Genomic DNA, 144,179 nt, shown 5'->3' with positions numbered 1-144,179 from the left:
CAAAATTTCTGTAGACCTGAGTGGGGTCAGTGTACCATGTGCCGCTGCTGCTGCTAAGTCACTTCAGTTGTGTCCGACTCTGTGTGACCCCATAGACGGCAGCCCACGAGGCTCCCTCGTCCCTGGGATTCTCCAGGCAAGAGTACTGGAGTGGGGTGCCATTGCCTTCTCCGGTACCATGTGCCCCAGACAGTCTTAAATACTCTTCATTCTGGGCTTCTCTGTTCCAGTTGGCAAAGGTAACTGTGATTGCTCTAAATTCCCCTTCACACCTAGCCATGGCTTGCCTTTGCAATCTTTTGCTGATTTCTTGGGCTCCTTACTGGGAATTCTGGTATTTCTTTCTCTCCCTTCTTCACCCTAAACTTGTTTATAACATCAGTTTAGCAATCTGACTTATGTTTCTGGATATTTGCCAATTGTATTTATTATTCTTGATCCTAAATTCTGATTCCACATAATCCCATCACAAAGGTTGTCAGGAAGAATCTGAGCTCTTTCCTCCTTCCTTCCAAATTAAGGATAACCACAGTGCCTTCTCAGAGAAGGCAATGGCAACCCACTCCAGTACTCTTGCCTGGAAAATCCCATGGACGGAGGAGCCTGGTGCGCTGCAGTCCTTGGGGTCGCTAAGAGTCAGACACGACTGAGCGACTTCACTTTCACTTTTCACTTTCATGCATTGGAGAAGGAAATGGCAACCCGCTCCAGTGTTCTTGCCTGGAGAATCCTAGGGATGGGGGAGCCTGGTGGGCTGCCGTCTCTGGGGTCACACAGAGTCGGACACGACTGAAGTGACTTAGCAGCAGTAGCAGCAGCATAGTGCCTTCTTCCTGGTAACTGGTATAGCAGTAAGAAGAGAAATGAGACAAATAGTTGCAAACTAGTAAGCCCTGCCTTTGGAAAAATCCTCTCCGTCAAGGCCAAGCCATCTTTTCCTGTTGGCAGACACAGTAGGTGAAGAAGCAGCAGAAGTAAGTAAAGGGAACTTATCACTCTGGGGTGACAAAGCCAGAGGTTGGCCCAAGCAAGGATCTGGAGTTGCTCATTTTTGTCTCTAAGAGCTGTAGAGTTTTTTGAGGTTATAGTCAGGATGAAGGCTGAGAAACTCTTTTAGGGAAAGAAGAACCAAAGAATAGGACAACAGAATCAAAGGATAAGGCCCTTTATAGGAAAAAAAAAAAAAGACAAAGGTAAAAAGCAGGGTTGACAATGGAGAGTTTTAGACCCTTTGTTGAGGATTTGAAATTTTTCTGATGTTAAATGGTCAGTGCTATTGATGAAGAGAGCATTAAGGGAATAACCTGATTCAGGCTTACACACTGTCAGATATAGTGAACCAAATGCAACTCCATCCTAAGATAACTTACAGTCCCCTTGAGAAGCTTTGTGGGGATGAGTGGACTTTCTCACTAAAGGCAAGGTCTGCAGTCAGGAAAGGATAAAATTGTCTAGTCACTCAATCTGTATCATTCTCCTCTCAATGAGATACACAATCATTTGGGTCTTAAGAATCTGTCACTTTCCAGAACATGGTTATTAGAATGTGCCCATTCAGGGGAGTCCAATCTTTGTGAGGTATCGTATTCTCCATGGAAAGATGGAGTAGGAGAAAAATAACTTAGTTTGTGGTTTTGTTGTCTCTTGGGAAAAGTTATATAGTTCTGAGATACATTCCTAAATTAGTATAGGGTTCAGGAATAAACAAATATGCAATAGTGTTCAGATATTCTTCATGTTCATGAAGTATTAACTTCAAAATATGAATAATGTTTCAGTAAATCTTCTTGTCCATCTATTGGTAACTTTTTCTTTAAGTGTGGAGTTTGAATAAAAGTTAAGAATAGGAACATATTTAGACCTGCAAGATATTGATAACAAAAAAAAATAATGATAAACATAACTGCCTTAACAGAAAGGGCAATAGTCAGAGAGGCTGAATATCCCAGTTGTCATTCCATATCTTCCTCTAAAGCACAGCGTAAATTATTTCAATAACTTTATTTTTGAACTTTAGCTTATTCATGTGTGAATCAAATGGAAGAGTTAAGCAAAATTATTTATTCTTAGTCTCTGAAAAAAGTGAAAGTGTTAATCACTCAGTTGTGTCCAACTTCTTGTGACCCATGGATTGTAGCCCGCCAGGCTCCTCTGTCCGTGGAATTCTTCAGACAAGAATGCTGGAGTGGATTGTCCTTTCTTTCTCCAGCGGACCTTCCGGACCCTGGTATGGAACCCGGGTCTCTTGCATTGCAGGGAGATTCTTACCATCTGAGCCACGAGGGAAGCCCTTCTTAGTCTCTGTTGAGCATTAAAATACTTGAGAATTTAGTTTTTGTTTTTAAATAATACCCAATATTTAAACTGGGTAACCAGACTATATCCTAAAAAATTTAACTCAGTAAATCTGGGTAAGTCTGAGGAGTCTGTGTTTTTTAAAAGCGTCTCATCTGGTTATGATTGTGACCAATGTTTGGGGATCTCTAGACCATATGATCTTGTATGTGTGTGTGTGCTCAGTCATTCATTCATCTCCAACTCTTTGTGACCCCACAGACTACAGCTCAGCAGGCTCCTCTGTCTATGGGACTTTCCTGACAAGAATACTGAACTGGGGACCATTTCCTCCTCCAGGGGATATTCTTGACCCAGGGATTGACTCTGCATCTCCTTTGACTCCTGTATTGGCAGGTGGATTCTTTACCACTGAATCACCCAGGAATGCCATATGATCCTGTAGGTTCTATCTAGTTCTTAAATTTCATTATTCTTCTATGAAAAATAAGTATATAAGATAGAAAAACCACAAGGTGAGGTTAAAGATTCTAAAATAAAAATACTTCTGGGTCATCCCAGTGCACCCATGGTGGATTCATGTTGATGTATGGCAAAACCAATACAATATTGTAAGGTAATTAGCCTCCAATTAAAATAAATAAATTTAAATTTAAAAATTAAAAAATAATAAAAAATAAAATAGAAATACGTAGAGATAAAATATAAATATAAAGTATAAAGATAAAATATAAAATAAAATATAAATAGAAAACCACTTTCTATCTATATTGATTTATTATTCAGTCTCTGGCATCTAGTGCATGGGTTTGAATTCCAGCTCCAATATTTGCAAATTGTTGGTGCTAGTGATTCAAGTAATCTTAGCCTCAGTTTTCTTCAACACACGGCCTTAAGCATAACAATCTCTCCTTCCTTGTTTTGTGTAAGGGCTAAAGCAGACAGTCTGTATGAAGTGCTTAGTTGAGCACCTAACATGTAGCAAGTGGACGCAAATGTTAGCTGCAGGATGACCCTATGCCAATGATGAAAACTGAAAGGCAGGTGAAAAATGCACTCCATAGTTTCTATTTCAGAAGAAAAGATAAGAAAATAATGCCCTTCACTCTAAAATGAGATATTGTGAGGGCTTTAAAAACAATTTTTTATGGAATTCAAGAGCTATTAACAGAGTATAAGATTTAGCTCACCTCCACCTACGCGTGTGTCCATGCTACTAAAAATGATGACACTGATACAGGGCTGCAGAAGTAGACCAAAACTTTGTAAGACTGAAGCTGAATATGCCCAGAGACTCCCTAAAAGAATCATTTCTGTATAAAAGATTGACCAGAGGGAAGAGAGAGGAAAGAAAAAAAAGCTATGATATTCATAAGGAGGAAAGAAAGAAGTATGGTCAGATTGGAGGTGAAGTCCAGATTGGGGATGAAAATGAAATAAAAGGGAGATTTGGGAGTTGGAAAATTTGACAGACGGCACAGAGTTCTAGAAGAAATCTAGCATTCTAACTCTCCTTCCTACCTTCTAGATGCAGCAGAGTCATGGAAAACCAAACCAGCGTTTCTGAATTTTTCCTGCGAGGAATACCTGGCTCGCCAGAGCAACAGCAGTTATTCTTTGGAATTTTCCTGTGTATGTATCTTGTCACCTTGACGGGGAATGTGCTCATCATCCTGGCCATCAGCTCTGACCCACACCTCCACACCCCCATGTATTTCTTTTTGGCCAACCTGTCTTATGTTGACATGGGTTTAACATCCTCCACAGTAACCAAGATGCTGGTAAATATACAGACACAACTTCATACCATCTCCTATGTTGGCTGCCTCACACAGATGTACTTCTTTCTGATGTTTGGTGATCTGGACAGCTTCTTCCTGGCCGTGATGGCATATGATCGCTACGTGGCCATTTGCCGCCCTCTCCACTACTGCACGGTTATGAGTCTGCAAGTCTGTTCCCTGCTGCTTGCACTGTGTTGGATCCTCACCCACATTGTTGCCTTGACTCACACCCTCCTCATGGCTCGGCTGTCCTTCTGTGTTGTTGGGGAAATAGCTCACTTTTTCTGTGACATAATTCCTGTCCTGAAGCTGTCCTGTTCTGACACCGGCATCAATGAGTTGATGGTCTTTGCCTTAGGAGGCACCGTGCTGATGGTCCCCTTCATATGCATTGTCATCTCCTACATTCACATTGTATCTGCCATTCTGAGGGTCCGAACGCCAGGTGGGGGTAGCAAGGCCTTTTCCACCTGCAGTTCCCATCTTTGTGTCGTCTGTGTCTTCTATGGGACCCTGTTCAGTGCCTATCTGTGTCCTCCATCCGTTGCCTCTGAAGACAAGGACATTGCAGCAGCTGCAGTGTACACTCTAGTGACCCCCATGCTGAACCCCTTCATCTACAGCCTAAGAAACAAGGACATGAAGGTGGCCCTTAAGAGGCTCCTCAGTCATAGGAGAATTACTGCTTCTTAGCTCTAGTGATAGTAACTTTCAGTGAAAAGACATAGACTTGAAGTCAAACTTGGCTTCAGTTTTGATCTGCCACACAATAGTCATAAAAGTTACCTAACCTTGCTGAAACTTAGACTTCTCATCAATAAAACGGAAATGTAATCTCTACTTAATAATGTGACTTGGGGGATTAACTAAGATAAACTAGAAAATGTGTGTAGTATACTGGCTCATAATAGGATGTTTTTAATAAATGATGGCTATTATTATTAGCATCATTCTCAATCTTCATCCCTCTTTCACTGAAAAGGTATAAAAATCTTTTCTTTGAGATCCATTCATTAAACAAATATACACCAGACACCTACTATGTGGGGGGAGGTTTAATAAGTTCTGGGAATAGAACCCTGAACAAGACATTGACCTTGCTTTCATGACACTTTCATTCCAGGTTGTTAATTTGTCAATCATAAAATTGGTGGTCATCTCTATGTTCATAGCACTAAGTGGAGGTTTGGACAAAAGAAATAAAGAGTAGAAGTCCATTCTAGGAGACGCAAAATAGGTAAAGACTTCCCTGACTGAAGACTGATATTTCAATGTTTAGGTTTCCACAATGGTTACTTTATATTCCATGGTTTGCCAAAATTTCAACCAGGAAAGATGATTGAGTTCCATGGGCTGCCTCTTCACCCTACTTATGGGCCAAAATGTTCAGTGCCAAGCATCTTTTGTGTGACCTGAAGGAGTGAACACTGCAAACTTTTCCTTATTTACTTTCAGGTTTGTTGTCAGATCTAAAAGGGGCACCAAAGCTTAAACAATTGCAGAGATAGGAAAAAAAACAACCTTTTTATGGGCACCTAAGTTTTCTTCTGCCTTTAAGAATCTTAAACACATTAAAAATATTGTTGTTAAAAATAAAGACCATAAAATTTTGACTCCTCACATCCCCCCTGGTGTGACCAGGAGTCTACTGGCTACCTAAAACCCCTCCCCAAAGCAGTTTGTTTCTCATACTCAGTCTGTCTTAAAATGTCTCACAATACCTATATGTGTAAATTAATTTTCATTACTGAGCATCCTTCATGGAATTAAACTCTCCCAGCCTTCAGCAGTGGAAGGCATAAATGTGAATCATTTCAAGCAGCAGCCTCATTTTAGTACTTGACGATTCCATTTGTTTGCTGATTGGAGGTGGGGCTTCTGTTCCCTCGAGATCTCCTTTCTGGATAGTCTCTCTAGGGTCCTTGACTCGGTGAGAAGGGCTTTCTTTTTTCCCCTTTTTAGTAATGAAGCATGATTGCTCTGCAATGTTGTGTTACTTTCTGCTATATAATGAAGTGTATCAGCTACATGTATACATATATTCCTTCCCTCTTGGACCTTCCTCCCACCCCTCTAGTTCATCACAGAGCACCAAGCTGAGCTCCCTGTGCTACACAGCCTGTTCTCACTAGCTACCTATTTTACACATGGTAGTGTATATATATGGGAGAAGGCAATGGCACCCCACTCCAGAACTGTTGCCCGGAAATCCCATGGATGGAGGAGCCTGGTAGGCTGCAGTCCATGGGGTCACTAAGAGTCAGACATGACTGAGCGACTTCACTTTCACTTTCCACTTTCATGCATTGGAGAAGGAAAAGACAACCCACTCCAGTGTTCTTGCCTGGAGAATCCCATGGACGGAGAAGCCTGGTAGGCTGCAGTCCATGGGGTCACACAGAGTCGGACACGACTGAAGCAACTTGGCAGCAGTGTATATATATCAATCCCAATCTCTGAATTCATTCATTGCAGCACAATTTACAATAGCCAGGATACAGAAACAACCTTAATGTTCAATGACAGGTTTATGGGTAAAGAAGATGTAGTACATATATACAATGGAATACTACTCGGCCATAAAATGGAAAAAAATTGGTTCACTTGTAGAGATGCAGATGGACACAGAGTCTGTCATGTCATATGGAATGAAGTAAGTCAGAAAGAGAAAAACAAATTCATATATTAATGCATATTTGTGGAATCTAGAAAAATGGTATTTTCAGGTCAGGAACAGAGATGCAGACACAGAGGATGGATATGAAGAGGACCTTCTCAAATAATCAGATCTGGAGCTATTGAAGCCCCAGAGTCCTTCTGTCCCATCTTCTTATCGATGACTGTCATTTCATTTTCTTGTCATCTATTATTTTGCAGACTATGGGGAACTGATAGTCTAGTCTCACTGAACCATTAACCTCTAGCGTTCTTTCGTCCTTTGAATTGGCAAGAAAATATCTTCTGCCCCTCTTGATTGGCTCTTTTAGGAAAGGCATCTCTGGCAGGGTTCTAAAGCTCATGTTGACAAATCACATGGACAAGACAGGGGCTAGGATGTGAGATTACTGAACACAGCATCCAACCAACCTTGCCATCCATGACCTTTCTGATACTCTGAACCTGTTGCTCACACTGGCCCCCATCAGTTCACCTTCTCTACTCATTCTGACCCTCAGGTAATCTTAATCCAGTAACAGTGCAGTGCACATAGGAACCCTGTTGGGTGGCTGGATTTACATTTATCCTACAGGTCCCAAACAGACTAGATGAGACTGGGTTCCCCACAACCAGGATAGTTATCGCTGTATTTAAATTTCCAAACTTATTTATCTCCTGTTACATCCTATCATCCAGACCCCCATCTCTAAATTCAACCTTCAATTATTTTAGATCCCCAATTCAAATAAGGTTAATGTGATATTGACATTAAAACAATTCACACTGGATTACAAGTCACTTCTAACTCTGCATTTTGGTAGTGTCATCTGAGAAAGAAGTGCTTTTGATTGGGATCTGTTCATGGGTGGGTGATGAAGAGTTTCTGGTCACCCCTTCACTATTCAAGGTACTTGCCTTCCTCTTGCTTGGAGCCCTTTTATAAAAAAGCAGGTAGTCAGAAACTTATTCTCTCTCCCACTTAAGACTATTACAGTGTAGACAGCCCTGGCATGGCTGAGGGAAAATGCTTCAAATAAAGTTCATACTTTCAAAGAGATTTTCAGAAGTTTTATATACATAACCAAATCAATATGGTGAATACCAGCTTGCTTTGGACTGTTCACAACCAAGGAAAGCCAATCTAGCATAGCAGGTGGTGATAAAACTCTTCCCAACAAGCAAGTGCCTTTGACATTTTTTGAGAAAAATCCACTAAGAGCACTGTCACCCATCCATGACCAAAAATGTGAAGAACAGCAATGACCTCTTTAGGGAATGAGCCAGAGACAACCAGGTAGATGATCAGGGATCCAAAACAGAACTCTAGTGCCAACAGGGATGCTGAGCCAGGCACTCATGGGTGTGTCCAGGCCAAAAACTACCCAAAAGCTCTGAGCGATCAAGCCTCGTCTCTGGCCCCGGATTGAATTCTTCTCCTCCGGGGGCCAAGAATCCTGGTGTATTCACGTGATTCAACAACAACCTTTCAATATTTTCTCTAGGACAGCACAAAAGGCTTCAGCTCTGTTCAGGTTTGGGTTCTGGAACTGGAGGATACTAAGCCTGCAGACACAGTAACTCCATGTCTGTAGCTTAGTTGTTCAGGGTTGGGGTAGGGGACAATTTTGTCCTTCCACAAAGTCAACTGGGATGTTGAATAGCAGCTTCATCAGCTCCAGGGGCTTCCCTAATGCCTCAGCTGGGAAAGAATCTGCCTGAAATTCAGGAGACATAGGAGATGCAGGTTCAATTCCTGGGTTGGAAAGACCCCCTGGAGAAGGCAATGGCAACCCACTCCAGTATTCTTGCCCGAAAAGTCCCATGGACAGAGGAGCCTGGTGGGCTACAGTCCATAGGCTACTCACAAAGAGTCAGACATGACTGAATATGAGCACATCAGCTCCAGGTCAAGGATCACTCTCTGAGTGAATGTCAAACAGGTAGAGAGTAAGATACTCTTCTGATCTCTTTCCTCATCTACTCAGCCACCAACTTATCCATTGCTTCTTGGTCATTTGGTTCTAGCCTCATCAGCCGAGATGTGTAACTGTGTCCTTAGGAGTGCAGATTACCTTTGTATTGGGAATATAATCTCTATTCTATGATTCCAAGTTGGCATAATTCAGGAATATTTTTGCAAATTTTCCTCCAAAATTCACCTCTGATGAATCAGTAGGGAAAGCTAATATTGATTATTCTTGGTCAATTGTAATGCTGACCAAATTTAGTATTTAATTTTTAAATCAAAAATACATTAAATGTTTTATAATATTTTAATTTACACAAGAGAAATTGATATTTAGAGGAGTTAAGTGAGTTGTCTGAGGCCATACCCTATGGCAGATACAACTTACTTGAGCTCTGTCTTTCCCACATGCTCTTCTCTTACAGCTATGTGGTGCTGAGCCTCAGAAGCAGATTTGATCATGGTTGTCCTTAAATGACTGCAGCCTGAACAAAGAAAACTATGTGATCCTTTACTGGATGTCAAAGAAAATAGATTACTTGGCTTATAACACAAACCTAGGTTCCCTAAACTGAGTACAAATGAGTTTCTGGGAGACATATTTTGACATTGAATGTGACATGCTCCAAATTCAGTGTGGGCAACAGAAGACTCCAGTCCCAGTCTGGACTGAGCAGGTGTCTCCTTGAAACTCATACATGCAGTCAGAAAAATCCATAGACTTTGTTTCAGTGTTTCTAAATCAAGAACAAGCTTTGAGTCCTAAAGTGGAGGAACTGAACTCATATCTGTAGATTGTTTCCTGAAGCAATAAAGGCTACTATACAGTTTCTTCTCCTGATCCACCATTATTACCACCACCAAGAAAAACTGAAAAGAACGCTGAAGGGAAAGTGAGGAAATTAAAGGAAATACATTACAAATCCCAAGCTTTCTACACTGTGGGAGCCTTGTTAGACAGTATCTTCCAGCAGGTCATAAGAACCCCATTTCTTTCTCTCCATCCTCTAGGAATCACCATTCTGGTCTCTGCTTCTATGAATTTGACTATTTTAGATTCCATTTATAAGTGAGATCATGAAATGTTGTTTTTTTTTTAATTTGACTTATTTCACTTGGCATAATGTACAAAGTTCCAGTTATGCAGATGTATAACTTCTCGGGAGGTCCAAAGTATGGCAAGAGGACTATAGTTAAACATACTATATTGTATGGCTTTTCTGGTGGCTCAGATGGTAAAGAATCTGCCTTCAATGCAGGAGACCTGGGTTTGACCCTTGGGTTGGGGAGATCCCCTGGAGAAGGGAATGACAACCCACTCTAGTATTCTTGCCCGAGAATTTCATGGACAGAGGAACCTGATGGGCTACAGCCCATGGGGTCACAAAGAGTTGGACATGACTGTTTAACTAACACACACATACTGTATGCTAGATATTTACTAGTAAAGTGGATAATAAATTACATCTTCTCAACAAACACACACACAAATGGATTAAACTGATAACTATGATGATGAATATGTGAACTTGATTGTAGTGGTTATTTCACAATGTATATACATCAAAATATCAAATATAAACATTAAATATTTACAATGTGTATATGATGATTTTAGCTCAACAGATATGTTTTAAAAAGAACTAATAAATTCCTGAGAAATAAGACTAGAGACATAAGTATTACCAGTTGTGTAGTTTCTCAATCTAATACACAAGATCAAAAATCAAGAATATCTACTCAGAATCCATAATTTATACTAATAAATTGTAAGGGAACAATAACTGTAAAAGAATGCAATCAAGTGGTCAAACATTCACTGAGTATTCATTTCTTGCCAGGCTCAAATGTAGCGATGTAGGATCTGGGGTTTGTGTGAACACACGTGGCTGTTACAAAGATGAGCAAACACCGAGACAAGACTTTCGCCCTGTGCGAGAGTCTCTCCAGGGCCTCCTTCATGTCCCTGTTCCTTAGGTTATGAATGAAGGGGTTCAGCAGTAGAGTGACCACTGTGTACATCACAGAGACAACGGTGATCTTGTCCCTGGAGGTGCTAGATGAGGGGAAAATATACAGCCCAATAATTGTTCCATAATACAGAGACACAACAGAGAGGTGAGAGCCACATGTGGACAATGCTTTGCAGATCCCCTTGGTGGAGGGGACCTTCAGGATGGTGGCCCCGATGCGGCCATAAGAGATCAGGATGCATACTAGTGGGAGGACGATGACGGCCACTCCTGCTGTGAAAATGGCCAGCTCATTGAGGGATGTGTCTGAGCAGGAGAGCTTCAGCAGGGCACCAAGGTCACAGAAGAAATGGGGGATGCTGAGGTCAGCACAAAAGGACAGCCGGGTCAGGAGGAGGGTGTGACACAGGGCACTGGCACAGGAGAGAATCCAGGATGCAGTTACTAGTAAGGTGCACAGCCCCTGTCCCATGATGGTGGTGTAGTGGAGAGGGTGGCAGACGGCCACATACCGATCATAGGCCATCGAGGTGAGCAGGAAATCATCCAGATTAGTAAAAAATAGGAAAAAATACATCTGTGTTACACATCCAGGATAGGGGATGGATTGATCCTGAGTCTGCATGTTCACGAGCATCTTAGAGATGATGACAGATGAGAAGGAGACGTCAGTGAGGGCCAAGTGGCTGAGGAAGAAGTACATGGGGGAGTGGAGGTGAGGGTCCAGCCTGATAAGCAGGAGGATGAGCACATTGCCCAGCACCGTGGTCAGGTACATGCCCAGGAACAGGGCAAAGAACATGCTCTGATGCTCTGGCCGGATGGGGAGCCCCAGAAGGAGGAACTCGGACATGCTGCTATGATTCTCCCTGTTGATGCTCTTCTCCTGTCTGCTGGGAATGAAAGGACAGTGAAAGAAGCACATTTTGATTGCAGCAGACATATATAAATGAGTCCTTTCTCTTGGTGAATATGTCAGTGTCTGTCTGCATTGCCATGTCCCTGCAGAAACCCCTAAGATGAATGGTATTACCATGTATAATGAGGGAATTTACCAACCAAGAAGAGTTTGATACAAAGGAGATACTGGCCCAGTGGCATTTTTCCATCACCTCAGTAAACAGAAAGTGTCACACTGTCTTAGCAGAGAAATAGTAAGTTAAAAACCTCCCTAATTTCTCTTCTATTTCTGTACATATAATCAGAGGGTTTAGACCTTCAGGCCGTGACATATTGACGTATTGAAATCTGACTTCAAAGTCCTTTCATATATCAAGTATAAGGAGGATGTTTCATCAACAAATTCTCAAAGGAAAGTGGGTCAAAAATACACAGCCAAGGAATTTCCTGGCAGCCCAGTGCTTAAGACTTCACCTTGCAAGTCAGGGAGCGTGGGTTCAATCCCTCGTCCATGTATAAAGATATCACATGCCTTATGACTAAAAACCAAAACATGAAGCAAAACAATGTGGTAACAAATTCAGCAAAGAATTTAAAAAATGATCCACAGGAAAAAATTTCTTTAAAAATAAATAAGCAAATATAGTCAGTTCCATTATGTATAAAGGCTGAAGAAAGAAGCTTAACTGTCAACTGAGCTCAGAGTATCTTAGAGCTCAATCTTGCAATATCACTGCTCTATGAAGTAAAAATATTACTGGCAGTTACAGTACTTTATAGCAGTTTCACTTCAGTTCAGTTCAGTTGCTCAGTAGTGTCTGACTCTTTGAAACCCCATGAACTGCAGCACGCCAGGCCTCCCTGTCCATCACCAACTCCTGGAGTTCACCCAGACTCACATCCATTGAGTCAGTGATGCCATCCAACCATCTATCCTCTGTCGTCCCCTTCTCTTCCTGCCCTCTATCTTTCCCAGCATCAGGGTCTTTTCAAATGAGTCAGCTCTTCACATCAGGTGGCCAAAGTATTGGAGCTTCAGCTTCAACATGAGTCCTTCCAGTGAACACCCAGGACTGATCTCCTTTAGGATGGAATGGCTGGATCACCTTGCAGTCCAACGGACTCTCAAGAGTCTTCTCCAACACCACAGTTAGACCCAGAGGGATAGTATGGGGAGGGAGGAGGGAGGAGGGTTCAGGATTGGGAACACATGTATACCTGTGGCGGATTCATTTTGATATTTGGCAAAACTAATACAATTATGTAAAGTTTAAAAATAAAATAAAATTTTTTAAAAAGCATCAATTCTTCTGTGCTCAGCTTTCTTTATAGAAACGCTAACATCTATACATGACTACTGGAAAAACCATAGCCTTGACTAGACAGACCTTTGTTGACAAAGTAATGTCTTTGCTTTTTAATGTACTGTCTAAGTTGGTCATAACTTTCCTTCCAAGGAATAAGCGTCTTTTAATTTCATGGCTGCAATCACCATCTGCAGTGATTTTGGAGCCCCCCCAAAAATAAAATCGGCCACTGTTTCCACTGTTTCCCCATCTATTTGCCATGAAGTGATGGGACCAGATACCATGATCTTAGTTCTCTGAATTTTAAGTTGTTTTTTTTTTAATTTTATTTTATTTTTAAACTTTACAATATTGTATTAGTTTTGCCAAATATCAAAATGAATCCGCCACAGGTATACCTGTGTTCCCCATCCTGAACCCTCCTCCCTCCTCCCTCCCCATACCCTCCCTCTGGGTCGTCCCAGTGCACCAGCCCCAAGCATCCACTACCGTGCATCGAACCTGGACTGGTGACTCGTTTCATACATGATATTATACATGTTTCAATGCCATTCTCCCAAATCTCCCCACCCTCTCCCTCTCCCACAGAGTCCATAAGACTGATCTATACATCAGTGTCTCTTTTGCTGTTTCATACACAGGGTTATTGTTACCATCTTTCTAAATTCCATATATATGCGTTAGTATACTGTATTGGTGTTTTTCTTTCTGGCTTACTTCACTCTGTATAATAGGCTCCAGTTTCATCCACCTCATTAGAACTGATTCAAATGTATTCTTTTTAATGGTTGAGTAATACTCCATTGTGTATATGTACCACAGCTTTCTTATCCATTCATCTGCTGATGGGCATCTAGGCTGCTTCCATGTCCTGGCTATTATAAACAGTGCTGCGATGAGCATTGGGGTACACGTGTCTCTTGCCCTTCTGGTTTCCTCAGTGTGTATGCCCAGCAATGGGATTGCTAGATCATAAGGCAGCTCTATTTCCAGTTTTTTAAGGAATCTCCACACTGTTCTCCATAGTGGCTGTACTAGTTTGCATTCCCACCAACAGTGTAAGAGGGTTCCCTTTTCTCCACACCCTCTCCAGCATTTATTGCTTGTAGACTTTTGGATGCAGTAGAACATAGGCAAAACACTCTCCGACATACATCACAGCAGGATCCTCTATGACCCACCTCCCAGAATATTGGAAATAAAAGCAAAAATAAACAAATGGAACCTAATTAAACTTAAAAGCTTCTGCACAACAAAGGAAACTATTAGCAAGGTGAAAAGGCAGCCTTCAGAATGGGAGAAAATAATAGCAAATGAAGCAACTGACAAAGAATTAGTCTCAAAAATGTACAAGCAACTCCTACAGCTCAACTCCAGAAAAATAAATGACCCAATCAAAAAATGGGCCAAAGAACTAAATAGACATTTCTCCAAAGAAGACATACATACAGATGGCTAACAAACACATGAAAAGATGCTCAACGTCACTCATTATCAGAGAAATACAAATCAAAACCACTATGAGGTACCATTTCACACCAGTCAGAATGGCTGAATTTTAAGTTTTAAGCCAACTTTTTCACTCTCCTCTTTCACTTTGATACTAGTACTCAAATTTATCATTCTCCAATATCCTCCAATATTCAACAAAATCCTCTTGTTGAAGAGTTCCCTAATCCAAAATAAAAACAGTTGCTGCCAAGAGGTGTCAAAGAGATATGCCCTGATATGCTTTCTCCTTTCATCTTTAAGAACTAGTAGTAAAGGTATCATAAGCAAGAGCACAGAGAAGTGCTGAGCACCTGTATACACACACACACACACACACACACACACACAAATACACACCTGCCATTGGTGTAGGAGACCCAGTTCTTCTCTGAACTTTATGCTCAAGTAATGGAGCTACCTTGGGTAAGAACTGGTTTCGCAGACTCTTTGTAGGACACCTGGAGACTAGATTTATCCACTTCTGTGGTCCTGAACCACTCACCAGCATCAGAGAAAAAAGAGCTAGACCCTCAATTCACCAACATCAGAAATGGAGATATAAAGACTGCTCTGTCCACCAGGGAGTGGACCCAACTGGACAGGGCTCAAAGCTCTACGTTACAGACATGCATTAAACATGTATTTATTGCTCAGTTTTCTTGTTTATCCCTCCAGGACACATGCCCTAGGGCAGTGGTTCCTAAACTTTGATGTTCCCTAGAATGTGCTGAGGAGCTTATTAAAGATGCAGATCCCAGTGCCATCTCCAGTGACGCTCATTCTTGAACTCTATGGCCAGGGAATTCTGACACACATTGTCCTATGGGCCGACACTGAGAAAGCGGTGTCCTTACGAAGAATGTCATGATGATGCCCTGTGGGTGTGAGCCCAAAGGAGATGTGGAAAGACCCCCTTATTGACCCTTCTTACAAGCTTAAAGTTTCCACTAGTTAAGTCAAAGCTTGGGATGTGAGGATGGAATTTTCTCCCAAGCCGAGATGCCTTCTTAGTTTGTTGCCTTCTAAGTAAATCTGCTTCATGGTAGAGATCCAAATACAATATGAGAAAGTCAAAGTATTTCCCTTGTCTTTTTATTCATTTTTTATACTTCTAAAATGGTTTTCATTCACAAAACTTTATATTTACATTTGTTGTTGTTCTATCAAAGTGTTAGTTGCTCAGTCATGTCTGACTCTTTGCACCCCATGGACAGTAGCCCACCAGGCTCCTCTGTCAGTGGAATTTTCCAGAGAAGAATATTGGAGTTGTCGTTCAACTCCATTTGTTGTTTTCAGTTGCTAAGCTCTGTCCACCTCTTGCAACCCCATGAACTTCACCATGCCAGGCTTCCCTGTTTTTTGCTATCTTCCAGAGTTTGCTCAGACTTATGTTCATTGAGTCAGTAATGCCATCCAACCATCTCATCCTCTGTCATCCCCTTCTTTTCCTGCCCTCAATCTTTCCTAGCATCAGGGTCTGTTCCAGTGAGTTGTCTCTTCGCATCAGGTGGCCAAAGTATTGGAGTTCAGCTTCAGCATCAGTCCTTCCAATGAATATTCAGGGTTGATTTCCTTTATGATTGACGGGTGCAATCTCCTTGCAGTCCAAGGGCCTCTCAAGAGTCTTCTCCAGCCCCACATTTCGAAAGTATCAATATTCGAAACTCAGTCTTCTTTATGGCCCAATGCTCACATCCGTCCATTACCACTGGAAAACCAATACTTTGACTAAATTACATTTTTTAGAATAGTGATGTCTCTGTTTTTTTTTAATGTTCTACGTAGATTTGTCATAGCTGTTCTTCCAAGGTCAAGTGTCTTTAATTTTCATGACTAGTCACCAAATGAAGTGATTTCTGAACCTAAGTAAATAAAATCTGTCACTGTTTCCACTTTTTCCCCATCTATTTGTCATGAGCAATGGGACAGGATGCCATGATCTTTGTTTTGTGAATGTTGCATTTTAAGCCAGCTTTTTCATTCTCCTTTTCCACCCTCATCAAGGGGCTCTTTAGTTCTTCTTTGCTTTCTGCCATTAAAGTGATGGCATCTGCATATGTGAGGTTGTTGATATTTCTCCCAGCAATCTTGATTCCAGCTGGTGATTCATCCAGTCTGGCATTTTACATGATGCATTCTGTATATAAATTAAATAAGCAGAGTGACAATATACAGCCTTTATGTACTCCTTTCCCATTTTGGAAACCATCAGTTGTTCTATGTCCCATGCTAACTATTGCTTCTTGACCTGCACACAGGTTTCTCAGGAGACAGGTAAGGTGCTCTGGTATTTCCTTCTCTTGAAGAATTTCCCACAGTTTGTTGTGATCTACATAGTCAAAGTCTTTAGCGTACTCAGTGAAAGAGAAGATGTTTTTCTGTAATTCTCTTGATGTTTCTATTATCCAACAGATGTTGGATAATATGTGATGTGATCAGATGTGATTTGATCTCTGGTTCCTCTGACTTTTTCTAAATCTAGCTTGGACTTCTGGAAGTTCTTGGTTCACATACTGCTGAAGCCTAGTTTGAATGACTTTGAGTATAATCTTGCTAGCATGTGAAATGAGTGCAGCTGTACTATAGTTTTAACATTCTTTGGCCTTGCCTTTCTTTGGGATTGAAATGAAAACTTCCATTTTTTAGTCCTGGGGCCACTGGCGATTTTTCCAAATTTGCTGGCATACTGAGTGTAGCACTTTAAAAGCATCATCTTTTAGGATATATTTGCATAAATGCGATTTATTTTGCATGGTATCTTAGAGCTTTCTTTTCCTAAAATTTATTTATTGCAATAATGTTTGCAAGTCTACTTCTATGCTTATCAGTGCATAGGATATATATAACATCAATACATTAATCTTATAAATTTTCAAAATTTTAGTTCTCTCTTGCTGAGTTAATTGAGTGATTCTTTAACAAAGGTTCTCTAATTCTTCAATAAGGTAAAACTTTTAAAAATATTATAGTACATCCTGAAGTCTTCTCCTGTGTCAATTGTCTGATCAAGATTACTTTATTATCTCCAAAGCATCCATTTTAACAGGCTGCATTGTCTGAATTCCCCCATGCCTGTGGCTTGCTCCTTTGAAGAGAGAACAACCGAACTTTGAAAATGTCCATGAAAATACATGAAAAATGGAAGTCTAGGTGGAAGCCCATGGAAAGAGAGGCAATAAAGCCAGGCTCTTTTAATCCACCTAAGGAATCATCTAAGTCAGAGCTTATGGAATGAAATAAATAATAATGAGGAAAGTTGCATCATAATATTTTATACATGTATCAAATATCCAAGTCTTTCAAAATATTGTGATTTCCATCTTTATACCCCAAACAGACTAGAGTTGTGGACATCACCACAGCCTTGCATGTCACTCCAGCTACTGGTTACATACTAATTAGTCTTCTGCTTCTGTATAACGTTGGTAAACATATCACATCTTGCATAGTGCAGGCACACACACACACAAAGGGACAAGATGAAAAAACAGGGTAAAAACCTGATGCCAAAAAAGGACACATATGTAGTATGTCGATAAGAGAGATAAAATGAATAGTATAAACTAATCTAAAAGAAGGCCAAAAAGAGGGAAAAGAAAGCAAAAAATCTTTCTCCAAATCTATTTGTACTAAGTGAGCTTTGCAAGGTAGCAGGATTACAAAGTTGATGAATAAAGAACAAAAATCAATGATACTTTATATCCTAGCAGTGAGCACTGAGAATTGAAGTTTTAATATACTAACTAAAATAGTTTAAAAAGCAAAATATGCTTATGGATGAATTTACCAAAATACTTGTATGTTAAAAACCACAAACTCATTCATGGTAAATTTAAAGAGGATGCAAATGAATACAGATACACTTTACACATAGACTGGTTAACTCAATATCATTATGGAGCCAGGTCTCTCCTCCAATTGATAGGGTCAGTGCAATCAAAGGCAGTATGTCAGTAACCCATTTGCAGAAACTGATTCTTAATATTACATGGAAGCAAAAGGGAAGACAAGAAAATCTTAAAATGAAAAGGAAACTGTCATACTCAGTTTACCTAATTTCAAATTTTTTATGCTCCATAGCAAGCAAAATAAAAATAATTGCATGAGAATAGGAATATAGATGAATAGAACAGTGAATATTTTGAAATAGATCAATACACAAAAGGTCAATTAATAGTTTTCAATGCACCAAGGCAATTAATGTGGCAAGCTTAGTGTTTCAAGAAATGGTACCAGCATGCTTCAGTATCAATATGTCTTAAGTACACATGGACTCCTGTGCTGCTCTGCATGCAAAACATAACTGAAAATGGGTCAAATGAGTAAGAACTATAACTGTAAAACTATTTTGAAGAAAACTTTGGACAAAATTTTGGTAAATGTAGGGTAGGCAGTATATTCTTAAATAGGACACAAAAGTCATGAACACTAAAAGGAAAAGAGAAGAATCTTGATTTCAAAAAAATAAAATGCATTTGCTATTCCAAAGAAACTTTTTAATAAAAATTTATTGGGCTACAGTTGCATAACAATGCTGTGTTATTTTCTGATCTCAGAAAAATGAATCTGCCATATGTATATATATCTATAGCCCTGTTTTTTGAATTTCCTTCCCACTTAGGCCACCACAGAGCTTTGAGCAGAGTTCCCTGTGCTGTACAGTAGATTCTCATTAGTATTTATTTAATGCACAATAGTAAATGTCCATTGACAGAGGAATAGATACAGAAGAAGTGGCACATATATACAATGGAATATTATACAGTCACAAAATGCAACAAAATTGTGCCCTATGCCGGCATGTGGATGGGTCTACAAAGTATCTGGGTCTGACATACAGAGTAAAGAGAAAATCAAATATTGTATGTTAATGTCTATACATGGAATCTAGAAAACTGGTAGTGAGGAACTGATTAGACAGGCAAGAATAGAGATGCAGACATAGAGAATGAATTTCTGGACACAGTTGAAGGAGGAGTTGCTGTTATTCAGTCACATGTCTGACTTTCTGCAAGGCCATGGACTGCAGCATACCAGGCTCCCCTGTCCTTCACATAGTATGCTCACAGGAAAGGAGAGGGTGGAAAAAACTGAAAGAGTACCCCTGACATACGTACACAACCATGTGTAATTAGATTGCTAATGAGAAACTGCTACATAGCGCGGGAAACTCAGTGCGGTACTCTGTGATGACATAGAAGGCTGCAAAACATGGGGATGGGAGGGAGGGAGGCTCAAGAGGGAGAGAATATATGTGCTTATACCTGTTTCACACTATGGTATAGCAAAAAAAAAATTGCAGAGAAATTATCCTCCAATAAAAAATAAATAACAAAGTAAATAAATTTTTGAAAAAGAAATAAGTTCCCAGGATATAAGGGGAGAGACTAAGTACTACCAGCTATATATTCTCAGCCTTATAGACAAGATCAAAAATCAAGAACATAAACTCAAAATTCACAGTTTATGCTAATGAACTGTTAGTAAATAGACAATAATTGTAAAGGAATGCAATTCAATTATCAAACATTTACTGAATATTTATTCAATGCTGGGATCAAATCTAGGGATATAGGATCTGAGGTTCTGTGAACACACGTGTCTGTTACAAAGACAAGCAAACATCATTGAGACAAGACTTTTGCCCTGTGCAAGAGTCTCTCCAGGGCCCTCTTCATGTCCCTGTTCCTTAGGCTATAAATGAAGGGGTTCAGCAGTGGAGTGACCACTGTGTACATCACAGAGGCAATGGTGCTCTTGTCCCTGGAGGTGCTGGATGAGGGGAAAAAATACAGTCCAATAATTGTTCCATAATACAGAGACACAACAGAGAGGTGGGAGCCACATGTGGACAATGCTTTGCAGATCCCCTTGGTGGAGGGGACCTTCAGGATGGTGGCCCCGATGTGTCCATAAGAGATCAGGATGCATACTAGTGGGAGGATGATGTCGGCCACTCCTGCTGTGAAAATGGCCAGCTCATTGAGGGATGTGTCTGAGCAGGAGAGCTTCAGCAGGGCACCAAGGTCACAGAAGAAATGGGGGATGCTGTGGTCAGCACAAAAGGACAGCCGGGTCAGGAGGAGGGTGTGACACAGGGCGTTGGCACAGGAGAGAATCCAGGACACAATTACTAGTAAGGTGCACAGCCCCTGTCCCATGACGGTGCTGTAGTGGAGAGGGTGGCAGATGGCCATGTACCGATCGTAGGCCATCGAGGTGAGCAGGAAATCATCCAGACCAGTAAAAAATATGAAAAAATACATCTGTGTTATGCACCCTGCATAGGGGATGGATTGACCCTGAGTCTGCATGTTGATCAGCATCTTAGGGACAGTGACAGATGAAAAGGAGATGTCAGTGAGGGCCAAGTGGCTGAGGAAGAAGTACATGGGGGTGTGCAGGCGAGCGTCCAGCCTGATGAGCAGAAGGATGAGCAGGTTGCCCAGCACCGTGGTCAGGTACACGCCCAGGAACAGGGCAAAGAACATGCCCTGCTGCTCTGGCCGGATGGGCAGTCCCAGGAGGAGGAACTCTGACATGCTGCTCTGGTTCTCCCTCTTCATGCTCCTCTCCTGTCTGCTGGGAATGAAAGGACAGTGAAAGAAGCACATTTTGATTGCAGCAGGTGTATATAAATGAGTCCTTTCTCTTGATGAATATGCCAGTGTCTGTCTGCATTGCCATGTCCCTGCAAAAAGCCCTAAGATGAATGGTATTACCATGTATAATGCAGGAATTTACCAACCAAGAAGACAGTTTGATACAGAAAAGAAAATGGCTCAGTGGCATTTTTCCATCATCTCAATAAAGAGAAATTATCACAATGTCTTAGCAGAGAAATAGTAAGTTTAAAACCTCCCTAATTTCTCTTCTGTTTCTGTACATAAAATCATAAGGCTGAACCTTCAGGTTGTGACATACTGACCTACAGAAATCTGACTTCAAAGTCCTCTCGTATGTAAAGTATAAGGAGGACATTTCAACAATGTGTATGTTTCAACAGAGTATAAGGAGGATGTTTCCTTCGAATTCTTGAAGGAAAGTGGAGCAAAAATGCACAGCCAAGGAATTTCCTGGCGATTCACTGCTTAGACTTCAACTTCCAAGTCAGGGGGTGTGGGTTCAATCCCTGTTCCAGGTATAAAGATATCACATGACTTACAGCTAAAAACCCAAACAGGAAACAAAACAATATGGTAACAAATTCAGCAAAGAATTTTAAAAATGATCCACATAAAAAAAATTCTTTAAAAATAAATAAGCAATAAATAGCCAGTTCCATTATGTATAAAGTTGAAGAAAAAGAAGACGCTTACCCATCAACTGAACTTAGAGTATCTTAGAGTTCAATTTTGCAATATCACTGCTCTACGAACTAAAAAATATTTCTAGCAGTTGTATGTATTTTTACTGGTACTCATATTTATCATTCTCCAATACCCTCCTGATTCAACAAAATCCTCTTGTTGAAGAGGTCTCTAACCCAAAATAAAAACAGTTGCTGCCAAGATGTGTCAAAGAGATATGCCCTGATATGCCTTCTCCCTAGTCTTTAAGAACTAGTAATAAAATGTATCATAAGCAAGAGCACAGAGAAGTGCTGAACACCAGTATACAGATACACACACACATACCACACACATACACACACACACACACACACACACACACACACATACACACACCTGCTATTGGTGTAGGAGACCCAGTTCTCTGAACTTTAAGCTCTAATGATCTAGCTGCCTTGAGTAAGAACTGGATTCTCAGAATTCTGTAGGACAACTGGAGACCAGATTTATCCACTTCTGTGGTCCTGAATCACTCACCAGCACCAGAGAAAAAATAGCTTGATCCTTAATTCACCAATGTCAGTAATGAAGACGTGAAGTCTGTGCTCTGTCCACCAGGGAAGGGATGCAAGGGAACAGGGCTCCAAGTTCTTGGTTAGAGACATTAAACATGCATTAAACATGTATTAATTGCTCAGTTTTCTTGTTTCTCCCTCCAGGACACATGCCCTAGAGCAGTGGTTCCTAACTTTAATGTCCCCTAGTATCCCCTGGTGAGCTTATTAAAGATGCAGATCACAGCTCCAGCTCCAGTGACATTCATTCTTGAACTATGTGGCCAGGGAATTCTGATGCAAGTGGTCCTAAGGGCGGATGGTGAGAAAACTGTCCTTAGGAAGAATGTCATGATGAGGCCCAGTGGCTGTGAGCCCAAAGGAGATGAGGAAAGAACTCTTTACTGACCCTTCCTACTAGTTTAAAGTTTCCCCTAGCTAAGTCAAAGCCTGGGATGTGAGGATGGAGTTTCTCCCAAGCGGAGATGCCTTCTTAGTTTGTTGTCTTTCAATAAATTAAAGCTCAACATTCAGAAAACTAAGATCATGGCATCCAGTCCCATCACTTCGTGGCAAATAGATGGGGAAACAGAGGAAACAGCAGCTGACTTTATTATTCTGGGCTCCAAAATCACTGTAGATGGTGATTGCAGCCATGAAATTCAAAGATGCTTACTCCTTGGAAGGAAAGTTATGACCAACCTAGACAGCATATTAAAAAGCAGAGACATTATTTTGTCAACAAAGATCTGTCTAGTGAAGGCTATGGTTTTTCCAGTAGTCATGTATGGGTGTGAGTGTTGGACTGTAAAGAAAGCTGAGCGCCAAAGAATTGATGCTTTTGAACTGTGGTGTTGGAGAAGACTCTTGAGAGTCCCTTGGACTGCAAGGTGATCCAACCATTCCATCCTAAAGGAGATCAGTCCTGGGTGTTCATTGGAAGGACTGATATTGAAGCTGAAACTCCAATCCTTTGGCCACCTGATGCAAAGAGCTGACTCATTTGAAAAGACCTTGATGCTGGGAAATATTGAGCACAAGAGGGGAAGGGGACAACAGAGGATGAGATGGTTGGATGGCATCACTGACTCAATGGACATGGGTTTGGGTGGACTCTTGGAGTTGGTGATGGACAGGGAGGCCCAGCGTGCTGCGGTTCATGGGGTCACAAAGAGTTGGACATGACTGTGTGACTGAACTGAGCTGAACTGAAATCTAGTTCATGGTAAAAATCCAAATACAATATGAAAAAGTCAAAGTATTTCCCCTGTCTTTTATTCATTTTTTATACTTCTAAAATGGTTTTTATTCATTAAATTTAGTATTTATATTTATTGTTGTTCTATCAAAGTGTTAGTTTCTCAGTCATGTCTGACTCTTTGCAACCCCATGGACAGTAGCCCACCAGGCTTCTCTGTCAATGGATTTCTCCAGGCCAGAATATTGGAGTTATTGTTCAACTCCAGTTGTTCATTCGCTAAGCCGTGTCTGACTCTTTGCAACCCTATGCCAGGCTTCTGTGTTTTTTGCTATCTCCCAGAGTTTGATCAGACTCACGTTCATTGAATTAGTAATGCCATCCAGTCATCTCATCCTCTGTCATCCCCTTCTTTTCCTGCCCTCAATCTTTCCCAGTATTAGGGTATTTTCAAATGAGTTGGCTCTTTGCATTGGGTGGCCATAGTATTGGGGTTTCAGCATCAGTCCTTCCAATGAATATTCAGGGTTGAGTTCCTTTAGGATTAACTGGTGTGACACATTGCTGTTCAAGGGATTCTCAAGGGTCTTCTCCAGCACATTTGGAAAGTATCTATTTTCTGCACTCAGTCTTTTTTACGGTCCACCTCCAGCATATGGACATGACCACAGGAAAACCATAGCATTGACTAAATTACCTTTGTTGGAGAAGTAATGTCTCTACTTTTTAATATGCTATGTAGATTTGTTATAGCTGTTCTTCCAAGGTCAAGTGTCTTTAATTTTCATGACTGCAGTCACCGAATGAAGTGATTTTGAACCCAAGAAAATAAAGTCTGTCACTGTTTTCAATTTTCCCCCATCTATTTGCCAAGAAGCAATGAGGCAGGATGCAAGGATATTTGTTTTGTCCATGTTGAGTTTTAAGCCAGCTTTTTCATTCTCCTCTTCCACCCTCAACAAGATGCTCTTTAGTTCCTCTTCGCTTTCTGCCATTAAAATGGTGTCATCTGCATATGTGAGGTTGTTGATGTTTCTCCCAGCAATCTTGATTCCAGCTAGTGATTCACCCAGTCTGGCATTTTACATGATGCATTCTGTATATAAATTAAATAAGCAGGGTGACAATATACAGCTTTATGTACTGCTTTCCCAATTTAATCAGTCGGTTGTTCCATGTCCCATGCTAACTATTGCTTCTTGACCTGCACACAGGTTTCTTAGGAGGCAGGTAAAGCGGTCTGGTATTCCCATCTCTGAAGAATTTTCCAGTTTGTTGTGATCTACACAAAGGCTTTAGCATAGTCAATGAAAGAGATGTAGATATTTTTCTGTAATTCTCTTCTTTTCTATTATCCAACAGATGTTGGCGATTTGATCTCTGGTTCCTCTGCCTTTTCTAAATCTAGCTTGGACTTCTGGAAGTTCTTGGTTCACAAAGTGCTGAAGCCTAGTTTGAATGGCTTTGAGTATAATCTTGCTAGCATGTGAAATGAGTGCAGCTGTACTATAGTTTTAACATTCTTTGGCCTTCCTTTCTTTGGGATTGAAATAAGAACTGCCCTTTTCTAGTCCTGGGGCCACTGGCAATTTTTCCAAATTTGCTGGCATACTGAGTGCAGCAGTTTAAAAGCATCATCTTTTAGGATGTATTTACATAAATGGGATTTATTTTGCATGGTATCTTAGAGCTTTCTTTTCCTAAAATATATTTATTGCATTAATACTTGCAAGTCTACATCTATGCTTATCAGTTCATAGAATATATATAACATCAATACCTTAATCTTCTTAAATTTTTAAATTTTTAGTTGATCTCTTGTTGAATTAACTGAATGATCCATTAACACAAAATCTCTAATTCTTCAATAAGGTAAAACTTTTAAAAATATTATAGTACACCCTGAAGTCTTCTCCTGTGTCAGTTGTCTGATCAAGATTACTTTATGATCTACAAAGCATTAATTTTAACAGGCTGCATTGTCTTGGTTCTCCCGTGCCTATGGCTTGCTCCTTTGAAGAGAGAAAAACCGAACTTTGAAAATGTCCATGAAAATACACGAAGAATGGAAGTCTAGGTGGAAGCCCATGGAAAGAGAGGCAATAAAGCCAGACTCTTCATTCACCAAAGGAATGATCTAAGTCAGAGCTTATGGAATGAAATAAATGAATAATGAGGAAAGTTACATCATACTATGTTATACATGTATCAAATATCAAACTCCTTCAAAATATTGTGATTTCCAACTTTACATCCCAAACAGACTAGAGTCGTGGACATCACCACAGCCTTGCATGTCACTCCAGCTACTGGTTACATACTAATTAGCCTTCTGCTTCTGTATAATGTTGGTAAACATATTACATCTTGCATAGTGCAGGCACACACACACAAAGGGACAAGATGAAAAAACAGGGTAAAAACTAGATGCACAAGAAAAGACATATATGTAATAAGTCGATAAGTAGATGAAATAAATAGTATAAACTAATCTAACAGAAGACCAAAAAAGAGGGCAAGAAAAACAAAAAATCCTTCTCTAAATATATTTTTACTAAGTGAATTTTGCAAGGTAGCAGCATTATAAAGTTGGTCAAAAAAGAACAAAAATCAATGATATTTTATATCCTAGCAGTGAGTACTGAGAATTGAAAATTTTAATATACTATTCATAACAGTTTAAAAAGTAAAATATGCATATGAATGAATTTACCAAAATACCAGTAAGTTAAAAACTACAGACTAATTCATAGTTAATTTAAAGAGAATACAAATGAATAGAGATACACTTTGCCCATAGACTGGATAACTCAATATCATCATGGAGCCAGGTCTCTCCTCCATTTGATCTATAGGGTCAATGCAATCAAAGGCAGTGTCCCTCACTGTGAAGAAACTTTTCATCCTTTACCTAGATGTTTTATCATCAATGCTGTATAGATGGAGAAGTCTTGAGGCTACTGTAAGAATAAGACTGAAAACCAGAGGCAGGAGGCTTAAGTCCAAATCCTGAGAACACCTGACTCCAGGGAACATTAATCGACAAGAGCTCATCCAAAAGCCTCCATACCTACACTGAAACCAAGCTCCACACAAGGGCCAACAAGCTCCAGGGCAAAACATACCACGCAAATTCTCCAGCAAGACAAGAACATATTCCTGAGCTTCAATTAACAGGCTGCCCAAAGGGTGATGGCACCCCACTCCAGTACTCTTGCCTGGAAAACCCCATGGACAGAGGGGCCTGGTTGGCTGCAGTCCATGGGGTCGCGAAGAGTCGGACATGACTGAGTGACTTCACTTTCACTTTTCACTTTCATGCATTGGAGAAGGAAATGGCAACCTGCTCCAGTGTTCTTGCCTGGAGAATCCCAGGGACGGCGGAGCCTTGTGGACTGCCGTTTATGGGGTCGCACAGAGTCGGACACGACTGAAGCGACTTAGCAGCAGTAGCAGCAAAGTCACTCCAAACCCACTGACATTTCATAACTCATTACTGGACACTTCACTGAACTCCAGAGAGAAGAAATCCAGCTCCACCCACCAGAACACCAAAACAAGCTTCCCTAATCAAGAAACCTTGACAAGCTACCTGTCCAACCCCACCCACAGTGAGGAAACTCCACAATGAAGAGAACTCCACAAACTGCCAGAATACAGAAAGGCCACCACAAACACAGCAATATAAACAAGATGAAGAGGCAGATAAATACCTAGCAGGTAAAGGAACAGGATAAATGCCCACCAAACCAAACAAAAGAGGAAGAGATAGGGAATCTACCTGATAAAGAATTCCGAATAATGATAGTGAAAATGATCCAGGAACTTGAAAACAAAATGGAGTTACAGATAAATAGCCTGGAGACAAGGATTGAGAAGATGCAAGAAAGAGGGTCGGACATGACTGAGTGACTTCACTTTCACTTTTCAATTTCATGCATTGGAGAAGGAAATGGCAACCCACTCCAGTGTTCTTGCCGGGAGAATCCCAGGGATGGGGGAGCCTGGTGGGCTGCCATCTATGGGGTTGCACAGAGTCGGACATGACTGAAGTGACTTAGCAGCAGCAGAAGAAAGAAAAAGGAGTCAATATATAATGAATAATGCAATAAATAAGATCAAAAACACTCTGGAGGGAACCAACAGTAGAATAACAGAGGCAGAAGATAGGATAAGTGAGGTAGAAGATAGAATGGTAGAAATAAATGAAACAGAGAGGAAAAAAGGAAAACAAATTAAAAGAAATGAGGACAATCTCAGAGACCTCTGGGACAATGATAAATGCCCCAACATTCGAATCATAGGAGTTCCAGGAAAAGAAGACAAAAAGAAAGACCATGAGAAAATACTTGAGGAGATAATAGTTGAAAACTTCCCAAAAATGGGGAAGGAAATAATCACCCAAGTCCAAGAAACCCAGAGAGTCCCAAACAGGATACACCCAAGGCGAAACACCCTAAGACACATATTAATCAAATTAACAAAGATCAAACACAAAGAACAAATATTAAAAGCAGCAAGGGAAAAACAACAAATAACACACAAGGGGATTCCCATGAGGATAACAGCTGATCTTTCAATAGAAACTCTTTAGGCGATGAGGGAATGGCAGGACATACTTAAAGTGATGAAAGAAAATAACCTACAGCCCAGATTATTGTACCCAGCAAGGATCTCATTCAAATATGAAGGAGAAATCAAAAGCTTTACAGACAAGCAAAAGCTGAGAGAATTCAGCACCACCAAACCAGCTCTCCAACAAATGCTTAAGGATCTTCTGTAGACAGGAAACACAGAAAGGGTGTATGAACCCAAACCCAAAACAATAAAGTAAATGGCAACGGGATCATACTTATCAATAATTACCTTAAACGTAAATGAGTTGAATGCCCCAACCAAAAGACAAAGACTGGCTGAATGGATACAAAAACAAGACCCCTATATATGTTGTCTACAAGAGACCCACCTCAAAACAAGAGACACATACAGACTGAAAGTGAATGGCTGGAAAAAGATATTCCATGCAAATAGAGACCAAAAGAAAGCAGGAATAGCAATACTCATATCAGATAAAATAGACTTTAAAACAAAGGCTGTGAAAAGAGACAAAGAAGGACACTACATAATGATCAAAGGATCAATCCAAGAAGAAGATATAACAATTATAAATATATATGCACCCAACATGGAAGCACCACAATATGTAAGACAAATGCTAACAAGTATGAAAGGAGAAATTAACAATAACACAATAATAGTGTGAGACTTTAATACCCCACTCACACCTATGGATAGATCAACTAAACAGAAAATTAACAAGGAAACACAAACTTTAAATGATACAATAGACAAATTAGACCTAATTGATATCCATAGGACATTTCGTCCCAAAACAGTGAATATCACCTTTTTCTCAAGTGCACATGGAACCTTCTCCAGGATAGATCACATCCTGGGCCATATATCCAGCCTTGGTAAATTCAAAAAAATTGAAATCATTCCAAGCATCTTTTCTGACCACAATGCAGTAAGATTAGATCTCAATTACAGGAGAAAAACTATTAAAAATTCCAACATATGGAGGCTGAACAACACGCTGCTGAATAACCAACAAATCACAGAAGAAATCAGAAAAGAAACCAAAATACGCATAGAAGTGAATGAAAATGAAAACATAACAACCCAAAACCTGTGGGACACTGTAAAAGCAGTGATAAGGGGAAGGTTCATAGCAATACAGGCATACCTCAAGAAACAAGAAAAAAGTAAAATCAATAACCTAACTCTATACCTAAAGCAGCTAGAAAAGGAAGAAATGAAGAACCCCAGGGTTAGTAGAAGGAAAGAAATCTTAAAAATTAGGGCAGAAATAAATGCAAAAGAAACAAAAGAGACCATAGCAAAAATCAACAAAGCCAAAAGCTGGTTCTTTGAGAGGATAAATAAAATTGACAAACCATTAGCCAGACTCATCAAGAAACAAAGGGAGAAAAATCAAAGCAACAAAATTAGAAATGAAAATGGAAAGATCACAACAGACAACACAGAAATACAAAGGATCATAAGAGACTACTATCAGTAATTATATGCCCAAAAAATGGACAACTTGGAAGAAATGGACAAATTCTTAGAAAAGTACAACTTTCCAAAACTGAACCAGGAAGAAATAGAAAATCTTTACAGACCCATCACAAGCACAGAAATTGAAACTGTAATCAGAAATCTTCCAGCAAACAAAAGCCCAGGTCCAAACAGCTTCACAGCTGAATTCTACCAAAAATTTAGAGAAGAGCTAACACCTATCCTACTCAAACTCTTCCAGAAAATTTCAGAGGAAGGTAAACTTCCAAACTCATTCTATGAGGCCACCATCACCCTAATACCAAAACCTGACAAAGATGCCACAGAAAAAGAAAACTACAGGCCAATATCACTGATGAACATAGATGCAAAAATCCTTAACAAAATTCTGGCAATCAGAATCTAACAACACATTAAAAAGATCATATGCCATGACCAAGTGGGCTTTATCCCAGGGATGCAAGGATTCTTCAATATCCGCATATCAATCAATGTAATACACCATATCAACAAATTGAAAAATAAAAGCCATATATTTATCTCAATAGATGCAGAGAAAGCCTTTGACAAATTCAACATCCATTTATGATAAAAAAAAAAAACCCTCCAGAAAGCAGGAATAGAAGGAACATATACCTCAACATAATAAAAGCTATATAAACCCACAGCAAACATTATCCTCAATGGTGAAAAATTGAAAGCATTTCCCCTAAAGTCAGGAACAAGACAAGCATGTTCACTTTCACCATTACTATTCAACATAGTTTTGAAAGTTTTGGCCACAGCTATCATAGCAGAAAAAGAAATAAAAGGAATCCACATTGGAAAAGAAGAAGTAAAACTCTCAGTGTTTGCAGATAACATGATCCTCCACACAGAAAACCCTAAAGACTCCACCAGAAAATTACTGGAGCTAACCAATGAATATAGTAAAGTTGCAGGATATAAAATCAACACACAGAAATCCCTTGTATTCCTATACACTAATAATGAGAAAACAGAAAGAGAAATTAAGGAAACAATTCCATTCACCATTGCAAAGAAAAGAATAAAATACTTAGGAATATATCTACCTAAAGAAACAAAAGACCTATATATAGAAAACTACAAAACACTGGTGAAAGAAATCAAAGAGGACACTAATAGATGGAGAAATATACCATGTTCATGGATTGGGAGAATCAATATAGTGAAAATGAGTATACTACCCAAAGCAATCTATAGATTTAATGCAATCCCTATCAAGCTACCAACGGTATTCTTCACAGAGCTAGAATAAATAATTTCACAATTTGTATGGAAATACAAAAAACCTCGAATAGCCAAAGCAATTTTGAGAAAGAAGAATGGAACTGGAGGAATCAAACTGCCTCACTTCAGGCTCTACTACAAAGCCACAGCCATCAAAACAGTACGGTACTGGCACAAAGACAGAAATATAGATCAATGGAACAAAATAGAAATCCCAGAGATAAATCCACACACCATATCTTTGACAAAGGAGGCAAGAATATACAATGGAGAAATGACAATCTCTTTAACAAGTGGTGCTGGGAAAACTGGTCAACCACTTGTAAAAGAATGAAACTAGAACACTTTCTAACACCATACACAAAAATAAACTCAAAATGGATTAAAGATCTAAACATAAGACCAGAAACTATAAAACTCCTAGAGGAGAACATAGGCAAAACACTCTCTGACATAAATCAGAGCAGGATCCTCTATGACCCACCTCCCAGAATATTGGAAATAAAAGCAAAAATAAACAAATGGGACCTAATTAAAATTAAAAGCTTCTGCACAACAAAGGAAACTGTAAGCAAGGTGAAAAGACAGCCTTCAGAATGGGAGAAAAAAATAGCAAATGAAGCAACTAACAAAGAATTAGTCTCAAAAATATACAAGCAACTCCTGCAGCTCAACTCCAGAAAAATAAACGACTCAATCAAAAAAAAAAAAAAAAAAAAAAAAGGGCCAAAGAGCTAAGCAGACATTTCTCCAAAGAAGACATACAGATGGCTAACAAACACATGAAAAGATGCTCAACATCACTCATTATCAGAGAAATGCAAATCAAAACCACTATGAGGTACCATTTCACGCCAGTCAGAATGGCTGCTGTCCAAAAGTCTACAAGCAATAAATGCTGGAGAGGGTGTGGAGAAAAGGGAATGCTCTTACACAGTTGGTGAGAATGCAAACTAGTACAGCCACTATGGAGAACATTGTGGAGATTCCTTAAAAAACTGGAAATAGAACTGCCTTATGATCCAGCAATCCCACTGCTGGGCATACACACTGAGGAAACCAGAATTGAAAGAGACACGTGTACCCCAATGTTCATCGCAGCACTGTTTATAATAGCCAGGACATGGAAGCAACCTAGATGTCCATCAGCAGACGATGGATAAGAAAGCTGTGGTACATATACACAATAGAGTATTATTCAGCCATTAAAAAGAATACATTTGAATCGGTTCTAATGAAGTGAATGAAACTGGAGCCTATTATACAGAGTGAAGTAAGCCAGAAAGAAACACAGCTATACAGTATGCTGCTCCTACTGCTGCTAAGTCGCTTCAGTCGTGTCCGACTCTGTGCGACCCCAGAGACAGCAGCCCACCAAGCTTCCCCATCCCTGGGATTCTCCAGGCAAGAACACTGGAGTGGGTTGCCATTTCCCTCTCCAATGCATGAAAGTGAAAAGCGAAAGTGAAGTTGCGCAGTCGTGTCCAACTCTGAGCAACCCTATGGACTGCAGCCTACCAGGCTCCTCTGTCCATGGGATTTTCCAGGCAAAAGTACTGGAGTGGGGTGCCATTGCCTTCTCTGCCAATACAGTATACTAATGTATATATATGGAATTTAGAAAGATGGTGATGATAACCCTGTACGCGAGACAGCAAAAGAGACACAGAGGTATAGAACAGTCTTTTGGACTCTGTGGGAGAGGGCGAGGGTCGGATGATTTGGGAGAATGGCATTGAAATATTATAATATCATATGTGAAACAAATTGCCAGTTCAGGTTCAATGCATGATACAGGATGCTCAGGGCTGGTGCACTGGGGTGACCCAGAGGGATGGTATGGGGAGGGAGGTGGAAGGGGTGTTCAGGATTGGGAACACGTGTACACCCGTGGTGGATTCATGTTGATGTATGGCGAAATCAATATAATATTGTAAAGAAAAAAAAAATATTGAAGGTGGGAGGAGAAGGGGATGACAGAGGATGAGACAGTTGGGTGGCATCACCGTCTCAATGAGCATGAGTTTGATTAAACTCTGGGAGTTGGTGATAGACAGGGAGGCCTGGCGTGCTACAGTACATGGGGTCACAAACAGACACAACTGAGTGACTGAACAGAACTGAACTGAAAAGGGAAGACAAAAAATGTTAAAATGAAAAGCAAAATGCCATACTTAATTTATCTAATTTCAAAACTGTTTTATAATCCAAAGCAAGGAAAATAAAAATAATTACATGAGAATAGGAATATAAATCAATGGAACAATGAGTAATTTTGAAATACATCAATACATATAAGGTCAATTAAGAGTTTACAAATGCACCAAGGCAATTTAACATGGCAAGGATAGTGTTTTAATAAATGGTACCAGCATGGTTCAGCATCAATATGTCTTAAGTGAACATGGACGCTGCTGCTACACCACATGCACAACATAACTCAAAGTGGATCAATTGTTTAAGATCTATAACTATAAAACTATCTTCCAGAAAAACTTGGACAAATCTTAAAATGTGGGGTAGGCAATATTTTCTTAAATAGGACACAAAAGTCATGAACACTAAGAGGAAAAGAGTAGAATCTTGATTTCATAAAAATAAAAAGCATTTGCTCTTCCAAAGAAATTTTTTTTAAGTTATTGGACTATAGTTACTTAACAATGTTGTGTTATTTTCTTTTTTCAGAAAACTGAATCTGCCATATGTACCCCCTCCTTTTTTTTTCATTTCCTTCCCCTTTAGGCCACTGCAGAGCTTTGAGTAGAGTTCCCTGTGCTATACAGCAGGTTCTCATTAGTTATTTCTTTTATGCACAGTAGTAAATGTCCAATGACAGAGGAATAGATACAGAAGAGGTGGCACATATATACAATGGAATATTATACAGCCACAGAACGTAACAAAAGTGTGCCATTGCCGGAACATGGATGGGTCTATATATTGTCTGGGTCTGCAATACAGAGTAAAGAGAAAAATAAATATTGTTTGTTAATGTCTATATATGAAGCCTAGAAAAATGGTAGTGATGAACCGATTTGACAGGAAAGAATACAGAGGCAGACATAGAGAATGAATTTCTAGACACAGTCGGAGGTGGAGTTGTTATTCCGTCACTAGGTCTTGTCTGACTTTTTACAACCCCATGGACTGCAGCATACCAGGCTTCCCTGTCCTTCACAGAGTTTGCTCAGAGAGAAGGAGAGGGTGGGACAAACTGAGAGAGTACCATTATCATATATACACTTCAGTTCAGTTCAGTTCAGTTCAGTTGCTCAGTCATGTCCGACTCTTTGCAATCCCATGAATCGCAGCACACCAGGCCTCTCTGTCCATCACCAACTCCCGGAGTTTATCTAAACTCATGTCCATCAAGTCGGTGATGCCATCCAGCCATCTCATCCTCTGGGGTCCCCTTCTCCTCCTGCCCCCAATCTCTCCCAGCATCAGGGTCTTTTCCAATGAGTCAACTCTTCATGAGGTGGCCAAAGTATTGGAGTTTCAGCCTCATCATCAGTCCTTCCAATGAACACCCAGGACTGAGCTCCTTTAGGATGGACTGGTTGGATCGCCTTGAAGTCCAAGGGACTCTCAAGAGTCTTCTCCAACACCACAGTTCAAAAGCATCAATTCATCGGCACTCAGCTTTCTTCACAGTCCAACTCTCAAGTCCATACATGACTACTGGCAAAATGATAGCCTTGACTAGACAAACCTTTGTTGGCAAAGTAATATCTCTGCTTTTCAATATGCTATCTAGGTTGGCCATAACTTTCATTCCAAAGAGTAAGTGTCTTTTAATTTCATGACTGCAATCACCATCTGCAGTGGTTTTGGAGCCCCCAAAAATAAAGTCCAATGCTGTTTCCACTGTTTCCCCATCTATTTCCCATATATACACTACCATGTGTAAATTAGATTGCTAATGAGAAACTGCTCCATAGCACAGGAAACTCAGTGTAGTACTCTGTGATGACCTAGAGGGCTGCAAAGCATGGGGAGGGTAGGGAGGGAGGATCAAGAGAGAATATATGTATACTTAGAGCTGATTCACATTGTTATATAGCAAAAACCAACAAAATATTGTAAAGCAATTATTTTCCAATAAAAAGTAAATTAAAAATTAAATACATTTTAAAAAGAAATAAATTCCTAGGAAATAAGAGGAGAGATGAAGTACTACCAGCTATATAAATGCTCAGCCTTATAGACAAGATCAGAAATCAAGACCAGAACTCAAAATTCATAATTTATGCTAATAAACTGATAGGAAATAGACAATAATTGTAAAGGAATGCAATTCAATTATCAAACATTTACTGAATATTTATTCCATGCTGGGCTCAAATCTAGGGATGTAGGATCTGAGGTTTTGTGAACACTCATGGCTGCTATAAAGACTAGCAAATGTCATTGAGACAAGACTTTTGCCCTGTGCAAGAGTCTCTCCAGGGCCTCCTTCATGTCCCTGTTCCTTAGGCTATAAATGAAGGGGTTCAGCAGTGGAGTGACCACTGTGTACATCACAGAGGCAATGGTGCTCTTGTCCCTGGAGGTGCTGGATGAGGGGAAAAAATACAGTCCAATAATTGTTCCATAATACAGAGACACAACAGAGAGGTGAGAGCCACATGTGGACAATGCTTTGCAGATCCCCTTGGTGGAGGGGACCTTCAGAATGGTGGCCCCGATGCGTCCATAAGAGATCAGGATGCATACTAGTGGGAGGACGATGACGGCCACTCCTGCTGTGAAAATGGCCAGCTCATTGAGGGATGTGTCTGAGCAAGAGAGCTTCAGCAGGGCACCAAGGTCACAGAAGAAATGGGGGATGCTGAGGTCAGCACAAAAGGACAGTTGGGTCAGGAGGAGGGTGTGATACAGGGCATTGGCACAGGAGAGAATCCAGGACACAGTTACTAGTAAGGTGCACAGCCCCTGTCCCATGACGATGGTGTAGTGGAGAGGGTGGCAGATGGCCATGTACCGATCATAGGCCATTGAAGTGAGCAGAAAATCATCCAGACCAGTAAAAAATAGGAAAAAATACATCTGTGTTACGCACCCTGCATAGGGGATGGATTGACCCTGAGTCTGCATGTTGATCAGCATCTTAGGGACAGTGACAGATGAAAAGGAGATGTCAGTGAGGGCCAAGTGGCTGAGGAAGAAGTACATGGGGGTGTGCAGGCGAGGGTCCAGCCTGATGAGCAGGAGGATGAGCAGGTTGCCCAGCACCGTGGTCAGGTACACGCCCAGGAACAGGGCAAAGAACACGCCCTGCTGCTCTGGCCGGATGGGAAGTCCCAGGAGGAGGAACTCGGACATGCTGCTCTGATTCTCCCTCTTCATGCTCCTCTCCTGTCTTATGGGAATGAAAGGACAGTGAAAGAAGCATATTTTGATTGCAGCAGGCATATATAAATGAGTCCTTTCTCTTCGTGAATATGTTAGTGTCTGTCTGCATTGCCCTGCAAAAACCCCGAAGATGAATGGTATTACCATGTATAGTGAGGGAATTACCAACCAAGAATTGAGTTTGATACAGAAGAGAAACTGGCTCAGTGGCATTTTTCCATCACCTCAGTAAAGAGAAAGTATCACACTTTCTTAGCAGAGAAATAGTAAGTTAAAGACCTCCCTAATTTCTCTTCTGTTTCTGGACATACAATCATAAGGTTTGACCTTCAAGTTGTGACATATTGACCTATGGAAATCTGACTTCAAAGTCCTTTCACATGTAAAGTATAAGGAGGACTGTTCAATAACGAATTCTTGAAGTAAAGTGGGTCAAAAATACACAGCCAAGGAATTTCCAGGCAGTCCTGTGGTTAATACTTCACGTTGCAAATCAGGGGTTGTGGGTTCAATCTCTGTTCCATGTATAAAGAAATCGCATGCCTTATAGCTAAAAACTGAAACATGAAACAAAAATATATGGTAATAAATTCAGCAAAGAATTTTTAAAATGATCCACATCAAAAAAATTCTTTAAAAATAAATAAGCAACTAAATAGCCAGATTCCATTATGTATAAAAGTTGAAGAAAAATAAAGGAAGCTTACCTGTCAACTGAATTCAGAATTTCTAAGAGCTCAATCTTGTAATATTGTGCTCTATGAAATAAAAATATTACTGGCAGTTATGTATATATTTTTACTAACACTCATATTAATCATTCACCAATATCCTCCTGATTCAACAAAATCCTCTTGTTGAAGAGTTCCCTAATCCAAAATAAAAACAGTTGCTGCCAAGAGGTGTCAAAGAGATATGCCCTAATATGCCTTCTTCGCTCATCTTTAAGAACTAGTTTAAAAAAGTATCATAGCCAGAGCACAGAGAAATGCTGAACACCTATATACAGACACACACACACATACAAATACACACCTGCTATTGCCGTAGGATACACAGTTCTTTTCTGAACTTTATGCTTGATTGATCTAGTTACCTTGAGTAAGAACTGGTTTTGCAGCTTCTCTGTAGGACACCTGGAGACAAGACTTATCCACTTCTGTGGTCCTGAACCACTCACCAGCATCAGAGAAAAAAGAGCTTTATCTTCAATTCATCAACTTCAGACATGAAGATGTGAAGACTGATCTGTCCACCAGAGAGTGGATCCAAGGGGACAGGGCTCCAAGCTCTTGGTTAGAGACATGCATTAAACATGTATTAATTGCTCAGTTTTCTTGTTTCTCCCTCCAGGACACATGCCCTAGGGCAGTGGTTCCTAAACTTTGATGTTCCCTAGAATGCCCTGGGGAGTTTATTAAGGATGCAGATTCCAGCTCCAACTCCACTGATGCTCATTCTTGAACTCTGCAGCAAGAGAATTCTGATGTACATGGTCCTAAGGGCCGACACTGAGAAAACAGTGTCCTTAGGAAGAACATCATGATGACGCCCCATGGGTGTGAGCCTGAAGGAGATGTGGAAAGACCTCCTCACTGACCCTTCCCACAAGCTTCAAGTTTCCCCTAGTTAAGTCAAAGCTTGGGATGTGAGGATGGAGTTTTCTCCCAAGCCAAGATGCCTTCTTAGTTTGTTGCCTTTTAAATATATCTGCTTCACGGTAGAAATCCAAATACAATATGAGAAAGTCAAAGTATTTCCCCTGTCTTTTATTCATTTTTTATACTTCTAAAATGTTTTTTATTCATAAAACCTTACATTTGTTGTTGTTCTATCAAAAGGTTAGTCGCTCAATCATGTCGGACTCTGTGCAACCCCACGGACTGTAGCCCACCAGGCTCCTCTGTCAGTGGAATTCTCCAGGCAAGAATATTGGAGCTATTGTTCAACTCCAGTGTTGTTCAACTCCAGTTGTTGTTGTTTAGTGTCTAAGCCATATCTGACTCTTTGCGACCCCATGAATTGCAACATGCCAGGCTTCGCTGTTTTTTGCTATTTTCCAGAGTTTCCTCAAACTCAAGTTCATTAAGTCAGTAATGCCATCCAACCATCTCATCCTCTGTCATGACCTTTATGTCCTTCCCTCAATCTTTTCCAGCATCAGGGTCTTTTCCAGTGAGTTGACTCTTCACATCAGATGGCTAAATTATTGGAGTTTCATCTTCAACATCAGTCCTTCTAATGAATATTCAGGATTGATTTCCTTTAGGATTGACTGGTGTGATCTCCTTGCTGTTCAAGGGACTTTCAAGAGTCTTCTCCAGTACCACATTTGGAAAGTATCAATTTTGCCACTCAGTCTTCTTTCTGGTCCAACTCTCACATCCATACATGACCACAGGAAAACCACAGCTTTGGCTAAATTACCTTTGTTGGAAGAGTGATGTTTCTGCTTTTTAATAGGTTGTATAGAAATGTCATAGCTGTTCTTTCAAGGTCAAGTGCCTTTTATTTTCATGACTGCAGTTACCAAATGAAGTAATTTTGAACCCAAGAAAATAAAATCTGTCACTGATTCCACTTTGCCCTCCATCTATTTGCCATGAGCAACAGAACAGAATGCCATGATCTTTGTTTTGTGAATGTTGCATTTTAAGCCAACTTTTTCATTCTCCTCTTCCACCCTCATTAAGTGGGTCTTTAGTTCCTCTTAACTTTCTGCCATTAAAGTGGTGTCATCTGCTTATGTGAGGTTGTTGATATTTCTCCCAGCAATCTTGATTCCAGCTGGTGATTCATCCAGTCTGGCATTTCACGTGATGCATTCTGTATATAAATAAATAAGCAGGGTGACAATATACCTTTATGTACTCCTTTCCCAGTTTGGAACCAGTCAATTGTTCCATGTCCCATGCTAGCTATTGCTTCTTGACCTGCACACAGGTTTTTCAGGAGGCAGGTAAGGTGCTCTTGTATTTCCATCTCTTGAAGAATTTTCCACAGTTTGTTGTGATCTACATAGTCAAAGATTTTAGCATACTCAGTGAAAGAGGAGTAGATGTTTTTCTGTAATTCTCTTGATGTTTCTATTATCCAACAGATGTTGGATATTTGATCTCTGGTTCCTCTGTCTTTTCTAAATCTAGCTTGAACTTCTGGAAGTTCTTGGTTCATATACTGCTGAAGCCTAGTTTGAATGGCTTTGAGTATAATCTTGCTAGCATGTGAAATGAGTGCAGTTGTACTGTAGTTTTAACATTCTTTGGCCTTGCCTTTCTTTGGGATTGAAATAAGAACTGCCCTTTTCTAGTCCTGGGGCCACTGGGGAGTTTTCCAAATTTGCTGGCCTACTGAGTGCAGCAGTTTAAGAGCATCATCTTTTAGGATATATTTACATAAATGGGATTTATTTTGCATGGTATCTTAGAGCTTTCTTTTCCTAAAATATATTTATTGCATTAATACTTGCAAGTCTACATCTATGCTTATCAGTTCATAGAATATATTTAACATCAATACCTTAATCTTCTTAAATTTTTAAATTTTTAGTTGCTCTGTTGTTGAATTAACTGAGTGATCCATTAACACAGAATCTCTAATTCTTCAATAGCACTGGGACAACCCAGAGGGATGGTATGGGGAGGGAGGAGGGAGGAGGGTTCAGGATGGGTAACACATGTATACCTGTGGTGGATTCATTTTGATATATGGCAAAACCAATACAATATTGTAAAGTTAAAAAATAAAATAAAATAATAAAAAATAAGATAAAACTTTAAAAAATATTATAGTACACCCTGAAGTCTTCTCCTGTGTCATTTGTCTGATCAAGATTACTTTATGATCTCCAAAGCATTGATTTTAACAGGCTGCATTGTCTTAGTTCCCCCATGCCTGTGGCTTGTTCCTTTGAAGAGAGAACAACCAAACTTTGAAAATGTCCATGAAAATACATGAAGAATGGAAGTCCAGGTGGAAGCCCATGAAAAGAGAGGCAATAAAGCCAGACTCTTTTCATTCACCTAAGGAATCATCTAAGTCAGAGCTTATGGAATGAAATAAATGAATAATAAAGGAAAGTTGCATCATGATATTTTATACATGTATCAAATATCAAATTCCTTCCAAATATTGTGATTTCCAACTTTACACCTCAAACAGAGTAGAGTTGTGACATTACCACAGCCTTCCATGTCACTCCAGCTGCTGGTTACATACTAATTAGTGTAATTAGTGTTTATGTATAATATTGGTAAACATACTACATTTGCATAGTGCAGGCACACACACACAAAAGGACAAGATGGAAAAAAGGGGTAAAAACCTGATGCTCAAAAAGAGACATATCTATGCTGATAAGAGAGATCAAATGAATAGTACAAACTAATCTAAAAAAGGCCAGTAAAGAGGGAAAAGTAAAGAAACAATCTTTGTCCAAATCTATTTGCAGTGAGTTTTGCAAGGTAGCAGCATTACAAAGTTGGTCAATAAAGAACAAAAATCAATGATACTTTATATCCTAACAGTGAGCACTGAGAATTGAAAATTTTAATATACTATTTATAACAGTTTAAAAAGCAAAATATACATATGGATGAATTTACCAAAATACCAGTACATTTAAAACTACAAACCCATTCATTGTAAATTTAAAGAGAATGAAAATGAATAGAGATACACTTTGCACATAGACTGGATAGCCCAATATCGTTATGAAGCCAAGTCTCTCCTCCAACTGATCTATAGGGTCAGTGCAATCAAAGGCAATGTATCAGCAGCCTACTTGTAGAAGGTGATTCTTAATATTATATGGAAGTCAAAGGGAAAACAAAAAATCTTAAAATGAAAGCAAAATGCCGTAATTTACCTAATTTCAAAACCTTTTTATAATCCATCGAAAGGAAAATAAAAATAATTGCATGAGAATAGGAATATAGATCAATAGAACAACGAATAATTTTTATTTTATTTTTATTTATTTTTTAAATTTATTTTTATTTTTATTTTTTTTAAATTTTACATAATTGTATTAGTTTTGCCAAATATCAAAATGAATCCACCACAGGTATACATGTGTTCCCCATCCTGAACCCTCCTCCTTCCTCCCTCCCTATACCATCCCTCTGGGTCGTCCCAGTGCACTAGCCCCAAGCATCCAGTATCGTGCTTCGAACCTGGACTGGCAACTCATTTCATACATGATATTTTACATGTTTCAATGCCATTCTCCCAAATCTTCCCATCCTGTCCCTCTCCCACAGAGTCCATAAGACTGTTCTATACATCTTTGTCTCTTTTGCTGTCTCGTACACAGGGTTATTGTTACCATCTTTCTAAATTCCATATATATGCATTAGTATACTGTATTGGTGTTTTTCTTTCTGGCTTACTTCACTCTGTATAATAGGCTCCAGTTTCATCCACCTCATTAGAACTGATTCAAATGTATTTTTAATGGCTGAGTAATACTCCATTGTGTGTATGTACCACAGCTTTCTTATCCATTCATCTGCTGATGGACATCTAGGCTGCTTCCATGTCCTGGCTATTATAAACAGTGCTGCGATGAACATTGGGGTACACGTGTCTCTTTCCCTTCTGGTTTCCTCAGTGTGTATGCCCAGCAGTGGGATTGCTGGATCATAAGGCAGTTCTATTTCCAGTTTTTTAAGGAATCTCCACACTGTTCTCCATAGTGGCTGTACTAGTTTGCATTCCCACCAACAGTGTAAGAGGGTTCCCTTTTCTCCACACCCTCTCCAGCATTTATTATTTGTAGACTTTTGGATCACAGCCATTCTGACTGGTGTGAAATGGTACCTCATAGTGGTTTTGATTTGCATTTCTCTGATAATGAGTGATGTTGAGCATCTTTTCATGTGTTTGTTAGCCATCTGTATGTCTTCTTTGGAGAAATGTCTGCTTAGCTCTTTGGCCTGTTTTTTGATTGGGTCATTTATTTTTCTGGAGTTGAGTTGTAGGAGTTGCTTGTATATTTTTGAGATTAGTTGTTTGTCAGTTGCTTCATTTGCTATTATTTTCTCCCATTCTGAAGGCTGTCTTTTCACCTTGCTAATAGTTTCCTTTGATGTGCAGAAGCTTTTAAGTTTAATTAGGCCCCATTTGTTTATTTTGCTTTTATTTCCAATATTATGGGAGGTGGGTCATAGAGGATCCTGCTGTGATGTATGTCAGAGAGTGTTTTGCCTATGTTCTCCTCTAGGAGTTTTATAGTTTCTGGTCTTACGTTTAGATCTTTAATCCATTTTGAGTTTATTTTTGTGTATGGTGTTAGAAAGTGTTCTAGTTTCATTCTTTTACAAGTGGTTGACCAGATTTCCCAGCACCACTTGTTAAAGAGATTGTCTTTAATCCATTGTATATTCTTGCCTCCTTTGTCAAAGATAAGGTGTCCATATGTGCGTGGATTTACCTCTGGGCTTTCTATTTTGTTCCATTGATCTATATTTCTGTCTTTGTGCCAGTACCATACTGTCTTGATAACTGTGGCTTTGTAGTAGAGCCTGAAGTCAGGTAGGATGATTCCTCCAGTTCCATTCTTCTTTCTCAGGATCGCTTTGGCTATTCGAGGTTTTTTGTATTTCCATACAAATTGTGAAATTATTTGTTCTAGCTCTGTGAAGAATACTGTTGGTAGCTTGATAGGGATTGCATTGAATCTATACATTGCTTTGGGTAGTATACTCATTTTCACTATATTGATTCTTCCAATCCATGAACATGGTATATTTCTCCATCTATTAGTGTCCTCTTTGATTTCTTTCACCAGTGTTTTATAGTTTTCTATATATAGGTCTTTAGTTTCTTTAGGTAGATATATTCCTAAGTATTTTATTCTTTCCGTTGCAATGGTGAATGGAATTGTTTCCTTAATTTCTCTTTCTGTTTTCTCATTATTAGTGTATAGGAATGCAAGGGAATTCTGTGTGTTGATTTTATATCCTGCAACTTTACTATAGTCATTGATTAGTTCTAGTAATTTTCTGGTGGAGTCTTTAGGGTTTTCTATGTAGAGGATCATTTCATCTGCAAATAGTGAGAGTTTTACTTCTTCTTTTCCAATTTGGATTCCTTTTATTTCTTTTTCTGCCCTGATTGCTGTGGCCAAAACTTCCAAAACTATGTTGAATAGTAATGGGGAAAGTGGGCACCCTTGTCTTGTTCCTGACTTTAGAGGAAATGCTTTCAATTTTTCACCATTGAGGATAATGTTTGCTGTGGGTTTATCATATATAGCTTTTATTATGTTGAGGTGTGTTCCTTCTATTCCTGCTTTCTGGAGAGTTTTTATCATAAAGGGGTGTTGAATTTTGTCAAAGGCTTTCTCTGCATCTATTGAGATAATCATATGGTTTGTATTTTTCAATTTGTTACTGTGGTGTATTACATTGATTGATTTGCAGATATTGAAGAATCCTTGCATCCCTGGGATAAAGCCCACTTGGTCATGGTGTATGATCTTTTTAATGTGTTGTTGGATTCTGATTGCTAGAATTTTGTTAAGGATTTTTGCATCTATGTTCACCAGTGATATTGGCCTGTAGTTTTCTTTTTTTGTGGGATCTTTGTCAGGTTTTGGTATTAGGGTGATGGTGGCCTCATAGAATGAGTTTGGGAGTTTACCTTCCTCTGCAATTTTCTGGAAGAGTTTGAGCAGGATAGGTGTTAGCTCTTCTCTAAATTTTTGGTAGAATTCAGCTGTGAAGCCGTCTGGACCTGGGCTTTTGTTTGCTGAACAGCGAATAATTTTTAAATAGATCAATACAAATAAGGTAAGTTAATAGTTTACAGTGGACCAAGGCAATTTAATGTGGCAAGCATAGTGTTTCAATAAATGGTACCAGCATTGTTCAGTATCAATATGGCTTAATTGAACATGGACTCTTGAGCCACACAACATGCAAAACATAACTCAAAATGGGTCAAATGTGTAAGAACTATAGCTATAAGACTATTTTGAATAAAACATTGGACAAAATCTTGGTAAAAGTGAGGTAGGTAATATTTTCTTAAATAGGACACAAAAGTCATGAACACTAAAAGGAAAAGATAGAATCTTGATTTCATAAAATAAAATGCATTTGCTCTTCCAAAGAAACTTTTTTTTAAAAAAGTCATTGGACTATAGTTGCTTAACAATGTTTTGTTATTTTCTGATCTCAGTAAAATGAATTTGCCATATGTCAAGGCTATGGTTTTTCCAGTGGTCATGTATGGATGTGAGAGCTGGACTGTGAAGAAAGCTGAGCAATGAAGAATTGATGCTTTTGAACTGTGGTGTTGGAGAAGACTCTTGAGAGTCCCTTGGACTGCAAGGAGATCCAACCAGTCCATCCTAAAGCAGATCAGTCCTGGGTGTTCATTGGAAGGACTGATGCTGAGGCTGAAACTCCAATACTTTGGCCACCTCATGTGAAGAGTTGACTCATTGGAAAAGACCCTGGTGCTAGGAGGGATTGGGGGCAGGAGGAGAAGGGGATGACAGAGGATGAGATGGCTGGATGGCATCACCGACTCTATGGACATAAGTTTGGGTGAACTCCGGGAGTTGGTGATGGACACGGAGGCCTGGAATGCTGCAATTCATGGGGTTGCAAAGAGTCAGACACAACTGAGCAACTGAACTGAACTGAACTGTATACCCCTCTTTTTAAAATTTCCTTCCCATTTAGGTCACCACAGAGCTTTGAGTAGAGTTCCCTGTGCTATACAGTATATTCTCATTAGTTATCTATTTTATACACAGTAGTAAATGTCCACTGACAGAGGAATAGATAAAGATGTGGCATGTATATACAATGGAATACTATACAGCCACAAACAAAACTGTGCCATTGCTGGGACGTGGATGGGTCTACATAGTGTCTGGGTCTGACATATAGAGTGAAAAAAGTCAGAAAGAGAAAACTAAATATTTTATGTTAATGTCTACATACGGAATAGAGAAAAATGGTAGTGATGAAGCGATTTCACAGGCAAGAATAGAGAGGCAGACATAGAGAATGAATTTCTGGACACAGTTGGAGGAGGAATTGTTGTTACAGTTGCTAAGTCTTATGTGACTCTTTCCAAGACCGTGGACTGCAGCATACCATTCTCCCCTGTCCTTCACAGAGTTTGCTCAGGGGGAAGGAGAGGGCGGGAAAAACTGAGAGAGTACCACTGACATACATACACTACCATGTGTAAATTAGATTACTAGTGAGAAACTGCTCCATAGCACAGGATACTCAGTGTGGTACTCTGTGATGACCTAGAGGGCTGCAAAGCATGGGGAGAGTTGGAGGGAGGATAAAAAGAGAGAGAATATACGTATACTTAGAGCTGATTCATGTTGCTGTATAGCAAAAACCAACAAAATATTGTAAAGCAATTATCCTCCAATAAAAATAAATGAATGATTAAATACATTTTTAAAAAGAAATAAATTCCCAGGAAATAAGCGGAGAGACATAAGTACTAAAAGCTATATAAATTCTCAGCCTAATAGACAAGATCAAAAATCAAGAACCTAAACTCAAAATTCCAAATTTATGCTAATGAACTGTTAGTAAATAGACATAATTGTAAAGGAATGAAATTCAACTATCAAACATTTACTGAGTATTTATTCCATGCTGGGATCAAATCTAGGGATATAGGAGCTGAGGTTTTGTGAACACACATGGCTGTTATAAAGACAAGCAAACATCATTGAGACAAGACTTTCACCCTGTGCAAGAGTCTCTCCAGGGCCCCCTTCATGTCCCTGTTCCTTAGGCTATAAATGAAGGGGTTCAGCAATGGAGTGACCACTGTATACATCACAGAGGCAATGGTGCTCTTGTCCCTGGAGGTGTTAGATGAGGGGAAAAAATACAGCCCAATAATTGTTCCATAATACAGAGACACCACAGAGAGGTGGGAGCCACATGTGGACAATGCTTTGCATATCCCTCTGGTGGAGGGGACCTTCAGGATGGTGGCCCCAATGCGGCCATAAGAGGTCAGGATGCATATTAATGGCAGGATGATGACGACCACTCCTGCTGTGAAAACGGCCAGCTCATTAAGGGATGTGTCTGAGCAGGAGAGCTTCATCAGAGCATCAAGGTCACAGAAGAAATGGGGGATGCTGTGGTCAGCACAAAAGGACAGCCGGGTCAGGAGGAGGGTGTGACACAGGGCGTTGGCACAGGAGAGAATCCAAGACGCAGTTACTAGTAAGGTGCACAGCCCCTGTCCCATGACGGTGCTGTAGTGGAGAGGGTGGCAGATGGCCACGTACCGATCATAGGCCATCGAGGTGAGCAGGAAATTATCCAGATCAGTAAAAAAGAGGAAGAAATACATCTGTGTTACACACCCTGCATAGGGGATGGATTGATTCCGAGTATGCATGTTTATCAGCATCTTAGGGACAGTGACAGATGAAAAGGAGACGTCAGTGAGGGCCAAGTGGCTGAGGAAGAAGTACATGGGGGTGTGCAGGCGAGGGTCCAGCCTGATGAGCAGGAGGATGAGCAGGTTGCCCAGCACCGTGGTCAGGTACACGCCCAGGAACAGGGCGAAGAACATGCCCTGCTGCTCTGGCCAGATGGGGAGCCCCAGGAGGAGGAACTCTGACACGCTGCTATTTTTCTCCCTCTTCATGCTCCTCTCCTGTCTGTTGTGAACAAAAGGATAGTAAATTTTCACTACAGAGGCAGATAATAATGAGTCCTTTCTGCTGGTGAATGTCAGTGTCTGCCTGCTTTGCCATGTCCCTGCAAAACCCTAAAATGTATGGCATTACCAAATAAAACAGGGAATTTACCAACCAAGAAGAGGTTTGATACAGAACAGAAACTGGCTCAGTGGCGTTTTTCCATCTTCTAGGAGAGAGGCCATCTTTAAGTCATAATTTGCAGCTGTGTCTTTTCAGCAAAGAGAAAATGTCACAGCATCTTAGTAGAGGGATAGATAGTAAGTTAAAATCTCCCTAATTTCTATTCTGTTTCTGTACATTTAAGAACAATCCTATGGTTTGACCTTCAGATTGTGACATAATGATTTTTTGAAATCTGACTTCAAAATCCCTTCCTAAGTAAAGTGTAGGGAGGAAGTTTCAACAACAAATTCTCACAGGGAAGTGGATCAAAAATACATTGCCAAAGTTTACATTATGTATAAAGGCTGAACAGAAAAGAATCATATCTCTTGATTGAACTCAGAGGGTCTTAGATCTCAGCCTTGCAATATCACTGCTTTACAAACTAAAAATATTGCTGTCAGTCACATATTTTTTTTTACTAGTACTCATATTTATCATTATCTAATCTTCTCTTGATCCAACAAACTCTCCTGACCCCATGAATAGGCACACCCATAATAAAAAGAGTTGTTATCAAGAGTCAAACTGATAAGCCATGATATGCCTTCTCCCCTTGTCTTTAGGTACTAGCATGAGAACTGACATAAATAAGAACACCTGTGTACATACACACACACAAACACTCACACAAATACACACCTGCTATAGGGAAAGGAAACCAGTTCTGCTCTGAACTTTATGCTAATGTGATCTGGCTGCTGAGAGTAAGGACGGGTTTCTCAGTTTCTCCTTAGGACACCTGGAGACTAGATGTGGCCAATTCTGTGGTCCTGAACCCCTTACCAGCATCAGAGAGAAAAAATCCATAAGCCTTGGAGTTCGTCTCCAAGGAGTTCATCTCCAAGTTCAGAAATGGAGTGTGAACACTATCATCTGCCCAACAGGGAGAGGACTCAAGGGGCCAGACACCGAACTCCTGGTTAGAGACATGCATTAAACATAGATTAATTGCTCAGTTTTCTTCTTACTCTCCCCAAGACACATGCCCTCGGGCAGTCATTCCTAAACTTTGATGTGCCACAGAATCCCCTGGGGAGCTTGTTAACATTGCACATCCCAGCTCCACCTCCAGTGATGCTCTTTCTTGAACTCTGCAGCCAGGGAATTCTGATGCACATGGTCCTAAGGGCAGATTTTGAGGAAACATTGTCCTTAGGAGAAGCATCATGGTGATGCCCTGTGGATATGAACCCCCCAAAATATGTAAAAGACCTCCTTACCCTTCCCTACTAACTTAATGTTTCCCTGAGTTGAGTCATAGCCTGGTATGTGAGCAGGGATTTATTTTCCAAGTGGAAATTCCCTTTTGATTTTCTGCTTTTAAAATTAATTCTTCTTCATGATGGAAACCCAAATACTATAACATAGATATGAATGGAAAGAAGTACGTCAAAGAACTTCACCCTTCCGTTATTCATTTATCCTTCTAAAGTGGATTTTATTCAAGAAATTTTACATTTACATAAACAGGATTTATTTTATATGGTATTTTATAGCTTTCTTTTCCTATAAGAATATATTGCAACAATATTTGCATATCTACTTCTATGCATATAAAGAATACATATAACATCAACATGTCAGTGTACTTAAATTTTAAAAATTTTAGCTGCACTATTGCTGAATAGTTCTGATAAACCAACTCATTGCAAAAGACACTGATGCTGGGAAAGACTGAGGGCAGAAAGTGAAGTGGGTGACAGAGGATTAGATGGTTGGATGGCATCACCAACTCAATGGACATGAAAATTGAAAGCAAGTGAAAGCCCTTAGTCGTGTCCAACTCTTTGTAACCCCATGGACTGTAGCCCGCCAGGTTCCTCTGTCCATGGAATTCTCCAGGCAAGAATACTAGAGTGGGTAGCCGTTGCCTTCTCCAGGGGATCTTCCCAACCCAGGTATTGAACCCAAATGCCCTGCATTACAGGTGATTTTTTTACCACCTGAGCCACCAGGGAAGCCCAAGAATACTGGAGTGGGTATCATCCCTTCTCCAGTGTATCTTCCTGACCTAGGAATTGAACTGGTGTCTCCTGCATTGCAAGCAGATTCTTTACCAGCTGAGCTACCAGGGAAGAGTTTGAGCAGCTGTCAGAGATGGTGAAGGACAGGGAAACCTGGCATGCTGCAGTCCATGGAGTCACAAAGAGTCGGACACAACTTAATGACTAAACAACAAAATTGTTGCATTAACTCAGTGATCCTTTAATAAAAAATCTTGAATTCTTTAATAAAGTTAAACCTTACTAAAGATTATACTATGCCTTGAAATCTTCTCTGTGTCAGTTGTCTGACTTTCACATCTCCAAAGCATCCAGTTTTACAGGCTCCATTATCATGGTTCCCCCATATCCGTGAGGAACTTCATGCTCCTTTGAAAAGAGAAGAACCTAACTTTGAAAATGTCCAGGAAAAATACATGAAGAATGGAAGGTTAAATTGAACTCTGTGAAAAGAGAGGTAATAAAGCCAGATCATCTTCACTCACCTAAGGGATTGCTTAAGTCAGAGCTTATGGAATGAAATAAATAAACAGTAAAGTAATTTGCTATTGTAATATTCTATAATGTATCAAATATCAAACTCCTTCCAACATTTTGATTTCTGTCTTTACACCCAAACAGAATAGAGCTGAGGACATACCACAGACTTAAATGTCACTCCAGATACTGGTTACATATTGCTTAGTGGTATGTTTATATATAAAGTTGGTAAAGATATTACATTTTGCATAGCACCAGCACATATGCAAAATGACACGATAGAAAGACTGGGATAAAAACCAATGCTAAAAAAGAGATATACCTAATAAGATAATAATAGAAATAAAATGAACAAGTAAGAAATAAACTAATCTAAAAGAAGGCAGAAAAAGAGGGGAAAGAAAATAAAAAAGAATCTCCCTCCAAATCGGTTTGTACTAAGTGATTTTGCAAGGTAGCAGGATTACAAGGCTGATGAACAAAAACCAAAAAGCAATGGTACTTTATATCCTAGCATGGAGAATTGAAAAAAAAATTTTTTTTCAATTTTTTATTTTTAACTTTACAATATTGTATTGGTTTTGCCATATATCAACATGAATCCGCCACAGGTATACATGGGTTCCCCATCCTGAACCCTCCTCGCTCCTCCCTCCCCATACCATCCCTCTGGGTCGTCCCAGTGCACCAGCCCCAAGCATCCAGTATCGTGCATCAAACCTGGACTGGCGACTCATTTCATATATGATATTATACATGTTTCAATGCCATTCTCCCAAATCACCCCACCCTCTTCCTCTCCCACAGAGTCCAAAAGACTGTTCTATACATCAGTGTATCTTTTGCTGTCTTGAAAAATTTTAATATGCTATTTATAACAATATAAAACTGAAAAATACATATGGATGAATTTACCAAAATACCTGCAATACTAGTACATTAAAAACCACAAAATATTTATGGTGAACTAAAGAGGATGCAAATAGAGATATACCTTGCACACAGACTGAATAACTCAATATTATTATAGAGCTGGTTCTCTCCCCCATTTGACCTACAGGGTCAACTCCCTCAAAGCCAAAAACATTAGCAGCCTACTTTTTGAAGATATTTCTTAATTTTACACAGAAGTGAAAGGGAAGCCATAATAATTTAAAATGAGAAAAAAACTGTCAGACTTACTTTACCTAATTTCAAAACTTTTATAATCCATAGCAAAGAAAATAATAATATTGGCATGAGAATAGGAATATAGATCAATAGAATAGTGAATAATTTTGAAATCAGTCAATACACACAAGGTCAATTAATAGTTTATGAATGCACCAAGGCAATTTAATGTGGCAAGGATATTGTTTCAGAAAACGATGTCAGCATGATTCAGTATCCATATGTCTTAAATGAACACGGACTTTTGGCTGCACCATATGCAAAACGTAACTTGAAATGGAGCAATTGTGTAAAACCTATAAGTATAAAACTATAGTGTAGGCAACGTTTTCTTAGATAAGACACAGAAGTCATAAACTCTAAAAAAAAAGTAATCTTGACTTCGTAATAATAAAATGCATCTGCAATTCAAAAGAAACTCTTCTTTAAAAATTTTTATTGGAGTATAATTGCAATGTTGTATTAGTTTCTGCTCTTGAGGAAAGTGAATCAGTGATACGTATACATTTCTGTTGTTGTTCGGTTGATCGGTCATGTCCAACTCTTCGCGACCCGATGGACTGCAGCATGCTAGGCTTCCCTGTCCCTTACCATCTCCCGGGGCTTGCTCAAACTCATGTCCACTGAGTCAATGATGCCATCCAACCATCTCATCCTCTGTTGTCCCATTCTCCTGCCTTCAATCTTTCCCAGCATCAAGGTCTTTTCCAATGAGTCAACTCTTCATATTAGGTGGCCAAAGTATTGGAGCTTCAGCTTCAGCATCAGTCCTTCCAATGATTATTCAGGATTGATTTCCTTTAGGATGGACTGGTTTAATCTCCTTGCAGTCCAAGGCACTCTCAAGAGTCTTCTCCAACACCACAGTTCAAAAGCATCAATTCTTTGGTGCTCAGCTTTCTTCATGGTCCAACTCTCACATCCATGTCTGACTACTGGAAAAACAATAGCTTTGGATGGACCTTTGTTGGCAAAGTAATGTCTCTGCTTTTTAATACGCTGTCTAGGCTGGTCATCGGAGAAGGCGATGGCACCCCACTCCAGTACTCTTGGCTGGAAAACCCCATGGATGGAGGAGCCTCGTAGGCTGCAGTCCATGGGGTCGCGAAGAGTCGGACACGACTGAGCGACTTCCCTTTCACTTTTTCACTTTCATGCATTGGAGAAGGAAATGGCAACCCCCTACAGTGTTCTTGCCTGGAGAATCCCAGGGACGGCGGAGCCTGGTGGGCTGCCATCTATGGGGTCGCATAGAGTCGGACACGACTGAAGCGACTTAGCAGCAGGCTGGTCATAGCTTTTCTTCTAAGGAGTAAGGGTCTTTTAATTTCCTGGCTGCAATCACCACCTGCAGTGATTTTTGAGCCCAAGAAAATAAAGTCTGTTATGGTTTCCATTGTTTCCCCATCGTGATCTTAGTTTTTTGCATGTTTTAAGTTGAGTTTTAAGTCAGCTTTTTCACTTTCCTTTTTCACCTTCATCAAGAGGCTCTTTAGTTCTTCTTGGTTTTCTGCCATAAGGGTGATGTCATCTGCATATCTGAGGTTATTGATATTCCTCTTGGCAAAGTTGATTCCAGCTTGTGCTTCATCCAGCCTGGCATTTCGCATGATGTACTCTGCATAGAATTTGAAGGGTGACAATAAACAGCCTTGATGTACTCTTTTCTCAATTTGGAGCCAGTTCATTGTTCCATGTCCAGTTCTAACTGTTACCTCTTGACCTGCATTCAGATTTCTCAGGAGGCAGGTCAGGTGGTCTGGTATTCCCATCTCTTGAAGAATTATCCAAAGCTTGTTGTGATCCACATAGTCAAAGGCCTTAGCGTAGTCAATGAAGCAGAAAAGAAAGTAGAAAGAAAGTGAAGTCATTCAGTCGTGTACGACTCTATGAGACCCTGTGGACTGTAGCCTATCAGGTTCCTATGTCTATGGGATTCTCCAAGCAAGAATACTGGAGTGGGTTGCCATTTCCTTTTCCAGGGGATCTTCTTGACCCAGGGATTAAACCTAGGTGTCCCGCATTGCAGGCAGACACTTTACCCTCTGAGCCACCAGGAAATGAAGCAGAAGCAGATATTTTTCTAGAATTCTCTTGCTTTTTCTATGATTGAACGGGTGTTGGCAATGTGATCTCTGGTTCCTCTGCCATTTATAAATCTAGCTTGAACATTTCCAAGTTCTTGGTTCATGTACTGTTGAACCAGTCTAGCTTGGAGAATTTTGAGAATTCCTTTGCTAGCATGTGAAATGAGTGCAACTGTGCAGTTGTTTGAAAATTCTTTGACATTGCCCTTTGGAACTGGAATGAAAACTGACATTTTCCATTCCTATGGCCACTGTTGAGTTTTCCAAATTTGCTGGCATATGGAGCTCAGCACTTTAACAGCATCATCTTTTAGGATTTGAAATAACTCAGCTGGAAATCCATCACCTCCACTAGCTTTGTTTGTAGTGATGCTTCCTAAGGCCCACTTGACTTTGCACTCCAAGATGTCTGGCTCTAGGTGAGTGATCACACCATCATGGTTATCTGGGTTATTCAGATTTTTTTGTATAGTTCTTCTGTGTATTCTTGTCATCTCTTCTGAATATCTTCTTCAGTTAAGTCCATACCATTTGTGTCCTTCATTGTGCCCATCTTGGGATGACATGTTCCATTGGTATTTCTAATTTTCTTTAAGAGATCTCTAGTCTTTCCCATTCTATAATTTTCCTCTATTTCTTTGCATTGTTTACTTAGGAAGGTTTTCTTATCTCTCCTTGCTATTCTATTTAATATATAGTAGTATTTAACACAATACTGGGAGAAGGCAATGGCACCCCACTCCAGTACTCTTGTCTGGAAAATCCCATGGTGGAGGAGCCTGGTAGGCTGCAGTCCATGGGGTCATGAAGAGTCGGACACAACTGAGCAACTTCACTTTCACTTTCATGCATTGGAGAAGGAAATGGCAACCCACTCCAGTGTTCTTGCCTGGAGAGTCCCAGGGACGGTAGAGCCTGGTGGGCTGCCATCTATGGGGTCACAAAGAGTCGGACACGACTGAAGCGACTTAGCAGCAGCAACACAATACTACTATGTATTAAAATATAAAACTTTAATATAACACTACTATATTTTAAATATAACAGTTTAGCATAGGGAACTGTATAGCACAGGGAACTCTTCTCAGTGCTCTGTGGTGGATTTCCTTTCCATTTAGGTCACCACAGAGCACTGAGAAGAGTTCCCTCTGCTATAAAGTAAGTTCTCATTAGTTATCTTTATAATACATAGTACTAAATGTCTGGTTGCTTTTTTTTTTTTTTTTTATCTCTGGTTCCTCTGCCTTTTCTAAACCCAGCTTGGACATCTGGAAGTTCTCAGTTCACATAATGCTGAAGCTTAGCATGCAGGATTTTGAGAATAATCTTACTAGTATGGGAGATGAGAACAAATGTCTGGTGGTTTGAAAGGAAAGGAGTAAGACAAGGCTGCTTATTGTCACCCTGTTTATTTAACTTATGGGCTGAGCACATCATGAGAAATGCCAGGCTGGATGAGTTACATACTAGTATCAAGACTGATGGAAGAAACATCAACAATTTCATATAGGAGGATGATACTACTCTAATGGCAGAAAGAAAAAAGAAAAAAAAAAAAAAAGAACCTCTTGATGAAGGTGAAGGAGAGAGTGAAAAAGCCAGATGAAATCTAAATATTAAAAAAACTAAGATCATGACATCCAGCCCCATCACTTCATGGCAAATAGAAGGGGGAAATGTGGAAGCAGTGACAGATTTCCTCTTCTTGGGCTCTAAAATCACTGCTGATGGTGACTGCAGCCATGAAATTAGATGATTGCTTCTTGGCAAGAAATTTATGACAAACCTAACATGTTAAAAAGCAAAGGCATCACTTTGCCAACAAAGGTCCGTATAGTCAAGGCTATGGTTTTTCCAGTAGTCACATATGGTTGTGAGAGCTGGATGGTAAAGAAGACAGAGTGCCGACCAATTGATGTTTTCAAACTGTGGTGCTAGAGAAGACTCTTGGGAGTCCCTTGGACAGTATGGAGATCAAACCAGTCAATCTTAAATGAAATCAACCCTGAATACTCATCGGAAGGATTGACGCTGAAGCTCCAATACTTTGGTCACCTGATGTGAACAGCTAGCTCACTGGAAAAGACCCTGACGGTGGGAAAGACAGCAGAAGGAGAAGAGTGAGACAGGGGTAAGATGGTTCAATAGCATCACTGATGCAATGGGCATGAACTCCGGGAAACTCCAGGAGATGGTGAGGGACAGGGAGGCCTGACATGCTGCAGTCCATGGGGTCACAAAGAGTCAGACATGACTGGGCAACTGAATGACAACAACAGTAAATGTATATGACAAAGGAATAAATAAAAATGTGGCACATAACTGTTAGTGGGAATGTAAATTGATACAGCCACTATGGAAGATGGCATGGAGATTCCTTAAAAAGCTAGGAATAAAAACACCACGTGACCCAGCAATCCCACTCCTAGGCATATACCCGGAGGAAACCAAATTCGAAAAAGACATATGTAAACCCAGTGGTCATTGCAGTATTTGCACTATTTACAATAGCTAGAACATGGAAGCACCCTAGATGTCCATTAACAGATGAATGGATAAAGAAGATGTGGTACATATACACAATGGAATATTCAGTTCAGTTCAGTCACTCAGTCTTGTCTGACTCTTTGTGACCCCATGAATCGCAGCACACCAGGCCTTCCTGTCCATCACCAACTCCCAGAGTTCATTCAAACTCATGTCCATCAAGTCAGTGATGCCATCCAGCCATCTCATCCTCTGGCGTCACCTTCTCCTTCTGCCCCCAATCCCTCCCAGCATCAGGGTCTTTTCCAATGAGTAAACTCTTTGCATGAGGTGGCCAAAGTATTGGAGTATCAGCTTCAGCATCAGTCCTTCCAAGGAACACCCAGGACAGAGCTCCTTTAGGATGGACTGGTTGTATCTCCTTGTTGTTCAAGGGACTCTCAAGAGTCTTCTCCAACACCACAGTTCAAAAAATCAATTCTTTGGCACTCAGCTTTCTTCACAATCCAACTCTCACATCCATACATGACCACTGGAAAAACCATAGCTTTGACTAGATGGACTGGACTTTTGTTGGCAAAGAAATATCTCTGTTTTTTAATATACTGTCTAGGTTGGTCATAACTTTCCTTCCAAGGAGTAAGCGACTTTTAATTTCGTGGCTGCAGTCACCATCTGCAGTGATTTTGGAGCCCCCCAAAATAAAGTCTGACACTGTTTCCACTGTTTCCCCATCTATTTCCCATGAAGTGATGGGACCAGATGTCATGATCTTCGTTTTCTGAATGTTTAGCTTTAAGCCAACTTTTTCACTCTCCTCTTTCACTTTCATCAAGAGGCTTTTTAGTTCCTCTTCACTTTCTGCCATAAGGGTGGTGTCATCTGCATATCTGAGGTTATTGATATTTCTCCCGGCAATTTTGATCCCAGCTTGTGCTTCTTCCAGCCCAGCGTTTCTCATGACGCACTCTGCATAGAAGTTAAGTAAGCAGGGTGACAATATACAACCTTGACGTACTCCTTTTCCTATTTGGAACCAGTCTGTTGTTCCATGTCCAGTTCTAAAAACCTGTAGCTTCCTGACCTGCATATAGGTTTCTCAAGTGGCAGGTCAGGTGGTCTGGTATTCCCATCTCTTTCAGAATTTTCCACAGTTTATTATGATCCACACAGTCAAAGGCTTTGGCATAGTCAAAAAAGCAGAAATAGATGTTTTTCTGGAACTCTCTTGCTTTTTCTGTGACCCAGAGGATGTTGGCAGTTTGACCTCTGGTTCTTCTGCCTTTTCTAAAACCAGCTTGAATGTCTGGATGTTCACAGTTCACGTAGTGCTGAAGCCTGGCTTGGAGAATTTTGAGCATTACTTTACTAGCGTGTGAGATGAGTGCAATTGTCCATTAGTTTGAGCATTCTTTGACATTGCCTTTCTTTGGGGTTGGAATGAAAACTGACCTTTTCCAGTCCTGTGGCCACTGCTGAGTTTTCCAAATTTGCTGGTATATTGAGTGCAGCACTATCACAGCATCATCTTCCAGGATTTGAAAGAGCTCAACTGGAATTCCATCACCTCCACTAGCATTGTTCATAGTGATGCTTCCTAAGGCCCACTTGACTTCACATTCCAAGATGTCTTGCTCTTGGTCAGTGATCACACCATCGTGATTATCTGTGTCGTGAAGATCTTTTTTGTACAGTTCTTCTGTGTATTCTTGCCACCTCTTCTTAATATCTTCTGCTTCTGTTAGGTCCATACCATTTCGGTCCTTTATCAAGCCCATCTTTGCATGAAATGTTCCCTTGGTATCTCTAATTTTCTTGAAGAGATCTCTAGTCTTTCCCATTCTGTTGTTTTCCTCTATTTCTTTGCACTGATCACTGAGGAAGGCTTTCTTATCTCTTCTTGCTATTCTTTGGAACTCGGCATTCAGATGCTTGTATCTTTTCTTTTCTCCTTTGCTTGTCACTTTTCTTTTCACAGCTATTTGTAAGGCCTCCTCAGACAGCCATTTTGCTTTTTTGCATTTCTTTTCCATGGGGATGGTCTTGATCCCTGTCTCATGTACAATGTCATGAACCTCTGTCTATAGTTCATCAGGCACTCTATCTATCAGATCTAGTCCCTTAAATCTATTTCTCACTTCCACTGTATAATCATAAGGGATTTGATTTAGGTCATACCTGAATGGTCTAGTGGTTTTCTCCACTTTCTTCAATTTAAGTCTGAATTTGGCAACAAGGAGTTCATGATCTGAGCCACAGTCAGCTCCCGGTCTTGTTTTTGCTGACTGTATAGAGCTTCTCCATCTTTGGCTGTGAAGAATATAATCAATCTGATTTCAGTGTTGACCATCTGGTGATGTCCATGTGTAGAGTCTTCTCTTGTGTTGTTGGAAGAGGCATCTGTTATGACCAGTGCATTCTCTTGGCAAAACCCTATTAGCCATTGCCCTGCTTCATTCTGTATTCCAAGGCCAAATTTGCCTGTTACTCCAGGTGTTTCTTGACTTCCTACTTTTGCATTCCAGTCCCCTATAATGAAAAGGACATTTTTTTTGGGTGTTAGTTCTAAAAGGTCTTGTAGGTCTTTATAGAACCATTCAACTTCAGCTTCTTCAGCATTACTGGTTGAGGCATAGGCTTGGATTATCGTGATATTGAATGGTTTGCCTTGGAAATGAACAGAGCTCATTCTGTCATTTTTGAGATTGCATCCAAGTACTGCATTGCAGACTCTGTTGACCATGATGGCTATTCCATTTCTTCTAAGGGATTCCTGCCCACAGTAGTAGATATAATGGTCATCTGAGTTAAATTCACTCATTCCAGTCCATGTTAGTTCACTTATTCCTAGAATGTCGACGTTCACTCTTGCCATTTCCTCTTTGACCACTTCCAATTTGCCTTGATTCATGGACCTGACATTACAGGTTCCTGTGCAATATTGCTCTTTACAGCATCGGACCTTGCTTCTATCACCCATCACATCAACAACTGGGTATTGTTTTTGCTTTGGCTCCATCCCTTCATTCTTTCTGGAGTTATTTCTCCACTGATCTCCAGTAGCATATTGGGCACCTACTGACCCGGGGAGTTCCTCTTTCAGTATCCTATCATTTTGCCTTTTTATACTGTTCATGGGGCTCTCAAGGCAAGAATACTGAAGTGGTTTGCCATTCCCTTCTACTGTGGACCACATTCTGTCAGAACTCTCCACCATGATCTTCCTGTCTTGGGTGGCCCCACACGGCATGGCTTAGTTTCATTGAGTTAGATAAGGCTGTGGTCCATGTGATCAGATTGGCTAGTTTTCTGTGATTATGGTTTCAGTGTGTCTACCTTCTGATGCCCTCTCGCAACACCTACCGTCTTACTTGGGTTTCTCTTACCTTGGATATGGGGTATCTCTTCACGGCTGCTCCATCAAAGCACAGCCATTGCTCCTTACCTTGGACGAGGGATATCTCCTCATGGCCACCCCTCCTGACCTTGGACGTGGAGTAGCTCCGCTCAGTCCTCCTGCACCCACGTAGCCACTGCTTTTTAGACATGTGGTAGCTCCTCTCGGCCGCTGCCCTGACCTCAGGAGTGGGGTAGCTCCTCCCAGCCAGTAATGGAATATTACTCAGCCATAAAAAGAAACACATTTGAGTCAGTTCTAATGAGGTGGATGAACCTAGAGCCTATTATACAGAGTGAAGTAAGTCAGAAAGAGAAAGATAAATATCTCATACTAATGAATATATATGGAATCTAGAAAGATGGTACCAAAGAATTTATTTGCAGGGCAGCAATGGAGAAACAGACATAGAGGACAGATTTATGGACATGGGGAGAGGGGAGGAGAGGGTGAGAGGTATAAGATGTGGCACATATATACGATGAAATATTACGCATCCAAAAAATGGATCAAATTGTGCCATTTTCCGAGATGTAGACTGACCTACAGACTGTCATATAGAGCGAAGTAAGTCAGAAAGAGGAAAAAAAATATCGTATATTAATACATATGTATGGAATCTGGAAAACAGTACTGATGAACGTATTTCTAGGTCAGGAATAGAGATGCTAACAGATGCAGAGAACAGACATATGGACACACCAGGGAAGGAGAGGGTGGCACAAATTGGGAGATTAGGATTGACACATATACACTACCATGTGTAACATAGACAGCTAGTGGGAAGCAGCTATACAACACAGGGAACTCAGCTCAGTGTTCTGTGATGACCTGTATGGGTGGAAAAGCTGGGTGGTGGGAGGCAGACTCAAGAGGGAGGGGATACATGTATACTTACAGCTGATTCATGTTGCTGTACATCAGAAACCAACACAACATTCTAAAGCAATCATCCTCCAATTAAAAATAAATAAAAAACAAAATTAAATAAAATATTTTTAAGGGGACTAATAAATTCCCAGGAAATGAGAGGAGAGACATAAGTACTGCCAGCTATGCAATTTCTCAACTTAATACACAAAATCTATAATCAAGAATATCAACTCAAAAATAACAATTTATTCTAATGAATTGTAAGGAAATAGACAATAACTGTCATAGCATGCAATCCAAGTTATAAAATATTAACTGAGGATTTATTCCATGCTAGGATCTGGGGTTCTGTTAACACATGTGTCTGTTATAAGATGAGCAAATGTCATTGAGACAAGACTTTTGCCCTGTGCAAGAGTCTCTCCAGGGCATCTTTCATGTCCCTGTTCCTTAGGCTATAAATGAAGGGGTTCAGCAGTGGAGTGACCACTGTGTACATCACAGAGGCAATGGTGCTCTTGTCCCTGGAGGTGTTGGATGAGGGGAAAAAATACAGTCCAATAATTGTTCCATAATACAGAGACACCACAGAGAGGTGGGAGCCACATGTGGACAATGCTTTGCAGATCCCCTTGGTGGAGGGGACCTTCAGGATGGCAACACCGATGCATCCGTAAGAGATCAGGATGCATATTAATGGGAGGACGATGACGGCCACTCCTGCTGTGAAAATGGCCAGCTCATTAACGGATGTGTCTGAGCAGGAGAGCTTCAGCAGGGCACCAAGGTCACAGAAGAAATGGGGGATGCTGAGGTCAACACAAAAGGACAGCCGGGTCAGGAGGAGGGTGTGACACAGGGCGTTGGCACAGGAGAGAATCCAGGACACAGTTACTAGTAAGGTGCACAGCCCCTGTCCCATGACAGTGCTGTAGTGGAGAGGGTGGCAGATGGCCACGTACCGATCATAGGCCATTGAACTGAGCAGGAAATTGTCCAAATCAGTAAAAAATATGAAAAAATACATCTGTGTTACACACCCTGCATAGGGGATGGATTGATCCCAAGTATGCATGTTTATCAGCATCTTAGGGATGGTGACAGATGAAAAGGAGACGTCAGTGAGGGCCAAGTGGCTGAGGAAGAAGTACATGGGGGAGTGGAGATGAGAGTCCAGCCTGATGAGCAGGAGGATGAGCAGGTTGCCCAGCACTGTGGTCAGGTACATGCTCAGGAACAGAGCGAAGAACACACCCTGCTGCTCTGGCTGGATGGGGAGCCCCAGGAGGAGGAACTCGGACATGCTGCTCTGGTTCTCCCTCGTCATGCTCCTCTCCTGTCTGATGGGGGTGAAAGGACAGTGAAAGAAGCAGAAACTAACAATCAGGCAGATCAAAATGAATCCCTAGCATAGCAGAGGGATGTTAAGCTAAAATCTACCTCATTTCTATTTTGTTTCTGTACCTTTAAAATCAGTCATAAAGTTTGACCTTTAGGTTGTTACATATGAACTTTTGAAATCTGACTTCAAAATCCTTTAGTAAGTATAGTGAGGAAGCTTTAACAACAAATTCTCAAAGGCAAGTGGATCAAAAATAAATAGTCAAAGTTTCCATTATGTATAAAGATTGAAGGAAAAATAAGCTTATCTGTTGATTGAACTCAGAGTGCCTTAGAGCTCAGTCTTGCAATATCACTGCTTTACAAAGCAAACTTATTACTGGCAGTTACATATTTTTTACTAGTAATCATATTTTTCATTCTCCAGTCTCCTCCTGATCCAACAAGTTCCCATGACCCCTTGAACATCCACAATTCATAGTAAAAAGGGCTGTTGTCAATAGGTGTCAAAGAGATAAACCATGATATGTCTTCTCCCCCACTGCCATCTTTAGAAACTAATAAAAAGAAATGACATAAGCCAAGAGCACAGAGGTGATGACCACCTGTGCACACACATACACACACACACACACACACACACACACTTGCTTTTGGTTGAAAGAGACTAAGTTCTACTCTGAACTTTATGCTCAAGTGATCTAGCTTCAGGGAATAAGGACTGATTTCTCAGCTTCTCTGGGCCTTCCCTGGTGGCTCAGATGGTAAAGAACCTACCTGCAATGCAATGGGGGAGACCCAGGTTCGATTCCTGGGTTGGAAAGATCCCCTGGAGAAGGAAATGGTAACCCACTCCAGTATTCTTGCCTGGAGAATTCCATGGACAGAGAAGCCTGGCGGCTACAGCCAGTGGGGTCACAGAGAGTCAGACAAAATGGCTTCAGCTTCTCGGTAGGATACTCCAAGACCAGATTTAGCCACCACTTCTGTGGTCCCAAACCTCTCACCAGGGACTTCCCTGGTGGCTCAGATGGTAAAGAGTCTGTCTACAATGTGGGAGACCCGGGTTCAAGCCCTGGGTTGGGAAGATCCCCTGGAGAAGGAAATGGCAATCCACTCCAGTACTATTGCCTGGAAAAGCCCATGGACAGAGGAGCCTGGTAGGCTACAGTCTATGGGGTTGCAGAGTCTGACACAACTGAGCGACTTCACTTTCACTTACTTTCTGTGGTCCTGAACCTCTCACCAGCATCAGGGTGAAGTAAGCAGACTCCTCAATCCACAGTTTCATAAATGAAAATATGAAGACTATGCTCTGCCCACCAGGGAGGGGACCACAGGGACTGGGCACCAAGTTCTTGGCTAGAGACACGCATTAAACATCTATTAATTACTCAGTTTTCTTTATACTCCCTTCAGGAAACATGCTCCCAGGCAGTGGTCCCTAAACTTCAACATTTCCCAGAATCCCTTGGGAGCTTGTTAAAGATGCAGGTCCCAGCTCCACCTCCAGTGATGCTCATTCATGAGCTCCAGGGCCAGCGAATTCTGAGGTACATGGACCTAAGGGCCGACATTGAGGAAACACTGTCCTGAGGAAGAACATCAGGGTGATGCCCTGTGGGTTTGAGCCCAAAGGAGATGTGGAAAAATCTCCTTACTGCCCCTTCCCCATGGCTTAATGTTTCCTCTAGTTAGGTCATAGCTTGGATATAGGGATGGATTTTTTTCTCCCAAGTAGGAATTCCTTTTTGATTTGATGCTTCTAAAATTAATTCTGCTTTATGATGAGAATCCAAATACAATAACATAGACATGAAAACAAAGAAGAAAGTCAAAGTACTTCACCCATCCATTATTTATTTATCCTTCTAAGATGGTTTTTTAAATTAATTTATTTTAATTAGAGGATAATTACTTTACAATATTGTGATAGTTTTTGCCTTACATCAACATGAATCAGCCATGCTGCTGCTGCTGCTGCTGCTGCTAAGTCACTTCAGTCGTGTGCGACTCTGTGCGACCTCATAGACGGCAGCCCACCAGGCTCCCCCGTCCCTGGGATTCTCCAGGCAAGAATGCTGGAGTGGGTTGCCATTTCCTTCTCCAATGCATGAAAGAGAAAAGTAAAAGTGATGTCACTCAGTTGTGTCCAACTCTTAGTGACCCCATGGACTGCAGCCTACCAGGTTCCTCTGTCCATGGGATTTTCCAGGCAAGAGTACTGGAATGGAGTGCCATTGCCTTCTCTGTGAATCAGCCATAGGTATACATATTTCCATAAATGAAGTTTACTTTATATGGTAATTTATAGTTTTATTTTCCTAATGTAATTTATTATAATAATTGTATATATACTTCTATGCATTTCAATACATGATAAAATGCATCTGTTTTTCAAAACAAACCTTTTTGAAAAAAATTTTATTGGACTACAGTTGCTTTACAATGCTGTGTTATTTTCTGCTATACAGGAAAATGAATCAGCCGTATGCACACATACACCCCTCTTTTTTTGGATTTCCTCCCCATTTAGGTCACCATAGAGCATTGAGCTGAGTTCCTTATGCTCTACAGTATGTTCTCATTAGTTATCTATTTTATACATAGTAGTAAATATCCATCAAGAGATAAGATTTGGCATGTGTATACAATGGAATATTAATCAGCCATAAAATGGAACAAAATTGTTCCATATGAGGAGACATGGATGGACCTACAGACTGTCATACAGAGTGAACTAAGTCAGAAACAGAAAAACAAATACTGTATATTAACACAAAAAAAGGGAAGGACTGATGCTGAAGGTGAAACTCCAATGCTTTGGCCACCTGATGTGAAGAACTGACTCATTGGAAAAGACCCTGATGTTGGGAAAGATTGAAGGCAGGAGAAGGGGACAACAGAGGATGAGATGGTTGGATAGCATCACCGACTCAATGGACATGAGTTTGGGTAAGCTGTGGGAGTTGGTGATGGACAGGGAAGCCTGACATGTTGCAGCCCATGGGGTCCCTAAGAGTCGGACACAACTGAGTGACTGAACTGAACTGAACACAAAGGAAATTCAAAGTAGAAAGACAGGCTTCAGACTGGCAGAAAATATTCTCAAAATGTATTTCTGATAAAGACTTGAATCCAGAACGTATACAAAAGACAAGCAATCCTATTATTTGAAAAAAAAATGTGAAAAATGTGAACAGATATCTCACCAAAGGAAGATATATAGCAAATTAGCATATATAAAGACACTCAACCTCATTAGTCGTTAGATTAATGGAAATGAAAACCACAATGATATAGCACAACAAACCCACTAGAATGGCCAAAATTCAGATAAATGGCAATTCCTAGTGGTAGTGAGGATGTTAGAACTCTCATACATTACAGGCAGTATTGCATAATATAGAACTGTTTAGGAAATAGTTTGTCAGTTTCTCCTGAAATTAAATACACCCTTGGCCCTGCAATTCCACTCTTAGGGATTTGTGCAAAAGAAATATAAATTTCTCACACAAAGATTTGAATGTACAGCTATGTGCATTGTGCTGTGCTTAGTCAGGCAGTCGTGTCTGACTCTTTGCGGCCCCATGAACTGTAGTCCACCAGGGTCTTCTGTCCATGGGGATTCTCTAGGCAAGCACATTGGAGGGGGTTGCCATGCACTCCTCCGGGGGAACTTCACAACCCAGGGATTGAATCTAGGTCTCCCACATTGCAGGCAGGTTTTTTACTGTCTAACCCACCAGAAAGCCCATGAACACTGGAGTGGGTAGCCTAACCCTTCTCCAGGGATCAAAAGCGGGGTCTCTTGCATGCCGGCAGATTCTTTACCAGCTGAGCTACCAGGCAAGCCCACACAGCTATACACATATTCATATAGTAATACGTGTGACAAAGGTGATCCTGAAACGCCACGAAGAAAAGATGGATTTTCAACAAAGGGTGCTAGGGTAGTTGAATATTCATGGAGAAGAAAAAATGAATTATAATTCACACCATAGACAAAAATTACTTCCAGAAGATTATAGATCTAAAAGTGAAAGGTAAAAAATAAAAGCTTCTTAGAAATAATATACAAGGGTATTTTAATATATTTGGCCATATTTTTAAAAACACAAAAAGTATAAATCATAAAGGAACTAATCAACAAACTTGACTACCTTAAATTTATGATCTGTTGTTCATCAAAATATATCATTTAGATAGTTAAAAGGCAACTCACAGAGTAGGAGAAGATTCTATCTATCCATATATGCACCTGTCTATAAAGCTAGCTACCTACCTTTCTTCAACAAAGAAATCAGATTCAGACTATATAAAAAGTTCTTTATATCAATGGGAAAAAAGGGGGATAAAATGCAATAGAAAAATAAGTAAAATATTTGAATGACTACTTTACTTAAGATATCCAAATGAACCACATACATAACAAAAAGTGTTCAAATTCAATTTTTAATGTCAAATAAATACAAATTAAAACCACCATGAGATATTGTCACACACCCATCAGCATGACTAAAATTTAGAAGACTAACAATCTGAGTCTTGCTGGGGTTGTGGAGCAACTAAAACCATCTTATGCTACAAATGGGAGTACATACTCTGGACCCTCTGGACTACCATTGAAAGTGAAAGTGAAGTTGCTCAATCGTGTCTGACCTTTTGCCATTTCCTTCTCTAGGAGATCTTCCCAACCCAGGGATTGAACCCTGGTCTCCTGCATTGTAGGCAGATGCTTTACTGTCTGAGCCACTAGGGCAGTCCTGGACTACCATTGGGTGGTATCTTTTCACGTGTTCCCTGTAACCTGGCATTTCCATACCTAGGTATATGCCCCCAAAGAGTTACATATATATGCATATTAATAGATTGTTACAAGAAAGTCACAGCAGCCCTAGTCATAATAGTCCCAAACTAGAAAAAAAAAAATCTTAAATGTCCATCTACATTGTGTGTGTGTGTGTGTGTGTGTGTTAGTTGCTCAGTTATGTCCAATTCTTTTGACCCCATGGACTATAGCCCACCAGGCTCTTCTGTCCATGGAATTCTCCAGGCCAGAATACTGGAGTGGGTAGCCATCCTCTTCTCCAGGGATTGTTCCCAACCAAGGGATCAAAACCAGGTCTCTTGCACTACAGACAGATAGATTCTTTACCACCTGAGTACCAGGGAACATTACATCAATGTTACAATGGATTAAAAGTTGTAGTATATTTGTATAATGGAATTGTAAACAGAATGAGAATAAATAAAATACACACTAAACAGTGATGAATCTCACAAACAAAATAAATTTGGTGAGCAAAATAAATCAAACAAAACTGATAAATCGGTCTACATTAAAGAATTTCTGTTCCTTAAAAGACACCCTAGTTGCCCTTGATGAGGAGAATAACATATAGAAGGGTTGAAATATTTGTCAAGATACTTGGGCTAAGACCATGTCAAGTCCAAATGAAGAACTACATTATGCCCAGACTGTTCACCCAAGTTCTTCCTCTGAGTCACAGATATAAGAGAACAGGGCAACAGTAGCAAGCCCAGAACATTGCCTCCCCAGGTGATGGACAAGAGGAACGCTCTCTAAGAGCATGCATGTAGAACAGGAATCCCAACTGGAAAGAGCAGTGCTCCTCATCTCTTTAGGGATTCAGAGACAGTTAGTCTTTATTCCCACTAATGAGGTCACTGGGGTCTCCAAACCTGGAAAATATTCCCAGCATGAATCCCCTCAGGCCCTCTCAGTTCCATTTATTGTGACTCTAGAAATCTACTCCATAGTTGCCAAAAACACTGGGCTTCATTTCCATTACACAAGGAGAAGAGGCTGAGTCTCCTAATGGGGCTGTGATGTGAATTTGCCACTGTCCAAGGAGAAAGTGTTCGAGTGTAGAACTCCATGCTGAGTAACAGCTGAGGTTGGCTTGAGATCAGCTGGGTAAGTGTTGAATCAGATACCCTGCAGTTCAAGTCTGGGTTTTACTACTCACCTGCCACCTCATCTGGGACAAATTGCTTCACCTCTTTACATCTCAGTTTCCTCATCTGAAAAATAGAGAGTTCATCTAATCAGAGTGAAAATACCACAGTGAGAGAAGCAAAGCACTTCAGTTCAACATCTGGCAGGATGAATCAATACTTGTTATTCTTGCTATTGCTGTTGTTGTGATCATTGAGATATTTTGTAATTTATCCCTGGCTCACAGATGAGAGAAGAAATTGATTGCCAGGTCCATTTTACCCTAGAGTCTGCCCTCTTGAGCACTAAGTCATTCTGCCTCTCGTTGAGGGTTGGGGTGGGGTGGGAAAGACTCAGAAGAGTGAAAATAAACTGGAACATCAGTTTATTTTCAGTTTGCTTTTGTTATGTCAATGAGGTGAATTTTGGACCCCACCCAAGGTAGGATGCTGGTTGTCAGGTGACCTCCCATGGAGGGGAGAGGCTGGAGGTTGAGTGAATAGCCAGTGGCCAATGATTTAAATCAATGATTCCAGTGTAATGATGTGCTCAGTTCCTAAGTCTTGTCTGACTCTTGGTGACCCCGTGGACTGCAGCACACCAGGCTTCCCTGTCCTTCACTCTGTCCTGGAGTTTGCTCAAACTCACATCCATCGGTCAGTGTCCTATGTAATGAATCCTATATAATGGGCTTCCCAGGTGGTACATAGTAAATAATCTGCCTGCCAATGCAGAAGATGCAAGAGACAGGTGTTTGATCCCTGGGTTGGGCAAATCCCCTGGAGTAGGAAATGGCAACCTCCTCCAGTACTCTTGCCTAGAAAATTCCAGATGGATGAACATATTTCTTGAGAGTATAATTACTTTACAATGTTGTGTAATGTCAACTACAAATTGGCACTTGCCAAGAATATTGTCCAATAACTCAACAACAACAAGGGCATTTGTCATCTGCGGTGGCACTGGTGGTAAAGAATCTGCCTGCTAATGCAGGAACTGCAGGAGAAGTGGGTTCGATCCCTGGATCAAGAAGATCCCCTAGAGGAGGGTATGGCAACCCACTCCAATATTATTGTCTGGAGAATCCCATGGACAGAGGAGCCTGGTGGTAAAAAAAAAGAGTTAAAAAAAAAGCCAGACAAGACTGAGAGACTTACACCCCCATGAACACACAGGGATTTATATTTTCAGAGCCCAAAACTAATGGTTCAAGTCTCTGTATCACTAACTCCGAGTTTTAAATGACAATTCTCCTGACTCAGTTTGACTCATCCAATTCCATGGTTCAACCACCTGTGGCCAAAGAGGTTGTATTACATTCAGCTCATTGCCTGCTCACTATACTCCAGTCACACTGCTTTTCCTCTACCGACCAGTCCTTTCCCTCCTCCAGACCACCACATGTGCTGGAAAGTTTTCCTCCCCTCCTCTTCTTTCTTCTACTCCTGGTTTTCTCAAAGAAATTTCCCCTGAACTCCTTTCTCAATTAGGTCCTCTAATTATATGTTCTCAGTGTCACCCCTGTATCTCTCCTTTTCATACTCAGCAGAGTTTTGACTATGTATTTTCTTGTTCACTTGTTTGTTGTCAGTCTCTCCAATCAGACTGTACATGCAGAGACTGTGCCTGCTTCAAATGACTTTAAATATCTCATGCCCAGAGGCATTCCTGGTATAATGCAGGCAATCAATAAATATTTGAATACATGAAAAATTACAAACATGGCTCCCCAGACCCAATGTGGAGGTATTCTAAAGGTTGGATTTATTTCACATGATTACAAAGTAGTTAACAAATATCTCTAGTGCGTGTTCATTCACCCAGTCACGTTGGACTCTTTGTGACCCCGTAGACTGCAGCACACCAGGCCTATCTGTCCCTCACCATCTCCCGAAGTTTGCCCAAATTCATGTCCATTGCATCGGTGATACCATCCAGCCATCTCATCCTCTGATGCCCTCTCCTCCTTCTGCCCTCGATCTTTACCAGCATCAGAGACTTTAGTCCCTCTCTAGTACCCATGAGAAAATAAAGGCCTGCCTTAGGAGGTAGAATTGCATGATGGACCAATTTCCAGATTTGGTTGAAGAGAGATCTTAGTTTGAATACTGACTTATTCCCTTATAGCTGTGTGATCTTAATCTGGTCCCTTAGCCTCTCTGAGCTTTCCTGATCTGGAAATGCAGGGTAAAGATGCATGGCATACAGGTGGTATGGATTAAATGATAGAAGTCACTGTCACATAGGAAACACATCAGAAATGATTTATATATCTATCCACAGTCCTGCAAATGGTCCCTGAAGCCTTTGCCTTTTTAATTCTCTCTCTTCTGGGAATTATTCAGAGTCATCTGTATCACTGGAACTCTGTTTTTCTTTTCTTTTCTTTTTTATTTTAAAAGATTTCATCGCAGCACTGTTTATAATAGCCAGGACATGGAAGCAACCTAGATGTCCATCAGCAGATGAATGGATAAGAAAGCTGTGGTACATATACACAATGGAGTATTACTCAGCCATTAAAAAGAATACATTTCAATCAGTTCTAATGAGGTGGATGAAACTGGAGCCTATTATACAGAGTGAAGTAAGCCAGAAAGAAAAACACCAATACAGTATACTAACGCATATATATGGAATTTAGAAAGATGGTAACAACAACCCTGTATGTGAGACAGCAAAAGAGACAAAGATGTATAGAACAGTCTTTTTGGACTCTGTGGGAGAGGGAGGGAGGGATGATTTGGGAGAATGGCATTAAAACATGTATAATATCATATAAAAATAAATAAATAAAAATAAAAAAATTTTTTAATAAAATAAATAAAAGATTTAATTAAAAAACAAAGTTTGAAAACAAGTCAGTGATCACCTTAAAAAACTAGAAAGTACTAGAAGTAATACAACTAAAAAGCTTCACAGAATACAATCAGTAAAGACAAATGCTGAGACTAAATAAATACAGAGTAAAAGAGTAAATATTGCTGGCTAAACTGTAACAATAATAATTTTATCAAGAAGGGCAAAGAAAACTAACAGGAAATTTCCATTAATGTTTCCAGGTCATTACAGGGATTTTTGCCATTTGAGACCATGTCTTGGATATTTTAAGCTATATAAATTTTAAACAGATTCCATTGATAAAAGAAATCACCTTAATCCTTTCCTGTTTACTTCAGAGAATTTTACCACTTGTACCTCTAAGAGTGCAGCTGGGGGAGTGAAAAGCCTTAATCTACTCCATATCTCTGTCTACCACTTCTGGTTTCATCACCAACTCTAAATCATCACCCAAATCCAGCTACTTCATCCTGTCTCTATACCTGGCTGGGTCCTATATGAATTTTTTCTTTAAAAAAAAAAACTTATCTATCTATCTATTTCTTTATTGCTGCTTCTGATCTTAGCTGCATCATGTGGGATCTTTCATTGCAGCATGTAGGGCTCAGTTTTCCTGAGGCATGTGCAGTCTAATTCACCGTCCCCTGCATTTCAAGGTGGATTCTTAACCTCTGGACCATCAGGGAAGTCCCTGAATTTTCTAACTGGTCTCCTTGTACTATATAGTCATTATTGCCCCTACAGTCCTTCTCCCCACAGTAGCACAATGATCCTTCCACAGATCCCATGATTGATCCTGTCTGCTGTTTTAAGAGCCACCCATGCCAGCAGGTCTCCAATGTTACTGGGAATCTTCACTCCATGGTGTACATGCTCTGCCTACCCCTATACACCCCTCCCACCCCTCATCCCCTCTCTCAACCCTCTCCCTTCTCCTACCCCTCTCCACCTACCATATTTGAGCCCCACCTGCCCTCCTTCTGCTCCTCCAAATATATATGCTCCTGCCCTGTTTACACTTCCTGCAAACACTCTTTCCCACAATTCTTTACTTGGTTGAGTCCTTTTTAATCATTCATGGTGAGTTCTTTGCTGACCACAAAATTTAAAGCAATCTGCTAGTGATAGCTATATTCTGCTTCATTTTAATTCTTCTTTGTTTTTTATAAAAGTCTTTGTATATTACAGGACTCCTTTGACTAGCATGCTATCCATAGAAAGGCAGGAACCATTGTTTCTCTGGTAGTTAGTTATAGTCAGTACTCACTGAATATGTGGAACGAATAAATGAATGAGTTCTGGGTACCAAATCAGAGGCAGACTGGTAAGGAGGTTAAGATCACAAACTCTAAAATCGGAATCTCCAGGTTTAAACTTTACCTCTCTTTCAAAGAAACTCATTCCTTTATCAACAAAATGAGTATAATAATAACAATCTCACAGATCTGTTTAGGTTTAAATGAGATAATGCACAGCTATTAATATCCTGATTCCATCTTTGTTTTATACTTTTGTTTACATATAGACAATATGAGAGCAAGAAAAGTTTTGGAAGCATCATCCTTCATTTTATTCCTTAGTTTACACCAGTGAGATGAAACCTGGAAACCACACATTCAGTGTCTCTGAATTCCTCCTCCTGGGCCTGTCTGAGCACCAGACACAGCAGCCTCTTCTCTTTGGCATCTTCCTGAGCGTGTACCTGATCACCGTGGTGGGGAACATTGCCATCAACCTGGCCATTGTCTCTGACCCTCACCTCCACACCCCCATGTACTTCTTCCTGGCCCACTTCTCCCTCACTGACCTGGGTTTATCATCCACCACGGTCCCCAGGATGTTGGTGAACATCCAGGCTCACAGGCATACCATCACCTATGCTGGATGCCTGTCTCAGATCTACTTCTTCCTGTGGTTCATTGGTCTAGATGTTTTCCTCCTGGCAGTGATGGCATATGACCGGCTGGTAGCCATCTGCCACCCTCTTCACTACACCTTGGTCATGAGTCCCAGATGCTGTATCCTGCTGGTAGTCATGCCCCTAATCCTTGCTCAGGCTTACTCTCTAACCCACACCCTTCTCCTGGCTCAGATATCCTTCTGCACTGACAACATCATCCCCCACTTCTTTTGTGAACTTCTCCCCCTGTTGAAGCTCTCTTGTTCTGATACTTATGCCAACAGGTGTGTGCTGACATACTGGGGAGGGGCATTAACCATCTTGATCCCCTTGCTGATTGTCATTTCCTATGCCCACATTGTGGCTGCCATAGTGCACATCCCCTCAGTGAGTGGCAAGTGGAAAGCCTTCTCCACCTGCAGCTCCCACCTCTCAGCAATTTGCTTGTTCTACGTGTCTGCTATTGGGGTGTACTTCATTCCCTCCTCTGCAGATTCAGCCAGCAAGGACAGGATTGCAGCAGTGATGTATGCCGTGGTGACTCCCATGCTGAACCCATTCATCTACAGCCTGAGAAACAGAGACCTGAAGAGTGCCTTGAAGAGATTCCTGAGCAGAAGGGCACTGTAATCTCCATGAGGTCAAACACATCATTTGGGGGAATTCAGGGGAAATCAACTTATAGAGTTATCTTGGTGCCTCCATTCAAATTCTGTATCTGCCACTTGCTAGCTTTCAAACCCAGGGCAAATTAAATAACCTTCAGTTTAGTTCAGTTCAGTCATTCAGTCGTGTCTGACTATTTGTGACCCCATGAATCGCAGCATGCCAGGCCTCCCTGTCTTAGTGAGACACAATTTCCTTACTTGCAACTTTTAAGTCACTTCAGTCCTGTCCGACTCTGTGCAACCCCGTAGACGGCAGCCCATCAGGCTCCCCCGTCCCTGGGATTCTCCAGGCAAGAACACTGGAGTGGGTTGCCATTTCCTTCTCCAATGCAGGAAAGTGAAAAGTGAAAGTGAAATCACTCAGTCGTGTCCGACTCTTAGCGACCCCATGGACTGCAGCCTTCCAGGCTCCTCCATCCATGGGATTTTCCAGGCAAGAGTACTGGAGTGGGGTGCCATTGCCTTCTCCCCTTACTTGTAAAAGGAGGTAATAAAACACTCTCTATCATGCAGGGTTTCTGGAGAGGTTACAAGAAAAAAATGTGTGCATATGCAAATTCATTTTTTATGGTAAACTCTTAGGAAAGTTCATTATTATGTACATCATCATTTGAGTTTTTTCATTTTTATTTTATAATGGAGTACAGTTGATTTACAAAATTGTATTAGTTTCAGGTATACAGCAAAGTGATTCAGGTATACATACACATATATCTCTTCTTTCTCAAATTCTTTTCCCATTTAAGTTATTACAGAATATTGAGCAGAGTTTCCTGTATTATACAGTAGGTCCTTGTTAGTTATCTATTTTAAATGGGTGGGTGTGTACAGTTGCTCAGCCATGTCCGAATCTTTGCAACCCCATGGATTGTAGTGTGACAGCCTCCTCTGTCCATGGCATTTTCCAGACAAGAATACTGGAGTGGGTTGCCATTTCCTTCTACAGGGATCTGCCCAACCCAGGGATAGAACCCGCATCTCCTGCATTGGCAGGTGAATTCTTTGCATATATCAATCTCCAAGTACTCTGTGTTGTGTAAATTTATTTAGATCTTCATTATTTTCAGCAATAGACAACATGAGACTTTGAGGCAAATATTGTGCAGAAGAGAAAGCAAAGGTTCAAACAGGCTAAATTATATACCTGAAATAATTATTACCACAGGAAGTGGCAGAGTCAGAATTTGAACTGAGATATCTGATTCCAAAATGCATACATTTGGTTCAATGGACATGAAATACACATATTCTTCTCAGTTTCTAGCTTTCTCTTTTTTTTCTTCCTTCACATTGTTCACATACACAGTTCTAATCAACAACTTCTCCCAATACAAGCAAATGATTTGAAAACAAGGTAAAGCAAATAAGAAGCTGGAGAATGAGTGTGAAACAGGCCCAGAGATTCTCTCTCCTCGGGGATGCACACCCTCTGCTTAAGCATAAGCCCTTACTTAGATATCCTGCAATGACTTGTGAATCAAGCCACATGATCAGAGAGAAGGGAACTTGGGACCACATTGTTTGAGACTCTTACCAAGTTTCTTTCATGAAATCATCATCTTTCTTCAGCAATATGGCAACAGTCCATGTTAGATATGCTTTAAAATGTAACTATCAATTTCATTATTGCATCCCCCCTAAGGATGCTGCTAAGGATATATCCTAACAATGTGCAGAGGACTTTTTAATAAAATGTATGCGGAAGTTTGGAACCTGTATTGCACTCTGTATTTCTTCCCCACATAACTCAGATTCTACTGAAATCTCACTGATAAACTCAGGTTTTTAAAATAGTTTTTAAATGAAAGTAAAACTTACATTAGTATCAGAAATACTTGGGTTTGTAAGTTAGATTTACTATTCACTGTCTGTGTGACTTTCAACAAATTCTCAACATCTCTGAGTCTGCTTCCAAATATAAATACATGAATAAGTATTTGGTAGCAACTACAGTAACTATCATCTAAGGCTGCTGTGACAATCCATATAAATGATAACACATAAAATGCTTACCACAGTGATACTTATAATCTGAAAATTCTGTGTAAAATACAAATAATATTGAAATATGATTGTCATTTCCTATGATATTTCTCCCGGCAATCTTGATTCCAGTTTGTGTTTCTTCCAGTCCAGCGTTTGGAGTGTGTCTTAAATGCAGTAATTAAAGAGTGTGGAACTAGTGAATGAATCAACAAGTAGGCAAGTGAATTGAATAGAATACTCAGAAATTAAAATATATACAGATAGAACTTCAGAATAGGCAAGTGAATAGAACAAAACAGAGTAGAATACTTGGAAATAAAAATTTAGAGTACATACAGATAGAACTTCCATGCTTGTACAAAGATGCATTGTTTAATAAATGTCCTAGAATAAGTGAACTGCCATTTGTCATACAGGTACTAGGAAGAAAAATTCCTCTTTAACATCAATATTAAGAATAACTTTCATTCATAATCAAGAGGTAATACAAATTGAATAAATTTGATCATATAAAAACTTAAAATTTTCATGACAAAGAAATCCTATAAACAAAGTAAAAGACAGTTGACAAACTGGAAAAAAAAAAGAAAGATATTTGCAATGTCTGTCACAAATAAAGACAAACAGCATTTAAACTGAGAGAGAAAAGCATACCAACTCTATTCACTTCCTGATAGGATGTAATAAGGAGACACTTGCACTTTTGTGATATGTCAAAGTGGTATCTGCTCAGTCCAATCATGAAGAAACATCTAATAACTCCAAATGAGGGATAAAATTCTACAAAATAACTGTCCAGTAGTCTTCATATATATCAAGGACATAAAAAACAAAAGAACTATACAATATTAAAGGAAATTTCACAGTGAAATATAATGTGTGACCCTGGATTGGCTCCTAGCTTAAAAAGGATATTACTGGGATAAGTAAGAAAATTTGAAAAAAGTCTACTGATTATTTAATAGAAGTTTATCAATATTAATACCTTGATTTTGATAAGCACTCTAGAGTAATTGGGAAAACTGGTTATCAGGTATATAAGAATACTGTTCAGTATTTTTGCACTATTTTGATAGTCTAAAACTATTTCATAATTTAAAAGTGTAAAATAATTAAACACAAAAAATTTTTAAAATAATAAATAATAATGAAATATGTAGGAACCCATAAATTAACCACCATACTTCTAAAAAGAGATCACCAGTCAAAAAATAAAAGAACAAGGGAAATAAGATAATATTTTAAGTTGCAAGATGTAGAAAAGACAACATATCAACATTGACAAGCTTCAGATAAAGCAATGCTTAAGGGGAAATTTATCACTTTAAATACGTACACTGAAACAGAATAAAAAACATCAACAAAAATAACAAAATGCTCTACCTTAGAAAGCTATAAAAGGCAGGATAAAAGATACCAGAAGTAGAAGGAAGACATAATAAAAATAAATACAGAAGTACTGGAACACAGTATTGATAAGGGATAGAGAAAATAAAAAGAAACAAGTTGATTCTTTGAAGAATCAGCAAAACTGATAAACAGCTACCAGATAGTTAGGAAAAACGAGAGAAAGCAAGTTGAATGTATCATAGGAGGAGGAATTCTCACTGATCAGTGGTAGTAAACTTTATATGGACAAAATTGTCCAACTGGATGAAATAGACAAATTCTTTGAAAAAGAATAGCTAAGTCACTTGCTATACAGTAGAAAATCAAGCACAACATTGTAAACCAACTATACTTCAATAATTTTTTTTAAAAGATAAATGCCAAAGGTAAATCTGAGGATTGTGAATTTAGTTCACTGTTGCTCCCTTTTCTCATGCAAAGATGGGCTCAATAAAGGACAGAAATGGTATGGACCTAAAAGAAGCAGAAGATATTAAGAAATGGCAAGAATACACAGAAGAACTGTACAAAAAAGATCTTCATGACCCAGATAATCACGATCGTGTGATCACTCACACTCACCTAGAGCCGGACATCCTGGAATGTGAAGTCAGGTGGGCCTTAGGAAGCATCACTACAAACAAAGCAAGTGGAGGTGATGGAATTCCAGTTGAGCTATTTCAAATCCTGAAAGATGATGCCGTGAAAGTGCTGCACTCAATATGCCAGCAAATTTGGAAAACTCAGCAGTGGCCATAGGAATGGAACAGATCAGTTTTCATTCCAATCCCAAAGAAAGGCAATGCCAAAGAATGCTCAAACTACCGCACAATTGCACTCATCTCACACGCTAGTAAAGTAATGCTCAAAATTCTCCAGGCAAGGCTTCAGCAATATGTGAACTGTGAACTTCCAGATGTTCAAGCTGGTTTTAGAAAAGGCAGAGGAACTAGAGATCAAACATCCACTGGATCATCGAAAAAGTAAGAGAGTTCCAGAAAAACATCTATTTCTACTTTATTGACTATGCCAAAGCCTTTGACTGTGTGGATCACAAGAAACTATGGAAAATTCTGAAAGACATGGGAATACCAGACCACCTAACCTGCCTCTTGAGAAACCTATATGCAGGTCAGGAAGCAACAGTTAGAACTGGACATGGAACAACAGACTGATTCCAAATAGGAAAAGGAGTACGTCAAGGCTGTATATTGTCACCCTGCTTATTTAACTTATATGCAGACATCATGAGAAACACTGGGCTGGAAGAAGTACAAGCTAGAATCAAGATTGCAAGGAGAAATATCAATAACCTCAGATATGCAGATGATATCACCCTTATGGCAGAAAGTGAAGAACTAAAGAGCCTCTTGATGAAACTGAAAGAGGAGAATGAAAAAGTTGGCTTAAAGCTCAACATTCAGAAAACTAAGATCATGGCATGGAAAATAGATAGGGAAACAGTGGAACCAGTGGCTGACTATTTTTCTGGGCTCAAAATCACTGCAGACAGTGACTGCAGCCATGAAATTAAAAGACACTTGCTCCTTGGAAGAAAAGTTATGACCAACCTAGACAGCATATTAAAAAGCAGAGACATTACTTTGCCAAGAAAGGTCCATCTAGTCAAGGCCATGGTTTTTCCAGTAGTCATGTATGGATGTGAGAGTTGGACTATAAAGAAAGCTGAGCACCAAAAAATTGGTGCTTTTGAATTGTGGTATTGGAGACGACTCTTGATAGTCCCTTGGACTGCAAGGAAATCCAACAAGTCCATCCTAAAGGAGATCAGTCCTGGGTATTCATTGGAAGGACTGATGTTGAAGCTGAAATTCCAATACTTTGGCCACCTGATGCAAGGAGCTGACTCATTTGAAAAGACCCTGATGCTGGGAAAGATTGAGCACAAGAGGAGAAGGGGACGACAGAGGATGAGATGGTTGGATGGCATCACTGACACAACGGACATGGGTTTGGGTGGACTCTGGGAGTTGGTGATGGACAGGGAGGCCTGGCGTGCTGTGGTTCATAGGGTTGCAAAGAGTCAGACACGACTGAGAGACTGAACTGAAGTGAACCGAACTAGACATACTAATGAAAGACAAGAATTGACAGCATGGACAGCTAGCCACTAAAGGCATGATATGAAAGCCAAATGGCTCCACATAAGTATTTAAAGAAACCAGCCAAAGCACAGCATGTACTGGCAAATCACACCCACTCCTGTTCTGAATCCATGGTTCTGATGGGAAAGACTAGACTCGTGGAGCAATATTTGCCACCCCAAAGTATCTCTTTGACTTGTCATTTAGTTCAAGTTGATGACAATTAAGGCCTAAAGGACTCAGGAAGAACCTCGACCTTTCCCAGAACTCCCTAAAAGAAAGTAGACAGAGGACCTTTTCCAGGAGGGGAGCCATCACCATAGATCACCACGGTTTGAACTAGTGGTAGTAAACAGAGAGGAACCTAACAAAGTCTGTTAAAATTTCTCTCTGTGCCCAATGTTTATAAGACATTCATAAAATACACAGATGATTCACATTGTAGGATTTGGGGGCTTAAGTGAATGATTTTGAGATCACTTTTCTCAAAATGTAAGTCAATACAGTAGGGGATGGTATTCCTTTATAAACACATGGGTTCTACAGAGTGAAACTGCAAAATATGGATTTAGGATTAAAGTCCCTGAGAAGACAGTGTGTGAATTTCCAAAAGCCTGCCCAATGCCACCTTCATATCCTTATTCCTGAGGCTGTAAATGAAGGGGTTCAACATCGGTGTCAGTACAGTGCCTATACTCACCCCCAGAATGTGATGAAGGAGGACACAGGTAGACCCCAGTAGCCATGCCATAGAACAAGAAGACCACCGTGAGGTGGGACCCGCAGGTGGAGAAGCCCTTTTGCCTGCCAGAGGCAGATGGGACCCTGAGGATGCTGGAGATGATATGTGTGTGTGACAGGATGATCAGGGAGAGAGGACCAGTCAGTATCATGGAGCCCACAGCGAACAGGGTTACCTGGTTGATGCTAGTATCTGAGCAGGAGAGTTGCAGCAGAGGGATCACGTCACAGAAGAAGTGATGGATAGTGTTGTCTGCACAGAAAGCAAGCTTGGCCATGAGCAGGATGTGTAAGAGGGCAGCGAGCTTGGTGAGAACCCAGCATGATGCCAAAAGGAGCACGCACACAAGAGGACTCATGAGTGTGGAGTAGAGAAGGGGCCGGCAGATGGCCACATAGCAGTCATAGGCCATCCCCCTCAAAAGGAAGTCATCCAGTGCCCAGAATGTCATGAACAAGTGCATCTGGGCCAAACATCCCCCACAGGATATGGTCTGACTGTGAGTCTGAATGTTCACCAGCATCTTGGGAACCATGGTGGAAGAAAAGCCGGCATCAGCCAACGAGAGGTTGGCCAAGAAGTACATGGGGGTGTGGAGGTGGGGGTCAGAGCCGATGGCCAGGATGATGAGCAGATTTCCTAGCATGGTGACCAGGTACATGGCCAAGAAGATGCCAAATAGGAGAGGCTGCTGCTCTGGCCTCTCAGAAAGACCCAAGAGGAGGAATTCAGTGGCACTGGACTGGTTGTTCTGGTCCATGCCACCACACCTTCTGAAGGGAGAGAAGACAGACATGTCAGAGACTATACAAAAGGTGGTACTTCTAACTCTCTTTGAAAGAGACCCCGCTCATCCAGTTCATATATGCACACATCCCAAGTCCTGGATCTTCCCACGTGGTGCCTATTGTCCCCTCTTCATCTGATTTAGGCCTCTTACTCAGGCTTCTCCTCATAATCTAACTTGCACTATCTGCATTTTGGGTTCCTGCCCATAAACAAAGCTCACCAACCAGCTTCTCACCACCAAGTATGTTATATTCTTGCCAACTGCTTTATTCTGCTGACCACATGGGGGTCACCAGTGTTGCTGTGGAACCCATAATATTGCACAACAAATAAAATAATCAATACCAACCAAGAAATATCCAAAATAATATTTGAATATACTGTTTGCCTGCCACCACCCTTGAAGCCCTGACTGAAAGGCAGTGCTCACTGGCCACTGTGGTTACTGACAATCCCTTAGATTATCTGCCGTCAGCCAAGCGGGCATTTTTCCCCTGAAGGGTACATGTTGCAGTATGTGAATACACAACACAGAGTTAATCAGAGAGCACAGCACATGGTTTGTCCTTCCAGCAGAACATTTTCCCCCCTCCCACTCCTTAACCACTGAGAGTTCCCAAACCCTCTCTCTCTTTTGTCAAAGCCAACCTGCTTGCTCACACCCAGCTCTCCCCAGGAGTCCTTTAGTGTGAGTAATACACTTTCTCTTAAATTATCTTCCTGTCCTGAGTTATTCAGATGTCTCTGACATCTGAACGGAATCATATGCCTTCTGATACATGTGCTGTGTATACCTATCAAAGATTTGCAGTGTGAATATTTGATACACACACACGTATTAATAATAAAGCAAAACATGGTAAAATGTTAGTCTTTCTGGAATGTGGGCAAAGGGCATACAGGAATTCATTTTATCACCTTTACACACATTTTTCTAAGTCTGAAATCATTTAAAAATTAAATTAGAAAATTCTGAGTCCCAGCTGGAACTCTGCCCAAGGTAAGTTTGAGCTTGGAACCATGCCCAAGAAGGAAGGAATGCCAGTCAGCCTTGGCATTAGAGACACTCTCCCCTGTGACTCCTCCAGTCCCCTCTGGCTCCTGGACATGCTACTCCCAAAATGGTAGTAAGAAATTGGCCGATTAATCCACAGGAGCTCCTCCTGTACTATGAAGAGAAGCTGAGGATTTAAGCAACAGTCTGAAAGAGGTGTCTGAACTCATGACAAGCACAGGTCAGAAGGAGCTGGAAATCCACACTTGCCGAAGGATCTATTTGGGTTTGAGTGTGAGTATGTCTGTGTTCATGAGTGTGTATGTGTGTATGCTTGTGTACAAGTTGTCTGATAAGCATGTGTGTATCATGTATGCTTGTGTATTTGTTGCTTGGTAGTTTGTGTGTGTGGGCTGTGTATGATTGTGTATGTGTTGTTTGATAGTCGTGTATGTGTGTGTCCTCTGTACCTGACTCAGCCTGATTCTCTTCCTGAGTTAGACCCAGTCCAGGCCTGTTTTAGCACACAGAGATCTAGTTGTCAGCCTCTTAACGTGCAATTAGCAGCTCCTGAGTGGTGCCCATCATCTTAAATATCTGCCTCCTGTTGTCATGATGGGGCATGTCCCCCAGCAGGCAGGCATTACAGTTCAGGGTGAGGGTTCAGCATCGGGGCTGCTGGAGCAGATGCCCGACCTCACCAAGGAACCAAAGTCAGACAGGGCTCAACCTCCACTCGGCAGCCAGAGCTTAGTGTGTGTCCAACCTGTGTTTGTGGGTGACACACTTGAGAGTGAGAGCAGGAATGTGTGTTGTTTGCTTCTGTCTGTGCGTGTGTCACGAAGGGCACAGGTTGGTGGTGGTGGTGAATAGGCTTAGCCTACCCATGCTAACTGCCTTCACCTCGCAAGGATTTGGGGCACAAGCAAACCTCAATTAAGGGAGTGTGTGTGCTGCTTGTAGTGAGTGCACGACTGGGTGTGCTTGTGTGTTGTTGTTGTGTGTCTTGTAAGATTTTTGATTTGTAGTTGGCCTTGTATGTTTTTGATGGTGTGTATGTATAGTGATGAGCTATGTGTATGCAGTGTGTTTATGTATTTTATAAGGTGTGTCCTGCTGTGCCAGTGGTGTGTTGTGAGTGTATTGTTGGATGACACATGATTGTGCATTGTATATGTCTTGCTTTGTGTGTTATTTATGACTTGTACATATACGAGTGTTTACGATCTGAACCACAGACTGGTTATCCTTCCCCTGGAATGAGTCTCGGACACAGATGACAGGAATCCTCAGATCAGCAGGGTGTGTGTGTGTGCATGAGAGAGAGAGATTTCTATGTGTGTTTGAGGACTCCTGATTGTCAGGAGAAATATCAATACCTCAGATATGCAGATGACACCACCCTTATGGCAGAAAGTGAAGAGGAACTCAAAAGCCTCTTGATGAAAGTGAAAGTGGAGAGTCAAAAAGTTGGCTTAAAGCTCAACATTCAGAAAATGAAGATCATGGCATCTGGTCCCATCACCTCATGGGAAATAGATGTGGAAACAGTGGAAACAGTGTCAGATTTTATTTTTCTGGGCTCCAAAATCACTGCACATGGTGATTGCAGCCATGAAATTAAAAGACGCTTACTCCTTGGAGGAAAAGTTATGACCAACCTAGATAGCCTATTGAAAAGCAGAGACATTACTTTGACAACAAAGGTTTGTCTAGTCAAGGCTGTGATTTTTCCAGTGGTCATGTATGGATGTGAGAGTTGGACTGTGAAGAAAGCTGAGCGCCTAAGAATTGATGCTTTTGAACTGTGGTGTTGGAGAACACTCTTGAGAGTCCCTTGGACTGCAAGGAGATCCAACCAGTCCATTCTGAAGGAGATCAGCCCTGGGATTTCTTTGGAAGGAATGATGCTGAAGCTGAAACTCCAATATTTTGGCCACCTCATGCGAAGAGTTGACTCATTGGAAAAGACTCTGATACTGGGAGGGATTGGGGGCAGGAGGAGAAGGGGACGACAGAGGATGAGATGGCTGGATGGCATCACTGACTCGATGGATGTGAGTCTGAGTGAACTCCGGGAGTTGGTGATGGACAGGGGGCCTGGCATGCTGCGATTCATGGGGTCACAGAGTCGGACACGACTGAGCGACTGAACTGACTGACTCACTGACTTGCATCCATGATCTCAAGTATCTTCTTATGTGACCTTCTTCTAGGGTAACATCAACTGATATAACCAATGCTCCAAGTGACTGTTTCCTGTAAAGGAACCGCCCTCGTTTTCAGACACCTGAGAGTGACTGAGTGTCTCAAAGTTTTGTATCTCTTTGCTTCATTTAATGTCCCAGCAAAGAAACACTAGGCACCCTGCTGAGTGAAGTTAGAATGCAGGAGCCCCCCCACCAAAAAAATGGGTGCAATACCTTGGAAGGCCACTTAATTCTTTTATTTCAGTTTCAGTTCAGTTCCGTTCAGTTCAGTCACTCAGTCGTGTCCGACTGTTTGCAACCCCATGAATTGCAGCACACCAGGCCTCCCTGTCCATCACCAACTCCCAGAGTTCACTCAAACTCATGTCCATCGAGTCGGTGATGCCATCCAGCCATCTCATCCTCTGTTGTTCCCTTCTCCTCCTGCCCCCAATCCCTCCCAGCATCAGAGTCTTTTCCAATGAGTCAACTCTTCGCATGAGGTGGCCAAAATATTGGAGTTTCAGCTTCAGCATCAGTCCTTCCAATGAACACCCAGGACTGATCTCCTTTAGAATGGACTGGTTGGATCTCCTTGCAGTCCAAGGGACTCTCAAGAGTCTTCTCCAACATCACAGTTCAAAAGCATCAGTTCTTCGGCGCTCAGCTTTCTTCACAGTCCAACTCTCACATCCATACTTGACTACTGGAAAAACCATAGCCTTGACTAGATGGATGTTTGTTGGCAAAGTAATGTCTCTGCATTTGAATATGCTATCTAGGTGGTCATAAATGGAAGCTCACAAATTCTCAATAATTATCGATGGCTTAAACATAAGCTATGGAGAAGGCAATGGCACCCCACTCCAGTACTCTTGCCTGGAAAATCCCATGGACAGAGGAGCCTGATAGGCTGCAGTCCATGGGGTCGCTAAGAGTCAGACACGACTAAGTGACTTCAATTTCACTTTTTACTTTCATGCATTGGAGAAGGAAATGGCAACCCACTCCACTGTTCTTGGCTGGAGAATCCCAGGGACAGGGGAGCCTGTTGGGCTGCCATCTATGGGGTCGAATACAGTCGGACACGACTGAAGCGACTTAGCAGCAGCAGCAGCAAACATAAGCTAATGTATGTGAGAGCCTTTTGGCATCTGGAAAGTATAGAATTATGAATGAAAGGAATTATCTAGACAGAGCACTAAGAGAATTCAGGACAGCTTCAGTTTCCTTGCAGCCCTCAAATAACACAGAGTGTCTGGCGTCCATGACAATGAAAGGAGATGCTTCCATATTAAAGGCACAGAATCTGATCACATGAATAGTATTAGACTGAACTACATGAAGTAACTAATAGTTGATCGTTTTTAACCTACAGAAAAAGGCAATTTTATATGTGTAATACATATATATTCTTATATACTTATTTGTATATTCCTATACATATGTTCATGTGTATGTATGTATATGAATATAGTTCAATCTATATCTGTATGGGATATATACACATATGTATATGCCCCAGGTTCCATATATGTTTTTATACAGTTCATCTATGTATGTATATATAAACACACATTACCATATATATGTGAATATATATGCATCCCATCTCTGACGGCTACATCAGCTACATGCCTGTGAAATTTATATCATTTATGTTGTCATTTCCTAAAAGCTTAAAAGCAGAAAGAACACTAATTCTTAATACCATAAAGATTTTGTTATAAGGCTGACATATGAATTTAATTAGTAAATGTATATAAAGTGTTAGTTGGTCAGTCGTGTCCAACTCTTTGCTACCCCATGGACTGTAGCACACCAGGCTCTTCTGTCCATGGAATTCTCCAGGCAAGAATACTGCAGTGGGTTACCATTTCCTTCTCCAGAGGATCTTCCCTACCCAGGGATCAAACCCAGGTCTCCTGCATTGCAGGCAGATTCTTTACCATCTGAGACACCAGGGAAGGCCAATAATGTATGAAAAACCCTTAGCATAGTGCTGGTAACATAGTATAATCCGCTAAGTGTTCACCATCATTATGAAAGATAGTCTGCGGACTATTTTGTTTGGGGAGCTATCCTGGCATCAAGTGGTGTTAAGCCATTTCTAGAGGACCAATGAGTTTATAGCTATAGGTCAACGGCACTAACCAGGGTCCCAGGAGGTGTTTCACAAGGCTCCAACACCACCACCTCAGCCCAGAAACACCTGAGATCAGTTTATAGAGACTCATCTACTATTTCTGCCACAGTGAAGTATTATGGTTTGGCTCCATCTCATTGGCATAAACTATCCCAGCATGTTTATAGAAAATATTCTCACAGAAGAAAGGGACCTTGCCTTTCTTCTTCACTGCTGCGTTTTCAATCATGAGTAGATGGCAGGGTTCATACTCAATGTTCAATAAATAATGGTTGAATGAAACAGCAAACATCCTCTGGCCTTTGTGCAATGAGGTCTTGTTGGCTACTTCTGGGTGTGATGTTTCCTGGATCCAGACTGGGATAGAGCAAGGATGCATGCATCCACAGGGGCTAGAAATGAATAGGAAGATAGTTAAAAATTCATTGTTTTCTCAGAAAATGCAGTTCAGAATATATCCCTACCATTCGTCCTGATATTCCTAAACCCTCTTTATCCCCAGCATGGTATGAGACCTGAGAACCAGAGCAGCGTGTCCGAGTTCCTCCTCCTGGGACTCCCCATCCGGCCAGAGCAGCAGGGTGTGTTCTTCGCCCTGTTCCTGGGCGTGTACCTGACCACGGTGCTGGGCAACCTGCTCATCCTCCTGCTCATCAGGCTGGACCCTCGCCTCCACACCCCCATGTACTTCTTCCTCAGCCACTTGGCCCTCACTGATGTCTCCTTTTCATCTGTCACCCTCCCTAAGATGCTCATGAACATGCAGACACGATGCCAAGCTATCACATATGCAGGGTGCATTTCACAGGTGTATTGCTTTATATTCTTCGGTTGCCTTGACAGTTTTCTTCTTGCCGTGATGGCCTATGACAGGTACGTGGCTGTGTGTCACCCTCTCCACTACACTGCCATCATGAGGGATGAGCTTTGCGTCATCCTAGTGGCTGGGTGCTGGCTCGCCGCTTGTGCCCAGGCTCTGTTGCACACCCTCCTTGTGGACCAGTTGACTTTCTGTGCAGGGACTGTCATCCCTCACTTCTTCTGTGATCTCGCTGTTGTGCTCAAATCCTCCTGCTCCGACACCTCCCTCAATGAGCTGCTCATCCTCACTGAAGGAGGACTGATCTTCACCTTGCCTTTGGGTGGTATCCTGGGCTCCTATATCCGCATGGCAGCCATCATCCTGAAGGTCCCCTCCTTCACAAGAATCTTCAAAGCCTTGTCTACCTGTGGTTCTCACCTCTTTGTAGTGTTTTTATATTATGGGACAATTGCAGGTGTGTACTATTTCCCCTCATCAGGCAACTCCAAAGTCAAGGACATAGTTGCTTCATTGATGTACATGGTGGTCACCCCCATGCTGAACCCTTTCATCCACAGCCTGAGGAATAAGGATATGAAACATGCTCTTCAGAAATTTTTCAGGACCGTGGGCACCCCTGGCTATCGTTAATTCCTTCCCTATGTCATGGGCACTCATGAGGCTGTAAAATATGTTTCCTTTAGAAGTTGTAACTTGGACAAATCTTATTGCTGACACCATTTTTCTCTCAGTCTCATTTTATATTTTCTCTCATCTTTTTCTTAACCTGATTTTTTCCCCCTATCTGCTCTCTGAATTCTATGTATTAATGTTTCTGCACTGAAATTCCAACCACTCCTATGATGGTCACTGCAAGCTGTGAGACTTTGAATCCACTTCCCTGAGATTTTAGTTTTCTTGTCTCCATATTTTTCTTCAGTAATCTTCTTGTCTTGTACTGATATCAACACATAGTCATATGAATTTTCTTAATACCACCAAATTTCTCTTATTTCATGTGTGAGGAATTCAGAAGAAGTTACCAAACTGGTTTATCTATGGAATGGTATCAATTACAGCTGGCATTAATTAATATACAATTTTAACGTGCAATTTATTTAATCCTCAGCACCATCCTTTTATAAGGATGCTAACATTTTCCAAATTTACAGAGAAGCAAAGAAAAGTCCAGGCTTTCCAGATGGCACTAGTGGTAAGATGGCACATGCATGGCACCTGCCAATGCATGAGCCATACAAGACAAAGATTCTATCACTAGGTGGGGATGATTCCCTTGAGGAGAGCATGGCAACCCACTCTACTATTCTTGCCTGGAGAATCCCATGGACAGAGCAGACTGGCAGGCCACAGTCCATAAGGTTGCAAAGAGTCAGACACACCTGAAGCGAATTATCACACACACACACGCAGAAGTCCAGAGAAATCAAGTAAGTAACTGCCCTTACTTACATGTCTCAGACACGTATGGCTTTAAAACCATGTGTTTAATCAGATTATTTTATTGCCATTATCTTGATCTCTAACGCTGTTTACCAGTTTGGATGTTTTTGTCCTTATATAAAGTATACAATAAATACTCTTTTGTGGTCCACTTTTTTTGCTTCAGTATCACTATGGCTGGAGAAGGCAATGGCAACCCACTACAGTACTTTTGCCTGGAAAATCCCATGGATGGAGGAGCCTGGTGGGCTGTAGTCCATGGGGTCGCTAAGAGTTGGACACGACTGAGCGATTTCACTTTCACTTTTCACTTTCCTGCATTGGAGAAGGAAATGGCAACCCACTCCAGTGTTCTTGCCTGGAGAATCCCAGGGACAGGGGAGCCTGGTGGGCTGCTGTCTCTGGGGTCGCACAGAGTCGGACACGACTGAGGCGACTTAGCAGCAACAGCAGCAGCAGCACTATGGCTAACTCAGTCTCAAGGCTTTGTAGTTTTCTAATGTGTCTACATGCCTTCATGTACTCATCCATTCTAGTTTTCACTGATATTTGGATTGTTTCCGGCTGGGACTTGTGTATATACCTAAGAATGGAGTTTGGGGTTCACAATGAATGCATATTTTCAGCCTTAATAGTTTGCATCAGAAAATGAAAGTGTTTGTACTGATCATCCTTGTAACATGTGAAACACTAGTCTACTTCCTCACCACATTTATACCATCCGTCTTTTCCACTGCATACATTTTTATGGGTTTGCAGAACTGTGTTATGATTTTAATTTACATTTGTCTGATACCTCCTATAATTTGTCCCCTTTGCCTCTGCTTGTTAATCATTTGGGTATCTTCTCTTACAAAGGACCTCTTCCCAGTTCTTTACTGCTGTTTTATTGGGTAGTCTGCTTTTATAAATTACTTTCCAGGAATTCTTTAAATATGATAGTTATGACTCCTTTTTTGGATATATATATATATATTTATAGAGAAAGAGTTTTTTTCTTCCATTATGTTGCTTGTTTGTGCACTGTATTAATGATTCTTTTGTCAAACAGAAGTTCTAATCTTAATGTAATAGATATTTTTCCAATCTAGTTAATTCTGTTTGTGTTCTGTTGAAGAAATTTTTGTCTATCCAAAATTCATAAAGATATTACTCTAAGATTTTTCCTTTTAAATTTCTTGTTTTAATATTCTTTGATATCTGTATTTAAAATCCATCTGGGTTCACTTCTTATATATGTTTTGGATATGGATTCAGATTAATTTTTTTCCATATGGATATACAATAGATACACAAGAATTTACTGAAAATTACATCCTTTCTCCACTAAAACTACAAAATCATTATATCATTTTTATCATAAATCAAATGACTGAATATGTTGTCTTAATTATTTTTTCTTTTCATTTAAATTTTAGATTCTGCTCGAGAAAAACCAAAACCAAATTATTGTTATTTTATTTGGGAGGTCATTGAACGTATGAAACAGCTTGGGGAGAACTATCATCTTTAAAGTGAGAAAACTGTAGCATACGAACAGTATTACATTCTTTTTCATTGACAAATAATACTTCATTGTATGGACAAACCATGTTTTATTTATGCAGTCTTCAGTTGCTAGACATTGAGTTCCTTTACAATTTTTTTGGATATTCTGAATAATGCTGCTCAGAACATTTGTGCAGAAATTTTTGTGGGCCTGTGTTCATTTCTATTGGATATATACCTACGATTGGATGTTGAAGGATTGTATGGTGAGTCTATATTTAACTTTTGAGGAACTACCAGACTGTTTCCCAAAGTAGCCACACTATTTTACATTCCCACCAGGAATATAAGAAGGTTTCAATTTCTCCATATCCTCACCAGGACTTGAAATTGTTTTCCTTCTTGGTTTTCATTATCCTAGCGAGATTGAAGTGGTATCTCATTGTAGTTTTGATTTTTAGTTTTCTAAAGATGCTGAGCATCTTTTTCATATGCTTATTGGCCTTCTTTATATCTTCTTCAGAGAAATGTCTATTCAGATCCTTTGTCCACTTTTAAGCTGGATTTTTCTAACAAGTTGTAAAAATTACACATATATACTTTAGAAGCAAGTCCTTTATCAGATATGTAATTTGCAAATATTTTCCCATTTTTCACCCGCATGAAAAGTGAGCTGACTTTTCATTTTCTTGATCATATTACTTTAAGCATGAAGGCTTTAATTTTCATGAATTTTTTTTTTTTCTTTTGGTACTTGTGTCAGGCCTAAAAAGGTTTTGTCAAACTCAACATCTTGGAAGTTTAGTCTTATGTTTCTTGTAATAGTTTTATAGTTTAGCTCTAACTTTTAGGAATACAGTCCATTTTGAGTTAATTTTGTGTATATAGGGGAAAAGGAGCTCAAATTTATTCTTTTGTATATGTTCAGTTTTCCTAGCACCATTTGTTAAGAAGGCGTTTCTTTCCCACGCTGAATTGTCTTGACACCTTATCAAAATTCAAATGTATATAAATGTAAGGGATTACTTCTGGGTTCTCAGCTCCATTCCAGTGATCTACACATCGATCCTTATGCCTGCATCATACTATCTTGATTACCACAGTTTTATATAAAGTTTTAAAATCAGAAATCAGAACATATGAATCCTGGCACTGTTCTACTCTTTCAAGATATTTTTTGTTAGTTTGGATTCCTTAAATTTGCATATGTAGATTGAGATCAGCTTGTCATTTTCTGCAAAGAAGCCAGCTGAGATTTTGGCAGAAATTATATTGAATATATAGATCAGTTTGGGGAGTCTTGCTACCTTAACAATATTAAGTTTTTAAGCTATGAACATAGGTATATTTATACCTTTAATTTATTTCTACAATACTATGCTGTTTTCAGAGAATGAATTTTGCACTGATTTTGATAAATGTATTCATAAGCATGTTATTCTTTTGGTGCTATTATAAGTAGAATTGTTTCATCAGTTTCATTGTTCCTTGCTAATGTGCAGAAAATACCATTGATTTTTGTATATAGCACTTTGCAATCTTTTGAACTTATTACTAGTTCTCATAGTTTGTTTTGGGATTCTTTAGAATCTTATATATATATAATCACCTGGAAATAAAGTTTTTCTCTCTTCTTTCCAATCTTGATGCCTTTTACTTTCTTGCCTAATTGCACTGGCTAGTTCAGTTCAGTTCAGTCGCTCAGTCGTGTCCGACTCTTTGCGACCCCATGAATCGCAGCATGCCAGGCCTCCCTGTCCATCACCAACTCCCAGAGTTCACCCAAACCCATGTCCATCAAGTTGGTGATCCCATCCAGCCATCTCATCCTCTGTCATCCCCTTCTCCTCCTGCCCCCAATTCTTCCCAGCATTAAGGTCTTTTCCAATGAGTCAACTCTTTGCATGAGGTGGCCAAAGTATTGGAGTTTCAGCTTCAACATCAGTCCTTCCAATGAACACCCAGAACTGATCTTCTTTAGGATGAACTGGTTGGATCACCTTGCAATCCAAGGGACTCGCAAGAGTGTTCTCCAGCACCACAATTCAAAAGCATCAATTCTTCAGCGCTCAGCTTTCTTCATAGTCCAACTTTCACATCCATACATGACCATTGGAAAAACCATAGCCTTGACTAGATGGACCTTTGTTGGCAAAGTAATGTCTCTGCTTTTAAATATGCTATCTAGGTTGGTCATAACCTTCAGTGAATATTGATTAGAAGCACTATTGTTCCTGAACTTACAGAAGAAAGCCTAGATAGAGGTGATGGCTGTACAACACTGTGAATATACTTAATGCCACTGAATTGTGCACTTTAAATTGGTTAAAATGGTAAATTTTATGATATGTGTATATATAATGAAATATTACTCAGCCATTAAAAGGAACAAAATAGGGTCATTTGTAGAGACATGGATGGACCTAGAGTCTGTCATACAGAATGAAATAAGTCAGAAAGAGATAAATAAATATCATATATTAACACATATATGTGGAATCTCAACAAATGGTATCAGTTCAGTTCAGTCGCTCAGATGGACCTATTTCCAAGGCAGCAATATAGATGCAGAGAACAAACATTTGGATGCAAGAGGGGCAGGGGAGAGTGGGACAAATTGGAAGACTGGGATTGACATACACACACTACCCTGTGTGAAATAGATAGCTAGTGGAAGCTACTACAAAGCACAAGAAGCTCAACTTTATGTTCTGTGATGATCTAGAGGGGTGGGATGGGGATGATGTGAAGGAGGTCCAAGAGGGAAGAGATATATGTATGCATAAGTCTGATTCACTTCATTGTACAGCAGGAACTAACACAACATTGTAAAGCAATTACATTCCAAATTTTTTCAAAAAGTACAATTTATTCCATAGGGAAAATAAAAGAAAGAGTAATTAAAAATGTAATATGAATCCTAGAAGAACAAAAAATAAAATTGGAGAAAAAGATTTAGAAAAATAATGGAGGCTGCGCTGTAGTGGCCTTGTTCTCCGCTTTTCGCTGTTGCTGTTTGACGACGTTGCCCTGCTCACTTCAGCCTCCGGCCTGCCATCTCCTTGAGACCTACCACCATGCCTTCAATTAAGTTGCAGAGCTCTGATGGAGAGATATTCGAAGTTGATGTTGAAATTGCAAAACAATCTGCGACCATCAAGACTATGTTGGAAGATTTGGGAATGGATGATGAAGGAGATGATGATCCAGTCCCCTTGCCAAATGTTAATGCAGCAATATTGAAAAAGGTCATTCAGTGGTGCACCCACCACAAGGATGATCCTCCTCCTCCTGAGGATGATGAGAACAAAGAAAAACGAACAGATGATATATTTGTTTGGGATTAAGAATTCCTAAAAGTTGACCAAGGGACACTCTTTGAACTTATATTGGCAGCAAACTATTTAGACATCAAAGGTTTGCTTGATGTTACCTGCAAGACTGTTGCTAATATGATCAAGAGCAAAACTCCTGAGGAGATTCGAAAGACATTCAATATCAAAAATGATTTTACTAAAGAAGAGGAAGCCAGGTACGCAAAGAGAACCAGTGGTGTGAGGAGAAGTGAAATTTCGTGTCTAACGCTGTAACACTGTAAGGATTATTCCAAATACTAGTTGCACTGCTTTGTTTATAATTGTTAATATTAGAAAAAGAGTCAACAAATGCAGCAGCAAGTCAATTGTATCAGCAGAATGTTGTCCTCATTGCATGTGTAGTTTCAGTACAGTTCCCAAACTTAAGGCCCAGTTTCTTCTAGTGTGATTGAAAGTTTCTTTTCTTTGCTCTGAATAAAATTGAACTGTGGGTTCCCTACAGAAAGTGGCATTTTGGGCTTTCCCTTTCTGTAAAGCAATTTCTGCCTAGTTTATTGTCCAGTTAATTTTAGTTCAGTGACTTTTAAAGTTGGCGTTGTAAATAAAGCAACTTGCAAAAAACCTTCTGAAATAGAATTTAACAACGTATTATCTTTATTCAACTGGAAACTGGATAAAGGCTACTTGAGGTAAATGCTTTGAGTGGGGTTATCAGAGTGTCTTTAATCTTCCTGGAGGAGTAAGTACCCCTGGTATTCATTAGCCTGTATGTAGCAGGGCTTCCTTAATTGGGTCTGAGGGCTTATTTTTGCATTTTTAATCCTCTCAGCTTTGAAGGCTCAGTTACTACTCAGTTAGTGGTTTGGGAGGAGATATAATAATTAGTTTGCTAGCTTTTCAGTTAAAAAAGATAGCCTATATGGTGTGTCATCTTTTTATAATCAGTGATCCCATGTGGGGAAAACTATTCATACTACTTGCATGTAGAAAATAATTTAACCTTTAATGTTAAAATGTGTGGCATAACCCAGAAAGCATCCGTCATGAATGCAAGATACTTTCAATAAAGTTACCTAGTAGGTAGTAAAAAAAAAAAAAAAAGAAAGAAAAATAATGGAGACAAATTTATTCAGAGTTAAATATTAACAACTTCATATTTCAAGAGTCTGTAAAGTAGCAAAAAGGAGAGAAAACAAAAACCTCCATAGGCTTAATAGATTTTAAGAATTTCAAAGTCAAAGAGAAAATTCTGAGAGAAAAGGAAGTTTTCCTACAAAGGAACAGTAATCATATTCACATCAGACTTCTTAATAGCTACCCTGTATGTAAAAATTGGGAAAACTCAGCAGTGGCCACAGGACTGGAAAAGGTCAGTTTTCATTCCAATCCCAAAGAAAGGCAATGCCAAGGAATGCTCAAACTACCACACAATTGCACTCATCTCACACACTAGAAAAGTAATGCTCAAAATCCTCCAAGCCAGGCTTCAGCAATATGTGAATCATGAAATTCCAGATGCTCAAGCTGGTTTTAGAAAAGGCAGAGGAACCAGAGATCAAATTGCCAACATCCGCTGGATCATAGAAAAAGCAAGAGAGTTCCAGAAAAGCATATATTTCTGCTTTGTTGACTATGCCAAAGCCTTTGACTGTGTGGATCACTATAAACTGTGGGAGATTCTGAAAGAGATGGGAATACCAGACCACCTGACCTGCCTCATGAGAAAGCTATATGCAGGTCAGGAAGCAACAGTTAGAACTGGACATGGAACAACAGACTGGTTCCCAATAGGAAAAGGAGTTTGTCAAGGCTGTATATTGTCACCCTGATTATTTAACTTATATGCAGAGTACATCATGAGAAATGCTGGGCTGGAAGAAGCACAAGCTAGAATCAAGATTTCTGGGAGAAATATCAATAACCTCAGATATGCAGATGACACCACCCTTATGGCAGAAAGTGAAGAAGAACTAAAAAGCCTCTTGATGAAAGTGAAAGAGGAGAGTGAAAAAGTTGGCTTAAAGTTCAACATTCAGAAAACAAAGATCATGGCATCTTGTCCCATCACTTCATGGGAAATAGATGGGGAAACAGTGGAAACAGTGGCTGACTTGATTTTGGGGGGCTCCAAAATCACTGCAGATAGTGATTGCAGCCATGAAATTAAAAGTCGCTTACTCCTTGGAAGGAAAGTTATGACCAACCTAGATAGCATATTCAAAAGCAGAGACATTACTTTGCCAACAAAGGTCCATCTAGTCAAGGCTATGGTTTTTCCTGTGGTCATGTATGGATGTGAGAGTTGGACTGTGAAGAAGGCCGAGCGCCAAAGAATTGATGCTTTTGAACTGTGGTGTTGGAGAAGACTCTTGAGAGTCCCTTGGACTGCAAGGAGATCCAACCAGTCCATTCTGAAGGAGATCAGCCCTGGGTGTTCATTGGAAGGCCTGATGCTAAAGCTGAAACTCCAGTACTTTGGCCACCTCATGCGAAGAGTTGACTCATTGGAAAAGACTCTGATGCTGGGAGGGATTGGGGGCAGGAGGAGAAGGGGATGACAGAGGATGAGATAGCTGGATGGCATCACCAACCAGATGGACATGAGTTTGAGTGAACTCTGGGAGTTGGTGATGGACAGTGAGACCTGGCATGCTGCAATTCATGGGGTTGCAAAGAGTCGGACAGTACTGAGCGACTGAACTGAACTGAACTGTATGTAAAAAGACAATGACATGTTTTTAATGCATAAGGAAATATAGCTTTGACCCCAAATTTTTATATCCAGTCAAGTTGCTATTTAAAATGTAGAGATGTTTTCGATTATTTTTACTTTTATTATTATTATTATTATTTTACTTTACAATATTGTATTGGTTTTGCCATACATCAACATGTATCTGCCATGGGTGTACACGTGTTACCCATCCTGAACCCCCCTCCCCCCTCCCTCCCCATACCATCCCTCCGGGTCATCCCAGTGCACCAGCCCCAAGCTTCCTGTATCCTGCATCGAACCTGGACTGGCCATTCGTTTATTAGATGTATAAATCCTCAGAAGTTTTGTCACACAAAGAGACTTGTGGAGGAAATACTCAAATAAAAAGAAAGAAAATTTTTAGGAAATTCTGAAAGATGTGTGAAATGCAGATGTGGAAGCAATTTAAATGTCTGTTGACAGAGGAAAGGATAAAGAAGATGTGGTACATATATACATTGGAACATTACTGTCGTTTGAAACAATGATGCCATTTGAGCAACATGGAAGGATCTAGAGATTATCATACTGAGTGAAATAAGTCAGGCAGGGAAAAACTATTACCATATGGTATCACTCATATGTGGAATCTAATTTTTAAAAGATACAAATGAATTTATTTACAAAACAGAGACAGACTTACAGATACGGAAAACAAACTTGTGGTTACCAAAGGGGAAACATTGGAGGAATGGGGGGAGATAAATCAGGATATGAATATACATACAATGCTTTATATATACTTACATACTGTATAGAAGATAGATAACCAACAAGGATCTTCTGTATAGCATAGTAAACCATAAGCAATATCCTGTAATAACTTATATAAGAAAAGAATCTTTAAAAAAATGAACCAATATATGTATATGTATAACTGAATCACTTTGCTATACACCTAAAACTAATGCAATACTATAAATCAACTCTACTTCAATAAAATTAAAATTAAAAAAACACTCAAAAAATCAAAAATATCCTCTTGATAGCCAAAAAAAGGTCAAATATTTCTTTAAAATTTAGGCTTTTTTATAGTTTCCTTTGTTGTACAGAAGCTTTTAAGTTTAATTAGGTCCCATTTGTTTATTGTTGCTTTTATTTCCAGTAGGCTGGTGCACTGGGATGACCCAGAGAGATGGTACGGGGAGGGAGGTGGGAGAGGGGTTCAGAATGGGGAACACATGTATACCTGTGGCGGATTCATGTTGATGTATGGCAAAACCAATACAATATTGTAAAGTAAAAAAAAAAATTAGGCTTTTTTAAAAGGGCTGAGCTAAAAGAAAAATTATGAAGTATATCCCTTATAAATAGTATTAAAATTTCTATACATCATTATCAAAAGATAATCAACCCAATAAAAATAGGCAGACTCTTCTAAAAAGAAGATATAAGAATGACTAATAGGCATATGAGAATGTGTTCAACATTATTAAGAATTGGAAGGATGATAAGTAAAACCAAAATGAGGTACCACTTCATGTGCTTTTATTACAGAATGGCAAAAATGTACTTCTATTTTGGGAGACTATTTTTTGAGGGGGAGAATATTTTTGACTTATTTACCTGAAAACCAAAGTTCAGAGAGGATAAGAGAATTTTGAGCCACAGAGTAAGTTAATTTAGAGTTTGAGGATTGGGACTGGGCAAGGAACCAAGGTTTTTCCCTCAATGGGTATTTTAGGGACCGGTATTCCCAGATGTCTCTGCTGCTTCCAACAGGCAGCTCTAGGGATTGAGACAGACACTACACGCAGATAACTTCTCTTTTCCTGGGCTTCTCTTCAGTCTGGTTGACTAAGGATCTGGAGTGGCCTGCCCTCCTTTCTCCTTCATTGGAGCAGATGAGGGCTCCCTGTCCCCTCCTTAAACAGAGGGGAGGAGGCTGTCTTTTCATCTGGCCATCACATATGGCTTCTCCACTTTTGACAAGGGAGAACTGAGAGCCCAAGAGTCAAACCTCTGTCTTAACGTGAGAAATGATGACCCTTCCTGGCCCACCTCGGGACAGACAGTAAGTCATTGGCCATACGTCCCCCTTCTTGGTCAGTTGAGGGAAACAGAGTGGTCTGCTGGAAATAGTTGTAGGAAACCTGTTTCTGGTACCAGTTGTAGTGTGGGTCTTCAGCAGATTACAGCAACTTTTTAAGAGTCTATCATTTTCTCATTCATAAAATGTGAGTTGTATTAGATGGCTTATGGGCTTTAACATGTGCTCTTTCACTGTTTTTACTCATATATCAACATGTGTGTTTCAATTTTACAAAAATAGTTATAAATACACATGCTATTCTGAAATTCTACCTTTTAAAATTGGTAATTAATTATATAATTATTGTATTTATAACTATTACATGTTATTGTGTTATAAACATTATTTTAATTTTTTTGTTAAGTTAAATATCGTTTGCTTGATTGTGCTACTACTCAGTGAAAAAAGCAAAGTAACATATTAAAAAAACAAAAGCAAAGTGCTACTCAAAGAACACTTTCACATGGTACCTGACATGTTTCATGGGGATGGTTGAAACAGTTCAAAGAAGCTTTGGATATCTGATCAAGTGCTGACATCCATCCATAACTTTATAGAGTCTAATCCAAATTGTCTTTTTAAATGTGCACAATTATAAATCTAAGCTTTACCAAAACAGAATTGTCAAACCATGTTTATTTTTTTAAACAGGGGTTCAGAGTACTTCCAACACAGCATTATTTTACTTTCTTGCTATTTATAATAACATTTATTTCATACAGAATTCCAGACTTGGACAGAGGAAACCAGACAGGCACGTATGAATTTCTTCTCATGGGCCTCTCTGAGCACCCAGAGCAGCAGCCTCTCCTGTTTGGGCTCTTCCTGGGCATGTACCTGGTCACCGTCTGGGGGAACCTGCTTATCATCCTGGCCATTGGCTCTGACGTGCACCTCCACACCCCCATGTACCTCTTCCTGGCCAACCTGTCCTTCTCTGACATTGGTTTTATCTCTACAGTCATTCCCAAGATGCTCAATAATATTGGCTCAGGAAGTAAACAGATTTCTTATGGCGGGTGCCTGACACAACTCTATTTCTTTGGCCTGTTTGCAGATCTGGACAACTTTCTCCTGGCTGTGATGGCACTGGATCGCTACATGGCCCTCAGCCAACCTCTCCATTATGCCATTACCATGAACTCCCAACGCTGCATCCTGTTGGTGGCTGGGTCATGGGTGGTCACTACCTTCCATGCCCTAGTGCACACCCTCCTGGTGACCAGGCTTTCCTTCTGTGGCCCCAATGTCATCCCCCACTTCTTCTGTGATCTGGTCCCACTCCTAAAGCTGGCCTGCTCCAGCACTCATGTCAATGACATGGTGCTCATCCTTGTGGCAGGAACACTGTTAATTGCACCCTTTGTCTGCATCCTTACATCTTACTTTTACATTGCATTGGCTATCCTAGGAATCGATTCCCCAAAGGGTAAGCAAAAGGCCTTCTCCAACTGCACCTCGCACCTCTCTGTGGTCTCTCTGTTTTACACCACAGCTATTGGGGTCTATTTATGTCCTCCATCATCCCCTTCAGGTGGAAAGGACCGGGTCTTCTCAGTAATGTACATGGTGGTGACCCCTTTGTTGAACCCCTTCATCTACAGCCTGAGAAACAGGGATATAAAGGGGGCACTGGGGAAAATACTGAGAAGAAACATGTTTAACACTCTTTCTTGGGACTGAAAGGTCCAAGTCTCCAAGACTCGGAGCTGAGGGCTGAAAAATGGTCTCTTAAGGGCCTAACCACTATAGTGTCCCTTAACCTGAGACTTCTCTTTTCCTCATATTTACATTTCAGGGAAGGGACCACTGACACCTATAAGCACTAATCATCCCTGTGAAGTGTCCATGCTCTGAGCAGTTTACTATTCACTTTCAAAACGGTTCTTGCTTATTTTTACTAGATGCCTACCTGAAGTCCACAGGTAGGGGGCTTGTGTGTGTGTGTGTGTGTGTGTGTGTGTGTGTATATATATATGTATATATATATATATATATATGTATATATATATATATATACATTTGTATATGTATGACATGAAAATGAAAGTGAAAATCTTATTTTGCTGAAGTCACAAAGGAACTATGGAGGATATCTCTAGTCCAAGAATACAGGAGTGATTGTGGTTGGTAGAATGAAATACAAAGGATATAATCTTAAACAAGCTTTATCTTAACCAAGCAGTGATCTATAGAAGAATAAGGATGGGGCTATAAGTTCTGGGTTCCATTGCTGGCTTTGACAGTATATATTGTATGACAGCTGGATAATCACTTGACATCTCTGAGCCTTGGTTTCCCTTTTTGTAAAATAAAGTGATTGTGTTATATGAGCTGAAGCCCCTGCATACATGTTCCCAGTTCTAATAATATGTAGTGCTAGAGTAACAAGAATGCAAGACCACGTCAGAAGTTACAAGTCAGAACCAAAGTCCACCACTTCACACTGTATAACTTTAGGAATATTCTTTCTCTGAGTTTTGCTTTCAGGTGTACAGCAAAGTGATTCAGTTTTACTTATATACTTTTCTGATTCTTTTCCATCATAGGTTATTGCAAGATATTGAATATAGTTCCCTGTGCTATACAGTAAACTTCTATTAATTATTTTATGCATAGTAGTTTGTATGTTAGTCCCATACTCCTAATTTATTCCTCCCCTTCTCACTTTGCCCTTTGGTAACCATAAGTTTGCTTTCTATGTCTGTGAGTCTACTTCTGTTTTGTATAAAGATTCATTTGTATTACTTTTTAGATTCCACATATAAATGACATCATAAAATAGTTATCTGTGCCTCTACCAAAGTGCTACTCCTCTCTTCCCCATAAGGGTAAAAATTATTCTTTGACTTTTTATGTCAATTACTTCCCTTCCTTGCTTTCCGTTTAATTTTTCCACATACACAGGTGTGCTTAAACATTATAGTTTGGTTTTGCCCATTTTTAATTTTTAAAAAAATTTTTCCAGTGCTATTGATGTATAATTGACATATAATGTTTATGGAAGTTTAAGGTATAGGACTTGATGATTTGGTATACACCCATGGTGAAATCACGACTACAATAAAGGTCAGTTAACGCATCCATCACCTCACATAGTTATGTTCTATGTGTGTGGGTATGGGAGTTAGGAACATTTAGCATCTACACTGTTAACAACATTAAAGTATATGACACAGAATTGTTAACTACAGTCACCATACTGTTCATTATTTACCCAGAACTTATTTGTCTTATAAATGGAAATATATAGCATTATCCCAAACTCTCCCCATTTCACCCACACCCCGGACATCACACGTCACACCTGGACATCAGCTCTTTGTTTCTTTGAGCTTGGCGTTTTTGGATTTCACACGTAAGTGAGATCATACAGTATTTATCTTTTCCTGTCTGACTTATTTCACTTAACATCATGCCCTCCAAGTCCATCCGTGTTGTCACAAGTGGCAGAATTTTCTTCTTTTGTATAACTGAGTAATATTCCACTGTTTATATATACCTCTTTTTCTCTGTCGACAGTCATTTAGGGTTTTTTTCATATTTTGACTATTGTGGATAACGCTGCAATGAACATGAGGATAATTAATGTAGCTGCTGAAAGGGCTGAAGGATATAAAAACATTTGAACACTTTAAACAGAATGCCTGGCACACAGTAAACACTCAACATATATAACCTGTTATTATTGCTAACTATATGCATTCAGTTACGTCTGTGTCCATGTGAGTCTCAGATTTTTGAGAGCTGACAAAAATGAAAGATGATAAGAAATGTTCTGTTTCATGTTCTAGGGAAACTAATGATTTATGTTTCCAGAATGAACAGAAAGTGTAAGTAAAAGAGAAAATGTCTATTTGAGCTGGACATTGAGAGTAATTAGAGTTGTAAGTTAGGTCAAGAAGGAAAACTTGAGAATATTTCATAATCAAAGCATAACTCCTGCAAATCAATAATAAAAGCATAGCAACGACATAGGGAAAAGGAGGCAACAATATAGCTGGAAATTTTTTTTAAAAATAAGAAACTCAAATGGTTGAAAAGTATTTTTTAATTCCTCCATTAATACTTCCATCTAGCGTTTCCATTTCTAGAAAATATATGTACACAAAAATGCCTGTAAAATATCCATGCAGCATCGCTTTTGTAATAACCATCCCAACCCCCCAAAAAAAGGAGATAGGTAAGTGGCATGAGTAGGGAAATGTGTATTACTAATGGTACATCTATTAATCTATTAAATACTTTAAAAAATAATGAGGTAGATCCCATGGTAATATAGGAGGTCCATGATATATTGGTGAGAGAAACACAGAAAGCTCCAGAACAAATGATCCCATTTTTGTAAAATCAAAATTCTACATATATGCTGCTGCTGCTAAGTCACTTCAGTCGTGTCCAACTCTGTGCAACCCCATAGACAGCAGCCCACTAGGCTCCCCCGTCCCTGGGATTCTGCAGGCAAGAATACTGGAGTGGGTTGCCATTTCCTTCTCCAATGCATGAAAGTGAAAAGTGAAAGTGAAGTCGCTCAGTTGTGTCCGACTCTTAGCGACCCCATGGACTGCAGCCTACCAGGCTCCTCCGTCCATGGGATTTTCCAGGCAAGAGTATTGGAGTGGGGTGCCATTGCCTTCTCCGCTACCTATATATGTATGTGCATAGAAAAGTATCTGAAAGTGTACAGGTCAAAACTCTAACAGTGATTACCCCTGGAGAGAGATGGGAAGGATGAGAAACAGATTCTCACTTTTCATTTGATACATGTCTCAGTGCTGAGTACTTTTCCCTACTTCTTTATTTACTCGGCTGTGTTGGGCCTTAGCTGCGGTGTCTGGGCTCTTTGCTGCTTCTCTCAGGTTGTAACACGAGGGCTCAGCAGTTGTAGCACGTGGTTTACTTGCTCCGGGGCCTGTGGGATCTTAGTTCCCTGACCAAGGATCAAACCCATGTCTCCTGCATTGGAAGGTGAATTCTTACCTACTGGACCACCAGGGAGGTCCTTAAATATTTTTTACAATAAGTGTGTGTTACCTGAAAGAAATGTAAAACGTGAGGCTACATTCAAGAACTCAGGGCAAGGAGACACCCATCTGTGCCTTGACCATACCTGGGTTTTTCTGAGATTCCACCTCACAGTCGAATTTTGGAGCACAGATCAGAGAACTCCATGTCCAGGATGATCCCCTAAGTTCTGGCCTCCCCTCCTGGGATTAGCCAAGCTGCCAAGAAACAGTCACTAATGCTAATATTCCCACTAATCCTGGAAGCACTGCTTCATGGGCCCCAGTCCCCAGAGAAGGCAGTGAGTTTGGACGATGATGCACTTGGAACTATGAGGTGGTGGGAGCCATGGAATTCATCCAAAAGCATGCAATAAAAAAACCTCCCGACGCCTTTCCCAGACGTGCCTTCCTGCCCCTGCCAAGCAGAAGCACCCTCCCAGGAGTCTTGGTGCTCAACCCCGTCAGCCCTTCTCTAAGGTCTTTCTTCCTTCCATGCCGGGCAACTTGCTCTGTCTTCCCTGAGCAGACAGATCCGAGCTGCTGTCACAACAGGACAACACACGTCACCTGAGGGTTGACGGAAGTGCCAAGCCCAGCCCATTCTAGCCCAGAGCGGGTCCACAGTGAGGTGAGTGTCTGCTGAGGGTTGATGGAAGTGCCAAGCCCAGCCCATTCCAGCCCAGAGCGGGTCCACAGTGAGGTGAGTGTGTGCTGAGGACCCCACACTCACACAGCCCCTCAGACAGTTCCTACACAGGCTCCCTGTAAATTCTGGAGGGAGGATCATCTTTCTCAAATTTGATCCTTCACGCAGCGTTGTGTGCATTGTGATGTTCGTCTTTGACTCCGCAGGTCATCTTTGCCCTTTACTTTCCCTTCACGGTGTCTCTTCCCTATGCCATCCTCAGATATTCTGGGTCTTGGTGAACTCTCTCTCCTCCCCTCATTAAAACAGAACCACAAAAGTGAATGGATTTACATAGCCAAAAGTGTTTCCTTTGAGGAAAATTTTCTTGAGTGAAAAAAGAAACTATCTAATGGAATTCCAGAGACCTCAATCAGGTAGGGAAGGATTGTAGATAATTACCCTTGAGTGACCCAAAAATCTGCCCCTGTTCAAGGCTGTCTACTTTGTCTTGCTTAACAACTGACTCAGACATTTCTTTTCACATCTGGGCATTAATATTCCAACAGAGAAACTCAGAGAATAGACGGTCACATTATCCAAATGCTTAGGTCTCTTTAGAATGAAATGCTTTATTATCACCAAAGTCCGTGGATCAGACTGTCAGAAGTTACGGGGATCTATGCTAGACAGAAACCAAGTTCCAAGTGGAAACGTAAAACAAACTTCTCCCTGTCTCATAAGACTTGTTAAAGGACTTGTTATGTCCATAGTCTCCTCTGTTATTTTACAGAGCTTCAGCATGAAAAGCAGGTATTATTCATCCCATTTCCCAGATGAAGAAACTGAGGTCTCCAAGAATGAAGTGATTTTTTCCAAGATCTCAGAGTGTTCATGAGAGACCTGGGACCAAAGCCCAAATCTTTCAATTTCTGACACCAGACCCATTCCCGTGCCCCACCCTACTTTTTCTTTGTCTACATCTTTCTCTATAAAGCAAGACATTTCACTTGTAGTTCCCCAGTCTCAACTGCACAGCCCCATGCCCCACACCACATGTCAGGAGCTCACATGCTGCACTGTGGGTCAGGCAGAATGACTTTTGCCAGCCAGAGGAGAGCAAGGACTCCAAGGCTCCAGGAAGTCCCTCCGCCCCCACCTCTGGGGCTCTCTCTAGCTTCTGAGCAGCTGTCACAGGAGCTATATGGACATTGCCCCAGGTACCGGCCATAGCCTGCTGACTGTCAAGTACAGCTCAGTCCCTTCTCCAGCCCTCCCCTGTTTCCTAAGTCATGACTCAGGACCACTGATTCAATCTGGAGAGTTCAATTACAGTGACAGACTAACAAAAGGGACCCAAATGCAGGAACAGAAAAAAACACAGGTGTAAATGGGTGAAGTGGGGTAGAGAGAGCCTTGCTTTTGAGTGGGACAGATCTATAATCAACCTGACTCCAACCCTATGCCCTGTGTCCCTGGGAAAGCAAATTCATCCCCCAGCCCTTATTTTCCTGATCTGAAAGTAGGAACAGTAATATCTACTCTCAAGTTCAATAATGAGGATTAAACTAGAAAAAAAAAGGGGGGGGTAGACATTTATCACTGGCCAAGTGCATAAGACAGCACAGTGGGAAAGGAAGGAACAAAGAGAAAAGTGGGAATTGAAATGGGAAGATGACATTTAAGAGATGGCACAGCCCAAGGTTAAGTGCATAGACATTGAGGTCAGCTAGAACTGAATTCAAATATCTGTTCTACCGCTTACTAATTCGGTGTCTTTGAGCATCTCACAGAATCCCTCTGAGCTTCAATTGATCATAGACTTGCTGTGATCACCAAATGAGAAACACACATATAAAGCTCTCAGATCACTTCCTGGTTTATAGTTAGTGCTCAGTCAATGTGGCTACAACTTGCAGTTCTCATTTATCATCATATCCTATTGAAACCAATTCAGGATGATTCAATGGCATATTATGAATTTCCACATTTTTGTCATTGAAACATCTAAAGTTTACTTTCTTGAGTGCTTCCATGGTGACATCCTTTAATTTGGGATATGAAAGCAGATAGACCAGGAGTGATGAATAAATCCATTTTCATGGGGCAGAAGCTTAGGCAATGAAAGGGCGGTGTGGTAGAGCCTTACACATATGAGCACTCAAGGTGTCCAGACACAAGTATAAAGTCCAGTCGAACCACTTAACACTGAGTGATGCTGAGCAAATTGTTATACCTCTCTAAGCCTTGGTTTACTCATCTGTGAGATGAGGATAATAAATGACTGGTGTGGCTACAAGTATGTTGGGATTACTATATGTTACATGTGATAAAGCATGTGAAAGTGCCTTCCACCAGGCAGCTCTTAACTCTTTGCACTTTTTCTCCCAACAACTGAATTGTGAAGCTTAAAAATTCATGGGCTAGCCATGGACACAGCTAGCTTGTGGACTGCCAACTTTGATCTCCACCCAAAAAGCTACGAATGATGGCCAGACTGAATCATTATGTTTACCCTGTGATGAGAATCCAGACTCATAGAATTTTGCTCAGTTCTGGAAACCACACTTTGAAGATAGTGACAGAGACTTCCCTGGTGATCCAGTTGGCTACACTCTCCACTCCCAATGCAGGGGACCCAGGTTCAATCCCTGGTCAGGAAACTATATCCTACGTGCCACAACCAAGACCTGGCATAGTCAAATAAATAAATAAACATTAAAAATAAAATAAAACAAAGACAGTGACAAAGTAGAGTAGGTTTAGGTAGAGGGACCCAGCTGGCAGCACACTGTCCTAGAAAAATCCATTGACTTGGCGCAGAACAAGTCTGAAAAATTGATCAGAATAATTGTCATGATTTACTGAACACTTGCCAGGGACCAGAAAGTATCATTTAATCCTCAGAACAACTTTATGAGTAATGTGCTATTACCATTCCCCCCATTTTACAGATGAGAAGAGTTGGCTCATAGAGGGTAAGCAAATTCCTCTAGGTCATAGAACAATTAAATGGAAGAGCCAGGTTCTAGTCCAGTGGCTTTAAAACCCACCATGCAGTGCTTCCTCTGTTAACTCATGTTTAGATTTCTTTTTTTTTTTTTAATTTTATTTTATTTTTAAACTTTACATAATTGTATTAGTTTTTAGAGTTCTTAAGGACTTTTTGTGTCAAAGAATAATAGACTTGTTCTTTGAGATTCCAGAGGACTAAACGCTGTGCAAGTAATATGACAGAAGTTAGTGTCACATACTAACAAAAATTTTTTTTTTTGAGTCAGAAAAGTTTTATTTTCTTACATCATAGGGAGATATGGTATGCTTATGAGGGGTTATTGATTTTTTATTTCACTTCTGGTAATATCTTTCTCTGATAGGTATTAGGATAATGCTGTCTGAAATTCAGCTGGAAAGTATTTTTTCCTCTTCTATTTTCTGGAAAAAGATTGTATAGTATAGGTGCTATATTTTGACTATATAAATAAAGGATGAAGATTGTTGAATTAAAATATTCATTTATAGTTCTGTTTAAAAACAAAAGTTTTATTTTCTTCATCTCTATTCTGGGTGCCTTATTTCTGCTTTGTTGTTATTTAGTCATTAAGTTGTGCCCCAAATCTTTTGGGGCTACACAGACAGCAATACGGATGGACCTAGAGACTATCACACTGAGTGAAGTTAAGTCAGACAAAGGCAAATGTTATGTGACCTCACTTACATGTGGAATATAAATATACTTATTTCTGAATAAAAAAACAATACTGAAAGAAATGGAAAAATTATTTTAAATCTACTGACAAGCAGATTAGGTCTCCTTCAATATCTCTCCTTTTTTAATTTTTTTGAGAGCAAAGAACTGGAAGCTCCCTGATCTCAAAATAGACTCGCTATCTGGTCCAAAAAGCCATTCATTTTCTTAATATTGCTGACTATCGCTTCATTTAACTTATTTGAAGTTTTTATTTCCTGAGTTAATACATCTAATAAGATTTGTGATGGATGAAAGTAAGTCTTTTATTTGGCAAGTGAGAGACAGGATAATGCATGAGGTGACATATTGAAGACAAAATGATTTTAGTAAAGAGAATAAGTTGGGAATCTAGAGATTGATTCTCCTAAAACCATGTCTGTGTACTCTGAGAAGTTTGTGGGTACTACCAAGGGTATGCATTACCCATAATAGACACTACTTAACCAAATGCCCTTTGAAATCTCTTTTAACAAGGTTATGTAGCCCATTAGCAAGTTTTATTGCCATGAATTAGATGTCTTAGTTTTTTTTTCTTTTTTTTTAAATTTTATTTTATTTTTAAAATTTACATAATTATATTAGTTTTGCCAAATATCAAAATGAATCCGCCACAGGTATACATGTGTTCCCCATCCTGAACCCTCCTCCCTCCTGCCTCCCCATACCATCCCTCTGGGTCGTCCCAGTGCTCTAGCCCCAAGCATCCAGTATCGTGCATCGAACCTGGATTGGCATCTCGTTTCATACATGATATTTTACATGTTTCAATGCCATTCTCCAAAATCTTCCCATCCTCTCCCTCTCCCACAGAGTCCATAAGACTATTCTATACATCAGTGTCTCTTTTGCTGTCTCGTACACAGGGTTATTGTTACCATCTTTCTAAATTCCATATATATGTGTTAGTATACTGTATTGGTGTTTTTCCTTCTGGCTTACTTCACTCTGTATAATAGGCTCCAGTTTCATCCACCTCATTAGAACTGATTCAAATGTATTCTTTTTAATGGCTGAGTAATACTCCATTGTGTATATGTACCACAGCTTTCTTATTCATTCATCTGCTGATGGACATCTAGGTTGCTTCCATGTCCTGGCTGTTATAAACAGTGCTGCGATGAACACTGGGGTACACGTGTCTCTTTCCCTTCTGGTTTCCTCAGTGTGTATGCCCAGCAGTGGGATTGCTGGATCATAAGGCAGTTCTATTTCCAGTTTTTTAAGGAATCTCCACACTGTTCTCCATAGTGGCTGTACTAGTTTGCATTCCCACCAACAGTGTAAGAGGGTTCCCTTTTCTCCACACTCTCTCCAGCATTTATTATTTGTAGACTTTTGGATCGCAGCCATTCTGACTGGTGTGAAATGGTACCTCATAGTGGTTTTGATTTGCATTTCTCTGATAATGAGTGATGTTGAACATCTTTTCATGTGTTTGTTAGCCATCTCGGATGTCTTAGTTTTAATTTGGGAAGTCGTATTATATTTTGTCACTAGCATACTCTGGAGTGAGACAAATATGACTTTAAGTTCTGATTTTGCCCTTTATGAGTTTAAACATTCTATGCCTCCATTTTCTAGTTTGTAAAACTGGAATAATAATGAATACGATAATAATAATAATATTTGCCTCATGGGGTCATTGTAAGAATCAAATATGATAATGTAGCAAAGTCCTTGATTCAAAGTAAGTGCTCTATAAATGTTATCTATGATGATAGTGATCTTGATACTGATAATGAAAAATCCATATCTCATTATTTTGGAAAATAATTAAGCACTTGATCCTGTTATCAATACCAAGTTACTCATGTGTAGTTTACCCTGGAGCACAAAACTAAAAGTAACTAAACAGACTGCTCAGATATCCAGGTCTATAAAAACAATTCTTTTTGGAAAATAGTATGTAGGCTCCTTTAAAAATTAAAAATACTATATCATTCAGCAATTCCACTTCTGGATATTTATCCAAAGGAGACAAAACCCTAATTCTAAAAGATATATGGAGCCTCCAGGTTCATTGCAACATTATTTGCAGTTGCCAAGACATGGAAACAACTTGGTGTCCATCATTGAGTAAATGGATAAAGAGGGCATAAACACATGCACAGTGGAATACTAAGCAGCAATAAAAAAAGAAAGAAATCTTGCCATTTGCAACAGCATGAATGAAGCTTGAGGGTATTATGATAAGTGAAATAGTCAGACAGAGAAAGACAAACACTCTGTGGTCTCACTTATACATGGAATTAAAGAAAAAACAAGCTCATAGAGAAAAGATTGGAAGCGGGGGAGTGAGGGGATGGACAAGGTGGGTGAAAGGGATTCAAAGGCTCAAACTTCCAGTTAATAAAATAAATAAATAATAGGCATGTAATATACAGCTTGGTGACTACAGTTAATTACATCATGTTGCATATTTGAGAGTTGCTAAGAGAACAAATCTTAAAAGCCCTCATCATAAGAAAAAACAACTTTTGTAACTATGTATGGGGATGGATAATAACTAGACTTACTGTGGTGATCATTTTATAATGCATGCACTTATTGAATCACTATGTTGTACACCTGAAACTAATGTAAAGTTATATATGAATTACACCTCAATAAAAATAATAATAATCCTGTTTGTTTAATGGTAATAGATGGACAATACCACCTGGACCAGTGTGTCCCATTTTGTTCTCTTGGGCATTTCTCCCCACCAGGAAGAGCAGATCCCGCTCTGTCTTCTTTTTCTGTTCATGTATACCATCAACATTTCTGGCAACTCTGTCATCATCATCCTGATTATCTCTGCTCCACGCCTCCAAACTCCCATGTACGTCTTTCTCAGCAACTTGGCCTTGGCAGACATCTGCTTCACCTCCACCACAGTCCCCAAGATGCTGCAGAACATTTTCTCTTCTACCAAGGCTATTTCCTACATGGGTTGCTTAACACAGACTTATTTCTTCATTTGCTTTGCAGCCATGGAGAACTTCCTCCTGGCTGTGATGGCCTATGACAGATACATCGCCATCTGCCACCCTTTCCACTACTGTATGATTCTGAACAGGAAGCTGTGTTCACACTTGGTGGTCATGTGCCACATCCTCTCCCATCTTCATGCCCTGCTGCACACCTTTCTCATGGGCAGACTGATCTTCTGTGCAGATAACAGGATCCCCCACTTCTTCTGTGACCTCTACCCTTTGATGAAGATCTCCTGCTCCAGCACCCACCTCAACACCTTGATGATTCACACGGAAGGAGTCATTGTCATCAGTGGAGCCCTGGCCATCATCATGGCCTCCTATGCCTGCATCATCTCAGCAGTCCTCCAGAGCCCCTCAGCCAAAGGCAAGTGGAGAGCCTTTTCTACCTGTGGCTCCCACCTCACTGTGGTGGCTATATTCTATGGGACCCTCACATGGGTCTACTTCCGGCCCCTTACCAGCTATTCAGTGCCCGGGGGTCGTATCCTGACTGTCATGTACACAGTAGTGACCCCCATGTTGAACCCCTTCATTTATAGCCTAAGGAACAAGGATGTCAAGGGAGCCTTCAGGAAATGGATGAACAGGATCTGGACCTCTTCATTTAGATAAAACCCCAAAACACAGTTTCAAGTTTTATCTATGAGTTCAAGCTTTATCTATGAAAGATTTTCGTCCTTCAAATGTCTGTTTCCTTTAGAACTTCCCAGAAATATTAGGTATGTATCACAGTTTTCTCAATGGATATTGCCTAGAAATATTTCTTAAATCCAAAGTACATGGAGCTATGTATTTAGTGTAAATCAGTGACATGATTTTAATTACAGCTGATGGTGTTCTGTGGGCATGATATCTAACACCAGGATTGTAACTTTCAGAGTTCTTAGATGCAGGCAACAGAAACTAATTCTGGTTATTCGTGGAGGAAACAAGTTTATTGAAAGCATATATGAAACTCATGAATTTCCAAGAAGGCTAAGCCAATAAGTTCAGCAAAATGGACAAGAATAAGAAAGGCCACACAGGCAGAACCATAGTCAAAATCACATCCCAGAACTGGTATGATGAGGTCACCACTGTAGCTACCAAACTCTGTTCAATGCCACTTGAATCCCCACCAACATTACCAGAAATAGTCACTGGCCGAGCCCTTAGGGGCCTGAAAATCAGATGTGATCACCTCCAGAAAGAGCATTCACTTCCTATTCTCTGCATCAACACCTCTAGATTCAATATAAAATGGTGCGTCTGACTGGCCAAGTCTTGGTCACTCACCCAAGCTCTAATTCCCGAGGGAACTGGAAAAACAATACTGCTACTTTTATTTTCCGTAAAAATAAGGGAGGTTCTGCTTCCCACCAAGACAAAGGAAATGGGGGAACTCCTCTGGAATGGGAAGAGGGACGTAGTGACAAATGTTCACTGTAGGGCCGGGAGTTACAGTTGCTTCAGAACTGATCACCTGTCACAGCTCTCCAACTTGCACTTCCTTAACCTTGATGAGCTGCATTATTCTGGGATTACTTAACCTCTTTCTGTCTCAGGGTTCTCCTAATCTTTTCTGTAGTTGAAATGTGGAATTAGTCTATTACTATGTATTTGCTGTGATCCATGAAGGGGTTGCTTCATGGATCATGGGGTTCTTGAGGCAAGAATATTGGAGTGGTTTGCCATTCCCTTCTCCAGTGGATCACATTTTGTCAGAATTCTCCACTATGACCTGTCCATCTTGGGTGGCCCTACATGGCATGATTAATAACTTCACTGAGTTATGAAAAGCCCTTTGCCACAAGGCTGATGATACCACTCTAATGGCAGAAAGTGAAGAAGAAAAAGAGAGATTCTTTATGAAAGTGAAAGAGGAAAGTGAAAAGGCTGGCTTAAACCTCAACATTCAAAAAACAAAGATAACGGCATTCGGTCCCATCACTTCATGGCAAATAGATGGGGAAACAGTGGAAACACTGACAGATTTTATTTTCTTGGGCTCCAGAGTCACTGCAGATGGTGACTGCAGCCATGAAATTAAAAGATGCTTGTTCCTTGGAGGAAAGCTATGACAAACCTAGACAGTATATTAAAAAGCAGAGACATCACTTTTTTTTTATCTTAATTACAGGTTAATTCCTTTACAATATTGTATTGGTTTTGCCATACATCAACATGAATCCACCACAGGTGTACATGTGTTCCCAATCCTGAACCTCCCTCCCACCTCCCTCCCCATACCATCCCTCTGGGTCATCCCAGTGCATCAGCCCCAAGCATCCCATATCAAGCATCAAACCTGGACTAGTGATGCGTTTCTTATATGATGTTATACATGTTTCAATGCCATTCTCCCAAATCATCCCCCCTCCCTCTCCCACAGAGTCCAAAAGACTGTTCTACACATCTGTGTCTCTTTTGTTGTCTCGCTTACAGGGTTATCATTACCATCTTTCTAAATTCCATATATATGTGTTAGTATACTGTATTGGTATTTTTCTTTCTGGCTTACTTCACTCTGTATAATGGGCTCCAGTTTCATCCACCTCATTAGAACTGATTCAAATGTATTCTTTTTAATGGCTGAGTAATACTCCATTGTGTATATGTACCACAGCTTTCTTATCCATTCATCTGCTGATGGACATCTAGGTTGCTTCCATGTCCTGGCTATTATAAACAGTGCTGTGATGAACTTTGGGGTACACATGTCTCTTTCAATTCTGGTTTCCTCGGTGTGTATGCCCAGCAGTGGGATTGCTGGATCATAAGGCAGTTCTATTTCCAGTTTTTTAAGGAATCTCCACACTGTTCTCCATAGTGGCTGTACTAGTTTGCATTCCCACCAACCATGTAAGAGGGTTCCCTTTTCTCCACATCCTCTCCAGCATTTATTGCTTGTAGACTTTTGGATCACAGCCATTCTGGCTGGCGTGAAATGGTACCTCATTGTGGTTTTGATTTGCATTTCTCTGATAATGAGTGATGTTGAGCATCTTTTCATGTGTTTGTTAGCCATCTGTATGTCTTCTTTGGAGAAATGTCTATTTAGTTCTTTGGCCCATTTTTTGATTGGGTCATTTATTTTTCTGGAATTGAGCTGTAGGAGTTGCTTGTGTATTTTTGAGATTAGTTGTTTGTCAGTTGCTTCATTTGCTATTATTTTCTCCCATTCTGAAGTCTGTCTTTTCACCTTGCTTATAGTTTCTTTTGTTGTGCAGAAGCTTTTAATTTTAATTAGATCCCATTTGTTTATTTTTGCTTTTATTTCCAATATTCTGGGAGGTGGGTCATAGAGGATCCTGCTGCGATGTATGTCGGAGAGTGTTTTGCCTATGTTCTCCTTTAAAAGTTTTATAGCTTCTGGTCTTATGTTTAGATCTTTAATTCATTTTGAGTTTATTTTTGTGTATGGTATTAGAAAGTGTTCCAGTTTCATTCACTTTGCTGACACAGGTGCATATAGTCAAAGTTATGGTTTTTCCAGTAGCCATATACAGATGTGAGAGGTGGGCTATAAAGAAGGCTGAGTGCTGAAAAATTGATGCCTTTGAATTGTGGTGTTGGAGAAGACGCTTGAGAGTCCCTGGGACCACAAGGAGATCAAGCCAGTCAATCCTAAAAGAAATCAGTCCTGAACATTCACTGGAAGAACTGAGGCTGAAGCTGAAGTTCCAACACTTTGGCCACCTGATGAGATCAACTCATTGGAAAAGACTGATGCTGAGAAAGATTGAAAGCAGGAGGAGAAGGGGGTGACAGAGGATGAGATGATTGGATGGCACCACTGACTTAATGGACATGAGTTTGAGCAAACTCTGGGAGATAGTGAAGGACAGGGAAGCCTGGTGTGCTGCAGTCCATGGGATTGCAAAGAGTCAGACATGACTTAGCAACTGAACAACAACGATGTTTTTGCTGACCAATCAATGCTGGACATGGGGAACAGGTCCAAGAGCCAAGATGTCTACCAATATGTTGATTCTTGGGCTTCCCAGGTGGGCCAATGGTTAAGACTCTGTGCTCCCAAGGCAGGGGGCCAGAGTTCAATCCCTGGTTGGGGAATTAAGATCCCACATGATGCATGGTGTGGCCAACAGTAATATTGATTCTTCAGTTTTGTGGGTATAGGATCAAAAGGAAAAGTGAAAGTGGCCTCCCATGACATGAAGCAGATGTCACAAATACAAATCAATTTAATCCATCTGTCTAGATAAAGTTTCTATCATAGAATATGGATTGTTATAGGCACAAAGTCAAGAAGGAAATAAAATTGTAATAATTTTTGTGTAATGAGCTAGAATAAGGGCTTCTTATTAAAAAAAAAAATATATATATATATATATATATATATATATATATATATAAGGCTTGGTCAAAACTTACACCATTGAAATGGGATGGAGAAGGTATACCGCCTTAGTCTTTGCACCAGGATAATAAATCTTCGAAGGTAATGGGAGCCATCAGTTCAGTTCAGTCTCTCGGCTGTGCCTAACTCTTTGCAACCCCATGGACTATAACACATCAGGCTTCCCTGTCCATCACCAGCTCCCGGAGCTTGCTCAAGCTCATGTCCATCAAGTCAGAGATGCCATCCAATCATCTCATCCTCTATCGTCCCTTTTTCCTCCTGCTTTCAATCTTTCCCAGCATCAGTGTCTTTTCCAATGAGTCAGTCCTTTGCATCAGGTGGTCAAAATTTTCGAGCTTCAGCTTCAACATCAGTCCTTCCAATGAACACCCAGGACTGATTTCCTTTAGGATGGACTGGTTGGATCTCCTTACTGTCCAAGGGACTCTCAAGAGTCTTCTCCAAAACCACAGTTCAAAAGCATCAATTCTTCAGCCCTCAGCTTTCTTTATAGTCCAACTCTCACATCCATACATGATTACTGGTAAAACCATAGCTTTGATTATACAGACCTTTGTTGGCAGAGTAATGTTTCTGTTTTTTAATATGCTGTCTAGGTTTGTCATAACTTTTCTTCCAAGGAGCAAGCATCTTTTAATTTCATGGCTGCAGTAACTATCTGCAGTGATTTTGAGAGCCATGGCACTTATAAAATGACAAAAGATAAAGCCAACTTGTGGTTAGTTAACTAACATTTGCCAGTAAGTATCTTATATACCCAAAAGAATTTTTTCTGAATTCCATTTCCTGCCTCCCAGCCCCACCTTCCTCCTTCTCTGCCTTTAGTTTTGTTACTAATCTCCATTCTTTACCCATGGATTAGCCTCACTTTTTAGCACTCTAACCTCTTCTAAGAATCCCCCCTGCCCCCATGGGAAGAATTTTCTTAAGATGAAGAGATGGTCAAGAGAGTAAATTAAACAATATTTTTGAAGAAATGGAGAGAATTGGGCAATTCCATCAAAAATTTTGTATTTAGATATCTTCCTCTTCTAGGAGTTTATCACACAGATAAGCATATGTAATGAATAAATATATATTTTATGTGTAAATACACACATATATTTAGGTTCAGTATATTATTATCTATGATAGTAAAAAATTAGAAACAATCTTCACGCATACTAATGGAATTTTTGGTTTGTCATGTCCAGTGTTGTCGTTTAGTCAATAAGTCATGTCCGACTCTTTGTGACTTATGGACTGTAGCAAGCCAGGCTTCCCTGTCCTTTACTATCTCCCGGAGTTTGCTCAAATTCTTGTCCACTGAGTCAGTGATGCCATCCAATCATCTCATCCTCTGTCACATGCTTCTCCTCCTGCCCTCAGTCTTTCCCAGCATCAGGGTCTTTTCCAATGAGTTGGCTCTTCACATCAGGTGTCCAAAGTATTAGAGCTCCAGCTTCAGCATCAGTTCTTCCAATGAATATTGGGGCTTCCCTCATGATCCAGATGGTAAAGAATCTGCCTGTAATGCAGGGGACCTGGATTCGATCTCTGGTTTGGGAAGATCCCCTGGAGAAGGGAATAGCTACCCACTCCAGTATTCTTGTCTGGAGAATTCCATGGACAGAGGAACCTGGTGGGCTACAGCCCATGGGGTCGCAAAGAGTCAGACACGACTGAGCAACTAACAGTAACACTATCATGTTTAGTAGTTAGATAGTATCTATCTCTTCTTCCTTCCCTTCATATCCCTGCCTTGGCTTCACTGAGAACCAAATACACGTCTCCATCCCTTTGACTATGGACTTACTTTAGCCCATAGTTTATGAACAGGGATAACAAATGCTTCTTCAGATAAAGAGCTTTGAATGGGTTTAGAAGATTTGGTTTGCCCTCTTGAGCTCTGGCTTTCATCATGAGAAGAAAAGCTCACCCTGTGTAGTTAGGGCCACTTAGCTTGGATCTCAGGATAAGAAATAAATTGAACAGACCTGAACTTGACCTGGGGTCTAAAGCATGGTTGGCCCTTTCAGCCTCCACACTTTTGCCTGGGAAATAAAAGCCTGTTGTTATAAGCCACTGAGATTTAGGATTGTTTCTTATTTAGGACTTTGAAGGAAATCCAAACTAATTCAACACATATACTATGAATTGCTGTGCAGTCTATAAAAAACTGGAGCAGATTACTTTCTGGCCTTTCTCTCATTTCATAAAGTCTTTGGATACATACAGATATGCAAACCCTTATCTAGCCATTCTTTGTCCTTTTCTCCCATCATTTCTTCATGTGTATGCTATTAATAATAAGTAATAATAATAATGATAGAAAACCATATGTGGTAGTTAATGTGGACTGGTCATTGTTATGGTGTTTTACATATATTGTACTCATCAAATCCTTATGAACCCTAAACCTTAATTATACATATTATTTCTCTCTTTATAAATGGATAGCTGAGGCAGAGAGTAATTGAATAATTGCCAAAGATGATAAGCATTTAAACCCTGTGTTTCAGTGGAATATTACTGAGCCATTAAAAAGAATACATTTGAATCAGTTCTAATGAGGTGGATGAAACTGGAGCCTATTATACAGAGTGAAGTAAGCCAGAAAGAAAAACACCAATACAGTATACTAATGCATATATATGGAATTTAGAAACAAGGTAACAATAACCCTGTATGCAAGACAGCAAAAAAGACACAGACGTATTGAACAGTCTTTTGGACTCTGTGGGAAGCGAGAGGGTGGAATGATATGGGAGAATGGCATTGAAACATGTAAAATATCATATGTGAAATGAAACGCCAGTCCAGGTTTGACGCTTGATACAGGGTGCTTGGGACTGGTGCACTGGGATTACCCAGAGGGATGGGATGGGAGGGAGGTGGGAGGAGGGTTCAGAATGGGGAACACATGTACACTCATGGCAGATTCAAGTCAATGTATGGCAAAACCAATACAATATTTTCAAGTAAAATTAATTAATTAATTAATTTTAAAAAACAAACAAAAATAAACAAATAAATAAACACTGTGTTTTTCTTTTTGTGATGCAAGAGCCTGACATAGGCTTTGATTGAGGAAGCATGCATTTCAAAGGCTACCTCACACATTGCCAGCCAAACCCACCTCCTTGGTTTAGAGATCTTGGTTGATTCAGATTAACTGTTTGTTTGGGCCACTTGATTTTATTCTTCCTGTGATTGAAATTCCAACTCTTGGGTTTTAAATCCATCCATTAAACAGTGAACCTTGAAGATGAATCCCTTATTTTCATCCACAATAAAAGCAGAACTCCAAGCCCACACTCTCTCCCTCTATCCACAACCTCACTGGGTGGCCCAAGATGTGCTTGTCCTTTCCAGGACCTGTGAGTAATAAACATTTCCTCTCCCCAAATTTCCCCAAAGAGCTGCTGAGGGTGCCTTACAATCCTAGTAAGAATCAAAAGGGCCTGACCAGCTCACTGGTTATCATAGGCACAAAACAATCCCACAGAAGTAATGACAGAGCTGAGACACAAATTCACTCTGTCTCCAAAATCCACTCCCTTAAGCACTTACACTATACTACCTTCGAACAAGCCCTAGCATTTTCCCTTGGGCTTTTGAACTCTATTTCATTCTGACTTCTTTAAGGAAAATAATTTCTGAGAGATCCTAGGTTTGCACAAAAGAACTCCTTGATTCTATTGTTTCAGTGTAATTATGGATACTACCTCCTTTATCTCTCAAAGGGATGTGTATCTTTACAACAAGAGCAATCTATCTGAAAAGAAAAACAAGAAAACAATCCCATTTATAATAACAACAAAAAGAACCAGCTACTTAGGAATAAATTTAGCTAAGGAGCTGAAAAATCTGTGCAGTAAAACCATAAATCATTGATGAAAGAAAACAGACACAAATCAAAGGAACAACGTCATGTGCATGGATTGAAAGAATGAATATTGTTAAAATATCCATACTACATAAAGGGTTCAGGAGCTGTGCTGCCATTCCCTGTTTGCCTGGGAACCAGGCTGGAAGTTGCTTGGGATACAGAGCTTCCTGAAAAGCCTTCGCAGGGCACCCTTCACCTCCTGGTTTCTCAGGCTGTAGATCATTGGGTTTAGCATAGGGGTTACAACTGTGTAGAAGATGGCCACCTGACGCTCCTGGTCCAAGTCGTGGCTGGAAGATGGCCGGAGGTACACGCAGATCACAGAGCCGTACAGGAGCAGCACAACCAGGATGTGGGAGCTACAGGTGGACAGGGCTTTACGCAGGGCAGCAACTGACTGCATGTGCGTTATGGTCACACCAATGCGGGCATAGGAACCTAAAATAAAGAAGAAGGGGCTGACCACCACGGCTACCCCCTCAGTAAATATTAACATCTCATTGACCACTGGCCGGGTACAGGAGAGCTTCAGCAAGGGTGTGATGTCACAGAAGAAGTGGGTGACCTGGTTGCCACAGAAAGTTAAGCGGGTGACCAACACACTATAAAGAAGGCTGTTGAGGCTGACGACCACCCACGAGGTCAATGTTATGCGTAAGCAGAGGCGATGGCTGATGATGGCAGAGTATCTTAAGGGGTCACAGATAGCCACATAGCGGTCATAGGCCATGGCAGCCAACAAGTGGCCTTCCATGCTGCCCACAGCCATAAAAAAGAAGAGCTGGAGCATGCAGCAGTTAAAGGAGATGGTTCTGTTCACAGACAGCGTGTGCACCAGCATCTGGGGAACAGTGATGGTTGTCAGAGAGATGTCAATGAAGGAAAGTTGGCTTAGCAGGAAGTACATGGGGGTCTGAAGCTTAGGGTCTGAGAGGGCAGCAATCATTAACAGAGCATTGCCCATAACTGCCACGAGGTACATGGGAAGGACAGTCCCAAAAATGACTGGTTGCATCTCTGGCCAGTTGGACAGGCCCAATAAAACAAATTCTGTTACTTCTGTCCTGTTTCTAGCGGCCATAAGACTCAATCCACATCACCCACAAAGAGCAAGTGTTAAGATCAGATAAGGTTGAAATTTACTCAGAGATAGCTTGCAGGAAACATCTTTTCTTGTGCAGATGTCCCTAGTTTTCCAAAATGAATTTTTTTCTCTTTAATTTTTTTCCCAGGCCATTATTTCTTATTCATCCACTCACCTACCCATTCTTTAGTGTATTCCATGTTCATGTATTGACCACTTACAGTCTCTCAATTTGACTAATACTAATGACAACAGGATAACTCACACACAGTCCTGGACTTTTTGAACTTCACTGTATAACAAGTAAGTCATCACTGAACATATAATGTCTTTGGTGCTTGCTGTGTGCATTCTAAATATCAGGCAATTGATTCTCACAACAGTCACTCATGGTAGAAACTGCTTTCAGCCACTTAACTACAGGTGAGAAAGTTAAAGCCAAAAGAATACTCTACTGAAGGTCTTATGTGATCTAAAGCCTGGACTTAATCCTGTACAGTAAGCCCCTTATATACAAACAAGTTCCCTTCCAAGAATGCATTTATAAGTTCAACATAGCCTAGATACCCAACTAACACAATTGGCTACCTAACACTGCACTGCAATAGGTTGGTAATACATTAAAATAAATAAATAAATAAATAAAACATTTTAAATCTTACAATACAGCGCCTTAAAAAGTGTAGTAGTACAGTACAACAGCTAGCATACAAGGGCTGGCATCAACTGAACAGGAAGAAGAGTTACTGGCTTGAGGAGGCAAATGAGGTGGGAGATGAAGAACAGAAGGATCATCAGCAAGGAGATGGAGGGCATGCTGCAATTTCACTCACGCCTGACATTGATGGCCCAAGTTCTGGTTCCTTGCTGGAACCAGATGCACATTTGCATCTTTGAAAGTTCACAGCTTGAAGGTTCATATGTAGGGAACTTACTGTGTAGTTTTATCAGCCTCAACACTTCATTTCTCAGAGTTGGAAGGAGAAGGGAAAGATCCTCAGACCCTGGTCAGATGTCTGAGTCTCTACATCTTTGCTGGGGCCCTGAAGTTAAGATCTGGTCCTAGCTTTGCATGTCCAGAAACCCAACTTCCCCCCCCCCCCCCCCACAGGAGAGCGCTTATTCCATTAAGTCAAAGGAACTTACCTGGGATGAGATGCAATGATAAATATAATTGTTGATTTTGTTAATGATTTATTTTCAAGGAATAATATAATCTGCTAGTGGATGAGATTTTTGTGACTTTTCAGCTCAGGTTTTTCCTATAGGTAGATTTATGCAGTACATCAAAGAGGTAACATTTTGAGGTTGTTTAGGAGGCAAGGATATATTTATATATTTTCAGCATTTTCTCATGAATGTGAATAAAATAATTTTAAAATAGTAGAGTGCAAGAGAACATATACTAAAAAGCAGAGGTCTCTTACCCTATATTTACACACATGTGTATTTAGTTTGACCTCTTCTGGTGATTCACACCTCTCTGCTTCTAAATAAAGTGGTACATAACTTATGTGCCAGTTTTATAATTAAAGATAATCTTTTGGCTTTTTATCAGAAAAGACAAAGTTTTATTTTATTTACATTATTACCACTCTTCCTTCTTTTCTTTGATTTTTTGATGATATTTTAGCTCTTCAATTTGTTGCTTTTCTGCTTTTAAATGATTTGCTTCAATCTACAGTCCATCAACTTCAGACTCCACTTATCTTCCTCACCTCTGCACCCCTCTCCAAACTTTGGAAATCTATATCTTTATTTGCATATTGTCAAGATTGAAAACATACAAATTATGGGTTGTAGGCATAGTTAAGTCTTCCAAAAATGCTAAAAAATCAGTATCAACATTAAGATTAGTATAACTGTGTAAATATTTATCATGGCAGTGCCAAATCATGTGTAATGGTTTCATTTATTCTTTAGTGAGTCCAGTGTTCCATGCACCAAAAGATAATATCCCTAATATTAAGATAAAGAACCAAAACCATTTTAAGGGCATCTCTCTTGGTGCTTTCTTTAAAGAAAAGCTCACAGGAGCTTAAAAGATAAAGAAAACTTATGTTTTCCAGTGTCTGTTCTTTTGTCTTTATTTATCCATTTATCCTTTTCCATGTCAGTGATATGGCTCAAACTATATGCTCTAATAATTCTATTATACATTCAAGCCAGTGATCACACATAGACACCTACTAGAGGTATAGAAGAAGGTGAGAGAAAAAAAAAAAAAATATGGGAAGGAAGAAGTATTGAAAAAGTCCCTTCATGGGGAAAGGGTGACAGAAAATCATCTTTGAGAAGGAAAGAGTGTCAAAGAGTATAAATTTATCCATCATGAGGATTAAAATGTAATAATATAGAGTCCATTTTCTCTCAAGCAAAGCAAAATTGTATCTGAAAACCGATTATATGCAAAAATAGTCATAAGCAGTGGTAGTATTCTTCTGACTTTTTCAATACTCATCTCTATATCTTGGTTATTTTCCAGTATTTTAACATTATTCTCATCAGAATCTGAGCTCTGTGGATCCTGTTCAGACAACTTGGAGATATCAAGGATGCTGATTCTAGAAGACACAGAGAGGAGTAGTTTGTTTAGGAGAGAGGTGAAGAAATACACATATATAGATTTAAACAACTCAAAACCAAAGTAAACTGAAGTTTGGGAGAGAAACAAAACAAAAGGGAGAATTCCTGGAATGAGACAGAAAAACATCTCAGATTTCCCAGTTCCCACCTGTACTTTAGGAACATACAGAGTCCTGAAGAAAGGAGAGAGTTAGAGTGTCAAACTCCAATTGTGCTATTCTTGTCTTTCTTCTTTAATGAAAGTACCAAGGAACATATAGTCTTCCCTGTTTTATCAACATCTGAATGTTACAGATATGTTTTACATAATATCGTCTTGATTTAAATTCTATTTCTAGTCTTTTCCCCTGTGTTGAATCACAAAGGTTGAATCTGAGATGTATAAATCTGAACCTCTTTTTCTCTGTCCCAAGAATATATCTTCAATATTCTCACAAAATAAATTAGGTCCCCTGTCCCACATTTCTTGCACCTGGGGGCTGAAATGTCTGTCCATACCCTCTCCAATTACATGACTATATTCTCCATCTAAGTCTTATTGCTGCTGCTGCTGCTGCTAAGTCACTTCAGTCGTGTCTGGCTCTGTGCAGCCCCAGAGACGGCAGCCCACCAGGCTCCCCCATCCCTGGGATTCTCCAGGCAAGAACATTGGAGTGGGTTGCCATTTCCTTCTCCAATGCATGAAAGTGAAAAGTGAAAGGGAAGTCACACAGTCGTGTCTGACTCTTCGCGACCCCATGGACTGCAGCCTACCAGGCTCCTCCATCCATGGGATTTTCCAGGCAAGAGTACTGGAGTGGGGAGCCATTGCCTTCTCTGCTAAGCCTTATTATTTTCACTCAAAAACATATCTTTCTGTGTCATCATTGTCAATTCCTCCATCTCATTGCTTTTTTTGACTACGACATTTGAACCTCACTCTATTCTTGGGTATTTGGGGTATCAGAATCACATTGCTTTCTACAAGAGGATTATGTGTTTACTTATTTCCTATTCTCTGTTTACCCTTAGGGCACAATGTAACCTAAATCTCACCTTTTCTCTGTACCTAATGTACACTCAGGTTAGAAAATTTGGGTGAAACTGTGTTTCTCCTCCACATTCTCATAAAACTAGGGATTCCCTTTTTGTCATTTTTCATAAAAGCTTTTCTATAGAACAGCTCATCCCAGTGAGGCAGCACCACTTACATGCACTCATTCTGGGATTCTGCCAACCCCAGGAGACTCCAATTTTGTTTAGATGAAATATTATTTAGAATGGGCTGAGCCCTTGTATCTCCCTTTATCAACTGGGATGGTAGCACAGGTGGCTCCTCCTTCTTCCTTATATCTAAATCTCACTGAGGCTAAGACCATAAAGCATCTAAAAACAACTGTGTCTGTAGGGAAGGTCTACCCCTTAGGGGGCACAGTAGCCTTGTATCACATCAACAGTTAGACAAGGAAAACCTTAAGAGGAACTCGATTCCCATATCAGCATCTCAAGAAGCCATCTCTCCTAACCTAGCCTCTCTATAATTATTGAGTGTTTGTTATTAATTCCAACATTTTAACTCAGCTGAATTAATGGCAAGACATGAGGCTTTATGATACAGCAGTGGGACAACTTCAATTGTTATTATGGCTCCATTCTGCTCATCAATGACTTTCTCAGTTCCTGCCCTCACTTGATTGCATTCTTTTGATGGATTTCATTTAGCCACTTTGCTCTCTGTTTCAGAATTCTCAGCCTCAGAATACTTGATTTAAACACATTTGTGTGTACAAAAAAACAGAATGATGTAGAGCACCATAATGAAAAGTCTGAGATGAATACTGGGGAGATTCTTGGGAATGCAGACTGTTGAGACCAAGACCAACCATGGGTTGGGTAGGGAAATTTATAAAATTCCATAAAGATCTTCTATCTTGTTTCAGTGATTTTTCTCCTGGTGATGTGTTTTTGTTGATGTAAACCTTTACCTATTCGGGGCTTCCCTGATAGCTCAGCTAGTAAAGAATCTGCCTGCAATGCAGGAGACCAGGGTTCAGTCCCTGGGTTGACAAGATCCCTTGTAGAATGGAATGGCTACCCACTCCAGTATTCTGGCCTTGATAATTCCATGCACTATATAATCTATTGGGAGTTGGACATGACAGAGCGACTTTCACTTTCATTTTCACCTATTCAGTCCAGTTCAGTTCAGTTCAGTTGCTCTGTTGTGTCCCATTCTTTGTGACCTCATGCACTGCAGCACGCCAGGCCTCCTTGTCCATCACCAAATCCCGGAGTTTACTCAAACTCATGTCCATTGAGTCAGTGAGGCCATCCAACCATCTCATTCTCTTTTGTCCCCATCTCCTCCCTTCTTCAATCTTTCCCAACATCAAGGTCTTCTCAAATCAGTCAGTTCTTCATATCAAGTGCCCAAAGTATTGGAGTTTCAGCTTCAACATCAGTCCTTCCAATGAACACCCAGGACTGATCTCCTTTAGGATGGACGGGTTGGATCCCATTGCAGTCCAGGGGACTCTCAAGAGTCTTCTCCAACACCACAGTTCAAAAGCATCAATTCATCAGTGTTCAGCTTTCTTTATAGTCCAACTCTTACATCCATACACGACTACTGGAAAAACCATAGCCTTGACTAGATGGACCTTTGTTGGCAAAGTAATGTTTCTGCTTTTTAATATGCTGTCTAGGTTGGTCATAACTTTCCTTTCAATGAGTAAGCATCTTTTAATTTCATGGCTAAAGTCACCATCTGCAGTGATTTTGGAGCTCCCCAAAAATAAAGTCTGACACTGCTTCCCCATCTATTTGCCATGAAGTGATGGGACCAGATGCCATGATCTTCCCTTTCTGAACGTTGAGCTTTAAGCCAACTTTTTCACTCTCCTCTTTCACTTTCATCAAGAGGCCCTTTAGTTCTTCTTCACTTTCTGCCATAACGGTGGTGTCATCTGCATATCTTAGGTTATAGATATTTCTCCCAGCAATCTTGATTCCAGCTAGTGCTTCATCCAGCCCAGCATTTCTCATGATGTACTCAGCATATAGCTCTTCTTGGCCCTCCTGCGCCCGCACAGCCACCGCTCCTTGGGGTGGGGTAGCTTTGCTGGAGCAGCCATGAAGAGATACCCCATATCCAAGGTAAAAGAAACCCAGGTAAAATGGTAGATGTTGCAAGAGGGCATCAGAGGGCAGACACACTGGAACCATACTCACAGAAAACTAGTCCATCTAATCACACTAGGGCCACAACTTTGTCTAACTCAATGAAACTAAGCCATGCCCTGTGGGACCACCCAAGATGGGCGGGTCATGGTGGAGAGGTCTGACAGAATGTGGCCCACTGGAGAAGGGAATGGCAAACCACTTCAGGATTCTTGCCTTGAGAACCCCATGAACAGTATGAAATGCAAAATGATAGGATACTGGAAGGGGAACTCCCCGGGTCAGTAGGTGCCCAATATGCTACTGGAGATCAGTGGAGAAATAACTCCAGAAAGAATGAAGGGATGGAGCCAAAGCAAAAACAATACCCAGCTGTGCATCTGACTGGTGAAAGAAGCAAGGTCCGATACTATAAAGAGCAATATTGCATAGGAACCTGGAATGTTAGGTCCATGAATCAAGGCAAATTGGAAGTGGTTAAACAGGAGATGGCAAGAGTGAACGTCGACATTCTAGGAATCAACGAACTAAAATGGACTGGAATGAGTGAATTTAACTCAGATGGCCATTATATCTACTACTATAGGCAGGAATCCCTTAGAAGAAATGGAGTAGCCATCATGGTCAACAAAAGAGTCTAAAATGCAGTACTTGGATGCAATCTCAAAAACGACAGAATGGTCTCTGCTCATTTCCAAGGCAAACCATTCAATATCACAGTATTCCAAGTCTATGCCCCAACCAGTAATGCTGAAGAAGCTGAAGTTGAACGGTTCTATGAAGACCTACAAGATCTTTTAGAACTACCATCCAAAAAAGATGTCCTTTTCATTATAGGGGATTGGAATGCAAAAGTAGGAAGTTAAGAAACACCGGGAGTAACAGGCAAATTTGGCCTTGGAATATGCAATGAAGCAGGGCAAAGACTAATAGAATTTTGCCAAGAGAACGCACTGGTCATAGCAAACACCCTCTTCCAACAACACAAGAGAAGACTCTACACATGGACATTACCAGATAATCAACACCGAAATCAGATTGATTCTATTCTTTGCAGCCAAAGATGGAGAAGCTCTATACAGTCAACAAAAACAAGACCGGGAGCTGACTGTGGCTCAGATCATGAGCTCCTAATTGCCAAATTCAGACTTAAATTGAAGAAAGTAGGGAAAAGCACTAGACCATTCAGGTATGACTTAAATCAGATCCCTTATGATTATACAGTGGAAGTGAGAAATAGATTTAGGGGACTAGATCTGATAGACAGAGTGCCTGATGAACTATGGAATGAGGTTTGTGACATTGTACAGGAGACAGGGATCAAGACCATCCCCATGGAAAAGAAATGCATAAACAAAAATGGCTGTCTGGGGAGGCCTTACAAATAGCTGTGAAAAGAAGAGAAGTGAAAAGCAAAGGAGAAAAGGAAAGATATAAGTATCTGAATACAGAGTTCCAAAGAATAGCAAGAAGAGATAAGAAAGCCTTCCTCAGCGATCAATGCAAAGAAATAGAGGAAAACAACAGAATGGGAAAGACTAGAGATCTCTTCAAGAAAATTAGAGATACCAAGGGAACATTTCATGAAAAGATGGGCACAATAAAGGACAGAAATGGTATGGACCTAACAGAAGCAGAAGACATTAAGAAGAGGTGGTGAGAATACACAGAACTGTACAAAAAAGATCTTCACGACCCAGATAATCATGATGGTGTGATCACTCACCTAGAGCCAGACATCCTGGAATATAAAGTCAAGTGGACCTTAGAAAGCATCACTATGAACAAAGCTAGTGGACGTGAAGGAATTCCAGTTGAGCTCTTTCAATTCCTGAAAGATGATGCTGTGAAAGTGCTGCACTCAACATGCCAGCAAATTTGGACAACTCAGCAGTGGCCGCAGGACTGGAAAAGGTCAGTTTTCATTCCAATCCCAAAGAAAGGCAATGCCAAAGAATGCTCAAACTACTACACGGTTGCACTCATCTCACACACTAGTAAAGTAATGTTCAGAATTCTCCAAACCAGACTTCAGCAGTACGTGAACCGTGAACTTCCAGATGTTCAAGCTGGTTTTAGAAAAGGCAGAGGGACCAGAGATCAAATTGCCAACATCCGCTGGATCATGGAAAAAGCAAGAGAGTTCCAGAAAAACATCTATTTCTGCTTTATTGACTATGCCAAAGCCTTTGACTGTGTGGATCACAAGAAACTGTGGAAAATTCTGAAAGAGATGGGAATATCAGACCACCTGACCTGCCTCTGGAGAAACCTATATGCAAGTCAGGAAGCAACAGTTAGAACTGGACACGGAACAACAGACTGGTTCCAAATAGGAAAAGGAGTACGTCAAGGCTGGATATTGTCACCCTGCTTATTTAACTTATATGCAGAGTACATCATGAGAAACGCTGGGCTCGAAGAAGCACAAGCTGGAATCAAGATTGCTGGGAGAAATATCAGTAACCTCAGATATGCAGATGACACCACCCTTATGGCAGAAAGTGAAGAGGAACTAAAAAGCCTCTTGATGAAAGTGAGAGAGGAGAGTGAAAAAGTTGATTTAAAGCTCAACATTCAGAAAACGAAGATCATGGCATCCGGTCCCATCACTTCATGGGAAATAGATGGGGAAACAGTAGAAACAGTGTCAGACTTTATCTTTTGGGGCTCCAAAATCACTGCAGATAGTGATTGCAGCCATGAAATTAAAAGATGCTTACTCTTTGGAAGAAAAGTTATGACCAACCTAGACAGCATATTGAAAAGCAGAGACATTACTTTGCCAACAAAGGTCCATCTAGTCAAGGCTATGGTTTTTCCAGTGGTCATGTATGGACGTGAGAGCTGGACTGTGAAGAAAGCTGAGTGCCGAAGAATTAATGCTTTTGAACTGTAGTGTTGGAGAAGACTCTTGAGAGTCCCTTGGACTGTGAGGAGATCCAACCAGTCCATTCTAAAGGAGATCAGCCCTGGGATTTCTTTGGAAGGATTGATGCTAAAGCTGAAACTCCAGTACTTTGGCCACCTCATGCGAAGAGTTGACTCATTGGAAAAGATTCTGATGCTGGGAGGGATTGGGGGCAGGAGGAGAAGGGGATGACAGAGGATGAGGTGGCTGGATGGCATCACCAACTTGATGGATATGAGTTTGAGTGAACTCCTGGAGATGGTGATGGACAAGGACCCCTGGTGTGCTGTGATTCATGGGGTTGCAAAGAGTCAGACATGACTGAATGACTGAACTGAACTGAACTGACTCTGCCTATAAGTAAAATAAGCAGGATGACAATATACAGCCTTCACGTACTCCTTTTCCTATTTGGAAGCAGTCTGTTGTTCCATGTCCAGTTATAACTGTTGCTTCCTGCATACAGAGGCAGGTCAGGTGGTCTGGTGTTCCCATCTCTTTCAGAATTGTCCAGTTTATTGTGATCCACACAGTCAAAGGCTTTGGCAGTCAATAAAGCAGAAATAAATGTTTTTCTGGAACTCTCTTGCTTTTTCAATAATCCACCGAATGGTGGCAATTTGATCTCTGGTTCCTCTGCCTTTTCTAAAATCAGGTTGAACATCTGGAAGTTCACAGTTCATGTATTGTTTAAGCCTGGCTTAGAGAATTTTGAGCATTACTTTACTAGCATGTGAGATGAGTGCAATTGTGCAGTAGTTTGAACATTCTTTGGCATTGCATTTCCTAGGGACTGGAATGAAAACTGACTTTTTCCAGTCCTATGGCCACTGTTGAGTTTTCCAAATTTCCTGGCATATTGGGTGCAGCACTTTCACAGCATCATCTTTTAGGATTTGAAATAGATCAACTGGAATCCCATCACCTCCACTGGCTTTGTTCCAAAGCCCACTTGATTTCACATTCCAGGATGTCTGGCTCTAGGTGAGTGATTACACCATTGTGATTTTCTGGGTCGTGAAGATCTTTTTCACCTACTAGAGTTCTGAAAAGGTCGATTCTGATGGCATTGGGTTGGCCAAAACGTTCACTTAGGTTTTTGTAACATCTTATTGAAAAACCCAAATGAACGTTTTGGCCAAATCAATATTTGCCAGTTTTTTCGTGTTTTGAAGGAGAAACTGCCCCTGGAGATTCATCCTTTCTTTCTTTCTTTCTTTCTTTTTTTTTTGTTGTTGTTCCAAATGCCTCTGTTGGCATTCAAAGTCTCCTGGCTTACAGTGCTTGTCCTTCATCGCAACCTGACCCATCGTCCAACGAATTATGCAATTTTATTCAAGTCTTCACAGATTGGCTTATAAAATCAATGATAAAAATCTCAACAGACTATTTTGTAGAAATGGAGAAAAGCAAATCTAATATTCATATGGACTTGCAAAGAACCATGGGTACCCAAAACAATCTTGAAAAAAAACTAAAGAACAAAGGCAGAGGAGTCATGTGTTCCTATGTCAAAATTTATTTTGAAACTACAGCAATGAAAATAATATGGAAGTCCAGTGGTTAAGACTTCATACTTTCACTGCCAAAGGTCTGGGTTTGATCCCTGGTCCAGGAACTAAGATCCCAAACAAGCCACCTGATGCAGCTAAAAATTTAAATAAATAAACACTTTGTGAAAAATACATTTAAAAAAGAATATGATACATACAAAATGATAGGCATATAAGCCAATAAAATATAGTTGAGAGTCTAGAAAAGACCTATTTATCTTTTCAATTGATTTTTTTTTCCTTTCGTCTGCATGCATCTTAGGTGCAGCATGCAGGGCATTTTGATGCAGTACATAGACTCTCTGGTTGTGGCACATGGGCTCAGTAGTTGCCAAGAGCTTAGTTGCTCCATGGCATTTTGGATCTTAGCTCCCCAACCAGGAATCAAACCCATGCCTGCATTGCAAAGCAGATTCTTAACCACTAGACCACTAGGGAAATCCCTGTCAATTGGTTTTTGACAGGAGAATGAAGAATACTCAGTGGAGAAAGGATCATTTCTTCAACAAACGATATTGGGGAAACTGAACAAACACATATTAAAAAATAATAAAGCTGAAGCCTTATCCTACACAATGCACAAAAATTAGCTCAAGTGGATTAAAGGCTTAAACATAAGACCTGACACCTTAAAACTGCTAGAAGAAAATAGGGAAGAAGGTCCTTCATTGATCTGGGCAACTGTATATGACAACAAAAGCACAAAGAGCAGAAGTAAAAAATCAAGTGTGACTGCATCGAACTAAGAAGATTATGTGCAGCTAAAGAAACAATGAAAAGTCAATGTACAGAATGGGAGAAAATATTTGCAAACCATAATCTGACAGAATTCAATATCAACAACCAAAAACATCTGATTAAGAAATAAGCATAAGGTCTGAGTAGATTCTTTTTAAAAAGACATCCAAATGGCCAAAAAGTACATGAAAATGTGTTCAACATCATTAATCATTGAAAGTGAAAGTGAAAGTCACTCAGTCGTGTCCGACTCTTTGTGACCTCATGGACTATACAGTTCATGGAATTCTCCAGCCCACAATACTAGAGTGGGTAGCCTTTCCCTTCTCCAGGGGATCTTCCCAACTCAGGGATCGAACCCAGGTCTCCTGCATTACAGGCAGATTCTTTACCAGCTGAGCCACAGGGGAAGCCCAAGAATACTGGAGTGGGTAGCCTATCACTTCTCCAGCAGATCTTCCTGACCCAGGAATGGAAGCAGGGTCTCCTGTATTGCAGGCAGATTCTTTACGAACTGAGTTATCAGGGATGCCATTGGGGAAATACAAACTAAACCCACAACGAAGCAGGACCGCACACATGTTTGAATTGCTATCATCAAAAAGACAAGTGTTGGCCAAGATGTGGAGAAAAGGGAAACTCCTGGGCACTGATGGTGGAAATATAAATTAGTATAGCCACTATGGAAAACAAAAAAAAATTTAAATATAACTACCATGCAATCCAGCAATCCCACTTCTGGGTATATACTTGAACTCCCATGTTTATTATAGCATTATTCGACATAACCAAGATAGGGAAACAACCTAGGTGTCAATCAATGGATGAACAGGTAAAGAAAATGTGATACAAATATACAGTGGAATATTACTCAGCTATGAGAAAGAAGGAAATCCTATTTGTGGAAACACAGGTGAACAATGAAGACATTATGCTACATTAGATAAGTCAGAGAAAGACAGTGCTGTATGATACCACTTATTTGTGGGATCTAAAGAAAATAAAATCACAGAAACAGAGTAAAATGGTGGTTACCAGGAGTTGGGCGTAAGGGTAGAATTGGGAAGATGTTGCTTAAGGGTACAAACTTACAACTAGTAGATAAATAAGTCTTGGAAATAATGCACAGCAGACTAAATATAGACAATACTGTATCATAAACTTCTAAATTTCTAAGCAACTAGATCTTAATCGTTCCCACCACAAAAAAGAAATGATAATTATATGCTAGAGGGGTTAGCTGTAACTATACTGGTAATCAAACTACAGTATATAAATGTAACAGATCAACACATTATACACCTTAAACTTACACAATGCCATATGTTAATTATATATCAATTTTAATGTTTTGTTTATCACTGTAAATTTAAGAGATCACAAAATAGAGGTCAATGTCTAGTTCTCAAAAATCTAAGTACAACCAATTTATTTTATCTATTGTTGAAATAGTTCACTGTTTCTTGTATTATGCAGCAAAGTATTTAGCTTGCATTTTCTTCATATATTTTACTTTAAGAAATGTAAATTAAAATTAACTGAAAATATTAATATACAGAACAGAATTCACATACATCAGAATAAGACATTCATACCATGAGAAGCCCATGGAAACTGGGGCTCACGTGTGGAATAATAGAATCATGGCCCCCGTTTCACACTCACTTCTGGGCATATATTTGCTCACTTAATGAAAAAGGTAAGACATTGACATCTCTATTTACCTAAACTTCTCTTCCACTAACTTTCTCACATACACCAACCTACGCCCCACAAACCAGCTCACGGAATTCAATGTGACTATAATTAACTTCACTGTCTTTGCTTTAGCTCAGAATTTCACAACATTATTCCCATATTTCTGCAACTGGAATTACATAACTCAGACTTAGTGACACATTTCTATCCTCTGAAGATAAATGGCCAGAAGGAAAATTCTGGAGGTTTGCTGATGAGGAAGCCCTGAGCATGTGTGGCATGAATGTGGGAGTTTTCACAGCTGTCAGAGCATCAGACCAATAAGAACTAAAACTGGAGTTCCGTAAATTGCCCGGGCCACTCCCTGCTTTCAACTCCAAAAGCAGCCGCTCAAATCTGCCCACTTCTTTCCTCATCTAATCAATACAGCTCTTTGTTGTTGCCGTTCAGTCACTCAGTCGTGTCTGACTCTTTGCAATCCCACGGACTGCAGCGTGACAGGCTTCCCTGTCCTTCACCATCTCCCAGAGCTTGCTCAAACTCATGTCCATTGAGTCAGAGATGCTATCCAACTATCTCATCCTCTGTTACCCCCTTCTCCTCCTGCCTTCAGTCTTTCCCAGCATCAGAGTCTTTTCTAATGAGTCGGCTCTTCACATCAGGTGGCCAAAGTATTGGAGCTTCAGCTTCAGTATCAGTCCTTCCAATGAATATTCAGGGTTGATTTCCTTTAGGATTGATTGGTTTGATCTTCTTGCAGTCCAAGGCACTCTCAAGAGTCTTCTCCAACACTGCAGTTCAAAAGCATCAGGCTAATCAGGAGGCCACCCTCTCTCCTCTAAGCAACCTATGGAATGCACTCTTGACATCCTTGTTGCGAAGGCTGTACACAAAAGGGTTGGCCAAAGGCGTAATGGACGTGTACATCACAGCAGCCACCATGTCCTGATCCTGAGAGTTCTGGGAAGGAGGCTGGAAGTAGACCCAGATGATGGTGCCATAGAAAAAGCCAACCATGGTGAGATGGGACCCACAGGTGGAGACTGCACGGTGGCGACCAGCTGCTGAGGGCAAATGTAGGATGGTGGCCCCAATGCGGATGTAGGAGAGTACAATGAGGGCACAAGGGCCCATCATGAGGAAGCCTCCCTCCAAGAATATGGCCAGCTCATTGCGATGGATGTCAGAGCAAGAGGCTCGCAAAAGTGGCCGGTGGTCACAAAAGAAGTGGAGAAGGCGAACGTTGCCTTCTGCATCCGCAGCCCAGGAGAGAGGCAACAGGAGTCCCACATGCAGCATGGTGTGCACCACAGACACCACCCAACAGAAGGCCAGTAAGCGGGCACAGCATTGGCGATTCATCACTGAATGGTAGTGCAGAGGGTCACAGATGGCCATGTATCGATCCAGAGCCATGACAGAAATAACAAGTGTGTCTGTAACGCCAAACACATAAAAGAAGAATAACTGGGCCAGGCAGCGGGCAACAGGAATGGCTGGGTCATGAGTGACCAGATGGGCCAGCAACTGGGGCAGAATGACTGTGGACAGCCCCATGTCTATAACTGAGAGACCACGGAGCAGATAGTACATAGGTGAGTGGAGCCTGGAGTCCCGGGAGATGAGCAGCACTAAAGTCACATTCCCCATCATAGTGGTCAGGTAAATAGCCAGGAACAGGACAAAGAGGACAATGGGAGGGACTTCAGCTCCTGAGAACATGAGAAGCAAGAAAACTGGAGAATGTGAAGCATTAGGGGCACAGCCCATGATGAATGACAAAGAGCCCACCTGAAAGAGTTTGAATCAAAAACCAAGTCATGGGTCATAGGTTACAGCTCATAACAATTTTAGTTAATTTATGTACATTCTTCAAGCTCCTTAAGGACTTAAATTCAACTGAGCACTATAGCCCTTACTAAGTCTATGACTTTACTCCCTGAATTTGTTATAGCATTTTTTCCTTTACTTCTTCCTTGCCGTCCACTCTAATGGGTTCTTCTACGTAATCCACATACCCTGATAAAGTTCCTTGTACTATAAAAACCCTTCATTCAATATTATCTTTTCATCCAACTACTATTTATCTCCTTCCAGTGACAAACTTCACAAAAAAATTTCTATACTCACTGTCTCTAGCTCCTCATCTTCTAGTCACACTTCATCACCTGGCCATCTTCATGATTTCTTTGTATGAACCTGTAAGGAACATAATGTATTATTTAATATGTAACATATAAAGAAATGAATCTTTATAAGTAGTTGGTTTTTGTAGCAAAATTGCTTCAGGTTGTCATGAACTAACTTGTTTTTCCCTTTTATTTGATTTGGTTGGTTAACAGCATCATCATTTTCATCCATTTGATGGACCAAACCAAAAACAGGGGGACTCTCTCCATCATCTCCCCATATCCAATCACTCCTTGACTTCTTTTCCCTTACAGTAATCACCTACCTATAAAATCTTCCTCTTGGAGCATCATATGAGCCCACTGGAGAGCAGCCACAGGTAACGATTGCTGCATTCTTCCCAGAAAAGACTAATTCAAACCCTTGCTCATCCCTTGGAACCCCCCCTCAGGACTGACATCAGACTGTACCCCTCCAGACTTAATAGTCTAAGACTGTCTAATCCAAACTAGAAGCCTTTCAAGATAACACAGCTCATGCACCCTCCTTGGATCCAGTTATCCCAAGAAAAACTCATAATCTCATTCCAACATATTCTGGAAATACAGCCTTCTCAAATTGTTCTCCATGCACTGGCAGGAATTGCACTTGGACCCTCCCCAAATGTTCATTAAGGCCTTAAATAACATTTTTAGATGTATCTTCATTTCCAAACTTGTTTTCTTAAACTATTTTTTCATTATCGATTTTTAATATAACTTTGTGACCAAATAATTAAATCTCTATGAGATTAGTTCTTAGAAGCATTTTGAGACTCACTTTGTGAAATAAAATGTGGCTAAATGGACCTATGGAATACAGAAAGTGGCCCCAAAACAAACTCATAATTTTTAGAATTGAAAAGGCATTCTCAGTGAATGATGGATTATTCAGCTAAATACTGTACTATATGTATATATATTTTCAATTCAGTTCAGTCACTCAGTTGTGTCAGACTCTTTGCGACCCCATGAACCGCAGCACGCCAAGGCCTCCCTGTCCATCACCAACTCCCAGAGTTCACCCAAACCCATGTCCATTGAGTTGGTGATGCCATCCAACCATCTCATTCTCTGTCATTCCCTTCTCCTCCTGCCCTCAATCTTTCCCAGCATCAGGATCTTTTCAAATGAGTCAGCTCTTTGCATCAGGTGGCCAAAGTACTGGAGTTTCAGCTTAAGTATCAGTCCTTCCAATGAATATTCAGGACTGATTTCCTTTAAGATGGACTGAATGGATATCCTTGCTGTCCAAGGGACTCTCAAGAGTCTTCTCCAACATCACAGTTCAAAAGCATCAATTCTTCGGTGCTCAGCTTTCTTTATAGTTCAACTCTCACATCCATACATGACCACTGGAAAAACCACAGCTTTGACTAGACAGACCTTTGTTGACAAAATAATGTCTCTGCTTTTCAATATGCTGTCTAGGTTGGTCATAACTTTCCTTCCAAGGAGTAAGCGTCTTTTAATTTCATGGCTGCAGTCACCATCTGGAGTGATTTTGGAGCCCAGGAAAATAAAGTCAGCCACTATTTCCACTGTTCCCCCATCTATTTGCCATGAAGTGATGGGACCAGATGCCATGATCTTAGTTTTCTGAATGTTGAGCTTTAAGCCAACTTTTTCATTCTCCTCTTTCACCTTCATAAAGAGGCTCTTTAATTCTTCTTTGCTTTCTGCCATAAGGGTGGTGTCATCTGCATATCTGAGGTTATTGATATTTCTCCCAGCAATCTTGATTCCAGCCTGTGATTCCTCCAGCCCAGCATTTCTCATGATGTACTCTGCATATTATATATATATATATTTTAAATTGTGATCTACTCATGTTACACAGCACTTGAAACCAGAACCCATGCATCAATAAGCTTAAGTCTTCAACATGTATTAACTGAAAACTGCCAGTTCAGGATGTTAGAAAAGTACGGCAGATATGAATTTTTCAAATGTGAAAATACTGTGTTATTTTTGTAAAACAGATATAATATATATTATGACTACTTTATTTAGGATAGTGGGTGCCTTGTTTGGGGAAGGAGGAAGGATAGAGGATAACATAAACAAGTAGTATGGGTTTTAATTGTATCCATAACAGTTGATATTTTCAAAATAAGAATTGAAACCAAAAAGGGAAAATGTTAAGCTTTGTTAAAGTTAGATATTAAGTGTATGTATTTCATTGTCTTGGTCTCATTATATTTTTCTATATTGTGAAACTTTTCCAATTGAAAATATAAAGAGTAAAAGCAAGGATAACAACTGAGATATGAGAGTATTTTCCTATATTTTCTTTATTCGTTCCATCGTAAGACTAAGCACATCATTTTACTCAAAATAACATCCACCGTAGTCAAATCACACACTCAGCATCAGGACATTCAAGCCAGTATATCATGGAGAATCCAAAACTGGGTAATATTCATCTTAGAACTGAGAGATTCAGGTTTAGCTTCAAAATAATTTTCCAAAACCTTATGGAAAAAAAAGATGTCACAATACATGTGCACTGTAACTGTCAGACCTACAATAAGCCAATGAACCACAAAGTTTCCCCAAATTGTTTTTCCCCAATCTAAGGTATATTCCATGTTTCCAATTACCATTCCTATTTCTCTTCTCACTCTAATAAGTTCTACAGTGATTTTCTGATCGAAGCTCTTTGTCTAGAGTTTGATTCTAGAGATCTAGAGTGAGAGAAAATTTTTAGGCAGGACTCTTATAATAGCAGGGAGAAATCTTTAGCCAAATCGTAAGAAACTCAGGTAGAGGAATCATCACTGCCTATGTTCGTCTGGCATCAGGAACTCAGGACTAGGTTAATCATAACATTTGGTTGATGCTATAGCCTATTCATTGGTCTGAGCATCACATTCTTGCTTGCTCCTTTGGCTTTGAGTATGATTAAATGAGCATTAACTTACTATTCAACACAGCAACTAGAATATTGATGATGAATCATACTTACTTCTATGAACATTATCCATCACCTCTTCTTGTCACTCTTCACCTAAGATAACCAACCTCCTGAATCTCAACCCCAAAGCAGCCTGCTCAAATCTGCCCACTTCTTTCCTCATCTAACCAACATGGCTTTTGTTGTTGTTGTTTTTCAGTCGCTCAGTCATGTCTGACTGTTTGTCATCCCGTGGACTGCAGCACACCAGGCTTCCCTACTCTTCACCATCTCCCAGAGCTTGCTTAAACTCATGTCCATTGAGTCGGGGGTGCCATCCAACCATCTCATCCTCTGTCACTCCCTTCTCCTCTTGCCTCTTTCTTTTGTTAATATATGCTTATATTTGCTATATATCTGCTATAAATATTCCAGGAAGACTATTATTAAGTTTCAGATGATCTGAAATTGGTAAAAGAGTAAAAACCTTTAAGTAAGTTGTGGCTATCTGATTTTATGCCTTAATATTATATTACTTAGATTCACCAAAATTATTGGCTATAGCTGTTCATTTGTCTTTCATTGCTACGTAACAGCCTTTTGTGTGGATACACCACGATGCATTTAACCATTTGCTGTGATGTGTATTTGCCTCTGCTATACAGAGTATGGGCCTAGGCTGACAGAAGTTTATATTGCTGTGCTCCAAGTTACTAACTCTTTTACATGACCAGGTGTCTTGACTTGTCCAAGTCTTGTCCAAGTCTCAGATTCCTTTACCACAAAATAGACATAGAAACTATGTTTGCACAGTTGTTAGAATATGATAAAATGCCAATTAGTGTTTTTAAATTGTAATTCATATCTTATGCTCTATCAACTATTTGCTCCATGTCATACATTTAGTATAATTATAGTCTACCTACAAAATAATTCAGTCAAAGTTTTGCTGCCAAGGTTATCAGTGAACAATCTTCACCATATACAATGATATTTAACAATGTTAGTGTTAGTAGTAATAGTGGGAATAATAAGTAACATGTCTGGAGTCCTTGCTATATGCCAAACAGCACACTGCACTCTACATGTGTGATTTTATTAAATCTGTACTGTATTAGACACTATTTTATTCCTCACTTTACAGATGAGGAAACTGAGGCAGAGAAATTAAGTAAACTAGCTTTAATGCTCCACAGCTACTCAATGACAGAGCAGAAATTTTAACACAGAGAATCGGACATCCTGACTATTGCTTCTCTCAACTCTTCTTTATTTTCCTTCTCTACTTATGGCATTATTAACTACTACTATCCATCCCCCATATTCTTGGCATTTGTTCTCTTCTAATCTTACTGCTGCAAAACTATGAATTTCATCTTGCTTCTCTCAATGGTTGGTTCTTTTCTATCTACTTGTTTTCTCTTTTCCCATTCCCTTCACCAGAAAGGGTCCCCAAGAACAAACCTGAAAAAACATGTCTAGTCCTAGAGCCTTATTGACCAACTTAATACTGACTATTCATAAATCCATGTCTCCAAACCTAGCTGACCTCACTGCTACAGTAAAGAGCTAGAGGAGCCATGCTATAGTTCTGATAAAAATAATGTTCATAATGAAGCAGAGTATATAGGGAGGACTAAGAATATAGATGAAGGAACTAGAGAGAACAGTGAGGATTGGAAGAGAACATGAGACACAAGAACCATCCAAAAAAAGCACAAAATGAGGGGGTATATGGAACAGGGAATAAAATACAGGTCAAATTACTACAAATCATCCACATTGGAGACTTTTGATAATTTATAAGAGCAATTGCCAAGACTACTTTTCTCACAAAGCACAGTTGTTACTTTAAACAATGATGGGCAACTGTAATCTGTGTCTTTGGAAATGTCTGAGAAGAGAGAGAACAGAAGAGTTGGGTTTTAAAAGATTCATCTGAATACCTGAATTTTCCTGTAATTCCCAGGAAATAATTTTGGCTATATCAAAGGAAGAAGTTAATCACATGATCCAGAAGATCATTTACTTATCATCCACTCATTGATTAATTTGGGTATTATAGAAATATTTCTTTGCTCTGATGGGACATTAAGACAAGCTACACAGGCTCTGTCATGAAGAAACCACAGTATGGAAAGGAAGTAAGACCAATATTGGATGAAAAGCAGTGTGATAAGTGACAAACATAAGCAAAGGGGCTTGTGGTGCTTATTTGGAGCAGGTCCAGTCTCAGCCTTAGGTGAGGTCAGGAATGGGCTGAGGTGAAGAAGAGATTCCTAGGAGTTAGCAAAATCATAGCAGGGTGTAACATAAAAACTCTTCTGCATGCTGCATCACTTCAGTCATGACTGACTCTGTGCAACCCTATGGACTGTAGCCTGCCAGGATCCCCTGTCCATGGGATTCTCCAGGCAAGAATACTGGAGTGGGTTGTCATGCCCTCCTCGGGGGATCTTCCCGACCCAGGGATAGAACCTGTGTCTCTTATGTCTTCTGCACTGGCAGGTGGGTTCTTTACCACTAGCACCACTTGGGAAGCCTCTTCTAGTTGATACCAAAACTGTCCTCCATTTTACTCAGTGAACAGCTGGCATTCTGTATGAATAAAGTGAATGTGATATAAGTAACTATGTGTGTGCATGTGTGGGTACATACATGCATGTTGTATATAAGCTTCATGTATGTGACAAAAAGTCAGAACATAATTATTGAAAAGCAGAATTTACTCTCAAATTGGAGTTTCTTCTAAACTTTTGTTCCTTGACGTTCCATAGTTCTAAAAATAATTGTGTGGTTTCCATGAAGAGATGATTGAAAGGAATGCCGAGTGTCAGAGACATAGAAATGAAGACGCAATAGAGGAAAGAATTAATGGGAATGGAAAACAAAGTAAGAATGCAAAGTAGTGGGAAAGGGATGATGAAAACATAAGATGGAAAGAGTGTACAGAGTGAATGGGTGAATGGAAAGAAAATGAGGAAATAAGAGGAAGAACTTTTGAAATGAGAAGAGAGAGAAACACAATTATTAGGAGGGGAAACTTTTTAATGATTGGGACAGAGATAACGAGCAAAAATAAAGATTTGGAGGAGAAAGGAGGAAGACATGTAGATGACCACTAGGAGAAGGGTGGAAATGTGAAAAGAATAGAAGAGCAGAATGGAGGGGGGTCATGAAATGGTTCAAATGAAAGAGAAGAGTAGGCAGGTGTGAGAAACGGAACATCAAGTGGGAATGAACAGAAAGGAGGGCCAGTGAGAGAGATTGTCATGGTGAGGAGAGAAGGGAATGGCTGTGAGAACATAAAGGAAAAGGGATGATGTTAAACAGAATGTGTCCAGAGTGAGAGAGGGGTTACTGATATAGAAAGATAAGAATTGATCAGGAGAAAACGGGCTAGTTTTCCCACTCACACAGTCACCTGGCAAGAAAGGACTTTGACCCTGGACTTTGTGGCTTCAGCCTTCTGTCAGAGATCAGGGATCTGGCCATGGTGCTGAGTAACAGATCAGTGTATGGGGCTGGAAGTCAGGACTAGGGAGGTGAGGTGGGATTTAGAGATTGTGGGGCCCTAGAGACCTCTCCTCTAGAGCCACCTGGGGGAAGTGAGGTATATTCCCTGCCATTGCAGAGAGCAAGAAAGTATGGACACACTCTCAGGGGAGGGCTAAATGCACTTCAAGTCCCTGGCAACAACTTCATGCCACTGATCCTGATGGGATGGGAGACAACTTGATCAATGTTCAGGCAACACAAGCGGCAGACTCTTGCGTCTCATCACCCAAATCACTCACTCAGTCATCACTGTATTTTCTTCCTGTGATATAATAAGCATGATGTAAGGGCCTAAACTATAGCTCTGGAGACAAATCAGATCAGATCAATCACTCAGTCGTGTCTGACTCTTTGTGATCCCATGAACCGCAGCATGCCAGGCCTCCCTGTCCATCACCAACTCCCGGAGTTCACTCAGACTCATGTCCATCGAGTCAGTGATGCCATCCAGCCAGCTCATCCTCTGTCGTCCCCTTCTCCTCTTGCCCCCAATCCCTCCCAGCATCAGAGTCTTTTCCAATGAGTCAACTCTTCGCATGAGGTGGCCAAAGTACTGGAGTTTCAGCTTTAGCATCATTCCTTCCAAAGAAATCCGAGGGCTGATCTCCTTCAGAATGGACTGGTTAGATCTCCTTGCAGTCCAAGGGACTCTCAAGAGTCTTCTCTAACACCACAGTTCAAAAGCATCAATTCTTCGGTGCTCAGCCTTCCTCACAGTCCAACTCTCACATCCATACATGACCACAGGAAAAACCATAGGCTTGACTAGACGAACCTTTGTTGGCAAAGTAATGTCTCTGCTTTTGAATATGCTATCTAGGTTGGTCATAACTTTCCTTCCAAGGAGTAAGCATCTTTTAATTTCATGGCTGCAGTCACCATCTGCAGTGATTTTGGAGCCCAGAAAATAAAGTCTGACACTGTTTCCACTGTTTCCCCATCTATTTCCCATGAAGTGATGGGACCAGATGCCATGATCTTCGTTTTCTGAATGTTGAGCTTTAAGCCAACTTTTTCACTCTCCACTTTCACCTTCATCAAGAGGCTTTTTAGTTCCTCTTCACTTTCTGCCATAAGGGTGGTGTCATCAGCATAGCTGAGGTTATTGATATTTCTCCCAGCAACCTTGATTCCAGTTTGTGTTTCTTCCAATGCAGCGTTTCTCACGATGTACTCTGCATATAAGTCAAATAAACAGGGTGACAATATACAGCCTTGACGTACTCCTTTTCCTATTTGGAACCAGTCTGTTGTTCCATGTCCAGTTCTAACTGTTGCTTCCTGACCTGCATATAGGTTTCTCAAGTGGCAGGTCAGGTGGTCTGGTATTCCCATCTCTTTCAGAATTTTCCACAGTTTCTTGTGATCCACAGAGTCAAAGGCTTTGGCATAGTCAATAAAGCAGAAATAGATGTTTTTCTGGAACTCTCTTGCTTTTTCCATGATCCAGCGGATGTTGGCAGTTTGATCTCTGGTTCCTCTGCCTTTTCTAAAACCAGCTTGAACATCAGGAAGTTCATGGTTCACATATTGCTGAAGCCTGGCTTGGAGAATTTTAAGCATTACTTTACTAGCATGTGAGATGAGTGCAATTGTGCAGTAGTTTGAGCATTCTTTGGCATTGCCTTTCTTTGGGATTGGAATGAAAACTGACCTTTTCCAGTCCTGCGGCCACTGCTGAGTTTTCCAAATTTGCTGGCATATTGAGTGCAGCACTTCCACAACATCATCTTTCAGGATTTGGAATAGCTCAATTGGAATTCTATCACCTCCACTAGCTTTGTTTGTAATGATGCTTTCTAAGGCCCACTTGACTTCACATTCCAGGATGTCTGGCTCTAGGTCAGTGATCACACCATCGTGATTATCTGGGTCATGAAGATCTTTTTTGTACAGTTCTTCTGTGTATTCTTGCCATCTCTTCTTAATATCTTCTGCTTCTGTTAGGTCCATACCATTTCTGTCCTTTATCGAGCCCATCTTTGCATGAAATGTTCCTTTGGAATCTCTGATTTTCTTGAAGAAATCTCTAGTCTTTCCCATTCTGTTGTTGTCCTCTATTTCTTTGCATTGATTGCTGAAGAAGGCTTTCTTATCTCTTCTTGCTATTCTTTGGAACTCTGCATTCAGATGTTTATATCTTTCCTTTTCTCCTTTGCTTTTCACTTCTCTTCTTTTCACAGCTATTTGTAAGGCCTCCCCAGACAGCCATTTTGCTTTTTTGCATTTCTTTTCCATGGGGATGGTCTTGATCCCTGTCTCCTGTACAATGTCACGAACCTCATTCCATAGCTCATCAGGCATTCTATCTATCAGATCTAGGCCCTTAAATCTATTTCTCACTTCCACTGTATAATCATAAGGGATTTGATTTAGGTCATACCTGAATGGTCTAGTGATTTTCCCTACTTTCTTCAATTTAAGTCTGAATTTGGCAATAAGAAGTTCATGGTCTGAGCCACAGTCAGCTCCTGGTCTTGTTTTTGCTGACTGTATAGAGCTTCTCCATCTTTGGCTGCAGAGTATAATCAATCTGATTTCGGTGTTGACCATCTGGTGATGTCCATGTATAGAGTCTTCTCTTGTGTTGTTGGAAGAGGGTGTTTGCTATGACCAGTGCATTTTCTTGGCAAAATTCTATTAGTCTTTGCCCTGCTTCATTCTGTATTCCAAGGCCAAATTTGCCTGTTACTCCAGGTGTTTCTTGACTTACTACTTTTGCATTCCAGTCCCCTATAATGAAAAGGACATCTTTTTGGGGTGTTAGTTCTAAAAGGTCTTGTAGGTCTTCATAGAACCATTTAACTTCAGCTTCTTCAGCATTACTGGTTGGGGCATAGACTTGGATTACTGTGATATTGAATGGTTTGCCTTGGAAACGAACAGAGATCATTCTTGTTGGGGGCCAGCGTGAGGCACTCCGCCCGTGGCAAAGGTCATGAGGTAGGAGGCTCAACATACGCAAAGGCGGAATCGAGCCTCAGGAGTCCCCCTGGAAATTCTCAAGCATCTACCCCCATAACCAGAGCCTGCCTACTTTACTACTTTGTGCTCTCACCTACACCTCTGACTTTACGGGGGGGGCTGTCCCCCACCACCTCTTTTGGAGAAGGAGTTAACTTAGAGCTCCAGTTAATAATAATTCCTGGGTGTGATAGGAGTGTTTCAACCTACAAACTCCTCTGAAGGTTCTCTAGCCTGCCTGACAGGCTTGTCCAGCCACATGTGGTTGCTCACAGCCTCCCAACTGTGAGAGGCACGAGATGCTTTAAACCTTCTAAAAACAGGTTCTTTAGAGAAGTTAGAAAAATATTAGTATAAGTATAGTGGGCTAATTAGAAATTGTATTGGTGAAGGGTTTTTCATTTGTTGAGCCAATGTTTACTGCTAAGTCTCCACATACCCTGCCCTTATACACAGTAATGAATATATAGAAGAAATAAGTATTAACCTTTGATATTAATCACGTTGGACCTTAGGCTAAGTAAATTCTTTCCTTAATTAAAACCCACTACACCCTCACCCTATAGGAATGTAACTTTATTTGGGTGGCATCTGTTTTAAGAATAATCACCCCTGGAGAAATAAGTGTCCTGGTTGACTGACTGCTGTCACAAGGAGAGGGTCATAAATTGTCAGCAGGCCCCCCTGGCCAGAAGATGATGTAACACCACTAAGACCTCTGTGTACATTTGTATGAAGCACCTGACTTTAATAAAAGTCAGGACTGCTGTCCCTGAGTGACTTTTGTATAACATCTCAGTGTATAAAAACAGACCCTGGAAAATAAAGAATTGGGATCAGTTCCTCGAAATACTGGTCTCCCCATGTCTCTCTCTCTCAAACTCTGGCTGAGTCTCCATCTGGAGCGCAGAGCCCACCATGCTTACTAATTATGCCTGGGCTTCTAAGATCCGACCAGGGATGCCTCAGTGTCTCCACTCCTTCAGGAGAACGGAAGGACGCCTGCGGCCTACGTAAGTGGTGCAAGCTTCTTGTCTTGAAGTTTTATTGGTTTCCTGCGTAAACCAAGCTACTCAGCCTCTTTTCTCCACTGAATTTTCCTGCTGAGCTATCCTCATTCGACTACTCTTTATATCTCTAATTAATATCTAATTAAAGCCAGTGTATTCGCTGATGCTGTCCCCACTTCGAACTCCCTGGATCAGCTGGGGCTGGACCTCGGCACATTCTGTCATTTTTGAGATTGCATCCAAGTACTGCATTGCAGACTCTTTTGTTCACCATGATGGCTACTCCATTTCTTCTGAGGGATTCCTGCCCACAGTAGTAGATATAATGGTCATCTGAGTTAAATTCACCCATTCCAGTCCATTTCAGTTCGCTGATTCCTAGAATGTCTACATTCACTCTTGCCATCTCTTGTTTGACCACTTCCAATTTGCCTTGATTCATGGACCTGACATTCCAGGTTCCTATGCAATATTGCTCTTTACAGCATTGGACCTTGCTTCTATCACCAGTCACATCCACAACTGGGTATTGTTTTTGCTTTGGCTCCATCCCTTCATTCTTTCTGGAGTTATTTCTCCACTGATCTCCAGTAGCATATTGGGCACCTACTCGAGACAAATAGAAGTAACTATATTTCTGAGATATACCACTTACAAACTTTGTGCATTTGCAGTTATTAACACTTCTTAACTCTAGTCTGGGCTTCCCTGATAGTTCAATTGGTAAAGAATCTGCCTGCAATGCAGGAGCCCTCAGTTTGATTCCTGAGTTAGGAAGATCCACTGGAGAAGGGATAGGATACCCACTCCAGTATTCTTGGGTTTCCCTTGTGGTTCAGCTGGTAAGGAATCCAAAAATATAGGAAATTCACAAAACC

General features: G+C 40.4%; 11 protein-coding genes and 3 pseudogenes across 14 annotated transcripts; 6 read left to right on the top strand and 8 right to left on the bottom strand.

The window, feature by feature from the left end:
* The first annotated feature begins 3,752 nt into the window (after positions 1–3,752).
* LOC147362607 (olfactory receptor 1N1) lies at positions 3,753–5,020 on the top strand. Its single transcript, XM_086325385.1, has one exon. It carries the CDS (start codon positions 3,837–3,839, stop codon positions 4,770–4,772), a length of 936 nt encoding a protein of 311 aa, XP_086181511.1. The 5' UTR covers positions 3,753–3,836; the 3' UTR covers positions 4,773–5,020.
* Positions 5,021–10,530: 5,510 nt separating this feature from the next.
* On the bottom strand, positions 10,531–11,601 carry LOC147362606 (olfactory receptor 1J4-like). Its single transcript, XM_086328360.1, has one exon. It carries the CDS (start codon positions 11,599–11,601, stop codon positions 10,531–10,533), a length of 1,071 nt encoding a protein of 356 aa, XP_086184486.1.
* Positions 11,602–19,998: 8,397 nt separating this feature from the next.
* Positions 19,999–23,128, bottom strand: LOC147362605 (olfactory receptor 1J4-like). Of its 2 annotated transcripts, XM_086323358.1 has the most exons (2): positions 23,121–23,128; positions 19,999–20,932 (listed from the first exon to the last, which is right to left on the bottom strand). In XM_086323358.1, exons 1-2 carry the CDS (start codon positions 23,126–23,128, stop codon positions 19,999–20,001), a joined length of 942 nt encoding a protein of 313 aa, XP_086179484.1. The 2 variants fall into 2 exon arrangements, with proteins under 2 accessions (XP_086179484.1, XP_086179485.1); XM_086323359.1 differs by lacking the exon at positions 23,121–23,128 and having other exon boundaries at positions 19,999–20,955.
* Positions 23,129–35,157: 12,029 nt separating this feature from the next.
* Positions 35,158–38,221, bottom strand: LOC147362604 (olfactory receptor 1J4-like). Of its 2 annotated transcripts, XM_086325383.1 has the most exons (2): positions 38,214–38,221; positions 35,158–36,091 (listed from the first exon to the last, which is right to left on the bottom strand). In XM_086325383.1, the coding sequence occupies exons 1-2, from the start codon at positions 38,219–38,221 to the stop codon at positions 35,158–35,160; spliced, it is 942 nt and encodes a 313-aa protein (XP_086181509.1). The 2 variants fall into 2 exon arrangements, with proteins under 2 accessions (XP_086181509.1, XP_086181510.1); XM_086325384.1 differs by lacking the exon at positions 38,214–38,221 and having other exon boundaries at positions 35,158–36,108.
* A 7,595-nt stretch (positions 38,222–45,816) lies between these two features.
* LOC147362603 (olfactory receptor 1J4-like) lies at positions 45,817–46,770 on the bottom strand. Its single transcript, XM_086325382.1, has one exon. It carries the CDS (start codon positions 46,756–46,758, stop codon positions 45,817–45,819), a length of 942 nt encoding a protein of 313 aa, XP_086181508.1. The 5' UTR covers positions 46,759–46,770.
* A 13,090-nt stretch (positions 46,771–59,860) lies between these two features.
* LOC147362602 (olfactory receptor 1J4-like) lies at positions 59,861–60,802 on the bottom strand. Its single transcript, XM_086325380.1, has one exon. The coding sequence runs from the start codon at positions 60,800–60,802 to the stop codon at positions 59,861–59,863; it is 942 nt and encodes a 313-aa protein (XP_086181506.1).
* Positions 60,803–71,213: 10,411 nt separating this feature from the next.
* Positions 71,214–72,158, top strand: LOC147362601 (olfactory receptor 1M1-like; annotated as a pseudogene).
* Positions 72,159–78,241: 6,083 nt separating this feature from the next.
* LOC147362600 (olfactory receptor 1N2-like) lies at positions 78,242–79,169 on the bottom strand (annotated as a pseudogene).
* Positions 79,170–85,035: 5,866 nt separating this feature from the next.
* LOC147362599 (olfactory receptor 1J2-like) lies at positions 85,036–85,980 on the top strand. Its single transcript, XM_086328359.1, has one exon. The coding sequence runs from the start codon at positions 85,036–85,038 to the stop codon at positions 85,978–85,980; it is 945 nt and encodes a 314-aa protein (XP_086184485.1).
* Positions 85,981–91,255: 5,275 nt separating this feature from the next.
* On the top strand, positions 91,256–92,706 carry LOC147362598 (S-phase kinase-associated protein 1 pseudogene; annotated as a pseudogene). Its single transcript, XR_015136372.1, has one exon. The product of XR_015136372.1 is annotated as an S-phase kinase-associated protein 1 pseudogene (transcript).
* Positions 92,707–96,332: 3,626 nt separating this feature from the next.
* Positions 96,333–98,065, top strand: LOC147362597 (olfactory receptor 1f45-like). Its single transcript, XM_086328358.1, has 2 exons — positions 96,333–96,364; positions 97,105–98,065. Exons 1-2 carry the CDS (start codon positions 96,333–96,335, stop codon positions 98,063–98,065), a joined length of 993 nt encoding a protein of 330 aa, XP_086184484.1.
* Positions 98,066–108,409: 10,344 nt separating this feature from the next.
* Positions 108,410–109,354, top strand: LOC147362596 (olfactory receptor 1Q1-like). The gene has a single exon (XM_086325379.1). The coding sequence runs from the start codon at positions 108,410–108,412 to the stop codon at positions 109,352–109,354; it is 945 nt and encodes a 314-aa protein (XP_086181505.1).
* Positions 109,355–117,001: 7,647 nt separating this feature from the next.
* Positions 117,002–118,057, bottom strand: LOC147362595 (olfactory receptor 1f45-like). The gene has a single exon (XM_086325378.1). The coding sequence runs from the start codon at positions 118,055–118,057 to the stop codon at positions 117,074–117,076; it is 984 nt and encodes a 327-aa protein (XP_086181504.1). The 3' UTR covers positions 117,002–117,073.
* A 13,464-nt stretch (positions 118,058–131,521) lies between these two features.
* OR1B1 (olfactory receptor family 1 subfamily B member 1) lies at positions 131,522–132,475 on the bottom strand. The gene has a single exon (XM_086325377.1). It carries the CDS (start codon positions 132,473–132,475, stop codon positions 131,522–131,524), a length of 954 nt encoding a protein of 317 aa, XP_086181503.1.
* Positions 132,476–144,179: the final 11,704 nt, after the last annotated feature.

This window comes from Bos grunniens, chromosome 11 (genome assembly GCF_055505025.1).
Source record: "Bos grunniens cultivar Pamir isolate PY7600 chromosome 11, Bosgru_T2T1.0, whole genome shotgun sequence".
Lineage (NCBI taxonomy): Eukaryota > Metazoa > Chordata > Mammalia > Artiodactyla > Bovidae > Bos > Bos grunniens.
The sequence above is the reverse complement of the archived record's forward strand: the minus strand, read 5'-3'. Positions and strand labels throughout refer to the sequence as shown.

Bases quoted from the DNA above. Each gene is read 5' to 3' on its own strand.
- LOC147362607 (XM_086325385.1), top strand. From the start codon at position 3,837: ATGGAAAACCAAACCAGCGTTTCTGAATTTTTCCTGCGAGGAATACCT.
- LOC147362606 (XM_086328360.1), bottom strand. From the start codon at position 11,601: ATGTGCTTCTTTCACTGTCCTTTCATTCCCAGCAGACAGGAGAAGAGC.
- LOC147362603 (XM_086325382.1), bottom strand. From the start codon at position 46,758: ATGAAGAGGGAGAAAAATAGCAGCGTGTCAGAGTTCCTCCTCCTGGGG.
- LOC147362602 (XM_086325380.1), bottom strand. From the start codon at position 60,802: ATGACGAGGGAGAACCAGAGCAGCATGTCCGAGTTCCTCCTCCTGGGG.
- LOC147362599 (XM_086328359.1), top strand. From the start codon at position 85,036: ATGAGACCTGAGAACCAGAGCAGCGTGTCCGAGTTCCTCCTCCTGGGA.
- LOC147362597 (XM_086328358.1), top strand. From the start codon at position 96,333: ATGACCCTTCCTGGCCCACCTCGGGACAGACA. The intron at 96,365-97,104 runs GTAAGTCATTGG...TATTTCATACAG, and splicing joins GGCCCACCTCGGGACAGACA to AATTCCAGACTTGGACAGAG.
- LOC147362596 (XM_086325379.1), top strand. From the start codon at position 108,410: ATGGACAATACCACCTGGACCAGTGTGTCCCATTTTGTTCTCTTGGGC.
- LOC147362595 (XM_086325378.1), bottom strand. From the start codon at position 118,057: ATGGCCGCTAGAAACAGGACAGAAGTAACAGAATTTGTTTTATTGGGC.
- OR1B1 (XM_086325377.1), bottom strand. From the start codon at position 132,475: ATGGGCTGTGCCCCTAATGCTTCACATTCTCCAGTTTTCTTGCTTCTC.